Source organism: Xenopus laevis, chromosome 8L, assembly GCF_017654675.1.
Source record: "Xenopus laevis strain J_2021 chromosome 8L, Xenopus_laevis_v10.1, whole genome shotgun sequence".
Taxonomy (NCBI): domain Eukaryota; kingdom Metazoa; phylum Chordata; class Amphibia; order Anura; family Pipidae; genus Xenopus; species Xenopus laevis.
The window spans coordinates 67,548,471-67,663,760 of NC_054385.1; the positions used below are offsets into that span (position 1 = coordinate 67,548,471).

General features: G+C 38.6%; 5 protein-coding genes across 13 annotated transcripts; 2 read left to right on the forward strand and 3 right to left on the reverse strand.

Annotated features, from left to right (window-relative positions):
- The first annotated feature begins 2,682 nt into the window (after positions 1-2,682).
- On the forward strand, positions 2,683-8,972 carry LOC108698586 (loricrin). Its single transcript, XM_018230187.2, has 8 exons — positions 2,683-2,789; positions 4,294-4,350; positions 4,782-4,847; positions 5,143-6,009; positions 6,553-6,606; positions 6,875-7,282; positions 7,987-8,064; positions 8,839-8,972. Exons 1-7 carry the CDS (start codon positions 2,729-2,731, stop codon positions 8,028-8,030), a joined length of 1,557 nt encoding a protein of 518 aa, XP_018085676.2. The 5' UTR covers positions 2,683-2,728; the 3' UTR covers positions 8,031-8,064; positions 8,839-8,972.
- Positions 8,973-9,245: 273 nt separating this feature from the next.
- vars2.L (valyl-tRNA synthetase 2, mitochondrial L homeolog) lies at positions 9,246-33,916 on the reverse strand. The gene is made up of 30 exons (XM_018230185.2): positions 33,760-33,916; positions 31,754-31,904; positions 31,195-31,276; positions 29,862-29,962; positions 29,137-29,258; positions 28,796-28,862; positions 28,624-28,721; positions 27,074-27,155; positions 26,691-26,810; positions 24,235-24,343; positions 24,058-24,146; positions 23,362-23,452; positions 21,753-21,880; positions 21,025-21,128; positions 20,757-20,838; positions 20,592-20,668; positions 19,912-19,996; positions 19,506-19,620; positions 18,792-18,862; positions 18,235-18,360; positions 17,458-17,562; positions 17,168-17,236; positions 16,992-17,070; positions 16,533-16,660; positions 16,020-16,172; positions 14,281-14,481; positions 13,045-13,156; positions 12,263-12,453; positions 11,377-11,481; positions 9,246-10,677 (listed from the first exon to the last, which is right to left on the reverse strand). The coding sequence occupies exons 2-30, from the start codon at positions 31,892-31,894 to the stop codon at positions 10,609-10,611; spliced, it is 3,102 nt and encodes a 1,033-aa protein (XP_018085674.1). The 5' UTR covers positions 31,895-31,904; positions 33,760-33,916; the 3' UTR covers positions 9,246-10,608.
- A 9,340-nt stretch (positions 33,917-43,256) lies between these two features.
- agbl5.L (AGBL carboxypeptidase 5 L homeolog) lies at positions 43,257-72,779 on the reverse strand. 4 transcript variants are annotated; one of them, XM_018228986.2, is made up of 18 exons: positions 72,600-72,779; positions 66,587-66,632; positions 66,026-66,273; positions 65,363-65,534; positions 64,293-64,459; positions 63,100-63,277; positions 62,587-62,765; positions 61,237-61,822; positions 60,508-60,677; positions 59,496-59,631; positions 58,111-58,301; positions 56,727-56,914; positions 49,251-49,427; positions 48,677-48,804; positions 47,719-47,765; positions 45,677-45,816; positions 44,610-44,719; positions 43,257-44,106 (listed from the first exon to the last, which is right to left on the reverse strand). In XM_018228986.2, exons 3-18 carry the CDS (start codon positions 66,223-66,225, stop codon positions 44,029-44,031), a joined length of 2,847 nt encoding a protein of 948 aa, XP_018084475.1. In that variant the 5' UTR covers positions 66,226-66,273; positions 66,587-66,632; positions 72,600-72,779; the 3' UTR covers positions 43,257-44,028. The 4 variants fall into 4 exon arrangements, with proteins under 4 accessions (XP_018084475.1, XP_018084476.1, XP_041428850.1 ...); XM_018228987.2 differs by lacking the exon at positions 72,600-72,779 and adding an exon at positions 72,458-72,593; XM_041572916.1 differs by lacking the exon at positions 66,587-66,632.
- Positions 72,780-74,503: 1,724 nt separating this feature from the next.
- Positions 74,504-86,964, reverse strand: LOC108698587 (zinc finger protein 615). Of its 3 annotated transcripts, XM_018230188.2 has the most exons (7): positions 86,732-86,964; positions 83,925-84,034; positions 81,876-82,020; positions 79,276-79,363; positions 77,514-78,022; positions 76,918-77,005; positions 74,504-76,075 (listed from the first exon to the last, which is right to left on the reverse strand). In XM_018230188.2, exons 4-7 carry the CDS (start codon positions 79,346-79,348, stop codon positions 75,144-75,146), a joined length of 1,602 nt encoding a protein of 533 aa, XP_018085677.1. In that variant the 5' UTR covers positions 79,349-79,363; positions 81,876-82,020; positions 83,925-84,034; positions 86,732-86,964; the 3' UTR covers positions 74,504-75,143. The 3 variants fall into 3 exon arrangements, with proteins under 3 accessions (XP_018085677.1, XP_018085678.1, XP_041428851.1); XM_018230189.2 differs by lacking the exon at positions 83,925-84,034; XM_041572917.1 differs by lacking the exons at positions 81,876-82,020; positions 83,925-84,034; positions 86,732-86,964 and having other exon boundaries at positions 77,514-78,087.
- A 16,339-nt stretch (positions 86,965-103,303) lies between these two features.
- On the forward strand, positions 103,304-111,050 carry LOC108698588 (zinc finger protein 2). Of its 4 annotated transcripts, none has more exons than XM_018230193.2 (7): positions 103,304-103,393; positions 105,429-105,609; positions 106,306-106,479; positions 106,998-107,088; positions 107,291-107,401; positions 108,194-108,301; positions 109,513-111,050. In XM_018230193.2, the coding sequence occupies exons 2-7, from the start codon at positions 105,538-105,540 to the stop codon at positions 110,664-110,666; spliced, it is 1,710 nt and encodes a 569-aa protein (XP_018085682.1). In that variant the 5' UTR covers positions 103,304-103,393; positions 105,429-105,537; the 3' UTR covers positions 110,667-111,050. The 4 variants fall into 4 exon arrangements, with proteins under 4 accessions (XP_018085682.1, XP_018085679.1, XP_018085681.1 ...); XM_018230190.2 differs by lacking the exon at positions 103,304-103,393 and adding an exon at positions 103,400-103,544; XM_018230192.2 differs by lacking the exon at positions 103,304-103,393 and adding an exon at positions 103,400-103,538.
- Positions 111,051-115,290: the final 4,240 nt, after the last annotated feature.

Sequence of the window (115,290 nt, forward strand, 5' to 3'; positions counted from 1 at the left end):
CCTGATTTCATCTATTGCTTCTTTTCTGTTGCAGGTTGAACAAAGGACGGTTTAAGGAGACCACATTATTGTTATTTATATAGCACCGACATATTCTGCAGCTATTTACAGAGATTATACATCATTCACATCAGTCCCTACCCCAGTGAAACTTACAATCAAAGCTATCGCATTCACACTCTATCGGCAGTTGGAAGAGCTTCTTTCCTCATGTGTTTGCTTTCAGAATGTGGGAGGAAAGCCACACAGACACATCACTAAAATTCCTTATAGATAATATGTTTGCTGGGAATGATCCTGGACCCCAGCACTGCAAGGCAGCAATGTTAGCCAGTGTACCTTGAAGATGAATTCAGGATCCATTCACATTTTTTTGCAAGAAATTTAACTTTGAAAATTTTTGTATCCCAATAAAATTATTTATATTCTGCATTTACATGTGTTTTGTAACCACTGCTGTTGTCTGTTAACTGTTTTAACAAATCTGCAAGAGGTCCGGAATTGGTACTGTTTTTAATACAAAATATCCATTTCAAATCCTTAACAAATTGCAGTGAACACTGTACTATTTGCTAGTAATATGCTTCACTGTAAAGGCAGTGATTTTGTGATGGCGGATTGCCTTTTAGAGGGGCTTGGATGATCGCAAGGCTATTATGATAATACAAACTACAATTAGCATAGATATTGCTATATGTAGTTTATATTTGTGTATATATGTGCACTGGGGTTCATTTGGATGGGTTGAACTTGATGGACCTGGACATTATTCAACACATAACATAAAAGGCATTATAATTACAAGTTCAAAAACAGAAATTTAAAAATTCACAAAGGCTTTAAAGATGGATTTAATATGAGACTCCATAACTCCCATTGGCATCTATTTAGTGTGCACCTGAGATGCCAGTATCTGTTCATGTATATGGGCTGCATGACCCCAGTTAGCTTTGTGAGTACTAGTATATAAAGGAAGATGATAAAGTATTCTCTAATTCAGAAGCTCAATTGTTATCTTTACAGAGAAAATGCATGGCTTTATTATTAGTATTTGTAGGGCAAATAACAGTTTTAGACTAATACAAGGCTTTTGGCTCGGCAGCTCTCTTTCACAGGGAGAGTTTAGTGATGCTAGGGTTAACTGACTGTGCAAGTTGTGCATTGTGAGTTAGGGTGACTAATAATCTGACTTCTGAGAAACAATTAACATAAATAACAAAAGTACACAGAGGAGCACTCTAAATAAGTTTACATTAATTTTTTATTTGGGTTTAGATCCAAGGGCGGACAGGGCCAGCAGGACACTGGGTAGAAACCTGGTTGGCCCTGGCTCAGTCCCTCTCCAAACTTGATTGCAGCCACAGGCAAAAGGAATATGATACAATGCGGTTGGTGAGGGGTTTCGGGAAGGGTTAGGTGTAGGCTGGCAGAGCATGATGGAGTTTGTGACTGGAGTAGGGGTCCTGGAGGTGGCAACCCCAGTGGGCCTCAGTTTCCCCAGTCCAATCCTAATCCCTTTATAAAAATTAGTGTTTAGCCCAGTGTTCATGATTCTTGAAATATTCTGGTCTCTCCAAAGCACTGTGGAAGGACAAGTGATCTGTGGTTCTTTGTGCAGAGCAAGCTGTATAAAGCCTGGTTTAAACACCAAAAGCCCCAAGGCAAGCTGTGTAAGCAGAGAAAGAGAAGGTCATCATAAACACTGAGTCTGGTCCAGGGGTCAAGTACTGTATATTGCATGAAAGCACATAAAGTACAAACGCAGTCAGGCCTTTGTGCTGAGGAGTGGGCTTATGAAACAGATTGAGGTGCATTCCTGAGACGAGACATTTAAATAAAAAGCTCCTTTAATGAAGTTTGCTCATAGTTTAGAAGATGACCACTCAAAAGCCACCAAGAGTGAAATTTACAATTAAAAAATCTCCCTGAAATCAGTCTCTTCATAGAATGCATCCCTGCAGAACAAATGAAAATAAATAACTGCCACAAAAGAGTCTATATCCAACAAGGAAATCAGTTTACAAGCATAGAAAAGAGGAGTGTAGAGACATATATTGTGCTTTGTTGCATATGGGGATGTCTTATACCCCCTTTTTGTTCATCAGTACCGCTGTTTTTCACAATGCCCTCACCCACCATTGCCCTGAAAAAACATATATGCTATAATGTGTTCACTCCTCAATTGACTAATTTATTGCCCACATTATTTGTCTACATAGGGATAGGTTTACTAAGGTAAAAACAACAAAAGTTTACAAAAAATAATGCACTATTCTCTTGTCCTGAAATGATAAAGTCAACAGATTAATAATCCGATAAAATAGAGCCCTATTGATATTTACCATATTGTTTTGTCTGGACAAAAAAATAACTATCTTTTTTTTAAAAAAAAACAAAAAAACTGTGTGTTGCTATCTTTAAATAACCTTTCTTCAGGAGTCCCTAATGCTGATTCACGTTTCCCCACCCTAGAAATGCAGGGATAAAAACTTTAGGATCCAAGTAAACCATACCTATAAACAGTCACACCCAAGGGAGTCAGCTGAGAGTGTGCTTCACACCCTAGTGAGACATGCTTTGTCAAGCTTTTTCTGAACGATGAGCCAAAATAGAGAGGCACACCAAGTCTCCTCCCACTAGCCCGTCCTTATATATTTATATATATGTATATATGCTACAGGTTTTTAAGAGGAATACAACACGGTGGAAGTATCTTCTAGACTACAGGATGAGTGGGGTTGGTCCTCCAGGGACCCTCTTGGTCTTGGCCATGAGTCTCAGTTTCTGCAGTAAGTGAAACAGATGTTTTCTGATATGGGGCGGCTTGCGGTTAAATGGTGCCATAATGAACAGGTTGCTTACTTGAACTTGTCTATGTTTGTTTCCAATATTGAACTTGTTTATGTTTAACTGAAGCTTTATTTATGGAAATACAGCAAGGCACATTCACTTATCTTGGCAGCAATCAATCAGAAGTTAGGTTTAATCATTCTTAATCATGTTAGACAGATTGGTTGCAATGAGCCACTTTGCTCCTCACTAGCTAATTAATTGCACATTATTTAACAAATAATGCCTTACATACCAGAGAAATAGGATATAGTACTTACACAAAATGAAATGGCAATTTAAGCCTACACTAGCCTTAAAAGATGAGAACATGGTCATCCTTACTGATGTAAGAAATCCTTCCTCTTGAAGCTTATCGAAGGCAGCATCTTCATAAACATATTCATAATTGATACATGGGGAAACAGTATATAGTTTGCAGCAGTAATTACAGTATTGTTGCGTTCATTTTATTGTGTTTTGGACAAGTATAATATTTTTAGTAATACAAATATGTGTTTTTCAGTATTGTATAGGTACCAAAAAGTCACTAGAATCACTAGAAGTTATTTGAAGATTGAATTACTAGAGAGAATGTAAACAGACAAACTGCTTTTAATAGCAATTACATGTACAAATACTTTAAAGCAACTGAAAATGTATAAAGAATATATATTGGCAAGTTTAAACACTCAAAATTGGGAAAGCAGTATCATTGCTGATATACTGTATGGACTCAGGGGTTTTTTTAACAAAAGCTTGAATTTAAGAGTTTTTTAGAACTCAAATGAATAAAACCTTGAATGGTTTCTAATTTAAGAAAAAACTTGAATGGAAAAACTAGTGAGTTCAGGGTTAACAACCCAACAACTCAAATTGATTAGCTCTAGTTGATCTGAAAAAACGCAAACATCATGAAGGCTATTAAAATCTTCAAATGATTCAAGGGACATCTGCCATTGACTCCTACATGATCTCGACAGGCTATTTTAAGAGTCGGGGTATAATAAGCCTCGAAAAATGTGAATTTTTTAAACCTGAAAAATCTATTTTTTGATTTTAAAATAATCTCAATGGTGGGAGAACTTGGCAAAACGAAGGCAGAAATCCACAAATCAGCTCATCAATTTATTCCAATTTCAATTTATTCTGTGTCATATCACACATTCATATACCTATATCTAGTGCAAAGCTGTTAATCATTATGTTGCTTAAACATGGATAAGTTATTATTCACATATTAGAAAGCAATTTGCTTAAAGATGGATTCATGCACTACAAAGTGTACTTAAGGGTTAATCCTTTCTTTAACAGAATGAACTAAAGACAGCAAGCTCACAGCAGTTCATTTTTGATCTGTCATTGTATTTACTATTTTCTATTAATAGTGCTATTGTAGTTACAATAATGGGCAAGTGCAGTGTGAGTGTCATTATTATAATAATGTATTTTTACCATTTATAGGTTCCGGAATTCTAAAATTTTGCAGAGATCCTAAACAAACGCTGAGTGGTCCATCTGGTATGTAATTTGCAAGCAGTGACTTATTACGTTTTCTCCGTCCCTAGTGGGTAGCATTGCATGGCCCCTTGGCTGACATTCCCCCACCTCTTTGTTCGCTCATTTTTTCTCTTCAATTATTCGCCATGCTCTTTTTAGCAAACTAACTCCAGCACACAGGTAGGATGCTTAACAGGGATTTACCCTGTGTTTAATTGTACCAAGCCAAATAACAACATTTTGGGGGAGGGCCCTTTTGTCCAGTGATGTTATTGTATATTTGCTTCTCGGCAATGCATTCTTCTGCCTTCTTGTATCAAATTATAATATTCACAGATCTGCCCCCTGGCATGTACTAATCTGATGTTACGTTTGTAACAAAATATGCATATGCATTTTTCTTTTCTGTCTCAACATCATATTACATTACTATGTTTTTAACATCCCTACAGATCCCTTAGCAGTAATTCCTGTGTGTGATGGAACCCCGGGATACACCCAGATTACCAGCTACTCCGGTGAGAACCTTTTCAGCCCTACAGAACTTGACAAGCAGAGCAACAGAATAATAATTATTTTTGTTAGCTTTAAATTGGCTGTAACAGAACTCCTCTCTCCTCTGCATCGCTCTGTGGGGCATCATTGAAGTAGGGGCAAATTACCATGTAACTTTTAGTTCTGCACTTCAGTACTGCCTTTCGTTATCACCAATAGGGGGGGGTATTTCTGATTTATTAAGCAAGACTGTACCTACATTATTAATATATTTTTTGCTGTCACTACAGTGAATGTTTTTCTTTCTTGTTACAATAGAATTTTCCTCAAGCCAGAGTGGTGGTTCATCTATGGGATCTAGTAGTGGATCCAGTTATAGTGCCGGTGGGGGAACTGGAGGAAGCTCAGGAGGAGGATCTGTATCTTGGGTTCAAGCTTCTGGTGGAGGAGGCGGTGCTCAGTCCTCTGGCTCCCAATCATCTGGTGGGGGTTCCTACCAATCTGGAAGCTCATCATCGAGTGGAGGAGGAGGAGGCTCCTACCAATCTGGAAGCTTATCATCGGGTGGAGGAGGAGGCTCCTATCAATCTGGAAGCTTATCATCGGGTGGAGGAGGAGGCTCCTTCCAATCTGGAAGTTTATCATCGGGTGGAGTAGGAGGAGGCTCCTACCAATCTGGAAGCTCTGGATCTGCTGGGGGAGGTGGAGGAGGCTCCTACCAATTTGGAAGCTCATCGTCAGGTGGAGGAGGCGCCTACCAATCTGGAAATTCAGGCTTCCAGTCTGGAAGCTCGTCATCGGGTGGAGGTTCCTACCAATCTGGAAGCTCTGGATCTGCTGGGGGAGGAGGCTCCTACCAATTTGGAAGCTCATCATCTGGTGGAGGAGGTCAAGGAGGCCGACCTGGTGGTGCGGCAGGAGGAAGTTCTGTCATACTTGGAGTAATTAATCCAGTTAGAGGTGGTGGACATGGAGGAGGTGCAACAATAGTCAGTGGTGGACATGGAGGGGGAGGAGCAATAGTTGGTGGACACGGAGGAGGTGGAGCAGGAGCTGGTGGAGGATTTGGAGCAGGTGGAGGAGGATCTGCTGGTGGATATGGAGGAGTAAGAGGAGGACAACAAGTAGGACAACAAGTAGGACAGCAAAGCTCTGGTAGCTTGGGGAGTGGCATTATCCTGCCAGGTAAAGTATAAAACATTGTACCTCTTTGTACATTGAATATTCTGGAGCTTAGTGAGGTTCATACAAGTATGACCTGCATAAGTACATTCATTTAGTTATCTTTAAAACAAGGGTTTAAATAATGAAACATGTGTATGCCATAGAATAATTATTTTTATAGTTTGGCCAAGGTGCATGCTCTGACAATAATTTCACTTTACATATTAATGCAAGCGTAAACGGATGTGAGGTGGCATGTTTTCTAGCATCATTGAGGCCATCTGCTTTAGTAAATCATTTGTAAGTTGCAGTTTTTCTTGCAAATAACTTCATTTCTAGTATGCAGCATCAAAAACAGCATTAGTGTGTGATTCACTGGAATCAAGTCATCTGGGTGTGCAAGTAAAATCTTCTTAAAGAAAGTGTTAATTCCAGAACTCCCATGTATCTGTGCCCTATAATAGTTTAATCGTGTCCTATTTTGCACTGTGCACTTTAGTTCATTAATGAGCCATACATTCGCTTATTTAACCTTTATGTGTTTTAACAAATCTCGTATTACAGGAGGAAATAGTCTTGATGACATTCCAGTGTCTCCCGGATGTAAAAACAAACCAGGTGAGAAAGACATTTCCAGTAATAGCTTCCCAAAAACATTCTCTTTCTAGAGAATATATTTTGATTTTGTTTCTGTCACATGCTTGATGACATGTGCCAAAAACCTAAACTTTAGGTAGTAGAATGAAACCTGTTGATTTTAATCATCATGACCCTTTTGTAAGCTGGAAATAATAAATACATGATGAATCTCACTAGATTTGTTTGTGTTTCTTTAAAAAGTGTAAATAATCATTATATCTTTCTTTTATTTTTTTTTACTTCTCAGGTGGGAATATTCATGATCAAGGTAGACCTGGAGGTGGGGGAGGCACCTCACACTTTCAAGGACAAGGATCTCAAGGACAAGATTCAATTTTTGGAGCTATCAACAGTCCACAAGGAGGAGCAGGGAGCAGTGGTGGTGGTGGTAGCTTTTCATCACAGAGTCAAGGACAAGGTTCAATCATTTATGGTTCTATCAACAATCCTGCACCACCAAGAGGTGGAGGTGGGTCAGCAGGAGGCGGAAGCAGTATTAGTGGAAGCTCTTCATCAAGTTATTCGCACAGTCAAGGACAGGGTCAAGGGCAAGGATCAATCATTTATGGAGCTATTAACAATCCACCACCTCCCAGAGGTGGGGGTGGGTCAGCAGGAGGCTATATTTCTAGCGGTGGAACTGGATCATCTTCAGGTAATGATTGTAGGACTCCTGGCTGCATGTTTTTAACATACATCAACTACTATGTATGATAATCACAAACCACTGGTAGTTTTCCATAGTGGCTGGTGCACTCTGTAGAGGGACTTCAATTCCCAGAATCCATCTCTTTAAAATGAAATAAGGTAGTTGGAAAAAAACATCACTGGCGATGTTGCCCATAGAAACCATTTAGCAATTTGAGTTCAACAAGTTATAAAACAAAAGCAAAGAGCTGATTAGTTCCTATGGGCAACACCACAGTGACGTTTGTCTCCAATGTTTATAAATATGCCCCTATGTGTCTAAGGGTTGTTGGTAAGTTTTTTGTACAAGTATCATGGTTTTATTTGAAGCCATAGAATCAGGTATATTTCCGTAGAAAGAATACAATTGTATTGATTCTTACATAAGTTCAGCTGAATGAGCTTATATCAAAAAGGGGGTTATATTTTCCCCTTTAAGGAATCCCAGTGTGTACCTGGTATGGATTAGGAAGGGAACAGAAGACAACATGTACACAACAGTAGCATGTGCAAACTGAGTGATACTGTATAGCCATTTTATTAACACTAGGAACTAGCTAATAGATAGCATGCTACAGGTATACCTACCAAAAGATCCAATTACATTTTAATACATTGATGTAACAAGGTGACTGTGTTTATGTGCCACTAAATTATCCTTTTTATTTGCAGGTTCTTCACATTCAGGAGCGAAATTTCCCCATTCTGGGCGGTAGAAAAATAATAGAAATGAAGACACTAATTGAAAAGGTATTTAAGCCTATGTGCCAGGCACACAAGTGTTGGAGAATCAGTCTAGCCAATAGCATTAAGGGGACATACTGTGTAACGAAAGTGTTTTCTATTCGATTATAATTCTCTAAAAAACATTCTTGAAAGTTGCCTTTGTTCAAAACCCTATAAGCATGGCCTGCCTGTTTCATGCTGCTTTCCCAGGCAGTGCAGAAGAGCACTGTAGAATGGTAGCCCATCTTACAGTACTTCTGGGAACATCTTATTTGGAGCAGACCAGGGAAGATCAATAGGAGCTCCAACAGAGGTGTAATTTATGATCCTGAATCAGCCTGGTTGAAAGCAGGTATATGGAATCCATTATCCAGAATTAGAGAACCTGTGGTTTGTTTTCCAGATAAGGGGTTTCCTACTATTTACATCACTATATACATTTTTTTTTTTTTAAAATGCAAATAATTTGCTTAAATTGACTATGGGAGATGGCCTTCCAGTAATTTGTATATTTCTGGGTATCACAATTCTGGATAATAGATCCCATACCTTTACTGTATTTTATTCACAACTGTTTACATAAGGGTGTTTTTTTAAGGCAATATGCCTCTTTTAAGGGGGTTCTTTGAAACCACACAAGGTTGGCTACAGCTACATTGTGTACACAGAGAATAGTCCTGGGTGATGCTGATGATACAGTCACTGTGGTCTGGACGCTGGCATTGCCGCTTCTGTATGAACAGCAGAATTAGCCAGGTCACACAAACTAATACAATTCACTCTCTCTCTCTCTTACAGGGAAATTTTCTGTTTTATCAACTATTGAAGCAGGTGTCCAAAAGTTTTGAAATTTGCCAAGGACATTATATCTACACTGTTTCTCTGATTTACAAGATGCTGTTTTTCAGTCGTTTTTGGACCACTGATATAATGTGCATAATGACAGCCCCTTAATTAGCTGCTTTGGGTTCACCACTTCACAGCAATTCTATACTTACAGAGTTTCCCAGACATATATAGGTAGAAATTTGGCTTATGCTCGTACATAAGAGAGATGACCAGTCTATACCAGTTGCAGAATAACGACAAACTCCTGCTGCTGGGGGACACTGCAGTTTGCCATTTAGCAGCTGGAGAGCAGCAGACGGGAATCCCTGTACTCAGTATTTGTTATTCTTTATATAGAACACACTGACAGACCAGAATACAAAAAGGTATTTTTATTTGTCTTAGCTTAGCCCAATTTAAATCAACATGAGCACTTGAATGAGCATCTGTATTTCCGATGCTGCTGATTTTAACATCTTAGCTACTATATTATTTGGAAACACATGTGGTCACCATTTAATAAACATTTACATAAAGGACTTTTATTTTTTGGTTTTATATGTAATCTTAAAAATGTACTGTATATATCTGTGAACAAAATGTTCAGATAAAGAATGCTGCTTTTCCCTACCTGGGGCCCTTGTATTAACTTTTATTTATATAGCACCGACTTGTTACAAAGATCATCATTCACACCAGTCCCTGCTCCAGTCCTCCATTATTACAAAGCTAGGCTCTACCTAAATGTGAGGAGGTTAACCCTTGCTCTGTATTCCATTTAGAGATTAGGGTAATTTTATATTTGGGTCAAAATAGTATAACACTTCTGTTGTTGAAGGACTGATGAAATTTGAAAGTGCCGTCTGATTTTGGAGCAATAGTGAATACGATTCTCTATAAGGAGTAATGGAGTCATGTATTGATCCCTTTTTAATTCTTTATTAAGGTTTTTTTTCATAGAAAAAATAGTTATGCAGAACAATAATTCCATGGTGTGGTATTTGTTTGAAATACAAAATAGGCAGTGGTATAACTAGATGATACCAGGCCCCACAGCCAATTCAATTTAGCGCCCCAAAGCATTGGTAAATTGACCTATTATACCAAGATATTTTGAAATTGCTCATTAATTATGGCTCTACTGGGCCCCATACATTCCTGGGCCCCCCTGCAACCACAGGGTCTGCCTCCTCTGTAGATACGCCTCTGAAAATAGGTAACCGTGCAAATAACTGGCATGACCCGGTGGCATTGCAACAGTTATTTCACTCAAATACTGGCTTATATCCAGGTATACTATACAAGTAGAAATATTATTCTCTTAAAGTAGTAAAAGTTGACAGTAACACTATCAGTAATGACACTTAAAGGAGAATTCAACCCCTTCATCGCTAAAATTCCTACCCCCGACCTACCAGCCCCCGGCAAATGCCCCTAACTTGTTACTGACCCCTCCTCTCCTGCTGAGTTCACGGCAGCCATGTTTGCCTGTGCGCTCTTCATCCTGTATTCGCAGGCATTTGCTGGCGCATGCGAAGTAGAGGGATTTACCAGTAAGGATCTACTGCGCATACGCCCAAAAGTCACAAAGTTAACAATTTATTTTTTGGAAACTTCAGGGGGGGAGGAGGGAGCAACACAGGGGAAGGGGGAGGGATTTTATCGCCGAAAGTGTTGAATTCTCCTTTAAAAGGAAAACCACAGCAGAATTTTTATAGCAGTTATTCAGAGTTCCTTTTGTTAAAGCATTCTCTGTAATGTTTCCATTGTATACCGAACTTTGGCGATCTTCTGGTGAAGCGATTTATCCTGCAGAAAAGTGGAATAAAGGAGACAATGTTCAGACACAATCTAGGTGGCATATATCAGCACGGCACATGCATAGCAACTTCTCATAGTATAGATCCAGATTTATAATCCTAATCTGAGTGTTTGCTTCTACTCCCTCTGTATGTCACAATGACATGTAGAAGTATTTGGCACAAATAACTTAAAATAAATGTGTTACAGTAAAACCTCAATTTGAAGTTATCTCTCACTTAAAACTTTTTTTTGTGGTCACACCAAAATATAATACATTTCCCTGATTTTACATTTTCCTGGATTTTACACCATTTTTTCTGGTTCCCTGAAAAACATAAAATGGGGGTCCTACTGTGTATCAGTAATATAAAAGTGAATATTATACCACATTAAAAGTGATTTTTAAGGAAACCAGACACTGCAGTCTATTTTTTTTCCATGGTCCAAACCATTTTTTTCTTTGTTATTTTCTTAATGTGGTTTTAAATGGGGTGTCAACACAAATTTAAAACATTGTATTAAATGATATGTTACACTTGCCTGATTACCTGTTTAGCAACATGTAATAGCATTCCACTGAATACACAAAAGGCAGATGGAGAAGCAGAAAAGGGTAAAGAGGCTCGTCAGCAGAGATGGAGGACAACAGAGATAGATGGAAACAAAGATAAATAGTAACAGGGAACGTGGAGGGAGGGAACCAACCTGTGTATCTCCATCATCACATTTGGACATGCTCATAATCTGATGCTCAAGTTTCTGATACTTTTTCTGCAATTTTGCAAGCTCTGGGTGGGGGTCCACCGAACCCTGGGAGTAAACAAAAGAACTGAAAATGCGTACAATTGAAATATTTTTATCATTAGTTGGATACATCTACACTGCAATAACATATAATACAACTATTTATATCCTCAACCACTGCAATAGTTGGTGTTTTCTCTTTGCAAAGAAAGTAATGTTATTTATTTACATTTCTGCCATATATTAGTGAACTGACGTTTCCTGAAATTGATGTTCAACATTTATATTGCTATAAACCACACATATAATATTACACAATATGAACCAATGTGTTTTCAAAGATGTACAGTTTCCTTATACAACTAAGCATACTTTGTGTGCACCATAGTATTCATATGCAGGTTTTTGAAGATTTTTTTTTCCATGTGTTTTCTGCCTTCACTGATTCCATTATAAGTTAGTTGGTAATTACATAACTGCGCAATATGTTGGTGCTCTAAAAATAAATGTTAATACAGTAGTAGTAATAATAATAATAAATAATATTACTGTATTACTAATAAAATATAGAAAATGAAACTTTTTTCTGCTAATTATTAATAATTTTATAGTATTTACATTTTCTTTAACATGTTTTAACCCAACCTAAAAATAATAAATATTAATATCTAATCTACCTTCTCCACAAAGTGGAGCATGGGAGAAGGGGAGAAGAATATATTCCAGGTAAATATTTCAGATAAAACACAGCACACTTACTCAGCAGCTCTAGCTGGGCATCTCAGAGACTAAAAATGACTTAATCTGCTTTAGTAACAGAGCTACATACACGGTAAATAATTAGTACCTGGAGTTTAACACATAGAAAACAGCCCTCAGACACTTTTTCAGTAGCCCAGCCAACAGGGTCCTCCCTGAGCTGAGAAGCATCTTGCAGCAGATGGACTTGGATGGGTCCAGAGTGAGACAGAGTCTGCAAAGGTGAGTGAAAAGACTGCAGAGCATTCAGATCGGCTTCCGTGGAGCAGAAAATATGGGCTTAGGAGAAAATAGAAAGGCAAATAATGCTTGCTTTCATTAACAAAAGATATATCTGTACTGTCCTGATGTTTCTCTTAGGCTATACTTGCATTGCTTACAGGTATGAGAAGGGTACATCAATACAAGCCACATCACAACAAACCACATCACACAGACAATTAAATTCCTGTAAGGCTACAACAGACCAAGATATAGCATAGCATATGGATGCCAGTTTACAACTTGAATAAAAGAGTAAAGGGGCCCTCTTCCCTTAATATAAGGTACGTATGGGAAGAAGTGTATAGAATATACTTTCCTTTAATATACATGTCAATTCACTCCCATTATTGTATGTCCATGTGTCCTGCCCCTCAACCTGCATCAGTTAAAGGACCAGTAACAAAAAAGTGAATTTTGTTTATTACATTTAACAGAGGACAAAACCTTCACCCCCAACCCCAGGTCCCTTCCATCAAGCTTCTATTACACTTTTTGTTTTGGTGTTACTGGTCAACAGTATTCTAGAAAAGGGAACTGCACACATTGAATACTGTAAAAAAAAAGTATTTATTGCTGACTTGTATACAGTTAAATATCTGTACTCACCCTCTGGTCGTGCCTTAGTCATGTGATAGTCGCTTCGCAGACTGCGCACAGTTCTAATCACTGACTGAACAAAATCAAACTGTTGCACTTCTTCCGGGTACCTCCAATGTGCCTGGAACAGATATGTACAACAGGTCACATTTTTTGTAGATGGGGATTTTGTAGTAAAATGGCAAAAGGTTGGACAAACATAAACCAATGAGATATTTGCCATATTTATGGAAAGTGCAAAGTGTTTTCAATTTAGTACAAGCTAATTTCTAATTGATTTTGACGTTCTCATTTATGGGAATAAGAAACCATTTGACTATGTCACTACATAACTCTAAGCTATCTAACATTACATAATAAAATGTGTGCATAGATGGAACTGCACTATACTTGGGAATTACTAGTTCAGGCCAAAAGCCCATAAAACAGACAAATAACCAGTACCCCTAAGAACAAGAGATAGACCAAAAACAGAATTCTGCTCACTGATGAAAAATTATGATCAAATCTCCATTATCCTAGTTAATGACCCAACCAGTTATGAAAGTACAGCAATGGAGAATGATCCAAAAACAGAAAAACGGGTTGGCGAATACCTAATACACAAACTAAATTGGGTCCAAAGCAACATGGCTCTCTGCTTTGGTTAATCAATTTCAAAACAGAACCAAAACTTATTTTGGAGTCCCACATATGGACACATGGTCATAGAATTTGATGCATGATCAGTTAGATTTGTACATGTTAAAGCACAGGCTGTAGCATTATTATGAGGAGCCTAAAATCACCCACTTGGTTGAACTGCTCTCCTTATCTATTCTCTACTAAATAGATAAGGTCAACAACCCAGCCGCCTATATTTCAATATTTAATACTTGTAACCACACCACCAAAAACGTGTACCGTAGTTTAACCCTCTTTTATTCTTGGCTCTCTTCCTTGTTCCTTGCTCTTTATACATTTTTAATATGCCGACTGTTTCAATTAACAAAGCAATAAGTGTCACACTCATGGTACATTTTTTTTTTTGAATACTCAAAAAAAACATTTCATCTCTTTATATCCTTCAAATAAAAGTGCCATTATAAAACCTTTGTATCAAATAACGTCTTTGTGGGAACAGTAACTAATGCAAATATTAAGGACACAAAGTAGGGGCTCATGCTGGACACACTGGTGTTATAAATTGGGAAGGGTTCACCCCTATTTCTTACACCAGTGTGATGTCACAGAAGAGACACTCACCATCTGGTTGGGCGTGGGATACTGGGCAACACAGATGCTTGGTGCACGATTCACAGAAGCTGAAGGAAGTCGCTGCCACAGCTCTTCACATAAAAAAGGAGTAAAGGGGGCAAGAAGACGAAGGACAATCTCTGCACCCCAGTATAGAGCCTGCTGTGCATCATGGGCATGTGGTCCTTTTAAAACAGGCTTTACTGCTTCCTTAAGAGAAAAAAATATAAATGGAGTCAGTTGTACGGATGGGGCATCATGAAGGATAAGAATATTATTTAGGTTTTCAAATTCAATTCAGCTGTACAAAGCATTTTACAAAAATCAATTGGACTTACACATAAATACATTTCTATACTTGCTGAAAAAAATCATTTAGTAATATAGTAATCCACTAGTGGACACTGAGACCCTAGTGGGTTAACCACTAACCCAACCTTTTGTACTGTAGGGACTTCATGTAGGATACACTAATTTAACCTCAACTTGTTTTAGGACACCTTCAAATTAGCTTTTAAATGAGAAATAAACCCTAAAAATTAATATGCCTAAAAATGCCATGTTTTATAAACTGCACTTCTTGTACCAGCCTAAAGTTTCAGCTTCTCAATGAAGCATCAATGATCCAGGACTTCAGACTTGTCACAGGGGGTCATCAACTTGGAAAGTGTCTGTGACTCTCACATGCTCAGTGGGCTCTGAGCAGCTGTTGAGAAGCTAAGCTTAGCGGTTGTCGCAAATTATCCAGCAGAAAATGAGGTTGGCCTGTAATATAAGCTGATGCTACAGGGCTGATTATTACATTCTTATGCCAATTCTACTGGTTTCTGTGTTGCCATGTAGTAATTATCTGTATTAATTACTAACCATGTTACATTTATAATATATGTGTACTAGTGATGTGCGGGCCAGCCAGATACCCGGGGGTTTGCACCTGCTCACCCGCCCCTTTTGTGACATCGGTAGGGCGGCACGGGTCTATAAAAGGAAAGGAAGGCGATAGGCGGGTGCCGGTGGAAGGAGGGGGGTTTTGGGCGGGTGCGGGTCGGGAAAAACCCGACTTCTCACTTATGTGTACTGTATATTGTCGGTCCCTAAGCTCAGTAAGTGAAAGCAGCACAGAGCATGTGCAGTGAATCAGCAGAAAAGAAGATGGGGAGTTACTGGGGCATCTTTGGAGGCGCAGATCTTTTACTGCTAAAGGGCTGTGGTTGCCTTGGGCTGGTATAGAATCCCAGAATGTAATGTACAACATTTTTATCCTACTTCTTTAGTTAGGCTTTAGAACTCTTTTGAGCTTGTGTTAATGCTGGAAGAAAGAGCAATGATGTTAATTATGTGGAGATGATGCAAACTGAAGAAGCTTTAGATGGGTTTTTGTCTTGCTCTGCATCAACTAGAAGTTAGACAGGCTTTAAGATCAAAAGGCTGATGGACATTTGTCTTTTTCAACCTAAATTACTATTTTAAGAATTGTAATTTAGGTTGCATCTTGCTACCAGATAGAAAGTGGAACACCATGGCTGCTAGGTTTTGTGCCAAACACACCCCAAATGGCATCTTCTAACTAAACGGAGGACATGACCTGTAAGTGGGAGAAGGCACATTTCTATAATAGTGTTTACAATCCATCTAACAGACACAGAAGATGAAGATACAAGTATCCAAATAAAATGAATTGGAGACATAAATGTTGCGGAAACCATTCTACTAACGTTAACAAATTTCCCTTATAGCTTTTAACTCACCACATAGAAATCACAGTAGGTCTGCACCCAAAATGTCTGTATTGCTCCTGTTGCGCCATGGATTTCATAGGCCTGAAACCTATTTTCACATTCTTCTGTCAAAAGACGCAAGCGATCTAGTAGCCAGCGATCCATGGGGCCCTGAGGTTTCAACTACAATAGAAATAGTGATCAAAGTTTTTTGTGCTACAGTGATGGCTTGGCAGGAATGACATATTTTGTGGAAATAAATAGTGAGTAATCATCTTTTCTAAGGCAGACTTAATAGAGCCAGATATGATTTTTACAATTTTTATTTAATATTTAATGTTATTACATTAATAGTCTGTTCATTTAGCTAACAGCTTGACTTTTTATTAATGTATAAGTAATAGCAGAGCCAAGGTGGGTAACAACAATCCAAATGACTTCGCTATACAAATGTCAAAAAATAATAAGCAGCTTCAAGCTACAGGAAAGGTATGACTGAAGAATGGTAAAGGGTCCTTTTATTATTGAGAAATTCTGATTTACCTCTTCCACAGCAATAGGTGAGAAGCTTTCCCCAAGGGCAGAGATGGTGAATTTAATCCCATTCCAGATTTTATTACAAAAATGGCGAACCGCAAGAACAGATGGCACATCTAGATTTATATCATCCCCTGAAATAGAGCACAAGAAAATCAAACTGTACAGTTAGGAAAATAATATTTTATGAAGAGATTACCTTGTCTAAGGGTATGTTACATAATAAGAAGTAAAATAGAGAACATCTTAACTAAGGCTCAAAAGAAACACACACAAACATCCATCAAGTTTATTCATCTCAAATAACTTCCCCATAATTTATAGCTGATCCAAAGAAAGGTGACAGGGTCAATTATACTCATAAAGGGACATAATCTGTAAAACCAGCAGTCAAAACACTCCACGGATCAGCATTATGTCCTAACTAGGTCTTCACAATGTACATCCATACACATAGCAGCTCGCCTTGTATCTTGTAGGAACAGAGAGCAAATCGCAAAGCATCTGTGCCACACTCAGGAATTCCATGAGGAAAGGACTTGAACTGTACCAAAATAAACATATTACAGTATTATGAACATAAGAACTCTTCAGTGTGCATTTATAAAATACAAATATATGGATAGAAAGATTTCTCTCACCAACCCAGCCTCTGCAACTTTAAGCTCTCGAGGGTCTAAATTGCCATCTTGCAACCTCTTCTGCAACTCCTGGGGAAAGATATAGAAAGGCATCTGCTAGAGTATATGTGGCCCATACCTGCTTGTGGTTTTTCAGCTTTATTCATGCGAGTGACTCATGTCACAGATTCCAGTACATGCAACATTGGCTGTTTAGGCGTGTGTCATAGAGGTTTGTCAAATATGCTACAAAGACAGGCACAAAATTGACACCTCTTTTATGCAGGACAGTAATATATAGCAGCCTATACCTCTAGTGATATTCCTGCTATCACATCTAATGGATCGATCACATTTCCTAAAGACTTGCTCATTTTCCTTCCATGCACATCTCGAACCATGGAATGCAGAAATACCTACAAATACAAACATATATATATATTCAAGAGGATGGACTACTAAATGGACTATTTTTTTTAGACATAACTCCTGATTGCATGACATTGTTTTTGTGTGCAATAATTATTCCTATGTGTATATCTGTGACATCCTGCTGAGAAAGGGATAAAGTGATAACTTCTGTAGGTATCACTAAGTTGCCCTGCAGGGAGAGTAAGAGGCAGATCTGTTCCCTTCTCATTTTCAGGGCGATCATTGTTTCTCTGTGTAGCTACAAGCAGGTGGAACTGTGATTGTCAGTACAGCTATAGGGTGATGCAGAAGGGAGCAGATCCTTTTCTCCCCATGCAGGAAAAAACTTAGCCTGAGAGCAGTGAAGCCAATGCTCCATGGGACCAGGGCCTAAGAGCTCCTCTCTGCTTCAGGGGCATCCCCCAGGTGGTATGACAGACTGACAACATCTGCCAACATCACTTTCACATAGTGGGGATGGGGAGACAGACTAATATCTCCTGTCATCATTATAAGACATTTTCAGATCTATTATTTGAATAATATTTGCTTATGAATCTCAGTCGCTTTATGTTACCTGAACTGTAGAAAATCACTCTTATGCTCACTCTGCTTTAACTACCCTGGTTAATAGAAAACACTGATTTATTATGCTTAGAATGCTACATCATAATTACCTCTTTGAATGGTAGCTGCCCAGTCAGATGCTCTCCCAACATCACCATTCGAGCAACCCAGAAGAAAAGTAAATCACTACCAGTCTCCAAGAGGGAGTTTGGGTAAAAATCCTTCAAGTCACTTGTCTATACAATGAAAAAAACTTTCATTGTTACTTAAAAAAAAAAAAAAAGCATCAAAAAGTAATCAGAACCTCGATAGTCCTCTAGTTTTAATGATTACAAAATCAAATACTAAAATGTGGTTCCCTGTAAAATATACACTAATTATAAATGTTATAAAATATGCAGATAATCTCAAAACAACCAATGGCAACCAGATATTTGCTTTCAAAAAGACAACTGCTGTCTGCTAAGTAAAGATGGTGGTGCCATCCCTACATAGGCTGGAGTACTGTGTTCTAGCTTATGGAAATCCTCTGCCCAGTGTAACAAAAAGAAGCAGCCCACATTCCCCAACCTTACTAAAGGAACCAGTTAGTATAGTCAAAACGGCCCAGTATCTGCTGTAAAGAAATACAATTGTGTTGAGAGAATAAAAAACAACCACAACTTACATTTTCTGGCCAGCCCAACATAGCAAATGGGAAAAGGGCAGATGAAAACCACGTATCCAGAACATCATCATCTGATAAATGAAAGATCAATTACCAGTTACTTAGTTACCAGTGCAATGTAAGGGGGTTATTTATCAAAGGTTGAGTTTGTGAGGTTTTTTTCTACTTCGAATAAACTCACAACTCGAATGTTTGCTTATTTATGAAAAAACTTGAATGGAAAATACTCAAATTAATGCAATTTGGGAGGAAACCTCAAATTGATCAAGTTATTGGTATAAAAAACTTGAATAGCTCCAGTTTTCGAGTACAAACCACAGAAAAAAACACGAAAATCATGTCTCTTGAAGTCAAATTCAGGGGACCTCTGCCATTAACTTCTACATGACCTTGACAGGTTTTAAGTGGAGTATTTTCGAATTCAAGTTTTGTGCAGCTTCGGGGCACGATAAATCTTGAACATTTCGAGTTTTTTCCTTTGAAAAATTCAAATTTTTACTGAAATTTGAAAGACTCAAATTTTTAGGGAAAAACACAACTCGAGCTATGATAAATTATCCCCTAATTCAAAGGATAATGGATTAATTCAGTGGCAATTTGAACTATACTTCATCAAAATATTTATGCCAATAAAATTGAGCCACAGTTTGCTTTTCAGACAACATTACATAAAGCAAGCTTTTCTGTGGCATAAATCAGAAACAGTTATCTGACCCCTCTTCAGGATAAGATGCTCCTCTGGCCTTCCCAGTCTTCTGGAAGCTTTCTTTTTGGCTTCAGCTTCATTATGAGCCACTACCCAAATTTCTTCATGCTCATCTAGAATATCCTAGAGATAAAATACACTTGCAAGTTGTAGATAATAATTTTATTAACTGCTCTATAAAGAAAGATTTTAAGTTTTATTCCCCTTGATTCATTTCACCAAGCAAACTAATGGTTAGAATACAACAATGACAAAAAAATATGGGCACAAAGACAAAAGATAATGAAATGCTTAGCCGTTACATCTTACACTCCTTTAAGTAATAAAAAACAAATGGCTTGCCCAGGTGTAGAAGAAGCACACAGCAATAACTAAGATGTTCCCTCTGGTGACTTATACTGAGTGGTTGCTTACCTGGTCTGACTGTGCCTCTGACAATGTCACGTGGTAAGCTGGAATCTGATGTCCCCACCACAGCTGTCGCGATACACACCAATCACTTGAAAGATGAGAAGCAAATTTCAAATACTGTAAGCACGATAAGGGGTTCGCCAAAAGTATGCTGTAAATTTATCTTTCTAAGATTAGATTCTACTAACACATGAGGAAAGCACAAAATTCACAGTATTTAGCATGCACTTAAAATGTCATTCAAAAAGGAACACGCCCCTATACAAACTCCTTACTACCTGCACTGAGCCCCAATGCACTGATTCAGACTGTATGGTTATCTGTATGGCCCCAATTAAAAAATGCAAATTTTAGGCCCACAGACAAGCACCTAGTGAAATGCATACTGGATTTCTTGGAAAAAGTAAGTAAAAACATGGACGTATGGCATTCTAAAACATTGCAATTCAACTTTTGTTTTGACTTTTTACTTTGAAATATATAAAATGTAGGTATAACCAATAAATATAGATTGCTTCCTAAATTCTGTATATCTATTGGCATCTTACAGAAACAACTCTGTAAAATCAGTTTGCCACCTCTCTATTGCCATATGCACAATAATTATGCCATGTAGCAGAGGGAAACCTCATATGATAAAAATACAAACTGTAAACTGTATTAGCCCTTTATTCATCACAAACCTGATGTTTGTAAGCCAATGCTTCCAATTCTTTTGGTGAAAAGAAGGGGTAATATTTAGCCGTCCTAAGTCTGCAGCCTAGTGTAGAAAGAAAGCAAATGTAAACTCATGAACGGTCTGATGAGAAAGACCAGAAAATAAGGGGGAGCCAATAACCACATCTCACCTCTAGAGCCTTTTGTGCCATCTTCTCACAATTCAAAAACCACTGCCTCTTTAGCAGCTGCTCAATTACATCACCAGAGCGGCTGAAAGAGTGAGAGCAATGTCTCATTTGTATCAAACAGTATGCCCAGGAAACTGATTATGTAATATAAAAATGGCCATAGTGTGATACAATCATTACACAGCTTCATGTCATTTTAATACATTATATGGATCCTGCTACATACATAGGGAGTGTAAATGTATGTAGATTGCCTTAATTTGCTCACCTGCATACTGGAAGCACCATGGTATGCTCACAGTCACCTCTGTAAAGAGCCTTATCTTTTAGAGCACTCAGTATCTGCTCCCTGGCATCAAATCTTTTTACACCCTAGTAGGGAATGGAAACATATCAGAACAGCACAGAGAAAATAGAAGATTAGAAGGAAAAGGCATAAAAGAAAAATAAAAATTAAGAAAATGGTGCAGAGTGCCAAAAAATAAATAAGCACTGGCAAAATATATAATAATGTAGTAACAAGGATTACATAAATAAAGAAAAGAACTCACAGTTCACCCCAGTCCAGGTGCACATGAATATACAGCAAAGCTCAGATGGGAGAATACTGAATTAGTAAAAATAAGAAAACATTTATTAAAATAATTTATTAATAAGCATTTTCTTATTTTTACTAATTCAGTATATATAATTATATAAGAAGAATCTCACATCTGAGCTGTATAAAAAAAGATACAGAATAAAGAAGGCAGTAGGGTACAATGAGAAAAGGCCATGGAACAGGGTTATAAAAGTTGAAGATGATAAGAACAAAGAATCTGAGAATGACAGAGAAACCCCGAACAGGGTGACAAGTGAAGGTAAATACTGTAGAAATAAAAAAGAAAAAAATTAGAACAAATAAGAGAGTTTACAATGCAGAGGGGAATTGCAGGATACTAGAAAGAAATCCATATAGACAGAGAAAACAAGGAACAAGAATTTGTTGTGGCAAACCTGAATCCATTCTCCACTGTTCTCTGTCATTAAGCCATCCTCTCCAATCACTGATACCATTGGCAAATCCAGGCTTTGTGCCATCTCAAAATCTGCCAAGCTGTGGGCAGGAGTAACCTTTACTGCTCCTATTGTTCAAGAGAATGATGAATTAGCATGTCATGTTTAATGCTCCTAGTAAAAGCACTTGCAGACATGAGAAAATTAGAGACATTTTGAATGGGCAAGCACAAAGCTGGGAAATCCAACCTCTACAAATCCCCCATTAGTGATGAGTGAAATTTTTAACCGTGTATGGGTTTGTGGCAAAATTCCATGTTTTTCTTCTTGAATTTTGCCACATGAAAACAAACACGGTGATAACATGCCAATTGACTTGAGAAGCCGCAGAAAAAGCCCACTGAATTCAAAGTATATTACACAAAGAAGCCACAAGAAAACTCCCTTTGACTTCGATGCATTTTGCATTAAAAACAATGCTAATTGACTTAAATGTGTCAATTTCGCTGTTCTGTGTTTTATTTGCCGAAACAGGACAGATTCACTCATCACTAGATTCCACATCTATGCCAAGCTAATAGTTAATCAAAATACTTTGTTAACAAAACAATATCTCCCTAGTAAGTCTACAATGGTGATGAAATTGAAGAGAACTGCAACATAAGACAACATATAGACAACTGGTCCATTATGGCGCAAAGCACATGACTGAGAGTCTGCAACTTTCAAATAACTCTCTTTGCTATAGAAATTACAACATGATTGATCAGATTTATTAGGAGGGTTGTATATTTGACTGTGTAGGTGTTCATAAAACATCTATTTATTCAGTCTTAATATTATGCCATAGTATATAACTTTTTGTATTTTACAGTAAGTCCCTGCTGAAACAAAGCTTGAGGATTTTTGGGAAGTTATATTTCGAGCTATGCTGCAGAAAACACAGTTGCAACAAAAGTAGTAAAAAGTGTTATTTATATATATTAAATATTTCTGATAGTGAAGGTAAGAACATATACAGCCAAGCATTTGCAAAACACTCATAATGGGTTTTGTAAGCAAGAATTTAATTCAACAATAATTGTTCTCGAAAAATTTTGAGCGTAAAAAATCGAGTGTCAATTCATATAGCAGTATTGAACCTCTGAAAACCCGATTTTATTGAATTGTCGCTGCGAAAAATCAACTTTATCGGAATTACCCGGAAGAAAACCCCAACTTTATTGCATTATCCAGCGCAGATCACAGTGTCAAGAAACAACTTCAGGCAAATCTGCCATTGATTTCTACATGACCTCGACAGGTTTGAGATGGCATATGTTCGGATTAGGAATTTTTAGCAGCTTTGGTGTATAATGAATCTCAAAAAATTTCCCCCCCTAAAAAACTCAACCTCAAAAAATCGAGATTTAATAAATGAGCACCATAAAAATCCTAATATGCATTTTAAGGCTGTCCATTTGTTTTACTGATCAAGGTATGCCAATAGTTCCCTTACTACACTTGACTATCGAGCAAATATACTGAACTGTTTGTTTTGTTACAATTTGTGCATCTGCAGATTTTTTCTCAACATAAACTAACACTATTTTTGATGTTTTACACGGACCTGTTCCGAAGTCTGGGTTCACGAGATTATGAGTAACAACAGGGATCAACTGCCCAGTGAAAGGATGTTGAAGCTTTGTTCCATGGAATCTCTAGGATTGGAGAGAAAAGTTGTTTGTTCAAAAATGTAACATTGACCAATAACATTATAGTTCAAGTCACCAAACTGCTAAGACAATACAACCATACTGGCTCTAAAGACAGCTGTAACTGCCCTATAACAATCTAATTTATTAAGCAACATTTTTTGCTGTAATTATTGTTATAAGACTGCCAAATTTATCAGTATAACACTTGTCTGGGTAAGCTTCTCACAAGCTCTCAATGCCTCTCTAGGCATATGCTGCCATCAACAACAGATCCTCAAAAAAAGCTAATTTGTTTGTGAAGGATCAGTTATTTAATCATTGCATTCTAAGTTTAGTCAACATGACCAAGCAAAACCTTAAATCCAATAATGTTCTCATACTAATACAGTATCACAGATCATTTCACAAATCACTTATGTATGTAATGCCATCTATCCTATATAATAAAGTTGAAGTGTCTCTGCGTCCAGTCCCTGTGTCCGTGGGATTGCGTTACTGCGCATGTGCCCCACGGACCGTCTAGCGCCCGTTAATTTAACGGGCTTAATGTCTAGTTTATACATAAATAGCCTAAGTCTGTTGAAGAACTCTAATTTCATGAGACTAACCAAGTATCTGGGGTCACTTGGATGGACAGCCACTGCAGTATCCCCCAACATTGTCTCTGGCCGTGTTGTGGATACAATGATCTCATCATCTGTTGGACAGAGACAGCAACAGAAGGAAGAAAGGATATATTAATAAGTTATGAGACAGAGACAAAAGATGAAATAATATAATTTTACCTCCTCCTTCAGTGAGATAGGCAAAGCTAAATAAAAGCCCAAAGGGGATTTTCCTTTCATAATTTGGGACAGAAATATACGTCTTTCCAGTCAACTGCCGACTGTCTACCTGCATTGTAAAATGGCACATTTTACCAAAAAATACCAGTGACAGGTCAGACAGGTAACCATAAATAAAAAAGTTGTAAATAAGGCAGCAATATAGGCAGAACAGGGAAAAGAAAAGAATATTTTAAAAAATGAAAATACAGTTATACATTGACAGGCTGAGACACAAATACAAGATGCAAATATCCAAAAAGCTCCATATTACCTGAAGGCCACTTCCCACAGTCGATTTTAAGCAAATATTTCTAAAAATGATTAAACATTAAATTAAAGGGTATCTGTCATCTTGAGAAATAATTCTAAATCCTATTTTATGCAAAATAAATTTCACTATAAAAATAATTTAAATCTTTTTTTTTTTAGTCTTGGAATTCACAAGCACAGCAAGTAGGCAGGTGCCCTTTTGTGGACAATGTTATTAAGGTAAGCTTTGCATCATGACAAAATCTTGTTTATGTCCCAGAATGGGGCATCTGATGCATGATATATTGAAAACCGCACCTCCCTCGCCTTTCCTATGGCAAATCCTGCTAGATGGTGCAAAAACTCTCTAGACGGTCGGCACACGTCAATCATAGTAGTCACAGTTGAGTAGAAGAGAGCAGCACAACACCAATATAATGCAGGTGGGGAGCATCCCCATTTATTTTCACCACCAAAAAATCAACGTTTCGGGGGGGTTTTCACCCACCCTTCATCAGGATCCTGATGAAGGGTGGGTGAAAACCCCCCCGAAACGTTGATTTTTTGGTGGTGAAAATAAATGGGGATGCTCCCCACCTGCATTATATTGGTGTTGTGCTGCTCTCTTCTACTCAACTGTGACTGCATCTGATGCATGTTCATACACTGGCTACACAAATTAGATGGTGAGGTAGGAGGGGGTGTGGGGAGAGCAGTGATATCTAGGAAGTGCAGAAAGGAAAGTGAATGTAATTGCCTGCTCCGCCTCTAAGTCATAGAGGAGGGGAAGGCAATACATGATTGGCATGTGAGACTTTTAAATAAGTTTATAACAGGTATGGATGCTTTAATAAAATGTCCCCTTTAACCAAGTGGCATTGATTTGCCACAAATATGGATGGATGCAGTTTTATTACTGCAGAAAGGAATGATCACAAAAATGGAAATTTAATACAAGCCTCTCAAGGAAATAAATACCTTACTAAATATTATCAGTTAAACATTTTGTACAGTTTCTGAAATAATCAGAATAATTTAAGAGGCCAAGTCAAATTTTGATCAGCAGCTAACTGAGAGAGCACACCAATGATATATTAGAGCTGTCAATCAAACTCTGACTCTACATTGCTGAGAGAAGCATAGTAAAGAATAACTTTCAGAAATGGTGCAGAATTGAATTTTGATATTTAGAAACTTTTTTTGTTTTTTATGACATGACGCTTCTAATAAATATTTTTTTGCAAAAGTTCCCCTTAGTTCTTTCTTTTTTCTCTGCAATAATAATACAGAAAAAAAACCTTACTCGGAACACCCCAGGTCAAAGCATTCGAGATAATATATCCTGTAAATGTATTATGAAGAAAATGCATGGGATATTCTAATTTGAGTTCTTTTTAGTACAGGTTATCCCGCATGCTTGGGACCTGGGGTTCTCTGGATAAGGTGTCTTCCTGTAATTTCCTCTTCATACCTTAAGTCTACTAAAAAATCATTTAAACGTTAATTAGTTAATTCATTTATTTTATTAGTTTGAATCAAGTACAAGCTACTGTTTTATTACTACTAAAAATATTGAATTAGTCCATGGGAGATGGCCTTCCCGTAATTCAGAGCTTTCTGGATAATGGGTTTTCGGGTAACTGATCCCATACCTGTATCGTGTTGAACTGATACATAACTTGTTATATTAAATAAAATAGTAACATTAGTGGGGCCAGTCCAGTTTGATGACAGTTTCATCACGGTCACTTACAGTCTATATATATGAAGAGTCACAACCCCATGCTGCCTGAGGTGACCGAATCTATGCTGCACCCCATGCACCTCTACAGTGGCAAGGGTGGACCATATCACAATAAGAATTTTGTTGCACAAATGTATCAAGGGCGGATTTTTAATGCTACTGGTAAAGTACTAAACTGCCACTTAAGACATCGTTATAACATTGACTCATGCCAGAAGTAGCACTCGTAGTAATGTGGTTGGGGCAAGATTGACAACCCTCAACCAGTAAGCTTACATGTTTCTGCAGCCAGTACAATCATTAGAGAACTTTTACATTTTCTACATGAACGTACTTAAGCAATGACAGCACAAAAAATTAGTTTAAAAGGTCAACAAAGCCATCAAATAACAATTAGTGAGTTTACTGACAAATATTTCACCTCTATGTCAGATATAGCTGAACGGAGAGCACAGGACCAATTCACCAGACGTTGGTGCCGATACACTAAACCGTCATCATGTAGACGGACAAATGCTTCAGATACTGCACGAGAGAACATCTAGAAAACAGGACAATGATAAAATGGTGTTAATAAGCTGCAATTTCCCTGTAGGATAATAAAAATGACATGGATGGTACCTTATTAAAACATATACAACAGTTATAATTCTGTCTGTTTCCTGCAGCATAGTACAGGGCAAATGATATTGAGCACATGTTTGCTAGCAATCCTATAGTTCACATGAGGTTAGACTGTAGACTAGAGAAGGCAGGATGACAGAATTTACATAATAATCTTTTTAAAACAGATGAGGAACATACCTTGTCCATTGTAAAGCAGCATCTATCCCAGTCTAGAGAGGCTCCAAGGGATCTGAGCTGATGGTATATTGTGTTACCTTTCCTAAGATATAAAAGGGGCATTATAATCAACATAAAAAGTTTGTTTTTCTGCTTGAAACAATGAAAAAATATAGGAAAGGGCACCTATACCACCTTGAACCTCACCACCAAATGCTTCCTCCCAAATCTCTTCAAGAAGAATAAGCATCTAACCTAAATCATGTGTAATAAATATAATTACATTCATATTGAATTATTATTAGTTATAATATATTATTCCATACAGCTAAGGGCAGCTAAGTGGCAAATGAGATTCAATGTTGATAAATGTAAAGTCATGCACCTGGGATGTAAAAATATCCAAGCCACTTATACCCTTAATGGGACTGCACTAGGCAAATCCATTATGGAAAAGGACCTTGGAGTCCTTGTAGATGATAAACTTGGCTGTAGAAAGCAATGCCAGTCAGCAGCATCAAGGGCAAATAAGGTCTTGAGTTGTATTAAAAGGTGCATAGAGTCACGAGAGGAGGGGGTCATTCTTCCACTGTATAGAGCATTTGTAAGGCCCCATCTAGAATATGCCGTACAGTTTTGGTCTCCATCACTCAAACAGGACATTATTGTATTAGAGAGGGTACAGAGAAGCGGAACTAAGATGGTAAAAGGTATTGAAAATCTTAGCTATGAGGAAAGACTGGCCAAATTGGGGATGTTCATGCTGGAGGAGAGGCGCTTAAGGGGAGATATGATAACTATGTATAAATATATTAGGGGATCGTATAATAATCTCTCTAATGTTTTATTTACCAGTAGGTCTTTCCAGCTGACACAAGGTCACCCATTCCGATTAGAAGAAAAGAGGTTCCGCCTAAATATTCAAATGGGGTTTTTTACAGTGAGAGCTGTGAAGATGTGGAATTCTCTCCCTGAATCAGTTGTACAGGCTGATACATTAGATAGCTTTAAGAAGGGGTTGGATGGCTTTTTAGCAAGTGAGGGAATACAGGGTTATGGATTATAGCTCATAGTACAAGTTGATCCAGGGACTGGTCGATTGCCATTTTGGAGTCAGGAAGGAATTTTTTCCCCCTCTGAGGCAAATTGGTGAGGCTTCAGATGGGTTTTTTTTTTGCCTTCCTCTGGATCAACTAGCAGTTAGGCAGATTAAAAAACTAAAAGGTTGAACTTGATGGACGTGTGTCTTTTTTTCAACCTTACTTACTATGTTTCACTGTAACAATGGGATCTCCTTACTGCTAAATGCTCCACATTGAACAACAGCCTAACATTTTGTCTGGCTTTTGGAAAAATCCATTTACAGATCCCTAGATACACAAAATAAACCCTAAACCTTATGCTGAATCCATGGTGATAGTTAAAATTCAACCAAGAAAATATAACAAAACAATGACTGGCTCTTTTATTTTATTTATATCTTGTTAGTTATTTCATAAATGGTATGTATTAACTTAGGTAAAGAGTCTTTCATGTTTAGCAAGTTAGTATAAAGTAATGCAGTTACTTACTCCTCTTTCCACTTCCAGATTTCCTTTAAAAACTCCTCCCGACTAAAATCATGGCGTAGAAGACCCTTTTCCTTCAACAGATTTTTTTCCACCACAGCCTGCAAAGAAAGTGACCAGTGATGCACAAGCCAGTGAGTGAGAGACAAGAAGCATAAGGGAAATAAAACTATACCTGGGTGGCAATTCCAGCATGATCTGAACCAGGGACCCAAAGCACCTTGTGGCCCAGCATTCTTTTCCTAACAAAAGTATAGCAAGATAGCAAAGATAAGATTGGCAGAGCAGAACTCTATCTATCTATCTATCTATCTATCGTTTTATAGTTGTTTAGTTATGTCAGACATACCCTTAGATAAAACCTGTTTTATAACATTTATTTTTTTAATTGGTGGCACACTGTGGATTACAGAAGCTACTGCAGCCAGTGAATACATGCGTTCCATCTACTTAGAAACTCTTCTTACATATTAGATTAATAGGCACATCCAACACACAACTAGAAGATACAATTACCAGCGAACAAGTGAATCCTCAATGGCCACTGTAAGTGCATGTCCAATGTGAAGGGAGCCTGTGACATTTGGAGGAGGTATGCAGAGTGAGAAGGTTTCAGAAGCACTGTGAGGCTGCTCACTCTAAAACCAAAGAAACAAACATTTAATTTTGGAAAATCTAGTATTCTGTTTAGTCTACATAGCATCATGGTACAGATTTACCAAATGCAAACCAACCAGGAAATCAGCAGTTCATTAAATATTCCACATGCATGTCTGATAGGCTACTATGGGCTGCTGTACATATGAACTATATAACCTCAACGGTGTCATACCCTTATACAGAAAGCACAATATACTTTAATACATCTCTACAGGTACTCTTGTAAAATACAATACCAAGAAACATAACACAAACTTTACTACATGCATACAATGTGCTTCACTTTTAACATTGTGTGCACATTTTCAAAAACAGGGGATTTAGTGACAAGGTGACAATGATACAATTGTCAACAGCGGCATTTTCATGGCCATAGCCTTGTAACTAAAATACATTTATAATATGTATGCACTAGCACAGAGTATATTATTAATAAAACAGGGGGCCAGGGATCAATCTCCTCTCTTTTGTATGTTTGTAATAAATGTGGCCAGATCAGTCACACTTCTATTGCAAATTACTTATATTTTACTTGGAATGCTCAGACAACCATCTTTATGTATTCATGCTTCACAATTTACCTGGTATTCTGGCTTGAAAAAACCCTGTGTTACCCACCACGGATACCAAGCAGCTTCAACATAGCGAGGACTGTAGGATTGTGGTAAAGGAATGGAGATATCTGGAAAAACAATGTATATAAAGAAATTAATGTTTAGTACAAGCTACAAAAGTACTGTATGGGTCTAGGGCAAATACAAAGTCAGTATGGAATGCTCAATTCATGCACATCCAGTGTTTATACTAGGAAACTGAGCTGTTGAAGTGATTATTACAGGATTCCAGTGGCTTAAGTCTTGAGTAAGGAGACCCTGGTTGCAGGGGGGCCCAGGGACCGGGGGGGGGGGGGCTCTATAGCATTAAAATCCACTTCCTCACCAATCTTTTTTTTAAATTGTTGCACACTCACCTAGGGTGAGCATGTAGTGTGGGTGGTTGAGGGAGGGAGGCTGCAGGTGGGAGCAGCTATGCACAGAAGGCATGTTGTGTCATGCTCTTTTAACGCCACTGTAGGATGCTGCAAAAATCTATGCATATAATCCAGTATATCCAAATGACACTTACACAATTTAGCAATGTGCAATCATAGTGAGGCTATCTCAAATATATATGCATACAAGTAGCAGAAGTAAAAAATAGAGCAACACACACATACGGATTCAATATTGGCTCTGCTCATGGATTGATGTTTTGTTCTAATAAAATCTAATAATTAATACAGGATGTGTACTTGCAAAGATTTTTCTTCTTTTGTGTGTATAATAAGAGCTTTGTATTATGATATTGAATGCATTATTTCAGAAAAGTTCAGTCTGTAAAAGCAGTTCAGTGATACATGATGAATCCAGTATGCAGACTAGCCCAGTAGTTTGTCTAAAACTGATTAGTGAAGTGTGCTGTATATGCTAAGGCTAAGGACACACAGGCTGTTTTCAGCTTTTGTTTTCAGCCTTCGTATTTGGACTTATCTCAGCCTATGTGTGATTCAAATCAATGGAGAAGGGGCACTGAGCAGATCTGCTTCTCTCAGCCTGCAAAATTACTCAGGCTGAAAACAGCCGCTGATCAGACGATGAAAACAGCATGTGTGTCCATAGCCTAAGACTAAGTACCTTGACTGTATGCAATCAGTGCTTGGTCCAAAGTGTTCAATAAATTGCGGGTGCTGTCGATATTTTGTGTATAATACAAGATGTTGTGCACATATTAAATAATAATCAATATTATTATGAATTTACTGATAAACATAGATCAATGTTGAGTGCTTAATGAAAAGGATATTATTTGAATATAAATCAGGGCAGGTACTGCATACATAAAATAATTGGTACAATAAACTCTGCTCTCTCCCACCTTTCTTTTTTCCTGGCTCCGTCACTGCATCATATTCTATCACAATCTTCTCTTTCCAGTTTTGGCCTTTGACATGGGAAACCTGTTGTGGGATGGGACAGTTTCAAGTAATGCATGTAGAATATGTGCAGTTTTAAATTTAACTTTTTGTTTTTCTGCTAACCTTAAGTCTCATCTCACTACACATGATGTAAATGAACATTTAGCAAAACTGACCTACTCTGGTTTACAAAACTAATGATCTCTTAAATGGCAGCCTTGCAAAAGTACCTCAGCAGGCCCGGACTGGCAACCTGCAGATTCTGGCAAATGCCAGAAGGGTCAGCATTTAATGGGCTGGTGGGGAGCTGTTTGGGCCTCTGTGTACATGACATGCCAGGACATATTTAATATCTCAGTCCAGATCACTACATCAGTAGACAAAGGAATAGCTACTTTAAAAAGCTTTAAAAATCTGTGAACTCAAATGTAAAGTTCTATATTAGAAATGTATATTTTATAGACATACTCATCTCTTATTGAAAGCACAGAAACTACAAACAGTGATACGTTTTTTCACCTGTTCAGCAACCTCATCCAATAAATTCTGCTTTCGTTGTTGACGCTCGGCACGTCTGGCTCTTTCCCTACTGCCAGCAACTCCTCTGCGGGACAGTGTGACCACCACATTCTGGCTGGGGTTTGAAAAGAGGCGTTGCATATGTAACAACCTGGATAGCAAATAAAGAAAATGTTTATTTAAAAGTTATCCTGAGCACCATACTGGAATATTTGTACATAAACCAGACCACTGCACACATTAAAATACAGGGTTGTTCATCTAGATACCTATGGGTCAGGTATTGCATTCCCAAGGAATTCACAGACTCCTTTGTGACAGCATAATTTTAATATAATTTGGCCCTTAGATGTGGTATATCAAATAATCTGCCCTCCCAATGCAAAATGTTGGACACTGACCCTCTCGTAACAGTACTTTGTTAAGGGGATAGTTCACAGTAAAGATAAAGTGGAACTCCGGCTTCCGAACCAAAATTTGATAAACATAACACAGAAACTCCTAATATACCCATCTCAGTTACCGGTTTCTTCAAAAAGTATGAATAAATGCCATTTTCTATGATGAAATCCAGCTGGTTAGCAGTTCTTCTCTTTCTACATCATTTGAAATCCTGGCAGGAAAGCAGGGACTAAACACTGATGTTACAAATTGTAACAACTTCTCCACAGCTTACAGACAGCATGCAGGAACTACATAACCCACAATGCATTGCACTATGATATTCTTTCATTATTGAAATCATGTGTGCAGGGAATTGTGGGGTTTGGAGGATGCAGGCTGAGGACAGCTGGCTGTTGATACAAAGTAACAGTAGTCAGCCAGCTCAGCAAAGTAGTCAGACAGATCAGCAGAAGAGGAGGGGGCTAGACTTTAGGAACTGTCAAAAACCATTAAACATCTTGAAAAGTCTGCATGTCTTTTATTTAAAAATTGCTTGAAATTATATATATAAAAAGCTCAAGTTATGTTTTTGTGGAATTCCCCTTTTTTATAATTTATTGCTATTCTTAGCAACTTCAGTTGATCTTAATTTTTACAGTTTTTGAACTGTTTCTTTTCTTTTTTTGCCTTTAAATTGTGGTCACTGTCCATAGCAGCCAGAAAAATGATTGCTCTGCGAGGTTACAAATTGAATGTAATGATTACTTTTTATTACTTATCTTACTATTTAGGCCTTTCCTATTCATCTTCTAGTCTCACAATCAAAGGACTTCCTGGTTGCTAGGAAAATTGAACCCTAGCAACCAGGTAGCTGCTGAAATTTCAAAATTGAGAGCTGCTGATCAAAAAGCTAAACAATCACAATCTGCAAAAAAAAAAAAAAAATTAAGAGCAACTGCAGAATTTCTCAGAATATCCCTGTCTACAACATACTAAAAGTTGACGTATTAAATTTACTTTTAATCATTGCATTGAAAAATCATGACAATATATCACAACCAATCGTGCCCTGACTTAACTTGCTGGACAGAGACCTCTGGGCGCCCACTATCAAAGCCACCATCAGAGGAGGGATAATTGACCCGGGCCCCATGTGTTTGGGGTGTAAAGGGGGACCTGCTCTGCTGCATTTACTTAGATTACCGTCCCTCTGCTGTCAGTGAGCTGCAGGCTTCAGAAGGGAAGATGATTGCTATGATGCCAGTATGTTCTTTCTGTACAGCTAGTTTTAGCACAGTGTTGGCATATGGTGATCAGATTAGGGGGTGAAATTCACACTTCACCCCTTAATCCACATGATGTAAATGCACAGTGACATGAGTCCTAAGAAAACATGTAGCTCTCCTCTCATATCATTGATAGATGTTTATAATTCTCAAAAGTATTGTGCCATTGATATGATAATGACAGGCTGGATTTCACTTGCAGACAGCCCAAGTCTATGTGCAGTGATGTGCAATAAGTACTGTTCCTCTGCTTGTTCTCTGTCCAGTACAAAATCACACAGAGATCATAGAGTAGCAGACTTCTCAAACCCACCCGCATTCTTTTAAGCAACTTACTTGAGGTGCTTTCAGTGTCCCACGTTGAGTAAGTCTCCTTCAGTCTCTCTCGTTCATCCATGCACAGATCTGTACTGCTTCTCTTCCGCCCACGTGACTTTCCTCCCAGTGCCTACTGGGTCCTAGTGCTTTCACCCACAGCTCTGCTGAACAAGCACTGCAAGTAGCACAAAATACCACAATGTGTACAGCTGAGAAATTTGTCAAAGTGAGCATAGACAAAGAGAAATAAATGCAGGCCCCAGAACATTTTTCTTCTTCCAATGTGGCCAAGGGAAGCCAAATGTTTGGGCACCCCTGATGTAGAGAGTGATATTCTACAATTTGCAATTGGTCTTAATTTTTTATTTGTGTTTTTTGACAGATTTAGCTTTTTATTCAGCATTTCTCCACTTTGCAGTTTCAGCAGTCTGGTTGCTAGCGTCCAAATTACCCTAGCAACCATGCACTGATTTGAATAAGAGACTGGAATATGAATAGGACAGGGCCTGGATAGAAAGATGAGTAATAAAAAGTAGCAATAACAATACATTGGTAGCCTTACCAGTTTTTTAGATGGGGTCAGAGACCCCCATTTGAAAGAAAAAGTCAAATAACGCAAAAGTTATAAAATATAAATAATGAAGACCAATTGCAAAGTTGCTAGGAATTGGACATTCTGTAACATACTAAAAATTACCTCAAAGGTGAACCACCTCTTTAGCCGACGGGGGTCCGGTGGGGGGGCGCATCGGTAGCACAGAGAGCAAAATTGCGCTCACTGCGTTAGAAAAGCCGAATTTCCAGTTTAATAAATTTGTCGTAAATTTGGCTCTTAAAGTTACCCGGAGCTGCTTTTTGCCTCCCCTGGTAACTTCTGGGGAGCTGCCGTCTGAGGCAAGGTGCTTGCTCACCTTGCCTCATGGCAGAAATGCCCCTGGTTATAGGTACATTACTGTATTTACATATTGTTTTAAAGAAAAAAAAAAAAAAGTTCAGTGCAATTTAAAAGGAACAAGATAACAAATATTCTCAGGATTCTCCCATAGTAAGTAAGGGGTCTGGTGGGGTTGTGTATGGGGAGGTCAGTTCAGGGGGGTGAGGAATAGCCTTGTAGCTCCCATATTTACCAGATGTTGAGGTTGCATTATTTTATTTTGTAAATAGGATAATGTAAATTTAAAAAGTCTGTTGTCATTGACCCTTTTTAAGATTTCAGGAAACAGCTAAAAATTGTAATCAACTTAACATGAACTTATATATCCAAGCTTACATGTAACATTCTGAACACCAGCCTAACGTGGTTTCATGATATGATACACTTCCTCAGAGGCTTTCTTTGTACCACTACTGGTATTTATAATTATTATACTGTATTTATGTGTACCTCTACTGGTATTTATAATTATTATACTGTATTTATGTGTGCCTATACTGGTTTTTATAATTATTATACTGTATTTATGTGTGCCTATACTGGTTTTTATAATTATTATACTGTATTTATGTGTGCCTATACTGGTTTTTATAATTATTATACTGTATTTATGTGTGCCTATACTGGTTTTATAATTATTATACTGTATTTATGTGTGCCTATACTGGTTTTTATAATTATTATACTGTATTTATGTGTGCCTATACTGGTTTTTATAATTATTATACTGTATTTATGTGTGCCTATACTGGTTTTTATAATTATTATACTATATTTGTGTACCTCTACTGGTATTTATAAGTGCAGGGTCCTAAAATTAATTTGTTTTGCATGAATAAATACATAAATAGATGACCCAGGGCAAAAGACACTTGAGAGGTAAGCAATTTCAGCATTTGCTTGAGGGTTGAGGGGTATGGGATCTATAAATGTGTTGGTGTTAAGTCCATGTTTAACATTTTCACTAATCAAGAAATCTTGTTCCCATCACTCTTCTGATGTTGATGTGTTACCCTTGTCAGAAAATAAGGATCTGTATCATATTAATGCACAGCAACTGGCAGCTAAACCCAGGGCCAAATAAATATAATAATTGGCCCTGGGTTTAGCTGCCAGTCGGGGATTAGGCCACAACTCACTTAAGGTGCCTCTGAGAGGACAAAGTGGTAGTCACACAATTCCTTTGGCACATCGGTCAGATTTGTTTGATTTAACTGCTAAGGGTGGTGTGATATACTTATATTAATTGGCTCCAGTGTTTATTGATCAAACTGAGACTTCCCCTTCACCGCCACATATACCCTGGGTACAAATGTTTGTGTTCAAGAGGGTTATTTGTTCGGATGTTAGGATCTGGGTGGGATTAAATTATTTAATTATTGCTACAAAGCAAGATCCCTTAATACTAAAACCAGATCAGTACATCATTCATTTTTTTTTTTTTTTAAGTTTTTATTTTTCAAAAAAAAAATTTTAACAGAGGAAAGAAGAAAAGAAAGAAGAAGAGAGAAAAAATCATACAAGACAGTAGTTTATGCCAGTGGAGCCAAATAAAGTACATATTATGACCTGTAACTCAGAACCATGTCTTTATCTATTCATCAGAAAGACTGTGCCTTACATTCGCAAACATTAGTCAGTTACAATGTCATTATACAATGGGGCCTGGCCTAGTGTCCTCCATTTCCAGCCACAGTGCCCAGACTTTCTCAAATTATATCGGGCATCCCCGAGCAATGTAAGTCATTTTCTGATTAGGAAGGGTGTCGTTAACTAAAGTTCGCCAAAAGCCTAATGATGGTGGGGCGGTGGATTTCCACTGTAGTAGTATGGCCTTCTTCGCATAGTATAACAGTTGGAGATAGCACAACTTGATCCCAGCTTGCAGCCCTAGATCATCCACCACTCCCAAAAGGCATACTAACGGGTTTCTAATGCATGGGACATTTAAGGTGATAGAGATATGTTGTAGAACTTCCCCCCAGTACACCTGAATAAGTGGGCAGGACCAAAACACATGCAAATATGTGCCAACTTCCAGATTACATTTACCACAGTGGTCTGAGGTAGTTGGGTATATCTTCGCAAGCCTATGTGGGGTGAGATATACTCTATTAAAGAACTTCGCTTGAATGTATCTGTCCCTGATTGACATTGTGATGTCCGGGATTTGTTTAAGTGCATCCTCCCACATGTCATCGTCCAGTTCTGGAATGTCACTAACCCATTTTGCTTTTACCTTGGCTAGGGGGTCTGGGGAGGCTTGGCATAGTATGGTATAAAACCATGATGTTGGTTTCACAAGGGCTTCCCTGCGCATATATTTCTCCAGAGTGGAGTCCACCATATCAATGGGCCGAATGGGGAATTGCGTTCTAAATGCATGCCTTAATTGAAGGTATCTAAAGAACATAGAATTAGGCAAATTATAACTCTCTTTTAGGGTTTGAAACCCTTTGATGTCCCCATTCTCCACAATATCCCCTAGAAGTTTCACACCTCTAGTGGCCCAAGTGTTTATGTCAGGGAGCGCACCCAGGTGCGGAAAGGAGTCATTACCCCACAAAGGTGTCCAGCGGGACCACACCGACCTTGCCCTGTGGACATGTTTAAGTCCTTTTTTAAATGCCTCCGCCACCGTGGCCATAGGGGTGGTGATGTTGTAGTGTTCAGTGGAACCTCGATACGGCAATTTGGCCAAGGCCTCAAAAGACCCCATGGACGACGCTTCCAAGGTAGTGGAAGGATTGTCAGCCTGGGGCACCAACCACAAGTGCGCATAGGTTAATTGGCTGGCTAGGAAATAGAGCTTCAGGTTAGGGAGTGCTAGCCCTCCACTCGTCACCGGGGCTTGTAGCGTATTGAAACTCATGCGCGGGTGCTCTCCCGCCCAAATGAATCTGCGCAATATGGACTCTATTTGCTTAAACAATTGATTCCTTGGTGATATAGGTGAATTATGAAACACATACAAGAATTTGGGTAAAAACACCATTTTGAACAAGTTTATTCTACCCGGGGGAGAAAGTGGCAGTTGTTGCCAGAAATCTGTCTTAGCCTTTAAAGCTTCCACTATTGGGGACAGGTTAAGCTCCTCAAACTTTTTGCAATCTATGTGGACATTGATCCCTAAATATTTAAAGGACTGTGTTACTTGTAGGTGGCAAATCTGTGCTGGAGAACCCACAGGTAACGGATCAATCGGGAATATAACCGATTTAGACCAGTTAATGCGGAGTCCAGAAAATTCCCCAAATTCTTCTATGACATGCAGGGCTGTCTCGAGCGCCCTATGTGGATTAGCAAGATAAAGGAGCATGTCATCCGCATACAAAGATAATTTCTCCATAATTCTTCCAATTACTAGCCCTTCGATCCCCTGATCTTCTCTGATTCTTACCGCCAAAGGTTCTATTGCAAGGGCAAACAGCAATGGGGAAAGGGGACAACCCTGTCTCGTCCCCCTCTCAAGTCGTATTGCCTCCGTGAGTACACCATTAACAAGGACTCTAGCTTCCGGTTTATGGGACAGTGCCTTCACCCAACCTATAAACCGCTGCCCAAACCGAACCAAGATTTCCCATAGGTACGCCCACGAGACCGTATCGAATGCCTTAGCTGTGTCCAGCGACACAACTATCCTACTACCACTATTAACATGTTCTAGGGCCAGGTTATTAAATAATCTCCGGACATTGATGTCAGTAGCCTTAGAAGGCATAAATCCAGTCTGGTCTGGATGCACCAGATCAGTGACGACCCGTTTGACTCTGTTTGCCAGAACTTTTGCAAAGATTTTAGTGTCACAATTTAACAAGGCGATAGGGCGGTATGAGTCACATCTGTCAGGTGGTTTGCCTGTCTTGGGTATCAGTACTATATGGGCCATGTAACAGGACGCTGGGAGTGGGGCATCTTGCGACGTTCTGTTAAATAATGTACAGAGTTTAGGGGTCAGAGTCTGTGCGTGGTTTTTATACCATTCCGTTGGAATGCCATTCGGGCCAGGAGACCGCCCTATTGGCATGTCGGCTATAGCTTTATCTATCTCCTCCACCGACATATCTAATTCTAACTCATCCTTTTGTTGTTGGCTAAGGTGTGGGAGCGGTATCTTGTCTACATATGAAACAAGGTTCCGAGTTGAGGTCGGTGGAGGAGCTACATAACTTTTTTGATAGTACTGCTGAAATCTATGTACCAAGGGTGACCTGTCAGTGATCATTACACCATCTTCCCCCTGAACCCCCTGTATAACAGTGTGTGGGACATCTCCCTTAGCTAGTAGGGCGAGTAACTTTCCATTCTTATCCCCCCTGTCAAACCATTCTGCTTTCCGGTACACCTCTTTCTGAGAAGCTTTATCCGTAAGCAGCAGGTTTATACGTCTCTGCGCTGCTGCGAGTTCCTGTTTGGTAACGTCAGAGGGGCTAGATATTAGGCTGCTCTCAAGATTGGCTAAATCAATCCTAGCCGAGTCCAGGCTAACTTCATTATCCCTCCTGGAAGCTGAAATTAAAGAAATATAGGCGCCTCTCGTGTGGGCTTTACATGCGTCCCAGACTATGTCTTCAGGGACACTCCCTTGGTTATCCTGCCAGTAGGCCTCAAGCAATGGAGCATAGTTCTCAGCGACTTTAACATTAGAGATCCACTTAGGGGGGAGTCTCCAATGCTGTGGGGCCGCAGTGTCCCTACCCGCTATTTTTATTATAACTGGGGAGTGATCCGAACATACCCGAGTGGAGAAATGGACGCTCTCCAAGGCCTGCAACACTTCAGCACTGGCCAGGATGAGGTCGATCCTGGACATTGCCGAAGAGGACACAGTATAACAAGAGAATTGCTGGAGATGGGGGTTACTCCATCTCCAGGTGTCAATGAGGCCAGCTGACTCAATCCATTGCGCAAAGATTTTATTATCACTTGCTATGGGCCTCAGTCCATCCACAGCAGGGTCCAGGACCATGTTGAAATCCCCAGCCCATATTATGGGGAAGCTACCCATCGTGGACACCTTCTGTTATACCTCGTTGAGGATTTGTAAATCTGCGGGCGGCGGGAGATACACATTAACAAGTATAAAAGTAGTGCCATCTATTTGCCCCTTGAGAATTATGAATCTCCCTACTCTGTCAGTTATCTTCTCAAATGTAAAATTAAGGGGTTTCCTAATCAATATGGCCACTCCCCTGGAGTAAGTGGAGTATTCTGAATGGTAGACAGATGTAATCCATAACCTTTTTAGGGCCCTGACTCTCTGACCTACAAGGTGAGTTTCTTGTAACATAATAATGTCAGCCCTTGACTTCCTTAATTGTTCCAACACCACCGACCTTTTGATCTTGTCATTTAAACCCCTGACATTCCATGACAGCAAACTAAACTGTTGTTGTACCGACATTGTGCCTAGTAAGGTTGTAGATGGGGGGGGGCGGCCGAGGGCCACCTTCCTAGTATGGGAAACCACAGGTGAACTACATCACAACATTTTCGGAAATAACACACATAATCAAAGTATACCTGGCTCCATCTTGGCATAGAGAGAAAAGTTAGAAAAAGACATTCAATTAAACATCCCCATAGTATACACCCCCCTCCCGGTATCCTCCCCCCAACTTGGAGATACATCATTCCCAAACTAACTCTTATTCCAGGGACGTGTGGAACGTTATTTAACTTGTGAGATAAAGAAAAACAGACGGCAGTCCGAGCTCGCTCTGTGTGTCTTAAGGAGTTGATCTCAGTGTCCAGGTGCTCCGCGAACAGGAGCATTCATCCTTGTAAACAGTTATGTCTTAGTGGTATAACATTATGGCTCAGTTCTGTTGCCTAGTTATGAGCCTCAGTGCGAACTGCCACCATGGTACCCTTCCCCCCGAGTTAGGGACCCAGGCTCACCAGTACACAGTAGATTGCGGCAGTGGGAAGCAAAGCAACCACCCGTCATCATGCCTGAGGGCAGGCCATAGCGCCAGCCTGGGGGCCCCCCAAGGTAACAGTGCTCCTGAACTGAGACGGCCCAGGAATTGATGTTTCACAGGTCTCATGGGACTGTCTCAGCAGTGGGGTTGAAGGCACAGTACTTGGACCAGTCATGTCATAATAGTACTGCTTTGTAACTCAAGGCTGATGCATAACTATGAGCCTCTGTGAGACCTGCCAACATGACACCGCCCACCCCGGTGTGGGAACTCAGACTCCCCCAAACATCATTCATTTTTAATTGTTTTTAACCCATGAACTACGTGCTCTATCCTTTTTTAATTGATGAATTAAATGTTATGTTTTAGTCGCATTTCAGTATATGACAGCTGCTGAACAAGAATAGGGAGCTATTGAGATGAGTCATACAAGACACTTTATATTTAACTAACCAATGAATTTATAAGTATTTAGAACTACAATAATGAGACACACACATGATGAATTGAAATGAATTTTTATTGACATACAATGAATTTTTGATGACCACAAATTGATTTTGTACGTATATAACACATCAAATTAACTTTCTCTATTTCAAATTATTATCACGATATATGGATGGTGTGACGCATTACGACTCTTCTGTTAGTTCTCTCTCTGGTTACATGCTTTTCTGGAATATCACCAACTCCACAAGCTAGTGAGTCCTTGTATGAAATGGTGAAAAATCTGGATTGTGACTTTTAACTTTCCATTCAAGGGGAGTGTGGCCTTTGTTGAACATGGGCCAATAGATATTTCCATATATGGCAAAAGAACAACTAAGTAGACTGAATATTGTGCAGAAACCAGCATCATGGGGCAGTCTTTCAAAACTACCCACATGAAGCAATGCCTTGGCAGCCAAAACCTTTTATCAATTTGTGGTTATATCAGAGCTCAGTACAGATTTTACATGGGTGCTGGGAAGTTAGTTTTAAAGTCATAGTGCTCCGGGCCCCTTAGCTGCCCTGAGGAGGCTCCTGTGATGCTGCCCCCTCTCCCCACTACTGTTACCTCTCATGCCGGGCCTCATCACTAGTGTAGAGAGCGCAATTTGTCTCTTGTACTAGAAGAGATGAATTTCTGTTTTTGTCACCCCTGGAATCTTGCGGGGCAATACCTTCTGAAGCAAGGTTCTCACACCAGCTGTCCTTTGCAAGGGGCAGGGCAGGTGCCTGAAATGTTGCGGACCAGGTTTTTTTTGCCATGTAGTTCTTAATAAAGGCATTTTTAAGCTATATTTAGTGCTGTACAATAAATTTTTCTAGATCATGTTCTACCCCATACCAGATCCAAGGGCAAAGTGTAGGTGACTGGTAGGGCTACCAAGATGGCAATGCCACAGCTCAGTGCTGAGCAGGAGAGCAGGCACTGGCTCACCTTCTAGGGGGAATAACTTAGTAAAAATCATCATGCCTAAAGTTTCAGACTTTTTCATTAATTTTGACTTTTTCAGGATCTGGTGATAAAATGTACTACATACTGACAAAATAAGTTGTTGACAGTTATTTCATTCAGAACGTGTATGACCGTTAACAAAAGCACAAGACAACAGATGAAAAGTTTTTAAATTTATTTTCACTTCAAAGGTACAGAAAAATACAGAAAACACAAGGGCGGAATAAAATTTGTAGGAACAATTGCAGAAAACGGCCACAAGGTAATCATGAAACCTCTATATACAGAATACTGTGTCTAAAATAATGCAAAAAGGAGTGTTTTTCCTTATCAAAGTCGGTCTTAGTTATAAAAACACAACAGCACTAATGAATTTTGGAAACTCCAGTTAAAATGACAAATAAATTACCTAAATAAAAAAAATTAGCTGATGAAAGTAAAAGTATTATTGAAATAGACATTAAATAAAGAAGCAATTCAATTTCACAAAACACACTAAGGTTTAATTTCTATTTTTTTTTCAGTACAGGTTTACTAAACAAATCAATTTTCTTTCTCATATAACCCTGCATGCTAGGTTGGTAACCATCAAACTCTTAAGATTTGATACATTCGTTTATACGTTTCTCAAAAGCATAAGATAAATGCCAACAAATACACTTACCGTATTGATACTGAAAACTATCATATTAGAAGAAGAAAAAATGAATAATTTTGTGAAGGTGAAAGGCTTCTTTAAAAATGTTTAAAGATTTTTAGTTATGTGTAAATATAATTACTAAAGAAAGCAGCATCTTTGTGTTCCTTTCTATTCTCTTCACTGCCTTTCCAAACTATATGTACTATCAAAACAATTTGGCTTTAGTCATCTGTCCTCCAGCCAACACCCAGTTCCCACAAATATCCGAAATGTTTCTGTAATTTTCCTTCTCAGGTCTGTCAGTCACAGAATATGAAGGGCATTTGGGAAACTAGAGTCTTGGATAGAGGATATCAAATTACTGCTAGTTTGTTCCTAAGGTACAAATAGGGGTATATTTATCAGAGTGAAGTTTGAGATCACCACAGTCTGCTAGAGTGAAATTCCGCCACTCTCCATTCACTTCTATAGGATTTTGAAAGGCATATTTATCAAAGGATGAACTTTCCCTTTCACCCATTGATAAATACTCTTTTTAAAATCCCATTGAAATGAATGGAGAGTGGTGGAATTTCACTCTAGAGGACTGTGGTGATCTCTAACTTCACTCTTGATAAATATACCCCATAGTCTTGACCAGCAGTGCATGTAATGGAAAGTAAATGACCTGCTTTCAGTAGCAACCACTTCTGCAAGTCATTGAAATTAAACTAATGAATAATGATTTGCTAAGAGTTATATTTTCTTTCACTATGCATTTTTATTTTTATTTTAGTGGAGTTACCCATTATAATTGGCTATTGATGAAATGATTTTGATTTTTATAAATACTGACTTAACCTTCCAGAAAGACTGGAAGGTCTACAAATGTGCAACACACAGTGTCTTGTTTACAAACATTAAAAATTTGCAACAGTGTAGCAACGTGACCAATCAGCACATTTGATTTGAACAATCTACTGCAAGTTAGAGACTGAAATTAAATGTGATTAGTTATTATGGGTTACCGCACAGGCGCAACCCTAGTGTTTGTAAATCAGGCCCATAGCTTTTTGTGAATAATGAGCAAAATAAACTCAGTAGTGGGTATTCCCTACAAGATATATATATTGCAAGATCATTGAAAGAATGAATGTGTTTGTACTCACAACAAAACTTCACACAATACAAACTGGAGGTAGGGACCATGGCGGAAAGTAGTTTAAAAGAGAGAAATATTTACAAAATTAAGGAAATTTTAATAGGGTTTTTGGACCTTTTTTCATTCACAGGGTTAGACCAGATTTCATGTAAATAGCACCAGATATAGGTATTTAGAGTTAATGGAGCTGTCATCTAGCAACCTTCAGGCCTCTGCACAGAAGGACAGAACACTCTGGTACGAAGAGATGTGTGAAGCATCCTGAGAGACTGCTGGAAAATGCTGAAAAAAATTATATATAAGAATTAAGTTTAACTAGCTCCATTCACTAAAGGCATATTACTAGATTACTGCTCAGCTTCTTTCTTTCCCACCCACAAACAACATGCTCCAAATGTATGATGCTGACAAATAATTATATATGCAAAAGCAGATCTTATTTTAAACAAAATCTCGTTAGAGGGCAACTATAAACCTTTCTTCAGATGCGCTTATTATAGGTTATTATAACAGTTATAATGGAATTTTATGTTACCTCTTTGTACAAACGACTTGTTTTTTACAGGGCTGCCTTTATAAACACGTTTACATTACTACTGGCTGGCTTCACCTCAAATTAAATCTAAATGTACATCCCTGATTTGCAAGGCTATGCTATGCTAGTAAATGCAACATTTTAATACCCTAATTGTTACTTCAGTGTCCAAGTACGGCAAGTATCACCACTTATTCACTGCCAATTTGTAACCATAAATAACTGCAACAGTCACTCCCATTCAGTTTACCTGATCAGCAGTCTCTTTGGTTGTCTCACAGAGGAAGACAGGTTCCTCTGCTTTGGATCTTAGAAGTGGGACTGAGCACACAGTCAGGCTGGAAGTGACTGCAGCCAAGTCTGTAAAAGATACAAACACCATAGAGCACAGTGAAAAAAGATGAATGGATGACCACCAGAAAAAAAGTAAGATAGTAACATTTTGTCAATTTCCCAGCTGCCCCTGGTCATGTGACTTGTGCCTGCACTTTAGGAGAGAAATGCTTTCTGGCAGGCTGCTGTTTTTCCTTCTCAATGTAACTGAATGTGTCTCAGTGGGACATGGGTTTTTACTATTATTGAGTGTTGTTCTTAGATCTACCAGGCAGCTGCTTTCTTGTGTTAGGGAGCTGTTATCTGGTTACCTTCCCATTGTTCTTTTGTTTGGCTGCTGGGGGGGGGGGGAAAGGGAGGGGGTGATATCACTCCAAATTGCAGTACAGCAGTAGAGAGTGGTTGAAGTTTATCAGAGCACAAGTCACATGACTTGGGGCAGCTGGGAAATTGACAATATGTCTAGCCCCATGTCAGATTTCAAAACTGAATATAAAAAAATCTGTTTGTTCTTTTGAGAAATGGATTTCAGTGCAGAATTCTGCTGGAGCAGCACTATTAACTGATTCATTTTGATTTTTTTTCCCCCATGACAGTATCCCTTTAAGTAACATTAGTTGTTGCAAGGGATGTCCTTTGCATTGCACTCATCAGGGCTAAGGATCAAAAAGGTGTATGGCGCAATCATGAGCATTCACGTGATAAAAAGTAGTAGGCATGTTCCCAGGACTGAGCATTATTAGTCACACTTATTAAAACAGTAACAAGTGGAAGAAGCATAAAGCTGCTCTATAACAGTGGGTTAAAACAGCTCAAAACTAGAATCTCTGACTTCATGGTATCCGATCCAAATGAGTGCACAGAAAAATATGTCAGTGATAACATTACAAATTTAGAACATTAATACACATTTAAAGAACTGGTCAGGATCATTAGTTATAGCTACACATCCTCCCAATAGCTACTCATAATGTCAAAATGTACCTGCAAGACTGCAGTGCTTGAGTGATGTATCTGTGGTATATTTCCAAACGCGAAGGATAGGCGACTCTCTCTCACTTGTGAGCAGACCATTTCTTCTTACAGGAATCCTACTGGGACGCACACCCAAACTTTCCAAAGATCTAGAGAAAATTTAATATGAGATCTGTGACATTAATGAATTGCCCTCTCACATAAAAAACATTTGCAGATGGGAATTTCATGGACTTCTGAATCTGGTTGGTCTGTACAGACAGGACTGGTTTGGGCTGAGTATATGGAAGGAGAAGTTTCATGATTTCAGTTGCTTGTACAGAGACAGTTGTCAGGTACACAGACATTTATCCTGCTTTGGTAGGTATGATGAAAATGTCTGCTAGAGTACATATGTTGGTCCATATGGGGTTAGCATGGTTAGACACAGTGTGGAGCACATAAATGCATTAGTTCTGATAGGTAAAAGAAACACATACTCAAGGAAATTTTGGAGTGAACTTGGACAGGAACTTAAAAGTGGGAAACGTTTAAGTTGGTCTTGCTAAAAAGTGAGCACACACACACAAAAGACACAGCGAGAGAGCAAGAGCGAGACAGAGAGAGAGAGAGAAAAGATAGAGGAAAGAAAACTAACTAGAATACATACATAAACATACATCTGGGTTGGCAAAAGGAGGTAAGTGTAACATCCAAAAAAAACACATTGGTAGGGTCATTGAGGCTGGAGTAGTTAGAAAAATGCCAAAAGTATATATAAAAACTAAGGATGAACTTTCTGCATGATTGTTATTGTTAACATATATTTTTAGAGCACCAACATAAAGAACACATATTATGCAGCGCTGATTCAAATTAGGTCCAGTAGAACCCATAAAATAACAAGAGTTTAAAGCTCTAGACAACTGAATGCGACACGATTTTTCACAGATGATGCATTATCGCATTTCAGGACATACAAATTTGGGTTCAGATTTAGTTGCACTCCTAATACAAACTTCTGGGGTTCTATTGGTTAAATATGGGCATATGCATGTGAATAATAACCGTAAAATGATTAGACAGTCAGCAGGACTTAAATGGTGCCTATTTGGTTTAGCATGTTTAGACAACTAGCAGAAGCAAATACAACCCATTAAAGGAGAACTAACCCTTAAACATGACCATGGCTAGAAATTACTGAATTACTGAACTTATTGCAATTGGTTTTACTTTTTTATTATTTGTGATTCTTAAGTTATTTAGCTTTTTATTCAGCAGCTCTCCAGTTTGCAATTTCAGCAATCTGGTTGCTGGGGTCCACATTACAGTAACAACCAAGCATTGATAGAATAAGAGCCTGGAATATAATTAACGGAGGGTCTGAATAGAAAGATGAATAATAAAAGGTTTTAATAACAATAACTTTATAGCCTTAAAGAGCATTTGTTTTAGATGGTGTCAGTGACCCCCATGTGGAAGCTGGAAAAAGTAAAAAGAAGGCAAATAATTCAAAAACGATGATAAAGTGAAGACCAATTGAAAAGTTACTTAGAATTAGCCATTATAACATACTAAAAGTGTACTTAAAGGTGAACCACCCCTTTAAAGTGTTAAGGACACTTTTTTTCTTTTCAAAATATTAATCTACATTAAAAGATAACTATAGGTCATGTTAATCGTTTTTCACTGATAGTTCTGCTTGATTGTTACTTGAAGTTCCTAAACCTGACTGTTTTGCTAACCTGACTGTCCCTTCTCAACCCATCAGTTAGAGTTTCTAATGCTAATGGACTCCTGCTCCACAAATATGGCAGCCCCCTCATAGAGGTACTGGGTAGTAAGAAGGGTAATGTAAAAGCATCAGGCAAATACTTTTATGGCAAAATTATAAATAGTATGCAAAGAAAATATTATGATAAGATATAAAAAAAAGGTTATTTTCAGGTGTCAGTATCTCTTTAATCTTTAGTTCTCTTTAGGGAATGACATGGTTCAGAATTAGACCTGTGCCAATTTTGGGCAAGTTTTGGGTAAGTAATCATTTGAGCTAGGGCTTAGGAATCACTTACTTGGAGTACTCTGCATTATTATGGCTACTACCTCTTTTCTGCATGTTCTAGAAACAAGAAATAAAAACAGAATTATTCCCATGACCTGTACACCATTCGCAAGCTGAAACAATTGAGTATAGCAACTATATGAGTTACAAAGTCAGTCTAATCGTATTGCTTGGACACTATGCGCATTGACTGCCATGACTAAAATTTAGCAGAGTGTCCCCTTTTAAATATAAAATCCTGGGATATAACAAATGCCAGGGCATCAAAAACTGTAAAAGCAACCTGCTACACATGGATCATGTGGTGTGCTGATTAAGAATTCAGAATATGCAACCGTTAACGCAGCTTTCATGTGAATCAAAGTGTATGTAATGTGCTACTAATAAACTTCAAAATCTATTGGAAGAGAGAGAGAGAGAACATCAATTGAATAATTAACCAACAAACAATTTATATTATATTAAGCAGCCTATTAAATAATTTTACCAACCTGGTACCAACTAAATGTTCTGAAAGTACCCGCACTCTTTCTCCAACAATCAATAGTGGGTGCTATGGTCAAATATAGTGTACAGCTTTTAAAATGGACCAGCACTCCGGATATTAGTGATGTGATGTTTCAATAAAATTGTTTCATTCACTAATATTCGGAGTGCTGGTCCACTTTGAAAGATATATATAGTTATACAGGAGCAGTGACCAGCTCCATGTTGTAGCTCCCACCCTTCCCAGCTATAGTCAGGTATATTTGTATAGAGACCTACATTGTTTCGGGACTATAGTGTGCCAGCTATGACACATATATTTTGTTGCAAGTGTGGCACAAATAAAATGCTGTAGTAAGCCAATTGCATATAAACATGCTTTTATTGAGCTGATTAGGGAGTAACCGGGTGTCAGTTGCTATATCTAAGGGAAGAACAACTTCAGTCTAGTGTGATCTGTACTCAACAGGGTGAGCAATTACCTGCAGTAAAGCAAAGCCATGACTTTGATGGACATGTTGCCTGGGGGATTCTCCTTCCCGGTCATTTTTCTTGGCTTGAGTTCCATTCTTCACCTTAGCAGCTGGGGAAAGGCCACTGAAGCCACTACCTGCAGAAATTTGACATTGAACACATTATTCCTGCTAGATGGTAGCAGATGTACAAACGAGACATACCCTGGACATATGGCTTCATCATTGTTTTTCAAAGTACAGTGAAAAAACAACTCTGCTCTACCATAAGCTCTTTTGGGTAGGGCCCACATTACCTCTTGTACATTATATGTTATTGGTTGTATTTTTGCATGAAATTTATATTTATACAATTAGTCAAATAAGTAAACCAATTGATGTGGTAATTATGTTTGATGCCTATATACACCCACCTTTCCGACATCATAATTAAGTGGCAGATAGGGGCATATCCTGGTCAACAAAGCCAGTGTGTGTAGCCAAATTAGCAAGTGAAATTACCCTTTGGCTATCTGTTTGACAGGGCAAAAGGTTAATAGGGAAGGGATTTAGAGAAACTGGAAAATTGGATGGTGATACAAACCTGACATGCTGAGGGACAATGATAAAGGGCAAGATGTCTTTGCATGTGATGATGTTTTAGGATATCCAGACCTCAGGGAAGGCACTTGTGTGCTCAGGTGCTGCGGACATCCAGTAGGACTATGCACTGCAGAACGTAGCAATGATTGCTGGCGTCTTTTATCTTGAGTTCTTGTTTCTACCAAAAATAATGTGAACATTTTATTTGAAAAAAATTTGAGATATACAGTGAATATGGGAATATGACATTTATCTACCATAATTAAGCAATTAGCTTATATTCTTCTGTGCAGAACATACTGGTAACACCAACAAATGAAAGGGTTTTATATGTTTTTAAATATGATTTGTTTGCTTCAGAAATACTGCTATGGATTACATAGTTAAGCTGCTGGTTAAATATAGAACAGGGATCAAGTTTTCAAGAAAGGGTTGAGGAGTGCAGGCTGAGGTCCGATGCCTAGGGCAGCCCTGAGTTTTAGCCATTTGGGCTCTATGCAGTTTAGCTTTGTACAGACAAGGTATATGTTGTGAGTATGAAAAGCTCTCGTGTGGCGAGGTCAATCTCAGTGGTGAATGGCATTATATTTCAAGAGAATTTAAAGGAAAAGGAACCTTCCCCCCAAATCCCAGGCCCCTTCCTTTAGCCCCCCCCCCCACTTTCTTGTCCCCACAGCAGCTGTTACTATGAATAGTGTCCAAATATGCAGAGTTTTGCAGCAGGGTTGACAGGCTCCATCTTGTGTCTCTTCTGTAGAAGCAGGCAGCAGGAGTATATTCAGTTAAAGCTAAATCCACTATTGGCTTCAATTGTGCATGCTCCTGCAGGCTCCATGTCAGCAATCTGACAGAAAATATCCATAATGGCCCGAGATGGTGCATGTCAATGCTGCTGTGCAAGAGAAACTCTTGACAGTTGGGGGGAAAGATTTGCTCTCCTTTAAGAAGCAATATTTTCTGCACAAGTAAGAGGCAATGCCAAACTATATTTGAATACTTTCCTAAATCCATAATGAACCTAAATAAATGTAAATTTTGTGGTTTCATGTTCATCTATTTTTGTTTTATGCTTGCATGACATTTAATGTTCTCTTGCATCCACTTACTCATTTCTCCCTTTTTCTGCAGGTTTGAGCTCATTCAGGCCAGTTCAGCTGCAGACTTGCATTAGACGCATGTCAGTTTTTATGTGTGCCATACATAGGGTGCCCAGTAAATAACACTTCCTTTAGGGCTCACTTGTGGTTATATCTCTGCTCTTTGCACCTTATTCAGAAAAGCAGAAGCAACTGGCATTTTTGGTGCGAGACACAAGATTCGCAAGTGCTTTTGTAAAAGGCCTTTAAATGTGTGCAATTATGCTCTTTAAAGAATTATGTTCTTTAATTAGCCCTAAAGGCATTTCTAGGTGCAGTCAGGCTATTCCCATATTGAAAATACCTTACAACTTCATTAAATAGTAGTTCTAAATGGTATAGAATGCTTGAGCTAGTTGTGCTTACTTGCCAAATCACGTATTTCATACTGTACGGGCCTGTCTTTAAACAGTGAACCTTTTTCTTTACTTTAATTGCTCTGGCACAACCAAAACCTCTGGATCCCATATCTGTTCTCCTGGAATTCCCTCTTATTCGACATGCTCAACTTTAACTGTACACTGAAATGTGGAGTCAACATTATGCTTGTATTGTGGAAGTAACAGAACAGTATTTAGCTGCAAGACGTCATATTTTAGAAATGAGCCATTCTTTGATCCATCTATTCTCATAATATGGTCAAATTGTGTGATAGTTAGTTTTTTTTCATAATTAGGGTTTACTGGTATGAGGTGTTTCAACACCCCCACTTTTGTGACTTTTCTCTTCATTTCCTCCTCCCAATTGGACACTGCACTGTTGTCTCTAATTCCTAAAATAATATGGTAACCCAGCTGATCTTCCAACAGACCTAGAGGAGAAATTCCAATTTTGCTTTTAATTGACTTACATTTCCAATTAAAGACCACTGCAAATTTGCAATTTATTTGTAAACTGCTAATAATCACATTCTCTTCCACTATACAAAAAACTGTTTTTGGGTGTGGACTCTTAATAGTTCTGCATTTTCAGATTTCCTCATTTGATACTCTTATCTCTGTTTCTGTCAATAATAAATGAGACGCAGGTCTATGCAGCAGTGCAGTAAATGGTAAATATTTGGCCCCAAAGTGACTACCTTATAGGGATGGTCCAGATGCTGCAGATCTTGGCCTGTGGAGAAACGTAGGGCTAGAATCCACTCTTCCACTCTGCTGCCACTTAAATTCATTGGGGTATATTTATCAAAGAGTGAAGTTAGAGATCACCACAGCCTGCTTGAGTGAAATACCGCCTCTCTCCATTTATTTCTATTATATTTTTAAAGGTGTATTTACCAGAGGGTGAAAGTTCACGCTTTGATATATCCGCCTTTAAAAATCCCCAAAAAAATAATGAAAAGAAGTGGTATTTCACTCTAGCGGACTGTGGTGATCTCCATCTTCACTCTTTGATAATTATACTCCCTTTGCCTCAAGTGCATGCAGACGCAGCGGATTTCATCAAAGTTCAAAATCGGCCAGAGAGTTATTGTTACGTTATTGGAATTTGTATGCAGATCAGTGTTAGGGCCAGATTAAGACCATAGAAACACTGGACGGATTTCTGTTGTCAGTAAATGCCACATTGCTAAAACTAGGCAAGGAGTTTATGTTATGTAACAATGTCAGATGCATTTTATATGTTTATTACAAATGTCTGAATTTAAATAATGCCATGGGTGATTATGTCAGGGAGAACTAGCCGCCATCAAAATAGCTTTGTTTGCCAGGAGATACTTCCCTTTCACTTAAAGAAACAGTAACCACCAAAAAACCAAAGTGCCTTAAACTAGTCAAAATATAACATACTGTTGTGCCGCACAAGTAAAACTGGTATGTTTGCTTCATAATAACAAGCTGCTTCATATAAATAAGCTGCGGTGTACAGGCACATGTCAGGGGCTGCTTCCACCTCAGGCAGCAGCCCTGATGAAGCCCCCCCTCCCGCTCCGCGCTTCTAACTTGTAGCGTTGGAGCGGGTCAAGGAGGGGCCACATCACTAGTGCAGTGAGCGGTATAGCACTCGCTGCACTAGAAGAAACGAATTTCTGTTTTAAAAAGTGTAAATTCGGCTCTTAAAGTTACCAGAGGCGTCTTTTTGCTGCCCCTGGTAACTGACCACTCCGTGCCGCTTGAGGCAAGATTCTCACCTTGCCTCATGGCCGGAGCGGCCCTGGCTGTATAGCTATGGGGCAGCCATTCAAAGCTGAAAAAAGGAGAAAAGGCAAAGGTTACACAGCATATAATAGATACATTTCTGTAGTATACAATGGAATTCTTCAGTACTTATCTGTATCTACTATGTATCATGTCCTTGAATTGCTGCCAAATGGTTACACAGCAGCTTGTTTATATAAACTATAGTAATCTTTCTAAAGCAAACACACCAGTTTTACCAGTGTAGGGCAACAGTACATTATAGTGTCAATCTTTACTGGTGTTACTGTTCCTTTAAATAGGAAATGTTCTGTCTATGACAGTTATGGTCATATGTTCCCAATTCAAAAATATTCTTATTTCTTATCTTATTATTACAATGCTTTATTTGTATATAGCATCAATATGTTATGCAGAGATTATGAGAAGTGACTGTTAGAGAAAGATGAAAACCATGGTGAGCCATGGCTCTTTTTTCCACAACAGTGCCTTGTTTTCATGCCCCTGAAATGAATGAACAGCAGAAAGACAAGTGGTATCTAAATGTATGCAAACAGAATTTTATTAATGTTTCAGTTTTACACAAAGTAGCAAGAGATGGAACAAAGTGAATGCTAATGGAAAACATGACAAGAAAAGACTGACGTTGAGCAAGGAAACAATTTCACTGTAAGACATAAACACTCATGACAAGAGGCACTTGGTCGTATTCCCATCTCACTGAGATAAAACAGGGGAAATACGGCCTTACATTGGTGAGTCCTGTTACAGTGCTAGAAAAGACCCTGATCAGAATAAGTGCAAAAATCAAAGGTGTCGTTTATGCTCTTGCCCCCTTTTAGCTAGAGCTTAAATTCTAAAATAAGCAGCTGATATTTAAAAGGCCTTGCACATGGAGAATGCAAGGCAAAGCAATAATTAGCTTGAGTAATTTCCTCACTCGGCTCTTATGATTTGTTTTATTCAGCAGCGCTTCCACACAGCACACATAGAGCTACAGTCAATATAAGCAAACAGGGGCAAGTGGGACATACCAATAGATCTCTAGCTGGTGATCAGTATACCTTGAGCAGAGAAATGTCTATAAGCAGCTTTATTAGACTGCAATCCTGTTTGCTTTTTTTTTTTACGCAAAACAGGATATAAGAAATAGTGATTGCTTGTTTAAATACAGCAATATGTATTTCCTTATCAATGTAGCAAAGTTTTGTGGTGGTAGATGCTGTTGGAATAACATCACTAAAAGTAGATTCCTCGTCAGTTATCTGGGACCCCTATACTAAAATGCTCATACAACATACATAGACTGCTAATATGCATCACTAATAATACAAGCAGGTTCATATGTACAGGATCTAACAAAGAATACAGTATCATGATGGTTACACAAGTGCCACCCACACACACACACACACACACACACACACACACACGAGATACAAAACCACAATGTACTCAATATGAAGAAAACACACACACACACAAAGCAACACTGAATATAAACTGAAAAAAGCTCTCACGTATACAAAAACAAAAAAAACAGTATATGTATAGCAATATATTATAAGGCTCAAAGTGCCATAGGAAGTCCACACACAATACAAGATCACAAACAGCGTAAACACCACCACGCTGAACATGAAATAACCAAGAATTTTATACAGCCTACACATAGGATAAATATATAGAGCATGGGTATGAAGGCAAATCCCAGTTTACGTTGCAACATTCGGATTTAACATTAAAAAAAAAACTTGACAAAGATATAGAACAACCGAAAAAAACACACTAAAGGAAACACACATATGGGAGGAAATACTACAAGTAATCAGGAGTGATCACATGCACAAAACAAAATATACACAAGCAGCCAAAAGAAACTCAAATGACTAGGAATAGATCTTGGATACAGAATGGTCAGTATACATAATCATGACTATAATGTATCGCCATGAATATTCCTTACACAAATGTGACACAAAATACAGAACACAAAGTCACAATGTGTGCAAAATAAGGGTGAAACACACAGGATCCTTGTTTATATAAACACAGGAGAAAGCAACAAACACTTAGGGGCAGATTCACTAAGGGTCGAATTTCGAAGTTAAAAATACTTCGAAATTCGACCCTCGAATTGAAATCCTTCGACTTCGAATATCGAAGTCGAAGGATTTAGCGCTAAACGTTCGTTCGATCGAACGATTTTTCGTTCGATCGAACGATTAAATCCTTCGAATCGAACGATTCGAAGGATTTTAATCCAACGATCGAAGGAAAATCCTTCGATCAAAAAAAGTTTAGCAAGCCTATGGGGACCTTCCCCATAGGCTAACATTGACTTCGGTAGGTTTTATCTGCCGAAGTAGGGGGTCGAAGTTTTTTTTAAAGGGAAAGTACTTCGACTATCGAATGGTCGAATAGTCGAACGATTTTTCGTTCGATTCGTTCGATTTCGTTCGAATTCGAACGAATTTAACCAATTCGATGGTCGAAGTACCCAAAAAATACTTCGAAATTCGAATTTTTTTCATTCGAATCCTTCACTCGAGCTTAGTGAATCGGCCCCTTAAAGTACAGAATTACAATTACAGATACAAAATAAAAACACACAAACACACACGCACATTTGTTGCAGAATTGATACTGGCTCAAAATAAAGTGCAAAAAGGATTTTTCTCCACAAGGCACCTTACAATTTTCAATTAAGGAAAACAAATGAATTTATAGAATGCAAATTCAAGTTTCCCAGGAAACAACTATAAATAACACAACACGGGCAAAAAATAAGGAGACAACTAAAAACTCTTCACTACTTGGGTAGTATTAAGAAACTTCATGCTACAAAATATTCCCAAAATAGTCCAAGAATAATAATATCACAAGGTAGAAGAAGTCTCAGCATTTCGAAAACTGAAAGGCATGTAGAGGTATGTATGTATATTTTCCCCTATAAATGCACTGGCAGCTATTCAGTGCAGTCTTTCTGTTCATATTGAATTAGTGGGCATTAATAGAACTTGCTGATTTAACTCTCACAGAGCACATTTCTCATTAAACCAAGGCTTTGTAACACATATAGCAATTACTAAAACCGTCCATCAACAAGAAAAGATAGAACCTAATATCAAATACATACTCCATAACTCGAATCACCTAAACCATAACTTTTAGATGTCACTTTTGGTAGGTGTCTGGAACAATAAACTACATGAATGTCTACATATCAAGCAGGAGATGGATATGTAGAGGGAGTAGTAGTAGAGGTCTGTAGAGGAAGTAAAAGATGCAGAAAAATCAGGAGGGTTTGAAAGTCCCCATTAATCTGGGGGAAAAGGCTGGATATACTGTATCTTCATTGCAGAGAGGAGAAATGGGTATTCTGATGAGTCCAGTGAAAGGGTGTCTTTTTGATTTAGTTCTAGAGTTATATTTCCATCAGTCTGTGAGTGTATGGCAGTGTAGTCAATAGCAGCAATTCCCATTTTAATGACCTTGAAGACAGGAATTGAAAGAGCCTTTGGGGGATGGAGAAAAGGTTATTTACATAAATAAATGTCCAGACTGCATCTCCATGCAATCACAGTGGCCACACAGATAGATGCATAAAAAAAGGCAGACCTATTCCCTTCTAAGGCCTGTCGCACAAAGGGTATTATGGCTGTTTCTATAATCAGACTAAAATCAGCAGTGATGAAAATGTCCTAAGTCGCCTACCACCAGGCTCTTCTGAAAGCAAATTTGGTGGAGATGGGAAGATCTAGGGTCAAAAAAGCTCAAGCAATCAAGATTCTCTACCTGTCGAGACAATAGAGGCATTTTAACCGCTGGTGTTTTCTTTCTGATTATAGTAGTAGTAGTCAAATGATTCCATTAGGTTTATAACAATTATTTTATCCAAGCATGTTTACGTTTAAATAAGGTTGTAAGACCTTTTTATCCTATCCTATATAGACAGCAAACAGTATAAGCATCAGTATAATCTGCAGTATATCACATGTAAATCAAATGTCAGTTTTATTGTAGATTTCCTTCATTGCTTAAGTATTACTAGTGCCTTTTAAATTACTTCAAGGCAATATACAAGATGTAGACTGGCAAACAAAATCAACACATTTCAGCTCAGTTTGGGCCAGAAACAGAGCCACATATTTTCCACACCTCCTAAGATGGGCTTCCAGCACTCCAGAAAGCTCCCCTTACCTCTTACGGGGCCCAGAACCCTCTGGCTGACTTTGGGAGGACTATGACTGGAACTGCTGCAGAGGAATGTGAAGTTGATGGAGGATTTGATCTGTGGAGAGCTCTGCTGGCTGTTGGTACTGGCTGTGCTGTTACTGTAACTCCTGGTTCTGGTTAGACTGTTCTCTGATATAGACCCCGATGCCAGACTGAAACATTAAGTTAAGAAGACATGAAACATTGTTATGATAAGTTGGAAAGCAGAAATACACAGAACATACAGTACAGCATGCAATCCATCAGCACTGAAAAGTATGAATTTTTAGGGATATATGTACTAAGCAGTCCTGTTTATTTATAGAGACTGCAAACCTTTATTTAAGAAAAATTTGAATCTTTGGTTTGTCTTTTTCTCCCTACAGTGAGAAAGTGTGCTGTATAATGTATTCTAGCCAACACAGAAATGTATAGTAGCAGTGTTCTCCCCAGGCTGTTTTGGCCCAGCGCAATGCTGATTTCCCCCACTACTGATGGGTACTATAGCCCATCGACTTTTCCGACATTTTATTTATCTTAAATACAATATGTTCCAAAAAGCTCAGAATTACTTTTGGTTTGTATTTGTTGAATTGCAATATCAAGATATGAATATGATTTGCCACTTCTAGCCAAGCCAACGGCTTACAGCAATGTACAAGCCAATATAATGCCTACCAACAAAAAATACAAATATATAGAGCCTGGCCAACACACCAGGGAGGGTGCCAAAGGCAAGCTGCCAGACTCACTCCACACAAATTTCAATCCCCTACCCCTGGAACAACATTCGTTGCTGATCTGATGCAAGCAGGGCCTGAGTTAGAGGAGACGAGTTAAGTGCCTAGGGTCCTAATCCTTGCACCCTAGGCACCTGCCTCTTCTGCATACCCCTAGTGCCGGACCTTTTAATAATAATAGTCATCATCATAGTAGGCAATTATGTTTATCACTCATCAAACCTGTCAGGAGGACTACTGACATTAGTATGGAAAGTTAAAGGGGCATTATATTACCTTGTTCAAAATGAGTTCAATGAATAGGGCTTATGCCAAACATACTTTTTACCTATTGTTTTAATCATAAAAAAATCTATGTTTTTTTGCTTTTTTTTTTTTATTAGCTAAACAGGGCAACAGGGAAATGGAAATTTGTGGACCGTGTTTGGGAGGTATATAATTAGATTACCAGAGCCGATATAATACCCCGCTAATACTAAATACAGACTAACTTCAGTTTTCTTATGTAGATTCGATATTTTGTGATTAAAGGGGACCTTTTATCCAGACATTAAACGCTGTGTAATAAAAGTTCTTTGCTAAATTATCTAATTTTCCAAGATGACAGCAGAATAAAAGTGGGATCATACTTGGAAGCCTTGACTGGTGACTTTGTGCTCTTTTTTTTCAATGTCCCAGGGAGGAACCCTTTGGTGTTACGCAGGTGTTTCAGCATCCAAGCTCGAAGGTTTGTTAGGTTGTTGTACTCGGACATTATAAGTCTGGGCCAAGGGTTGCTTTCTGACATATCAAGGGCTGCAATGGCCACAGCTCTTCCAATCTAATACAGACAGGAACACAAAAGTAAACATTCAGATGATGTCTCTCTGGATTTCAGTCCCTTACTGCAAGCAGTATCCTCTTCTTCTTTCCGGAACCATTGTGTCAGCTCAGGCACAAACATTCTGGTATAATACAAAGTATTATGTTTCTTCGCTGAAAACCGCTTAGTGTGTTCGCACCGGAGCAGACAAAAGGATTTCAGATGTGAAAGAAGAGCATACTGCAAAAGTTGAGAGGCTGAAATCGGCCTGTGGTTTTCAGCAGACTGATTTCGGTCCCGTGTGGCCCAAGCCTAGCATAAGGCATAGACTTGGCACACATCAGAACTGAAAAACCTATAAAAATCAGTACATGTATGAGATCTCTTATGCAGAAAGTCTATATCAGAATTACGGGAAGCGCATAATTAAGGGAAGGCCCATTTTAACAGAAAATTATCAGTTTTACACTCATATTGATGGCAAAGCAATCCAATTGGTTTTATTTAATGGCTGCATTTATTTAGTAGACTTACAGTATATAAATCAAAATGATATTGTGAGAACTGACAATATAACATAAAGTTATGACAGTCCAATGACATGCGGTTAAGACAGTTCAAACAGAAGGATGCAAAGATTCCTTGGTTATTGCTGCAGCAAAATCAGAGAAGAGGCCGACTTTTGTGGCCCATCTCATCTGCCCAGTGATTAATCTTAGGAGCTCACAGCTCAATTATTTTCCAATGACTGCCCCCCATTGATACAATAGAGCTTAGAAGGTGGAAGGGAGTCTATGTCCTGTGTGCCTGATGCTGACAGGCACTGGGACTCCCTCTTATAGATGGAATTGCTGGAAACAGCCATATCATTCTGTTTTTAAAGATGATAGGTTCAATAAGTAAATAAACAAAAAAAATGCCCTTCTTTTGTCCACAAGATCCTTCTGGAGGGGCACTGTAAAACTGAGCATGGTTGGTATGAGGACAGAAATAAATCTCTATTAGTTCAATTAGTTCAGTGACATTTATGTACAGTGGCTGAAGAAGGGACAGGAAAGCTTATTTAAAAGCTTACTGTAATGATCATCTTAGTATGCAATTAAAAATGTAATTTTTATACCACTTTTGTTTCATATGAAATGCTTTACCCTGTATTTTTTGACACAGTACAGTACAGTAATTTCAAATTGCTAAAGCTTCAATTTGTCTTACCTGTTCAAATACCTGTGTGGTGTACTTTGGGGGGAAGGCAGGGGGTGGAGGGGGGCTTGCCCGGCCATAGTCATGGCACGCTGCAGGGATAGTGTTGACACACCGGCCTGTGTTATAGTTGCACTCCAATGTGTAACTAAGAGAGATAGATAAATAAAGTTAAAATACTCCATACCTAAAAGAAACCCCACTTGTGTGAATATGGCTGTTTTCTGGTAAACATCAGTCATGTTCTTTAGAGAACCAGCCCCAGAGATTGATTTATTAATATTTATTTATATATTAATAAATTATTAATGTAGTTTATTCTGGACCAACACATGGTATCAAAGAAATCAAAATCGAACAGGAGCAAATGATTAATCTTTGTTGATTGGCTGGAACACAGCAATGTTTTTAATGGAAAATGCCTCTATAAACCTTGTTCTGCTTTATAATTAAACTGAAAAGCATAATCATGGGTCACCACATAGTTTCAAATGCACCCCGAAGTTATCAGCTTTATCTTCTTTTCTTGAAACATTAACCCATTTTATTCTTGGAAGGCACTGGTTTACATCACTGAAAACCTAGTGTTGTGTTAAAAAATAAGTAAATCGTACTTATTAAACACCCAGTAACATTACAATGCAGCTCTTATCTAAAGTGAGCCCATATAACCACAGTACTTCAACCTGGTAAATTCATGCAAACATACACAAAGCCTCTGGTTATAGCTATATAAAATTTAAACTACACACATATAGAAAATTATATAATAGCAGTGCTCTTTAACGGTTAAGGCACACAAACAGTTTTAACTACCATGGTGTTCTTGTGGTAGACAGCAGTGGCCAAAATGCAGTGGTCAATCTCCTGATACCATTCACAAGACACATACAGAAAAGCTACCACTCAAAAACTGAAGCAAATGTTTCTAAGCAGCGGTTGTCTGCATCTTTAATGGGAACAGCATTTAAAGCATCACCAATAATATATGGCCAGAAATGTGCAGAGTAATTTATGCTTTTACCTGTGAATTATCCCAGTTGCCTTATGAATGGCCACCCGACCACTGCCCTCCTTGGACTGCCCGTCTCTTTTGTCCTTGGCATACATATTTCTCTCAGAAAAATTGCATGCCATAAAATCGAAGTTTGCAGAGTTGAGAGAGATCAACTTGGGGTAGAGCATGTTTTCCACCTAGTGATGGTACATTAATAAAACCATTAAGAATAATATCTTAACTTTCTAATTAAAAGCCAAAGTTACCAGAAAAAATTTGTCAGTCTAAATAAAAAAGCCCCATCACAATGAACTCACTGTAAATACTAATTCTTTGCCACTAGGCTGAACCAAAGCATGGCTGTTCCAATGGAAGCTTATTATATTTAGTGCAGGTTAGTACTCCACTGTTATGCAGCGAGCCACATAACATAAAGTGCATATATGAAAACTAAAAAAAAACCTGGCTACACAGGAGAGAAAAAAGTAATTTTTGTCAACGGCCATAACATAAAAGATATGAAAGAACAAAACTGTGTACTTAAAAACAAAACTGTGTACTTAAAATTAATAGATTCACTTGCAGTCTGCTAAATATGAGCCTGTATACAAAGCAGACAACTGCTTTTAGGCGGACGATATCTCATAAAACATTACCTATAGGTAGTTGTGCACCCCCTACCTGTTGACCTGTAGAATCATAGGTACAGGTATGAGGATAACTTAATAACCTATAAATTTGAACATTTGTGCTCACCTGGTCATTCTCCTCTGTAAAAAAATTCCCATACATAAAGCAGCCTCTCTTGGAAGCATGGCCATGCAAATCTACATAGAAAGCAATGCCACTCTCATGAGGTGGGATGGACTTTGTGAAAACTGTAAGTTGAGAACTGCCACATGGATTGTGAGAGTGTATATCTTTGGGCTCTGTGTCTGACTCCAAGATAAACATTTCTTTTTGCCTCATAAAATCTCTTGAGTCTGAAAGAAAGTTTGGGTCACTTTCAACAGGTGTCCCTTGTGCCTGTGTCACAGTCTGCGGACAAGTGATGTAACTTTCCTCCCTCTCCATACTATTCAGCAGATTGTTTGTGTTCTCTAGGTCTGACAAAGAGTCATCCAAGGGCAAATCTTTTAGGGAATGATTAGAAGTCTTTGGGCAAAGAGAGATGTTAGATGACTGTAGAGTCACTGAAGTCCTCCAATCAGGGTCATTTGGACCAACACTGTTATATACATGATGATAGAGAAGTACTGATTTGGCGGCATAAACTGATGGATGGAGCTCAAAATCTGGATTAAGGTACTGACGGTTGAGGTTGACCCCTCTGGAATCTGTTCTGTAAAAGGAAGAAAAGTACTTGTTATAAAATCTATTGCTGAAATAATAAAAGTACATTTACAACTGTATATTTAGTACAATTACAAATCACATAACAGTTATGTAGCACTTTTATTAGAATAAAATATAGCATTCGGACAAATTCAGTGCCTTTTAAATATTCCTTACAGTGAATTAGCGCACTAATTCCTGCTATAGTGCTGGTCCAATGTGCAACCCACTATCTTACTCAAGTATATAATTCTCTTCCAGCTACAGGATCAGGGTACTTACACCCAGACAACTCAGCCTCATCGGTTAGTAATCTGCATCACTCTTTTGCACTTGCACTTATTTGATAGTAAGGTGATCCTTAGTCTCAGGGAGCAATAGGTGATTGGCTTTTCATTTGTATTTGTTTAAGTAAATTGATTGTAGAATAAAGTCTGAGCTGATTGTGGCAGACTCTAGGCTGTTGAAACCTGGGCCACTTCAAAAATGAAGTGAGGGCATGTGTCTTTGGATGAGTCATTTGATATTGTATTGACAATTACAGTACTGCCTTTCTCAAGCTAAGTCGCTCTTTCTTGAATTACAGCTTGAAAGTACAGCCCAAACTGAGCACTGAAAGTAGTAGTATTTATTCTATATGGTGGGACCAACATCACTGTTGATCAGTGCACAGTTGGGAATGTATGTGTTTTCTCAGCTTTTGCAATTATATTACACACATATTACATAACACTGGAGTGAACTTCAGTTCTTTAAACTTGAAGCACTTGCCTGTAATGACCCTTAACCACACCATCAGGGTTAAGCATGGGGATGAGCTTGAAAACAAACATACGCCTTAGCATTTGGGCTCTTGGATCATCTTGTCGCAAGATAAAATCCAGGAAACCATTAAATACAAAACTGGATGGTGTTTCTCCCGGATGAACACGGCTGCTGAGGAAATAGACCTGCCAAGGTAATTATGCATGTTAGAGTTATGAACGTTTAATCCAGATAAAAAGCTCATATTTGTAATTGCTACATATGGCTATTTTTAAAGTAATGTTTGATTACCCATATAGATAACAATGAAACCTAGCTACAAGTAGTGCCAATTAGCGGGATTTGGGAATCAAAAAAAGAACAAATAACTAAATTGTTATAATAACTGGATTAAAAATGTAAAAGAATATAACATTACAATTAAAACTAGAAGAAATAAAAAAAAAAAAAAAGACCTGCTCTTAAAAGTATTGTTGTACAGAAGTTATTTCTATAACGAAAACTCAAACACAGACTCACCCTTTTTCCCGTGAAGCGGTATGGGCGAGGGGTGGATCGATCTGGGAAAAGTTTATCCAGCCTTGGCTCGCGTTCCTCAATCATCCCATGGCATGAACTTATGGTGAGGAGATCAACACGAAGACCATCCATAGAGTGGCACAGCAGTTCCCGGTGGTAGTATATAGAGTCAGGGAAGCTACAAACAATAAAACAAGAATAACACAGTAAAAGGCCTCTTAAGATACCCTATGACTTGCACTGCTACATTTAACTGTAAGTGAAGCAATGCCATCTTGGGCAATGAGAGTTGCAGAATGTGTGTTTGATACATACTGTATGTCCTCATATCTTACTATTTCATAGAAACTGTGTGGGTAACTATAAGGAAATATGCTGAATCGCACATAAAACATAGAAATTTGTCTGTCTCTCTACCAATTAAGAACAAGGGGAGGGTGGCAGTCATTCATTACTACTGGCCAGTTCTATAGCTATCTAAGACCAGAGCTTCTGGTCTGCAAGGCAGCATATTTTAGCCAGCCAGTGTGAAAACATAGGGGCAGATTTATAAAAAAAATTTAGATTAGAGCTCACCACAGAAAATGCACTCACTTTCTATTAATTTCTAAGGGTTTTTAAGAATTGTATTTGTCATTTGGTGAAAGTTAGAGTTCAATATTTCATAGATACAATTAATAAAAAATATTTTAGAAATTAATAGAAAGTCAGTGTTTTTTTCTGTGGCGAGCTCTAATCTAAAATTTTGATAAATCTGCCCCTTTTTCTCATGCTAGGCTAGGGAAGCTGACACCTTCATACAAGCTAGCAGAATCAAAAAGAAAAATGGACTAAAAAGACACAATTATAACAAATGAGCAAATTTGCACCTGGGCAGTAATCCATGGCAAACAATTAAATTCTTGCTTTCTTTTAACCTGGATCTAGATAAAAAGTTCAGTCTCTGATTGGTTGCCATGGGTTCATGCAAATTTACCCCACTGGCGAAAGTATTACCATGAAGTGAGAGTTTTGTTTTTTTTGTTTAACTTTTAAAGTTGGAATCTCTTCAGCACCTACAAATAAGCTATTTTTTATTCTGTAGTCCTGTTGAAAGCTTGGAACGACATTTGAACCGTTCATCTTTCTTTATGGTCCACACATCTTATCTGTTAAATAAGCATAGATAAAAATAAGTTAAATATTACTTTTACCTGCCCGGAGCAATATGTTTGCAATCACTGAATCGGTCATCCAGCCCTGTCATCAGCTCCTGACTCTCTTCGTATGAAAATGGAAAGCAGAATGCAAAATACGTTGTGGATCCTCGACAGTCCAGGAACCGATGAACGAAAGACAAAATAAACTGGTTTTCCACCATCTGGCAGAGAAGCATAAACAAAAACACAAAAGTTTTATATAGCCCTCACTTCACAATAAACAGATTGTAAGCAGTAAGGTTTCCAATGTGGGTGAGGATCTTATACATTCAAAATGCTTAAAACAGGAATATCAAAGTCAACAATCAGCCCCAATGAAGTAAAACTGATAGAATGGACAACCAGGTTTGTCAATGTCTTACATGCAACCAAACAACCAAAATATTGCAGGCTCAAAAGAGCAGTATACCCCCTTGTACAACTTGAGTTTAATGAACAAGGCTTGAACAGAACATAATTTTTGCCATTTGTTTTAATCATGAAAAATCTAGTAGCTTCACTTTTCCTGTTTGTCCTGTTTAATGCAAGACATAACAAAAACTATAGATTTTTCGTGATAAAAACAATAGGCAAAAATATGTTCAGCACAAGCCTTATTTATTTATTTATCTCATGTTGGACAACAGGGTATATTCCAACTTTAAACACACGCTAGTGTTAAGGGAGAAAAGGAATCTGCAGTTTATTTGATGCATTTATTTGTATGCCTAGTTTCTGATACAAGGCTCAATATGTAGTACTTTGATATACAGTTAAGTATATTATTATATATAATTATTATTAGTACAGTATGTTCAGATTTAACACTGGAACAAGTTTGCAGGCCTAATGGAGATGCTTATTTTATTAGCTGTTAACTTCACACATTTTCTAGATCTAATCACAGCCAATTAACATATCATTAAACACTTTGATAAAATACAAGATAATCATAAAAAATATATGCAGATCTGTAATGAATTGTAGGCAACGTGACATTTTTTGCACTGGAGTTAAAGTGGTTGTTGAATGTCCTATTCAAATATAATAGTTATTAAATTACACCTAGAGAAGTCACACTATACCTCAAATGTGGGCCTGTCTCGGATACGCTCCCAACGGGACCGGATAGGCACTGTGCGCACAAATGGAGCCATGCCCTGAGAGTAGAGCTTGCTCTGCTTGTTCATATTCATGATATTGATTTTGATCTGTTTTCCTGGGGCCCCAAATCGTACACTGAAATAGAACCAGGATCTGCAACACAGAAATGATTAATAAGCATAATGAATAGTAAGGTAGGAAACACTACCCCATGCATAGGTCTCCAAAAGTCTGGAGAAAGGCTTCCTGTCTTCAACAATTAACTGCTTGTAAGTAGTCAAATTGATTTCACATTCAAGATCTCACAGAAAGTCAATGAAATTCCTCAGATGTCTATTTGTATCGCTACCGGTTTGTTATGTACTGATGCAAGTTTAATTTCCTTTTGAGCTAGTTTGCCCAAAAAATTGCCATTTCTCTCAAGCTCAACTGTTCATCATTCATCAATAAAAGCGAGGTATAATCTCATTTAATGCTGTGTTTTGTAATAGTTTTGTACATATGATGGGAAAACAAAATAAACAAAGATTTAGCTTGCATCAAAAAGCAAGAAGCCCATTTGTAACACACACTTCTGTCTGTATTAATCTTAGTATTAATCCATTAAAAGTATATAGTGTTTTGTAAAAGATTTATTTCTATACCTGTTCCCATTTTCATATTCCGTCTCTGCGCAATCAGGTTTGGTCCATATGTTGAACTCATAGTCTGGGATGGGCACACTGCCTCCACTGCTGCTGAATGCATCCCCTTCTGCCACTGGTCTCTCGACCTTTTCTACCCTAGCTAAATTCCCAGAGTCAAACTTGGAGCTGAAGAGTAATCCCCCGCAGCGAACCTCCATCACTATCTGTTCACACTTAGTACTCTCATTCTTGGAGAGAAAATAAACCTGAAAAAAAAAAGGAGTGTGAGTTAAGGACTATACTGGTAAAGTGAAAGAAAAGATGAAATAATACATAGTTGGATCCTAGGAAAGGAAAATTTCCGACTGGAGAAACACAGAACATGATGTTAGATAATTATAAATATAACACAATATATAAACTGCAGTCCATCACAAACTGTCTCAACCAACCACTTTATCATAAAAAAATTAAAGAGGTAAGACAATCTGGGTAACACCTACTTCTATAACAAACTAAATGAAACACAACCCACTTTACAAATTAAGTAGACTTTTTGATCAGCCAGTGTATAGCTACCTGAAGTCTTCTTTACTCCTCTCTCAAGGACCTGCTGGATGGAGTCCTAGATAGAAGATACGTATGTTACAATTTTGTAGATGTGCACATGCAGACCCCATATGTTTGTTACAATAAAATTGTTAAGATGTATCTTTTTCCCTTCTTAAATGGATCTATTTTGTGATACACTAGATTCACCATAAGTGGAAAAATAGGCCGCACAACCACAGTATAGGCAGTGGCGTAACTACCGGGGGAGCAGGGGGTGCAATTGGGCCAGGGCCCCCCGGTAGCTCGGGCGCCATTGAGTTCTTAGGTAAATGCAGCCGTTTCCGGGCGTACGGAGGGGGGCGGGGCCCGGCTGCATGTCCGCCCCCCTCTAGTTACGTTACGGAGTATAGCAGAAGTACAGCGAAAAGTACATTTGAAAATGGCGTTGATGATAAATCTTAAAGAAACAGTAACATCAAAAAGTGAATGTTTTAAAGTAATGAAAATATCATGTTGTGTTGCCCTGCACTGGTAAAACTGATGTGTTTGCTCCAGAAACACTACTATAGTTCATATAAACAAGCTGCTGTGTAGCAATGGCGGAAATTGAAAAAAAGGCTATTTGGCACAGGTTAAATAGTGGATAACAGATAACATTATGTTCTACAGAGTTTATCTGCTATCTGCTGTGTAACTTGAGCCTTTTCTCCTTTGAATAGCTGCCCCCATGGCCAGGGGCGATCCTGTCCCCTTCGCCGCCTGAGGCAGCTTACAGTTGCTGCCGCCCCTCGAGGGAGGCAGAGAGGGCCAGGATGCTAGAGCAAAGAGCATAATTGCGTTTGAAAACCGGAAATTCGGCTCTTAAAAATACCAGTAGCCGCCCCTGGTACGTAGTGGGGCACTGCCGTCTGAGGTGAGATTCTCAGCTCGTCTCATTGCCGCAGCGCCCCTGCCCATGGCTGCACAGCAGCTTATCTATAGAAATAGTAGTGTTTCTAAAGCAAACACAGCAGTTTTACTAGTGCAGGGCAACACTACATTATATTCTTATTACTTAATAAAAACCTAATTAAAAACAGTTTCCTTTTTTGATGTTACTGGTCCTTTAAGGACAATATATGTTATGCTCCCACTAATAAATTCAGTTGCAGACTTGAAACATGTGCCTGCACATTATAGGAAAACCCAAACATTTCAGACACAAGTGTAAGTCTACTTAGCGATTCCTGAAAGTTGCAGGTAAGATAGCCACACAGGGCTGCACTACAAAGTTCCCTGGGCTGTGATTTCATTCACTGGGGAGCTGTGGGGTTGCCAAACTGCCCCCTAGTAAATTCTCCCTTCCTTATCCTTTAGGGGTTATTCACCTTCCAAACACTTTTTCAGTTGAGTTGTTTCAGAGTGTTCTCCAGAAATTGCTTTCAATTTTATTCTGTTTTTTCAAAATCTAAGTTTAAAGTTGAATGTCTCTGTCTCTGGTGTTTGAGTCTGGCAGCTCAGTAATTCAGGGGCAGATTCTGAAGTGTTACAATTTTGCAACATTTAGTCGATACATTTCTCAGCAGCATCTCTGGAGTATTAGCAACTATTGTATCAATTCTAATAGCTGCCTGTAATGAAACCCAGAGATTCTGCTCAGCAGAGACAAAGCTAAGACATGTATTAACTAAATGTATCAATTTAGAACAGTTTACAGGGTCGGCGACCTCCCTCCCAGAGCTGCTTTAGAAGGTGAAAGATAGCACTTTACACTTCAATATTAGAAAAACTGTGACACATAGAAAATAGAACGTAATTAAAAAAAAGTCGTTATTTCTCGTGATCTTTCTGAAAACAACTAGATGTTTGAAGGTGAACAACCCCTTTAAGAGAAAAAAAGTAAAAGGATTAATAGGGTGAAAAGAACATTTCAGAATAAATTCTCCATTCTAGGCTCTATGCACAGCTGTGCATTGCACTGCTTAAATTCAGTTATTGAATACTAGAATGGTGTAGTACTATGTCCAAGAACACATGATAAGAGACAGAGGCAAGTGAAAGAGGGAGCTGCAACTCTCACACAAGGTAGAAATGCTTGGGACATGGGGTTTCCCGATAAGGGATCTTTCTGTAATTTGGATCAATGTACCTTAAGTCTGCTGAAAATCATTTGAACGTTAAAAAAACATATACAAAAATATGGATTTATGCAATTTAGTTAGGATCGAGTACAAGGTAATATTTTATTATTACAGACAAAAAAAAAGGATATTATTTTCAGAAATTTTAATTATTTGCTTACAGTGGATAATTCATAGATTTCTGAAAAACTAATTTGCAGGAACCTCACACCTGTACAAGGATTTTTTTTTTATTGTTGCTCAGAAATGCTGATTGAAGTGACCTGCATTCAAATCAGTGGAATTAGTGGCAACTCACTAGCACAGCATTGCACTCTTTAGCCTTTGTTAATAGGCTTTGCTGGTCACATATACAGTTATCATTACTAATGGCTCTGCCACAGCTTATGTCACGTACAACACCTGCTATTCAATAACAGCAGATTAGGATAATATAAGCAACTAGAATACACATCAGATACTCTGGCCTCCATTTTGCACTTTACACATTTAGATGATAGGCACCACCTATTTGACTTTTAGTGGGACCAAGTGCACTGCCCCTCCGTGCAGACATACAATAAGCAGAATGTCATGGTTGGAAGAGGTCCAGACTAGCTGACAGAATCAGTATGTGATGGGTGAAATCCACATCTTAGTAAGGTTTTAACTGCCTTTTACAGTTTAGAACTTGCATTTGACTAGACCAGTTGTAATATGGTTGGCAGGGTACATATATATATATATATATATATATATATATATATATATATATATATATATATATATATGCAGAAAGAAGCGACACTCACAGGTTGTGTCGCTTCTTTCTGCAAATACTTACCCACTTTGGCTGGCACCCAGGAATCGACTGAGTTAACGGAGTGCACCTTTGGATCTCGTATATATATATATATATATATATATATATATATATATATATATATATATATATATATATATATATATATATATATATATATATATATATATATATATATATATATATATATATGAACATGGGAATTTCTAGAATATTCATCACTATCATACCTTATTATTACATTTATAAAGTACAGGTATGGGCTCTATTATCCAGAATGCTTGGGAGGTGGGGTTTTCTGGATAACAAATCTTCATACCTTAAGTCTACTAGAAAAGCATGTAAATATTAAATAAACCCAATAAACCCTGGTTCTGCTTCCAACAAGGATTATATCTTAGTTTGGATCAAGTAGATGGTACTGTTTCATTGTTACAGAGAAAAATGAAATGTGGATTATTTCATTATAATGAAGTCTATGGGATACCGCCTTTCTGTAATTCGGAGCTTTCTGGATAACAGGTTTTAAGATAACAGATCCCATACCTGTATCAACATAAGGGTGCATAATAACATATACTGTATACAAACTGTAGGTAATATGAGCCCTGCCCTCAAAGGCCTACAATCTATATTCATTCTTCAAATAAATGAAAGGTTTTTTTTGAGTCTGCTGCTTGCAGTTGGCAGACAACCCCCCCCCCATTTACTATGTGTTACATGTGAGCACCAATAGAAAATCCTACATGTTCACAACTACTATACAGTAACTACAACGAATTGTATCATTAGAACAGTGGTTCCAAAATTGTTGAGCAGGCCCCACTATAGGGCACTTATCAGTGGCTGTGGGAAGCCCAGATAGATCTAGATACTCCTAAAAGTCATTCTGCCCTTGATTAATGACACTGAGGCTGAATGGCTGAAACAGCAATAGAACCTTGTTATAAGCCACAAAGTCTCAGACCCAATATTGGGCCTCACAGGGGAACGTTAACGAAAAAGTTTAAAATCCCTGAATTTGAGTTACCTCATGGGGGCCCCACAAAAGCTGTTTGAACAGCAAATCTATTATAATCACCTATTTATTATCATTAGTATCAATTATTTATGAACTCTAACATATTCCACAGTGCTGCATGATAGAAGGGTGTATACATGGGCCATACACATTACATAGGAATACTAACTGATAAAGTAGGTGAAGAGGGGGAGAGCCTTCAGAACACTACAAGACAGCTCAAAATTCACTGAGGGTGGCAAGCTCACAGATGCATAGGAGAGGCCCAGCACAAGAATGGGCACCCTAAAGAAGATAACAGAGCTGCTTAAGTAGGAAGAATGGACATTCATAGCTTAGGCTAGTAGTACATGCTGGACTTTTTGAGTTCAAGGCCCTGTTGGAGGTTGAACCTTTGACCACATGATCGAAAATTAAATCAGATATTAACAGCCACAACCATTTTATATTTTTGCAGCAGACATAACTACCTTTCACTATCTGGACTTCTAATAGAGCACTTGTAAGGCCCCATCTCGAATATGCCGCACAGTTTTGGTCTCTATCACTCAAACAGGACATTATTGTATTAGAGAGGGTACAGAGAAGGGCAACTAAGCTGGTAAAAGGTAGGGAAAATCTTAGCTATGAGGCCAAATTGGGGATGTTCACGCTGGAGAAGAGGCGCTTAAGGGGAGATATGATAACTACTGTATGTATAAATATATAAGGAGATCATATAATAATCTCTCTAATGCTTTATTTACCAGTAGGTCTTTCCAGCTGACACGAGGTCACCCATTCCGATTAGAAGAAAAGAGGTTCCGCCTAAATATTCGGAAGGGTTTTTTTACAAGGAGAGCTGTGAAGATATGGAATTCTCTCCCTGAATCAGTTGTACAGCTGGTAAATTAGATAGCTTTAAGAAGGGGTTGGATGGTGTTTAGCAAGTGAGGGAATACAGGGTTATGGGAGATAGCTCAAAGTACAAGTTGATCCAGGGACTAGTCTGATTGCCATTTTGGAGTCAGGCTTCAGATGGGTTTTTTTTTTTTTTTGCCTTCCTCTGGATCAGTTAGGCAGATTTAAAAAAGAAAAAAAAAATAACTAAAAGGTTGTACTTGATGGACGTGTGTCTTTTTTCGACCTTAATTACTATGTTACTATGTAATACTTTGCAATTTCACACTGGGCCTGGCACATCATTTTGAATGAGTAAATTAAGGCAGGTGTATAACAGTGCAATCTGATCAGTTTCTATCTTGTAAAATAAATGCTGCAGTATAGTGATCTCAAAGGGAACAATAAAAGAACAGCATGTGGTATTTACCCTGGCCTAGGCACATCCATCATCTCTGAATCACTCTAGTGAGATCAATGCAAGGGACGTCACCCTATCACTGCTATCACTGCAAAGTCTTTATCATGAGATCACCATTACAGGAGGATCTTGGACTCACAGCTTTGCATAAAACATGATGGAAGGGTCATGGTGTTAGAGCTTATTTTCACAAGCAGGGAGTCGAAATGAATATTAAATTACAGCTTCTAGATGATCTTACATTAGGCTGTTATACTGGCACATTATCAGACTCTCACATTAATCATGCAAAATATCCCTAGTGTTTTAATATATCTCAAACTATCTGGATTTAATGAATGTACTGAATAAGTCTTCCAGTAAGTTCAATCACATTGTACCATACAAAAAAAAAGTGTCATGTAAACAACACAAGTGTAATGTCACCAGTTTCTATATCTACCTGACAGTTCAGTTACAAATGTCCCAGACAGTGGGCCAGAGAAAGAGACAATACACCATAAGCCTGTCACTAAAGGAGGCAGTAGTGCTCACTGGATCATAGGTCCTCGCAATGTTATTAACTGGCATTTATAAAGCCGCTATCATATTTCCCAGTAATGTGTATTAAAATGGCGTATACGCTAAACATGCAGATCTACGTTCAAATAAATACCAGATACAAGAGGTAAAGAGGGCCCAGTCCAAAAGAGCAACGTGCAGATTAGATATTTCCCAACACTCATGAATGCCTTCTTCTACACGTTCTTTCTCCCGTTCTCTCACTTGCTTTGCGTTTGGTTCCGCATCCTACTCACCGTCTCGTAAGATCTCTATAACACTCTCCAACAGCTGTGCGCAGAAACCCAAACAAACCTTCCCAAGCCTCAGCTCTGTGCCAGACAACAACATTCAGCACCACCATTGGCTTCTTTCTGAAGTGTCTTGCATCCTCGCCTGGCATTGGTCCTTCTGCAGCCCTGGAACTTTTCTTTTGCGTTCCAAGCCTCGCTGTAAGGGACTACAGGACAGGTTGCTATGGGAACTGAGTAGGCGAACCAGAGCCAGTCAAACTAGACAGAGAGGGTGGGTGGTGGTGGAGGCGTGTTTCTAGTGAGCTCAATGGAAGATAAATTCCTCTCCTCTGCATGTATTAAACGCTGCAGCCAGTACGAAGAATCAGCTTCAGGGGCCCGGCTCTGAATAATGATATGCAGCAGTTTGTTTTTTTACGTAGCTGAGACACCGCTCCTCTTACCCCCTGTCTGTCACTTCCCCTAATATTTCAGGGGATTTTGCCTATTCCTGTACAGTTAGGGGCACTTTTACTTAGCTCGAGTGAAGGAATAGAGGAAAAAACGTCTAATTTCGAATGTTTTTTTTGGCTACTTCGACCATCGAATCGAACTAAAAATCGTTCGACTATTCGATAGTCGAAGTACTGTCTCTTTAAGAAAAAACTTCGACCCCCTAGTTCGCCACCTAAAAGCTACCGAAGTCAATGTTAGCCTATGGGGAAGGTCCCCATAGGCTTTCCAAGTTTTTTTTGGTCAAACAAAAATCGTTTGATCGATGGATTAAAATCTATCGAACGAATAGCGCTAAATACTTCGATATTGGAAGTCGAAGGATTTAACTTCGACAGTTGAATATCGAGGGTTAATTAACCCTCGATATTCGACCTTAAGTAAATTTGCCCCTAAGTGTCTGGGATCCCCATTATGGGCACCTAAAAAATCGATGCTACTGTGGTTAGGGTCATTAGCCAGGCAAATTCTCTTGGAATTGTAAGCATAGGAAAGATGACTAGATATAGTCTATGTCTTAACCGCTTTGTGGTTTTGCCTACATAGACAGGTGGACAAGGACACATAATTACAGATATGCAGTTGATACGCTTCTAGTTTATATAACTCTGAATATTGTATATTAGTATCATTAATACTAAAGTAGCTAAAGAAAGAACAGCCACCACAGGGGTGGGATCCTCTTCATGTCTTACCTGCCCTGTGGTTATTTTACTACTCTCAAAATGGCTTTTGGTCAATAATTTTAGTAAATATAAAAAGTATCCAAAATTAATTTTTCAAGTTGTTCTGTTGGTTGTTTAGGTAACAAGTCCCGTTGTGTGACAGCCTTGGCACACTGAAACCCCTTCTTAATGCTAGATTTACTGTAACCTTGGTAACTCACAATTGCAAGCCTCTGTGCTTGGTTAAAACTTGATGCTCCACCTGAACCGTGGATATAAATGCAGGTAACTGCTGGGAAAACTAAGTGGGTTGACCGATCTGTGATGGAAAACTTCTGGGGCAGGGTCTGATATTAACTTATTTTAAAATGACTGAACACATGCTGGGATGGGAACTGGTGGAGCAGGCAGTTATGTAGGGGCACGCGTTTGATCATAATGAGAGGATAGCCCAGCTGGCTTATTACACACATGCGTGTGGTGGGTGGAAAATTCATATTATAGGTGCTGTTAAAGTATTAATAAAACACCACATCTCCCAAAAGCCTATGACTATTACTATATGTTAATGTAAATATTACTGAGATGTAACAGTTTTCTTTCTTTTTTTTTTTTTTTAATACAAAAAGGAAGCAAGAGGAGAAGAAAGGCTTGAATGGAGATGAGGAACGAATGCATGGAATGAAAGCGATCAAAGGAAAAGGATAAAACAGATGAGCATAGCATAATAGACGTAAGATATATGCAATGTACTTTAAAAGATTTTTATTAATACGCTGCCTTAATCTAGAGAAAAGACATTTGAAATAAATCATATTGATTGCAATTGTAAAGCAATATCGAAACTGTCTTAATATACAAAGTGCAATTGGTAGATATAAACATATGAAGAAACAAAACAAGCTACTTCATAAAACCTAAGTGCATGGTGTGCATGGCATAGGTAATTCGCTTCAGTGCAGCAATTACTACCAACCAATCATCAACAATGTACTGGGACAAACCAAAGCAACCTTAGACATGGTGTAGGTGTAGGTGATGTGGGGGATATCTGTTTTTTCTGTACATCCTTTGGGTTATTCTAGTTCTATTTCTGGGTCCAAAGAGACAAAATATGAAGCAATTGTGGATAATTGGTCTCTGTACCCAAATGGAGGATAGTTCTGGAGATGAAAAAAAAACTCTTGCATTTTATGCATTTAAAAAACATACAGATCTGTGATTTGGCCTCCAAGGTGCATCTGTTTTTATCTTTACTGGCCTGGTCTGGGCATGTTGTGCAATTGGAGAGGTAAATGGAGCACATGTTAAGACTTTTTCTGGGCAAAATATCATTGCTCTGATTTCTGATTATGAATATAAATATATAATTGGCAATAAATATCTTAATTTAACTTGTAGAATTTGTGCTCTCTATGTGAGAGTCAGGTTCAATTTTGACAAAGGACCTCTCTTCCATATGAATTCTCTCATGTCTGCTGAGCAGGGAACCACGTGTATAACTCTTTCCGCATGTTTTGCAAATGTATGGCCTCTCTCCTGTGTGGATAACCTCATGACGACCTAGCGCTCCACGGGAAGAAAATCGTTTCCCACACTGGCTACATGAAAATGGCCTTTCTCCAGTATGGGTTCTCTGGTGCAAAGCAAAATGAAATTTGGTAAGAAAACCTTTTCCGCAAACATTGCATAGGAGAGTCATTTCTCCAGTATGTCGTTTGTAGTGAGTAACTAGACTTGATCTGCTTGTAAAACTCTTGTCACACTGATTGCAGGAAAATGGTCTTTCTCCAGTGTGTACTCTCTGATGAATAACTAGGCTAGAAGCATGAGTATATCTCTTCCCACACTGGCTACATACATATGGTCTCTCTCCAGTATGTGTTGTCTGGTGCCGTGAAAGATCAGAGGTGGAAGGAAAGTTCTTTTTGCATATACTACACTCATAAGGTTTCTCCCCTGTATGGGTCCTCTTGTGTATTACCAGAGAGGAACTCCTAGTAAACCGTTTCCCACAATCATCACAGACATGGACCTTACGTACAAACTCCTTCTTCTGGTGCCTGCGGAAATATATTCTTCTTGGAGGTTCAGTGTTTTTCGGTATTTCTGTGTGCTGTTTAGCAGGATGTCCCTGATTGCAGTTTTCAGAATGGCTTATTTTAAGAATGCCACACGAAGATTTTTCTAAAGAATTTCCTTGCTTGATAAAGTTATCATCTTCTAAGCATGGAGTGGTAGAATCTAATGATGAATTATGCTTTAAGATACCAAATGATCTATGGATCTTTTTCCTCTCTTCAGGATTTGCCACCGTGTCTCCTAAAACAGACATTAGAGAATTAATGATAATCCTTAACTTAACTAGAGCTGACCCCAAAACTAGCCGAGAGTGGGCTCTGTCCATTGATTTGTATTGCCCTGATAACTGGCCTCAGAAGCAATTGCCAGGTAAATGTTTAGCTAAACAAATAGTTTTTGTACACTTTTAAATGATGAATATTTATATCTGGCATCAGGCACTACAATCACTAAACTGCAGAAATGCAATAGCAATCAATTGACAATAAGCTTTTTAGCTTTGCACAGTCTACTACAAGCAATTTACTACTTGTCATATATAACTGCACTGGTGCAAATCAACATATATGTACATAAATCACTTCAATAATTATCATTAGCTGGTCCCATCAGCGTATTCAGAGAAGTGGTGTCAACATAAGTAAATCATTTTCTTGATCTGTAATCTCGAAATTGGTATCTTGGCTGGAGGAAAGCTAATGTCTGATTCTGTAGTCAGGTGAATTTAGAAGGGCATGGCAATGGGCCGACAGAAACTTTTAATTTCAAATGTATAAATAATAATGTAAACCTCTTCTGCATTTATTGTTATTCTCTGCACTGCTGAAAATAACATAATACACCATCATTTTTAAAAAATAGATTACCCGGTAGTAATTTGTTATTAATATTATCAATACTAATAGCAACTAAATATAGCTAAGAAATTTCTTCCTATGGCTTCTGTAATAGAGTATACAAGCAAAAGTATTCTGCTAAAACACTACTTTATCTTAATGTTCCCTGGGGCACATTTTTGCATATTGTAAAAATTACAGTCATAAGATTGTTAATCATAAATCTAAAATTATTATTTGAATTACCTGGTGCATCACAACTTTCATGGTTCTTTGTAAATACATTCTTAGATCGAAACTTTCTGCCCTTTAAATTGATTAGCCTATCTGTCACCTAGGCAAACAAAAAGAGAAATTCAATAGTATCTAATTATTATTGTATTCTTATATTAATTATACATAGACAGAAAACATATTACAGTAAGAAACTCTCCCTGTGGATATTGTCTGTGTTATAGTGGAGTGGAGTGTCTGTGTTACAGTGACCAAAGCCAGTTAATTAACCACTAAGGCACTCCCATCATTTGCAGAATCACGTTCCATTATGATCTTTTTTTCCATAAGTGAATCATTTTAAGTGGTACACTGCAGAAAACAAGCCCTCTGTTGTGAAAAGCTGGGATAAGAATAAGAGACTTAAATAGACATACATTATTGAACATTTGTATGTGAGGAGTTAGCTGGATGTAAGCAAAGGTAAGAAAAAAGGTAAAGTAAAAGAGAGAGCACCGCAGACTGAACTGTTTTTAGATTAGTGTTGAATCATGATAAATACACTGCATTCATTGAAATGAAAACCTAGTGGAGCAGGGTCTCCTACAGCATATACACATAAATATTACCTCGTCTATGTGTCTTCTCTGATGAGCATTTAGAGTTGATCTGCAGGCAAAACGCTTTCCACACTCATCACAAGCAAATGGCCTTTCTCCAGTATGTATTCTGTAGTGAATAACAAGACTGGATGAGTGACTATAACTTTTCCCACATTCACCACACACATAAGGTCTTTCTCCTGTGTGTGTTATCTGATGTCTCGTAAGATCAGAGGTTGAAGTAAAGTTCCTCCCACATGTGCTACATTCATATGGTTTCTCCCCTGTGTGGGTCCTCTTGTGTACCACCAGAGATGAACTTCGAGTAAAAGCTTTGCCACAATCGTAGCATACATGGACCCTGTTGTTATAAGTTTTTTTAGGGTTGTCGATATTACTACTGATTTTATCTTGTGAATTCTTCGCTTCATCCCAAATATCTTTACAATGATCGTCTTTGTTTTTCTGTGTTGATTGATCAACCAGACCAATTTTACAAGGTGTTTCCTCTTGTTTAAAGACATTTGAGTTGTCCCCTGTGATAGGATCAACAGACATTGCATTACATTCTTTTAAAAGTAAATGTCTGTTTCATTGCCTCCTGAAAAAACATGGTAAATGTTTATATATAATCTCTTAAAACAGGCATCTACTAGTTAAAATACAAAGAGATAATGTAAGCATTCGGTCTAAAGTTGGCCATAGACATGTAGATTTTATCCTTCTGTTCGACCTACAACTAACCATTCCGGTTAAATAAAGAAGTAAAAAGATCAAATCAGATAATGTCCTGGCCATCAACTGACAGACAGCAATCGTACGAAAGTTATGTCCGACAAATTGTAGTGACAGTATCACATTGATATTGTCAGGCAATACATGCAGAGATATTATTGTTAGCTGACAAAAATCTTCTAACCTGTCAGATCAACCGATCGCCATGGCACCAAAAATGTCGGAATGATCCACACGGTCCGAAAATTGTACAAACGTTTTTTTCTATCTTTGCGTCTATGGCCATCTTAACCCAAGCTGTAGTATTGCTATTTTTTACAGCTTAAACTAACCTAAACGCTGGAGTTGTCCAGCTGCTACAAAAAATATACAGCCATTATTTGCACATACAAAAGAAAGGGAAAAAAAACTACTACTCTACTAATTAGTATTGTTTAATTTTCTGAATACAGGCTTTCATTTTTTTTTCTAATAACCCCTCATGTTTCCTAGCAGCAGCTCAGTAGGTAGATTCTCAGCTTTTACTATTATAATTTGATTCAATAGTTGCTGGCATTTCTCTGTAGAAACTTCAGCCCCTAGAATGTATGCTACTGATTTGTTCTGAACATTCTCAGCCAAAGTTTAAAAGATATTATTCTATTATTACAGAGAAAAAGGAAATCATTTCTAAAAAATTGTATTATTTGGATACGGAGTCTATGGGACATGGTCATGTAAGTTGGAGCTTTCTGGATAACAGGTTTCCTGATAATGGATCCCATACCTCTAATACCAATGAATCAAAAGCACGCTGTGTGGAAACATGTGGACTAACTGGTGGCCATATCCCAATGTGGCCGGTTCAAGGTATTATGGCCCTTAGTATGTTCAAAGGAAATATATATGACTTTGTATGATATAATTTTAATTTGATCTGGCCCTTAAACATGTAGTGTGGAAAATAACCAAGCCACTGCCTGTCAAAACAAGTTAGAGAACATTGCATTGTACCATCTCTATGTCTATCTCTATGATTTGGGACCATATAATCCAGAAAGTTTTCTCTTCTTACCCAATGAATTGTGTTGGTTGTCTACCATACTCTCATTCGCTGGTAACTTCTTGCGTCCATCTAAAGTGTCCATGTTTATATTTAAGCCCTAGACAAATATAATATGACATGCAGTAAACAACTGACGCTTAAGCTTATTCTTGTTTTTTTTAATCAAAGTTACAAAGGCCATAGTTCTGGAAAATTTATAAAATTGAATTATTATTGTATACCCTTAAAACAGTTAAACAGGTAGTTTGCCTTTAAAATTAACTTTTATGATGATATAGACAGTGATATTCTGAAAAATTTGCAATTGCAATTTTTAATTTTTTGTGGCTTTAAATTATTTCTTCATTCATTCAGAAGCTTTTTGTTCAGCAGTTTTAGTTGGTAGAGTACAGTGTACCCTAGCAACTGGGCAGTGGTAAATGACAGACTGGAAGATGGAGAGGCCTAACTAGAAAGATAAGTAATACAAATAAACAACAATTAAATTGTAACCTCACAAATCAATATTTTTTTGGCTTCCAGGGTCACTAACCAGCCATTTGAAATACTTCAAAAACTATTTAAAAAAAATAAGGATCAATTCAAAAGTTGCTAAAAGTATAAAAATTCATATTAACACACTAATATCTAACTTTAAATGTGAACTACAATATATATATATATATATATATATAGAAATGCAAATTAGAGACGGTGCACACGGTCAAACAAACTCCAATGCCTGTGTGCTGGTAAAAACTAACAATAAGTATAAGTAGAAAAATAAACCGCACCAACAGGACTTAGTACAAAATAAAAAAGGATTTTATTCTTCAACGTTTCAGCTCTACTACTTGAGCCGTCTTCAGGAACTAAAAAATATATATTATATATATTTATACAAATTTTCACTCTTTCTGTCTTCATCCACTATCTATAAGATGAAAGGTCATGATGGTGATTTTTTCCCCCCAAAGAAGCTTGAGCTATCAGAGGTTGAAAAAAATATTTAAAGTCTATTTACCATTTTGGCTGTTTAGGCCCACCATGTTGGAAAAGATTCTTTTTAAAATATACGTTTTAATAAAGCCACAAATTAAGAGGACTTGAACTAAAGCTTGGCTTCAGGAAATATAAAACTGATTAGTTTTAGCAAAAATATAAAATCCCATTTTTACTTTCTTTAAGGAAAAAGAAACCTATCTCCAATAAACTTTATTTAAAAATGTGTACCATTTTTAGAAGAAACCTGACTGCATGTAGTGAAATTCCCCCTTCGTTTTACTTGCTCTGACTGCTGTGGATAGGAAACTTCAGAAGGTCCCTAGCTGCTCTGCAGGGAAACAATCATACTTACTTCACCTTACTTCCCAGAACTCAAGCAGCTTTGTTTGTTTTCCTGTAAAGCAGTCGGCGACTGTGAAGTGATTCTATTGGATTTTATTTTTGCCTTTACATACCCTTTAATGTTTCCAACTCCAGTGGCAGGGAAAAAGATCATGGAGCCAGATTTAAACAGATAAACTGAGATTCTCATTGAAGGATTATTTTGCTGCACCCACTAGTTCTGCAGAGTTTGAGAAATTATGTATTAAACAATACAAAACTATAAAATCCACATTAGATTACATAAAAACACAGGACCCAGTGCAGTCTGCATATTTTGATTATTAATCAGTCTTGCTGTATTGGCTTCTGGCAGATATTATTTGACTTGTGCTGTTTTGATAATTTATGACAATCCCTCCCAACAGCAGCCCAGGCCACACGGAGCATGTGCATGGTCTTGGTCTTGCAAAGCTGTTTAACAAAGTTAATAGTTTATAAAGATGGTGACCCCCTGTGGCCAAAGGAAATCAATAAGAAATGAGCCGTAGACACCTCATTGACCATCTTCACAGTAAAAGAGAGAAGGTGAGCTCATGAAAGAAAAGGGGGCAAATCTTCTTACTAGACCAGCATACCTCTCAACATCTCAAAAACGAGGGACAAAAACTTGTGGCTCGTGCAGCACTGAAGAAATCTTTTGACCACATTCCCTAATTACCATGTCCATTTTACAAAATTTGGCAGGTTATGAAAGTTTTAAACACATTTCTGTGAGTTTTAGAGCAATGATTTATGTTTTATGTGCTATAACAGTTTTGCTAATGAAAGTGAATTGCCCTTTAAAGGAGAACTAAACCCTAGCTAAAGTAGCAGGTAGAAATGTTGTACACGATATTCTGTGTTTCTGTACAAGCCCAAGGCAACCACAGCCCTTTAGCAGAAAAGATCTGTGTTTCCAAAGATGCCCCAGTGGCTTACTGAGCTTAGGGACCCATTCACAATATACAGTACACGTAGAATAGAAATATCACAATATAAGGCTGATTAGTAATTAATACAGATAATTACTACATGGCAGCACAGAAACCAGTGCAATTAGCACCAGAATTTAATAATCAGCCCTGTAGCATCAGCTTATAGTACAGACCAACCTCATTTTCTGCTGTATAATTAGTGACGACCCCTAAGCTTAGCTTCTCAACAGCTGCTCAGAGCCCACTGAACATGTGAAAAAAAATGAACATAAGTAATTAATGTATATTGGAATGATGGATAGAGTTACGATTTATTAAATAAAATACCTTTCTAGTAAGATAAATGATCTTGTCGGCTTGATCCACAATCTTTTCAGGTACCGGTTTCTTGATACATGTGTTCTCAGACACCTTTATTTAAAGGCCCATCAATACGATTCAGTTGCCTTGTTCTTGAGAGAGAGATTCTCTCCTAATGAGGAGAAAACGGTACAGAAAAATTATTCAGCTCATTAATCCATTTAGTCTTATAGTGCATATTACAGTTTGTAAATATTTAAATGGCAGGAACTGTCACAGATCACTTTCCATTGTATTTAGTGGAAAACTAAAGTATAGGATATAGTTTCCTTGTTGAATCCCAGCAGCATTTCCAATTCAAATGATTGGGAGTTTGACTGATGTTTCTGGCACTTCTCTACTCACTGAAATATGACGATGGAGATTATTTGCAGTGTGTATAGCAATAAGCCAATGTCTTACTGCAATATATATCACCACTTGAACTGCTATACCATTACACCTTGAGGAAACAATGACATTGAATTCAAACCAGTCACAAGAAGACTCAATTAATGCACAATTGGAACATATACTTTAAAGGGGTTGTTCACCTTCCAAACACTTTTTCCAGTTCAAGTGTTTTCAAATTGTTCCCCAGAAATAATTTTTCAAATATTTTTCAAATACTTTCCATTATTTATTTTTTACCGTTTTTTTTTTTTTAAATCTAAGTTTAAAGTTGAATGTCCCTGTCTCTGGTGTTTGAGTCTGGAAGCTCAGTAATTCAGGTGCAGATTCTGAACTGTTACAACATTTAGTTGGTACATTTCTCAGCAGCATCTCTGGAGTATTACCAACTATTGTATAAATTCTAACAGCTGCCTGTAATGAAACCCAGAGATTCTGCTCAGCAGGGACAAATATAAGAAATGTATCAACTAAATGTATCAATTTAGAACAGTTTCCCCCCCCCAGACCGGCTTTAGGTGAAACATGACACTTTACACTTGAATATTAGAAAAACAGTCACACATAGAAAATAGAAAGTAACTGGAAAAAGTTATTTCTGATGAACTATCTGAAAACAACTAGGTGTTTGAAGGTGAACAAACCAACTTGATCATCAAAGAATCATTACAAAAACAACAACATGCATGCTAATCCCAGTGTCAAACTGGCCCACCAGGATACCAGGAAAACTCCCGGTGGGCCCAGGTGTCAGTGGGCCCTTTTGCTTCTAACCATTTGGCCAATTTAATGGTTATTCCCTATGTCTTAATGGTGAAAAAAAAACTTAATAATGGAAGAAAATAGTAAGTAGATATAAAAGACTAGGAGAATAAAGAGGTTGAGTGAGGAGGAATAATAGTTTGGAAAGTGGGCCCACAGTCCAAGGTTTTCTGGTGGGCCCCTGGCATCCCAGTTCGACACTGGCTAATCCTATAACGAGGGTAACATTAAGGGGATTGTTTATTAAACCTCGAATTTACTTGGTTGCGCTTTTTTGAGGAAAAAATGTTTTCAAGATTTATTATACCCGATGCTGCAAAAAGCCAGAATCTGAAAATCCACCATCTCAGACCTGTTGAGGTCCTGTACAAGTCAATGGGAGAGGCACCAATCTCAATTTGAAATTATCATGGTTTGTGCTGGGTTTAGCCCAAAAATTGTGGGCAACCCTCACAAATCTTATTAATTTGTTTTTTAATGTTTTTAATTAGTTTTTTAATTAATAAATAAGGTCAAATCGGGCATGGGAGTTTGGTTGTGTGTTTTTTTTAATAAAATAATGAGATAAATTATTAGTTCAGTAAATAACCCCCTGAATATGCCTTAAGTGGGCATATTACATTAAACAAATAAACGTTACTGAGCTTACCTGATACCTTTTAAAACTGACCAGAATGTTCCTCTAAATAAGTATGTATTTAAAGGTGTTGCAGACATGTATATAAATTGTAATACCATAGAATAGTACTGTGCAACTGTTTAAATTTAGTTGACTGATTATCCATTTGATTATTCATTACATCATTTTAAATTGATATCACCCAAATAGGTCCGTGGAGCAGTCTGTGCTCCAAGTTTACTTACTATTCATAAGTTGCTGAATCACTGCCCCTGCTTTCCACAGTAAAAGAGCACCCCCAACCTGTAGTGGTCTTATCTGGCAAAGTAAAATAGGTGAACAGTCTGCTGATTTCCTAAAAACAGAAAGGCATTTAGGAAATAATACTTAGGTAACACAAGGATCTTTGGATCTTGGATCCACACGTGGATCTTTAAGGTAACTTTTGCCAAGCAAGGTACTTCTGCTTCATAAACTCTTTTAGTGTAGCAAGATTCGTGTATATAAATATCTCTTAGGTTTAGCCCCAAACCGTTAAGCTTGGCAGGTATCTTTATCTTAGCTACAAACTCAGCATTCAAAATCCCAATGACCCACATTGCATCACAAACAGTAACGAAAAAAGTGAAGACTTCACTAAAACACTCATTGCAGAGTTCCAAACTATCTCCAGAAGTAATGTTAGCATACAAAATGTGTTAAGCGGGTGTATTTTCGGGCAATCAGAGGCAAACAAAGATTGTTCAATGTTAAACATCTTCTGAAGTGGTGTAAAGGTTACTACTATTGGACTTGAGTAGTTCAAATGCTCCCCTGGGGTGATGCATAGTATTTCACCATCTGCAAACCTAATGCTGGATTTGGCACATGCTAGAACACTACCTGACTGAATGCCAAATGAAAACAATAAAGTTGGAGGAGGAATAATGGCCTGGGCTGGTTTAAATGGTTTAAACTAGGGCACCTGGTTCCAATGAAAGCAAATATTAAGGCCACAGGGTAGAATGACATTCTTGGCAATTTTATACTTTGTGGCAAGTGTCTGAGAAAGGCTCAGGCTCAAGGCACACGGCTAGGTTCATACAGCATAGCTTTGCAGAGATACAAGTGGGAAAACTTGACAGGCCTGCACAGACACCTAGAGGGTTATTTATCAAAGGTTGAATGTTAAAAGTTAATACCTCGAATGAACTCACAACTCGAATGGTTTCTTACTTAAGAAAAAACTCAAGCCAGCGATTTCCAGTTGTGAAACCCGAAAACTCGAATTGATCGAGTTTTCGGGCAAAACCCTCTGAAAAAAACTTGAACATCATGAAGGCTATTAACATCTTCAAATGGTTCAAGGGGCCTCCACCATTGACTCATACATGACCTCTTTTAGATGGTGTATTTTGGGATTCTAACTATTTCCAGGGTTGAGGTATAATAAATGTGGAAAAATCTGAGTTGTAAAAAAAACTCCAAGAATTTGTTTTTTTTTAACCCAGAAATTGGATTTTTCAACAAAAAAATAACCCTGAAAACTTGATCCTTTATAAATAACCCCCCTAATCTTAACGTCATTAATCCTCCTTTGGCTTAATGGAACAAAATTCCATCAACAAAATCTAGTGGAAAGTCCCAGGAGAGTAAAGGCTGTTAGGCATCTTCAGATGGTATTCAGTCATTTGCCTTTAATGCTAATTATATTCACATATATTAACAGGGATGGGCACATTTTTTCGCTTTGTTTCGCCACAGAAATGATGCCCATAGACTTGTATGGCGTTGTGTGTCAAATAAAAAAAGACGCACATCAAAATTTTTTTGACGCCCATTGACTTGAAACGAAACGGGTCAAATTCGCCCATCCCCACTTTTTAATTAATGCCTGCTTGTATCCTCTGTTACTCTTGGGGAGACTGAAATATCATTCTGCTATGCCAAAATACTTATTAAAATATTATCAAGTATGCTGGGAGCTGTAGATTATGAACATTGGGGTTGTCATCTTAAAGCAACATAGCACAATAAAAGTTTTCATAACCTCACCAGGGTCAATGATTCATTACATGCAAGCTAATCAACCGGTAAAAACTAGACCTGATCTGTGTAAAAGCTAGCTAGCTCTTTGTTTGTTGCTCCTGCAATTTGATCTGGAATCATTAAAGGGGTTATTGCTAATCTATTTCTAAGCAACTTCTCAATTGGCCTTCATTATTTCCTTTTTTTAGGTTTCTGAATTATTTAACTTCTATTAAAATTTAAGTCACCTACTATGTGGCAACAGTTTGGGGAGGTCTCCAAAATGCAAAAATCTGAGAAAAGCAAGTGTGACATTGCCACAAGGATTGTGTTCATGCACCATGAAATAACTGGAATGGCAATGATATGCTCAACAACATAACAGAATGGAACACCCTCACTGGCACCCTGCATCATTTGTGTAAATATCTGCCATTTTACCAATAAGCAAGCATAATATAAAATAAATTCCAAACCGAACAGCCACTGAAGGGACCAGGATTGTAAAGTGTCCTGGGTGAAAAATAGATCCTGGCTGTATAATTTCAACACATGTATACAACATATGCATACCTGCAAAAACATATGATCTTACCATCAATTGGGGGGGCAGGGTAGCAAAACTCAATATTTGGGTAGCTTAAACCCACTAAGTAATAAAGTGGGTAAATGTGAGACAGAGGAATTCCTGTAGCAAGATGACTTTCTAGGAGAATTGCTTCATCATGGACAGCTCCACTGTCAGTTTAGATATATGATTTGCATTGTGTAACAGGGCTGTAAAATCCCAGCATTTTGCTGTAAGTAAAACCCATTACTAAATGACCAGTATTGAGAGAGAGAGAGTGTGTGTGTTTTATCCATAATAGATGCAAAACACCCTCTGTGCCATTTTCCTATGCTGCTTGCCCTTGAATTATACATCTGACCTACATATCAACTCTGTACAATATACAGTTTAATAATAAAGTAAGCGCTGGTATTGCGCGACTGGTACCCTACGGGCGGCCTTTAGTAAAAACCCAGCAACCCTTCACATTCCTACCTGAAACATTCAGCCCATCCTTAAGCACAGATTGGCCCTCTGTATGTCACATGATACCGCTATGGCACTCTTCCCTCTCAGTCGCAAGCAGCTTTTGGGATATGTAGTCTTCTAGATAGTTTTATTCGAGTCTCTTGCTTCAAATTTACTACATATCCCAGAATTCCTTTGTGACATTTGTAGCTAACAGCCAATAAGCAATAAAACTGGCAAAACAACTCGTTGGTCAAGTAGCTCGTAGGGAGTTGTAGTCCTATTCCACGGATAAGTAAGGACACATTAGTAGGCATTCACCACATGTACCACAATGCTTTTCGCTAGCCGGGAAAGTCCCTCCCAGCCTAATAATATACAGTAGTGCGAACAGCAACGCCCCGCCCACCTCTTCACATGGCTGGAGCAGGTAGGAGTTACATTGGTTTGTCTGCCTCTGTTATACATATTTTGTCCATCCCTATTTCTTAACACAAGATGGTCTCCTGTGTACAGTCAAGTGGAATTACACAAACACATTACAAAGTATAAATATATACTTCATACATGATTTGCAGCTTGCCAATATAGAAGTCTTCATTTGTGAAAAGTGGACCTTTGCCAGATAGAGTTTATAGCTCCTCTTTAAAACAATACACTACCTGCTGAATGCCCACTAGTATTTTTGAATATATATATATATATATATATATATATATATATATATATATATATATATTTGCGATGGAGATGTTATCCTAAGTGAAAATGTGGGACAAATAGTGCCAATAAGTATTTGCCATTATTATGGCCCTAAAAAAATGTAAGGAATGTATTTTTATTGCATATCAAGTGCTACTTTAAGGGCTGACACACACGCTCAGATTCGGGGAGATTTAGTCGCCCTGCAATAAATCGCCTCTTCTTCGGGACGACTAATCTCCCCGAACTGCCTCCCGCTGGCGATTTACAATCTAGCACTTGATATGCAGTAAAAGTGCATTCCTTACATGGCACTCGGAGCGCTTCGTTTTCCTAACTCGCCCGAAGTAGAGAACGATACTCTGAGACAATTTGCAATAGGTTTTCATTATTCATTATTGAAGGTTTTTGAGTTATTTAGCTTTTTATTCAGCAGCTCTTCAGTTTGCATCTTGAGCAATCTGGTAACTAGGGTACAAATTACCCTAGCAACCAGTTGAAAAGTTGATTAGAATTGGGCGTTCTATAACATACTAAAAGTTACCTTAAAGGTGAACCACACCTTTAATGAAATTCCCAAAAATCTTACTACCTGTAGTTCAGCCACCCTCCAGACTGGCTTTTTTCCCAGATTACTTGGGAGAGCTGGCAGCACTTGGCCTTGTAAGATGCTAGGCAATCCTACGTGACTGTTCTTTTGTATATCACTACCATAATAAACCTTCAGATAGCTGTTGCCGAACCCCACCGTCAATTTGTTCCAGTTTGTACTCCATCACATTCTTTGTTGTTAGGTTAGCCTCCTGGCCAGTAAAACTGTACATGATGCCAGTGTTATTAATGAACGAGAAAAAAATATAGGAATGGATGGATATGTTTCAGGAAAAGCTGTTCTAAAACATTACTTCAGATTTCATTGACTTCAGCACATATTAGCCGAGTGATTTTATAAACTGTAAAATTCACCTCGCAGCAGAATGACCCTCCTCCTGACCAGACAATGGCCAAATCCAGTAATTCCAAACTACTGGCTGCCGTTACATAGTAGCAGAAAGAAAATGCAAGTTTGTCCCAGTTGTTGCTTTTTTTTCTCCTTGTCAATACAAACAATTGCTAGTTAAATTTCCTTTTATTGTCTGTCTCTAGACTTTGATAGGTGCAATATGTATATACTCTTGTAGCATTATATTATAATATTATATAACAGTGTAACCAACTGTAACCTGCAGCACCTTAATACCCCTCTGAATTGTGTCTGTATGTTACCCTCCCATTTAGACTGTAAGCCTTACGGGGTAGGGTCCTCTAGCCTTTTGTTTCCTTGACACTGAGCACTTAATCTGTATTGTAATTATATTTTATATTTATGTGAATTGTATTTCTAATAATGCACTTATTGTTACTTTTTATTTCAATGACCCGTTGTTTGTTACTACTAATTTATTGTTTTGCTGTACAGTGCTTTGCCCTCAAGGAGCGCTATACAATTAAAAATATACATACATACATACATTATTACACATCGTTACAACTATTGTATCATTATCATTTGTACCAAAGTCTATTATATTTGTTTGTGTAGTCCTTAAGTAAAAGTATGTGTTATTGCAGCTTCCTTAACCCTCCCCTCTGTGCAGGTTTCCAAAACCAGTCAAAAATGTAGATGAAGGAAGTGAAGGAAATATAAAATATGGTGTAGTTTTGTTTAAAAATAAATAAAATACATTACACCTCATGCACATATTTAAACATTTCACACTATTCCCCATATGTAATATAAGGCACTAAGTTTGCCTAGGAGCAGTAACCAATGACAACCAATAAGATTCTTGCATTTTGAACAGGTGACTAGTAAATACTACAAAACACTACAAACTTAGTGCCTTTCATTACATAACCCCATATGTTTTATATTTTTGTGCGCTTTCTTGTTGTTCATCTGCATTTTTTTAATAATGCATCATTTGTAACTGTTAGCTTTATAACAGCTCAGGGAATATGCTCAGTAGGGCCAACATTAAGAAATGTAAACTATTGTATGAAACTTAAACAGTTAAGCATGCCATCGCCACCCCCCCCCCTTCCTTCCCAATAAGCTTCTTTTGTGAAAACTGAAAAGGTGAAAATTGAAACATTAAAATTAAATCTGTGAAAGTTAAAAATGTCAAAGTCAAAACTGTGAAAAAAGTTACTGAAAATAATTATTATTAGACATTAGGTATTATCTTGCCTTGCCATATTTTATTCTGATTTTTTTGCTGGTCAATCTACAATAACAGATGTCTTGATTTTAATTCCTTTATAGGATGTTTGTTCTGAAGGAGTTCAGATTTTTTTCTGGAGTTAAACACTTTTGCTGCGTATGAAGTATTTGATTAACCTTTCTAGTATGGAAAGGGAACTGGTGACAAATGCAGTTTTAAAATATGCCTTAGAAATCATCCATCTGCTGACTGCAGAGGTGAGATAATATTAACAATATCATAATGATTCTTCTACTTACTCTAATCCAAGGCTGGTGGTGGCTTATTTTTTTGTAGTGCTAATAGAAGTGACCAGTCATAGTAGCATTGGAAGTATTTCATTATAGTCAAACTAGACTAGTTTAGGCCAATTTGCATTTTGTTTTTCTAGTAGGATTAGGGTAAGTCAATCGACAAGTTGGTGCACAGTCCTTTGGTTTATTTGAATGGTATTCGGGGTTGTGCATTTCTTGCCATCTGATTTTCTTTTAATAGCAAGCGAGTTGCACCCTCATTCACCTTTATGAACTAGCATGCATCTGAGTATCTGGATCTAATCTGAATACCTTCAGACTGTTAACCAGCAAATTCTAGAAATGTAACTTTAGTCCATCAATATTTAGCCTTTTCGTGAGGATACTAAAGTCTGATTGCCGCAACCATTGTCATTTCTATCATAAAATGTTTTTTTCCAAAGGGGACTCCATTCCAGCTCACATTCTTGAGCAGTATTCCATTACAGTGTGTCAAATTAAAGATGAGCAATTTGACAATGTTTGTACAGAGGAGCCAATGGTTACTGAAAATATCCACAAAGGTTCATGAAAAAGTATCAGGAATGTGTAGAAAATAATGTATAATTATAAACATGTATAAATGTATATACAAAACTGATTCACTGACCACATTAAGGTTAAAATAGTGTTAGTGAGAGCCTTCCCATGGCACTCAAATATGTATATGTTTTAGCACCTTCTTCTGCCTATAATAGCTGTTCAACATTGTTCTGGGTGATCATCAAACCAGGAATTACTAGTACTGGTATGTGTCCTGTTATCCAGAATGCTCGATACCTCTGGTTTTCCAGATAAGGGGTCTTTCTGTAATTTGTATCTCTATACATTAAGGGGCACACTTACTAAGCTTGAGTGAAGGATTAGAATGAAAAAACTTTGAATTTCGAAGTTTTTTTTTGTGTACTTCGACCATCGAATAGGCTACTTCGACTTCGAATTGCAAAATTCAAACTAAAAATCGACTATTGGACCTTTCGATAGTCGAAGTACTGTCTCTTTAAAAAAAACTTTGACTACCTACTTCGCCACTTTAAACGTACCGAGCATCAATGTTAGCCTATGGGAACCTTCCCCATAAGCTTTTTTTGATCGAAGGAAAATCCTTCGATCGATGAATTAAAATCCTTCCTTGTAACAGAGACAGACACAGCTTAGGCCTGTTGACATAAATTATTTTAATGCTGCCATCTTGGGTTTTCATTTGGAGGGGATGAACTTGATGGACTTTGTCTTTTTTCAGCCCAATTTAACTATGTAACTATCTGGTTGTGGGGTGTGAAAAATACAAAGCACACTTTAAAATGTACTAAAAAATATTAAAAGACAAAATGCTTGAATATTCTGAAGTGGGTCTAGATCTAAACTCACTGAACACACATGGGAGGTCTTAAAAGTGCAGTTAAAAGAAGGCATCATAAAATGAAAACTAGAACTATTTGCAAACTGCCAGTAGAGAAATCTTTCCTAGATATACAAGTACAGGTATGGGATCAGTTATCCAGAAACCCAGTATTCAGAAAGTTGTCTCCCATAGACTCCATTAAAATCTAATAATCCAAATTTTTAAAAACTACTTTTCTCTGTAATAATAAAACAGTACCTTGTACTTGATCCAAACTAAGATATAATGAATCCTTATTGGAGGCAGAACAATCCTATTGGGTTTATTTAATGAAGGCATGGCTTTGTGTTTTAGGACTTCTGGGCATTAAATTTAGTATACAAAATATAGCGTTACCAGCCATATTTAATCTTTAGTTCCCCTTTAACTTAAACCGAAGATGTAGTCTGGTTTTTGATCAAGGGCTTGATAATAAGGTCTATCTGTTCTAGGAGACTTTCTACTTATGAATGGGGACAGAGACATGGAAGAAAGAAAGGTTCCTTAAGAGATCTGCAGCACCAAAAAACACAAGAAATATAAAGTTAGTTTAAAGTGTGCAGAAAATAGTTCTGCGACAAATCACGACTTACAAGACACCAGAAAACTCACACAAGCGAGAGACCTTTTTTGTAATGTATGTGGCAAAACATTTGCTCGAAAGTCACATGTCTCAGTCCATCAAGGGATTCATACAGAAGAAAAGCCTTATACTTGTATGGAGTGTGTAAGGAAGTTCACCAACAACTCTCATCTGGTTTTAAACAAAGTGGTTCACACAAGAGAGAAACCATTCACATGCCCAAAGTGTGGGATAGACTTTACCCAGAACTCAAGTCTTGTCAAACACTCGGAAATTCATGCAGATCAAAAGCCACATGTATGTAATGAGTGTGGGAAAAGCTATTGTCATAATGCAAACTTGGATGTAAACTTGAGGTTACATGCAGGGGAGAAGCCTTACGTGTGCAGGCACTGTGAGAGAGGATTTGCAAAGCTAGTATGCTGAGACACCAAAGGACACACACTGAAGGAAAACCGTATCATTGTGTCCAGTGTGCCAAGGCTTTCACAGATAATTCTTCTCTTAATAGACAAAAAGATACACACAAAGAAACTAATATATCTATATTCAGAATCATTGACTATTCAGGGGTTTACCTTAGTCCTGGGGACATGGTTCTGTCGGCCTACTATCAGAGAAGGCCTTCAGGAAAAGGATTTTTGGGGAATGTAATTTGTCCTCCAGCTTTTTGCACCTTTTTCGGGGTGGGCGGGGCTGCAAGAAAAATACGAGTTCAATGTGTTTTGATTTGTCTACAGCTTGGGAGAAGCATAAACCGTGAACCTTTCACCAACTATTATTGCTCTCACAGCCCAGTCCCCAGCCAAAATGCATCTAGATGGAGGACAGACTAAATCTCCAAGAATACAGTTTCCTGAAGCTTTTATATTAGGTACAACATATATAGAGCAACATATAAGCTATTTGAAAAATCTATATAAAATTTTCAACTTTTTTTTTGGATTGGCAGTAGAAGACATACTAGTCAAATACTGTCTTGCATTATTTGTTGTTTTGGCTGAAAGGGTGAACTGTTGATGATTAGTAAAGAGATACTGACACCAGAAATTCAACGCTTTTCTATGTATGCTATTTATAATTTTGCCATAGAAGTATTTGGCCATTGCTATTACATTACTTATTTGGTCGCCATGTTCCTCTATGAGGGGCCAACTATATTTGTAATATTTGTGCACCAGTAGGTCGTTAGCATTATAAACTCTTGACAGATTGAGAAGGGACAGTCAGGGTGGCAAAACCATCTGGTTTAGGAACTTTAAGAAACAATTTCTTACAAAAGCAACCCTATCAGCAATCAACATGACCTATAGGTAACTTTTAGGGGCTGATTCACTAAGCTCGAGTGAAGGATTCGAATGAAAAATACTTCGAATTTCGAAGTATTTTTTGGGTACTTCGACCATCGAATTGGTTAAATTCGTTCGAATTCGAACGAAATCGAACGAAAAATCGTTCGACTATTCGACCATTCGATAGTCGAAGTACTTCCCCTTTAAAAAAAACTTCGACCCCCTACTTCGGCAGCTAAAAGCTACCGAAGTCAATGTTAGCCTATGGGGAAGGTCCCCATAGGCTTGCCTGTGATTTTTTGATCGAAGGATTTTCCTTCGATCGTTGGATTAAAATCCTTCGAATCGTTCGATTCGAAGGATTTAATCGTTCGATCGAACGGAAAATCCTTCGATCGATCGATCGCAGGATTAGCGCTAAATCCTTCGACTTCGATATTCGAAGTCGAAGGATTTCAATCCGAGGGTCGAATTTCGAAGTATTTTTAACTTCGAAATTCGACCCTTAGTGAATCGGCCCCTAAATGTACATTAATATATTGAAGTGTCGTTTTTTTAGTGTCAGTATAACTTTTAAGTGTTGCACAGAATTCTGTGAAACTAGGTGGCTTATTTACAGGAGCAAGTGCAAAGTGCTCGAATGGACACATAATGCATCCATTCATACTATTGAGCACCAATGGAACCATTCAAGCTGCTTTGATGAATTGATTGCCTGTAAAATAATAAAATCTGGAATTGCCAACCACCTGGACCTGGCAGTATTTCTTTGCAACCCCTAAATGGTTATGTCCATGGATCCTAACAAATGCCAAGCAAGTTGCCCCAGTGAATGTTATTAACGACATGTCCGGGAGTGCATCATAGCTAAAAACATGGTGATTGCTACCAAATTTTCACACTGCATTGCATTCGGAAATTAGCCCTTGGGTCTTTAATAAAAATTTATCCTGTAATTGAGAGATTGGGGGTCACAATTATGCTACTTTACTTGATTTGATTGCAGGTGTATTTCCATATGGTGTGGTACTGCCTAACCTATTCTACCAAAGTTGCAGCAGGTCCCAGCTCTTGGGAAAAAAATTACACTGTTTCTGAATATTGATAATATACCCAGTAATTAGCATTAAGCAATTAAAGGTAAAAGAACATAACATTTACCTTTTCCTGTGTGTTTTAACAGACGTGTGAGCATTAATATTCACATAAATATTAACTCCCTTTGCACCAGGGACAAAATATAGCTATAGGTATATCCGATCCCGATGCCCAGTTAGTGCTACCTCACTCTTCAGAACAAATAAGGTGAGATTTAGGAGAGTAGGAGATTGTTCATCTACATCTGTGCTTGGAACCACAGTTGTAGTATGATTATTTATTACGTATTTTGTTATAAGGAGTGCAGACAAATGTTTGACCACAAAAAGGGAAATTAAAGGTCTGAAAGTCAGTTTCTCTTCTAAACTGCACATTTGAACAGAATAAAATTATTATTTCTGAAGCATATAGTAGCCATACCCAGATGTGGCCAGTTTGTCCAGTTATAATTAAAGCATCTGAACACGTATAACATCTTGAGGCATTATTTTCAATGGCCAAATCACACAGTATTGGTCATTAAGCTTGCGGGCTGACCTTTAACCTTAATGAGGTGCTCCAAAATAAGTGAATACATTTTGGAAGGAAGCATTTACATTATTATTATATAATGCTACAGTCCACAGAAATTATATTATTCACATCAGTTTTTGCCCCAGTGGAGCTTCCAATCTAAGATCCCTATCACATTAGCACTCCATTGCAGATCCCTGTCTAGAATCTAGACTGAAAACCCCCATGCTGCATGGCAACAATGCTAACCTTTGCACCACTCTTCAGCCTATAGTTAATTAATATTAACTTCTGAGTAGTGATGGGCGAATTTATTCGCCAGGCGCAAATTCACGTCAAATTCCCGTGATTCTCCGCCAGCCGCGAAAATTCGCCGGCGTCAAAAAAATGGACCCCAAAAATCACCCATCACTACTTCTGAGTGCAATTCTGTAATAATTCTTGGTTAAAAGAACAATTTATAGGTGTGCAATTTTGACCTGTAAACTGCCATATCAACCACGCAAATCCACATTCAACTGGACAATCAAAAATTCATTTAGATGTGTATTACATGGCTTTGCATGGATTCGGTGCTGTCTGCATTCTAGATTACTGATGGCTAGTGATCAGTCCCACAGCTGTAGCTTTTTAGCTGTAGCATTTTTTTGTTTGAAGGTAAGGTAAAAACACAAAGCTTGGGCTGATTATTGCCGCTTTAACCAAGAACACTTAAAAAATGTATGTATGTGGTGGTAATATCTATCACTTCTGCCAGTGAGGGTTACACTTGTTTATGCATTTAAGACATTGGCTTTGTAGTTGAGGGCTATATTGGGCTGTTTTTTCATTGTCAGCTAAGGACTCTAGCTACAACATTTAATGCCTGATTCTGTGTATACTTTAAACCTTGGATAGAAGCAAATATGCTCTCTCCTTCAGTCATTCACCCAGACTGCAATGTCATTCCAACAGAAACATGATATGCCACACAATTTTTTCGATATTTGGAAATTAGACTCTATGTAGAATCAGATTAAAACTCAAACAAACCAATCTCAGTTATTTTGAAACCATCTGCTCCTACCAGACATACTTTGGGGGTTATTTGTCAAAGGTTACGTTTGTTTTTTTCTGCCTCGAAGAAACTCACAACTCGAATGTTTGCTTATTTATTTTAATATTTTGATCCCTCTTCCTATTTTCCAAATGCTGGGAGGTATGGACAAACTGTGTACTAGAACTCCACACAGAATGAAAAAGATGGGTGAACTACTTTCAAAGAATAAGGCAAAGAGTTTCTTGACAATTCCATGTATTTATAAAACAACTCTTCCAGATTAATTACCAATCAAGGCTCTACAAATGTTAACCTTTTTACTCTCACACCACACTAAAGGCAAACCAGGAGCTACTTCCTAGCCTTTTATACTCAAACACAACTTTATTCCTCCCAACAGGTCAGTCTTATTATCCGTTAGATCTAACCTTGCATACCCAAAAATGAACACGATGGGTACAGGTGGTACAACTGTAGGGGGGACCACCACTGTAAGGGCCCTTAAAAAACAATATTTTCTACCATTCACAATTTTAAAGAGGCCCCACATATTCAACTTGTACAGAACAGCAGATGAATGTGACTTTCAGATAATGATTAATAAAGGGGCATATTTATTAACACTGCAGACAAAATATGGCAGGTTATTAAAGTTTGAAAATAAATCTTTCTTTTTCTGGCTGTTCACTGCAGAGAAAATAGGGACTTTCCAGTACAAATGAGGGACTGCTGGTTGAGCTGTCAAAAGATGGACTGTCCCTCCGAAAAAGGGACAGTTGGGAGGTATGAAAATCTTAAAAGAGACATATAGGGGGGGCGTGGCCTAACTGCCGATGTGAGAGCACGCATCTAGGAGAGCTCCGCCATAGACCCTGCTACAAACCTTGATTAAGCAGCACTAACTCGCTCAAAACGGAGCCACACGAGCACCTGTGGCACCCTTTACCCCAGAGGCAAATTATGGGGTACACCAAAGCGCAGAAAAGAGCGTCGGAGGCAGCATCTCGCCTGGAAAAGTTTGCCCGCGAAGAGTCACAAAATGGCGGTGAGGATGAGCAGGCCGCAGATCAGCCTGGAACCACTGCCGAGAGCCAGCGAGCAGAACAAGAGGGCAACCCGCCAACCGACACCTGCGACCCGCCGGTAACACCAGAACCTACGCTAGGCGACATTATGGCTGAAATCAAATCTGCAAACACCTCCTGCACCGCACTAATACAGACCAAGACGGAGGAAATACGGATCGACCTGTCGATCATCAAAGGCGACTTGCAGCGGCTGAGGGAGCGCACAACCGAAGTGGAAGCCCGAGTGAGTACGCTGGAAGATAACTGCCGTGACCTCCCAGAACAATATCGTGAGGTCAGAAAACTACTGTCTGACGGTCAGCGCAAGGCGGACGACCTAGAAAACCGCTTGAGGCGCAACAACCTCAGATTTGTGGGGTTCCCCGAACAGGCAGAAGGCAATGCACCAGAGGCCTTTATCGAAGGATGGCTAAAGGAGACCTTCGGAGCAACACACCTGTCAGCCACCTTTGCCATAGAGAGAGCCCACAGAATCCCCACACGGAGGTCCCCCCCAGGGGCCCCCCCCAGACCCCTGATAGCCCGTCTCCTGAACGCGAGAGACAGGGACAAAATTCTATCACTGGCAAGAACCCGGGGCCCTCTCCGCTACGAAGCGGCCACCGTTTCTATATTTGCAGACTACTCAATGGAGGTACAGCGCCAGCGAGCAGTCTTTCAGAGCGGGAAAAACAGGTTACGGGCGGCTGGAATCAACTACGCCATGCTGTATCCGGCGCGTCTCCGTGTCCTCGCAGGCGGTAATACGCACTTCTTCACCTCGCCCCAGGAGCTCAACGCCTGGATGGATGCGAGAGGAATCCCTGCTTGAGACTCAGAGACCCATAGTCCCGCTTAACTGTGAGTATGAGCGCAAGCTCACAACCAGCCCAGCAGTTACAACCCAGGCAACAGGGTAATACCCGGGCCGCTGGGGCCCCTGTTCTCCCCTGCTGGAGTCGCGGCACCAGCGCCCCTGAAATATAATGGCTACTATTTTTTTTTTTTTTCTTCAGCTGTCTGCCTGGCCGAGGGGGGGGAGGGGGGCTTGGTGACAACATACAGCAGAACAATCAGTGGCTGAGGCCACCCACCCCTGAAAGCCTACTCCTACCACAAGGCTAAATCACCACAATTTACTGCTAAAACAACTCAAGGGACGTCATACAGTCACCGCAAGCTGCAACCCAGTTGAGGCATAGGGGTAAAAGGCGGTCCCTTTGCTCTCCAGAAGATATCCCCAACAGACGTTGTTTAACACAGCTCACTACGGTGGTATGCTCTACCCCACATGAGATGTCTTTTCACCACTTTTTGGTTTGGGTACAAATTCTGCCCTCAGTTGGGGATTGGGCGGAAGGGGAGGGGGGTTTTAAGGGGGTAACAGGTTTATACAAGTTTACGCAGTTAGCTCAAAATGTTTGTTTGATATGTGCAAAAATGTATTGATATTTGTATGGTATGCCCACAACTCTACAGGAAAATGGCAGTGGCCTTAACAAGCTGGAATGTAAGGGGCCTAAATGACCCAATTAAAAGAAGGCTAGTCCATGACTTCTTAAAATCCCATTCCACAACAATTGCCTTCTTGCAGGAGACCCACTTGGTGGGGTCTAAGACCCTGTCCCTCAAAAGGCCTTGGATTGGATGGGCCTTCCATGCCACCTTTTCCACGCACTCCTCAGGGGTTTCGATTTTGATAGGCAAAACAGTCCCCTTCAGGTTCATCAACCTTAAATCTGATCCAAAAGGGAGATATATATTTCTCCATTGCTATATCTATACAAGCGAGGTATTGCTGGTGAATGTATACATTCCTCCCCCGTTCGAACCAACAGTGCTGCGGACCATAGCCGGCTTACTAGTGCAACATCCGCATGCACTCACTATAATAGCTGGTGACTTTAATGAGGTTTTGTCCCCTAATATAGATAGGATGCACAGAAACCAGGCTATCCCCTCGCCTTCCACTACAGTTCTGAACAGGTTCATGTCATCCATGGCGTTGTTCGACCCATGGAGACAAGCCAACCCAGACTCTCGGCAATACTCTTGCTTCACTACGTCACATTATGCTCTCTCCAGAATCGACATGGTGTTTGTCAATGCCCTAGCGATCCCAATGGTGAGGCAAACCTGTTATTTGCCCAGAGGCATTTCCGACCATGCCCCCCTACAAATACGTCTGCAATTCCCCTATAGAATTGAACGACCTAGACCTACGATTAACCCAGTCTGGTTAAATATTTTAGATAACGTGGAAACAGTAGAGGGATACTTACAGGATTATCTGGAGCTAAACCAAAGTGTAGACCTGATTCTCCCATTTTGGGATTCCCTAAAATCCTATCTTAGAAACTCTATATCAGCTGAAATTTCAGCATACAAAGCCCAATCCCGACAAGCAGAAAGGGCCCTAGAAAAACAAGTCTCCCAACTAGATACCAAGGCCGCTGAAAACCCATCCCCTGAGGCCCTTAAGCGGCTAAGAGAAGCCCAAGAGCAATACTCGCAGTACCTAGCCCAAAAAGCCCAGCGTAAACACTTCTTCTCAAAGATCAATGTTTACGAACATGGGGAAAAACCGGGCAGGCTACTTGCCCACCTAGCAAAAGCACACACATCCCCCCCACCCATACCAGCTCTGAGGGATCACGAAGGTACCCTTCAGTCAGACCCAGACAAAATAAAAGAAATATTGGTATGCTATAAAGACCTATATGCCTCCAAACTGCAAGCCTCAGACGATGAGATAAAAACATTCCTAACCCCCTTGGGGCTCCCTAAATTGCCACGGGAGCTCAGTGACTTCCTAGAGGAAGAAATCTCCAGCAGTGAAATACAAGAGGCAATTGACTCCTTTCCCCTGGGCAAGGCCGCTGGCTCAGATGGTATACCAATCGAGCTATATAAGAGGCATGGCAGAACCCTAACCCCCCTACTTCTGCAACTTTATCGTGAAGCACTCCAACAGGGGCATTTCCCCGAATCCCTGTACGAGGCAGCTATAATTCTCTTACCCAAGCCGGGCAAAGACCCGCAAAAATGCGAATCATTCAGGCCCATATCACTGCTAACAGCCGACGTAAAAATATACGCTAAAGTCCTGGCTAAGAGATTAGGCAAAGTGATCACCGAAATAATCCACCCGGACCAAATAGGATTCATCCCAGGAAAAACCCCGGCCCTAAACACCAGAAGACTATATCTCACTCTCGAGGAGGCACTCAACAGCACAGGCCACAGAGCTATAGCTGCGTTAGATATCGCCAAGGCATTTGACACAGTCGAATGGCCATACCTGTGGCGTGTGCTGGAGAGCTTCGGTCTGGGCCCTAAATTTATTGCAAGAGTTAAACTCCTATATAAGTCCCCTCAAGCCACGCTCCGTATTAACTCTATTTCAACCCCCAGTTTCTCCCTGACCAGGGGCACGCGGCAGGGTTGTCCCTTGTCCCCCCTGCTGTTTGCCATAGCCATCGAACCTTTTGCCCAGGCAGTCAGGCTCCACCCTCGAATCAGGGGCTTAGGTGGCAGTGGGCCAGACAACAAAATCCAGCTATACGCTGACGACACCCTGGTATACCTGGGGGACACGGGCCCCTCTGTCGAGGCCCTGATGACACTTACGCACGACTTTGGGGAAATATCGGGGTTAATTACCAGCAGCACCAAGTCAACGCTTTTCCTGGTAGACAAGCAAGGCAGAGCAGGGCCTCCAACCACCTGCCCCCTCCATATTGCCTCTGAGTTCACGTACCTAGGAGTTAAAATTGCACTCCCCCTCGATCAGTTCAAGGCACTCAACGTGAACCCATTGATAGGATGGGTGCAAGACAAATGTAAATCTTGGAGCTCGCTTCCACTGGGCCCTGCAGGTAAAATCCACCTGACAAAAATGTTCATACTACCTAAGCTCCTGTACACCCTATGGCACTCCCCAGTATACATCCCTAAGGCAACTTTTTTGAAAATCAATACGTTGTTGAACAAATTCATATGGGGCAAGTCGAGAGCTAGGCTTCGCCTCACAAACCTGATGAGAGCGAGAGACCAGGGAGGTATGGCTTTTCCCGACCTCCACCTATACTATCTAGCCGCTCAACTTACCCATATCTCACCCATGTTGCATCAGAAAATCTCTCCACCTCTCTACAACATGTGGACACAGGCCACAAAATGTCTAGAACACCCCTGGCGAGCCCTCCTGGTGAAAAAACCCAGAGGCCCAGTCTCCTCATTATCTAAACTGCAGGGGAAAATCCTGCATCTAGCCCATGCAACAATCCGATATACGAACCTCTTGCCACAGACTCCCATATGGGGCAACGGGGTATTTCCAGGCTTAGTCCCCTTTAACCCACCCCAGGTATGGTTAGATCTAGGCCTCACCACTCTTGAAGATGTGTGGTCCGAAGGTAACGTCAGGACCTTCCATGAACTCCAGAGCGAGAGAAACCTCCCCCAAGCACAATGGCTAATGCACCACAGACTGAGCTCTATCTTAAAATCCCAATCCTCCAAGCAACATATTCAGTTAGCAAACTCACCAATAATGGACATACTAGCAGATCACAACCAAAGGGGTAAGGTTTCTAAAATTTATAAAAGGATGCAGGAAAAAACACACAATGATAGGACCTTCCCAACTAGAGAGACTTGGGAAACAGACCTAGGGGTCATCACTGATGAACAATGGAAATGGCTTTTGACCACGCCACTTCTGGTCTCCATGTCTCCTCGCCACCACCTACAACAGCTCTACCTAATACACAGGTCATACTTTACTGTACAGAGACTATACAGAATGAAGGTACTTACATCCCCAATATGTCCAAGGTGCGGGACAGAAATAGCCACCCTGTTGCATACACTATGGGAATGTGCGAGCATTAGACAGTATTGGGGAGATGTATGTGACTGGCTAACGAGGGCTGCCCCCGGGTGGAGTGATTGTTTGGCCAGGTCATGCCTACTGACTCTGGACCTAAACACTAACCTGGAATTCCCCAAGAAAGTTTTCATAACCAAAGCCCTATTCCAAGCTAGGAGAATCCTCAACCTACACTGGAAAGACATTTCCCCCCCTACTATACAGGAGTGGCACAGAGCAATGTCAGACCTTGCCACAGTGGAGTATGCAATAGGGTCCAAGCAAGGTCACCTCGGCAAGTTCATTAATATCTGGCAATGGTGGACTGAAAATCCAAACTAAATGGAGAATGCTCTTCTTGGTGTTAGTAAGGTCTAGGCCACAGATAGGGTTGGGTGGGGCAACATAGAGCCCTCTGGAACTACAGGTCCCTTGTTGTCAACCAAACACTATTAGTCCCCAGAACTGTTGTTTATGCACCTACCTATAAATCTGTACTGTATTATGGTACCCTCCATGCATGTGAACCTGATCCTGTATTGCTAAGCATTACTCTATATACATATGACTTTGAATTGTAAAATCCTATCAACCATGCATATATCTGTTGTACACCTGGTAAACAAAATAAAACAAATTTTTTTTGAGCAAAAAAAAAGAGACATATAGGATAAATGAAAAAAAAGTAATTTTGTAGGCAGTTATGAGTAATATATGGTGTTGCTTTTACATGGTGCTAAAAATTCATATTATCTTTTAAAATAGCGCCTTTATTGGAGCTCCCTATTCTCTCTGTTCTCTAGTCCCCGTCTGTGTTTCAAATGAGGGTTGGGTGTGTACTAATGGTCCCTGCCAGAAGCACAATAGGAGGAGGACAGACAATTACAGCCCTCACAAGTACATACAGGCTTCTGTTCCTTATCAGGTCCTGCTAGCTGCTGATTGGTTCCTGTCCTACAGTGCAGTGAACTGAGAGCAGCCAGCTCCCCTGCACAGCCTGGGAATTCAGGGAGCAGGAAGGGAGGGGTTATTAGGTTTTTTGCAGAAATAATCAATAAATCGGCCTGAAATATTACTTTTTTAAGCACAATTCTTCTATATCCAAATGATTATGATGCACTGGTAAGTTCTTATTTTTTAGGCAAAATGTCCAGCACAGGGATGGAAATATGTTTATAAACAACTGCTAACTACTAATTATCACTAACAGACCCAACAATAATTCCAGGAGTGTAAAGAATGTAATGAACAGCCTTAGGTTTTGGCTTCAGGCTTTGCCCTCGGGCACATCTCCATAGTTGGTGTACACTGACCCGAACATGAATAATAGAATGGTTCACGAATGCAGCTGCTGTATGATGATCTTAGCTGTATCCAATCATATTTGGTAAAGTGTCTCGGTCAGTTCGGGCACACTCTGATAAATACACGTCTTGACCACTGCCTTTAGCTGAGGATCGAGTGTTTCCTTTTAATTGCCTTTTGTATTTTGGCCACTAGGTGTCACTAACGCTCAATAGGAACTTCCCAACGCTGTCGCTTGTGTTTACCGGGACTCGATTTTTATTGCAATCCCCTAATTTCCTGTTTCCGGTTATAATGGTGGGTATATTAGGTCTTTGCACTCTGAACTGTTTTGCTCGGCTGTGTGTATGTTGAAAGGTGGTGTCGTGGGACTGAAGCACAAGCGGCTCCGGCATGTGGTTATCATGAGCTGGCCAGACCTTGGCGCTACTTTATATCAAGGGTGGGGGTGAGCTTGTGCCCCTCTTCTTACCCTGTGTGTGAATTTAAGGGATTAACCGGGGTTTAAACGTCCTTTTAAATATGCGTCATTGTGGGGCCAGAAGTCATTTTTCTAAGAGCTTAGTGGGGTCTCTATTGGAGACAGGGCCACTCATTGCTCTTCTCAAAGTGCAGCTTTCACGCGTTTCCTCTCTAGCTGATCAGTGGTACAACATAACTAGTGAATCTTGTCATAATAGCTGCCTTTTCACACTGCCTTCTCCTCTATTTGTCAACCCAACATACTCAGACTGTGTGAGACAAATAACTAAACAAGGTTACACATTCCTCTCACTCTTTATTTGTAGGGCTGTCATGCCAACACACTCAGACTGTGTGAGACAAATCCCTAAGCAAGGTTACACACTCTCTTCTTGGGGCATATTATTTGGTGGCAGAGAAGCACCTATGCTGCCTGCCATTAAAAGGGTAACGATCGCAAAAACAAAACTTACAATGAGACTCTCCTCATGGAAATTGGAAGCTGTCAAAACCATTTCTGTAATAATCCAGATACTCTAGTATACTCCGAGTCTCAGCAATCTGTTTCTCTTCATCCTCTCTCTTCTCTCAGAGTCTTAAGTCAGATTTTGACTGACCTCTAAAAGTCCATTAACCCTAATGCATTTATTCTTTAATTTCATGAAAAGAGCATCAATATTAATTATTGTAATTGTTCCCCTTGAAACGAAATGTGCCTGTGACAGGCAGATTCCATTTAACTAGACAGGCTGGACAGTCAGATTATGGCATTTATGCTATATAAATACAGGTGTGTGATCCTTTATCCAGAAACCTGTTATCCAGCTCTGAATAATTCAAATTTAAAACATTATTTACTTTTTCTCTTTAATAATAAAACAGTACCTTTTACTTGATCCCAACTAAGATATAATTATTCCTTATTGGAATCAAAACCAGCCTATCGGGTAGACTTAAAGTATGAAGATCCAAACTATCTGTTATCCGGAATGCCCCAGGTCCCAAGGATTCTGGATAACAAGTCCCATACTTTTATATACATACATGTGATATTTGCACTTTTCTGCATGAGACTTAGTAAATAAATTGCATGGATATAGTTACCCATAGCAACCAATCAGAGCTTAGCTTTGATTTTCTTGTTTTTTTTTTTGCTGCACGTTGATCACAACTGATTGGTTGGCAGCGTGTGCTGCGGAAAATAAATGCTTCTAAGTCAGTTAGCCCCATTCATTCTTCACAATAAGTCTTGGTGTTTAACATATAATTAATTTATATAAATAACATTTAATATCATATCACACTGCTATGTAGTTTTACTTTATGATACAAACAGAAGACATTCAGTGCAGTTGATAGGGCTATCAAACAACAAGCAACATTTTTAAGGAGCATTTGTGGAATTTTTGACAATTGCAGCAAATGCTATTAAAAGGGAAATATGCTGGTCAGTAGTTTTTGATCGTTAAGATAAAAAAAAATCTGTGTATTTTTATGCCAAGTAAACCATGTATTCTGCCATGTCTTGAGATGCTTCAATAAAACCTTATTGCTTGGTAAAGCCATTCAAGCATGTTTTTGACAATATTTGGAAGCTGTGGACTGTGTTTCATTGGTCCCTAAGTATTATGTGTTTTTACCTTGGCAGAGCAAGCAGTATTCATAAATAATTAAATTAATAAATATAGTCAATATCTTGTGCTGCTCTTTCAGAAAACTTGCATTGCTAGTGAGGGTAGGTTTGAGGATGTATGGCCAATAAGGACAAGGTTGAGAGAAGATAGGCTAATTTTAGTACATATAATGTCCTCATTCCAATATTCCTCTGCAGATGGTGGAGAGAAATGTAAATGTTTACTGTACCTTCTAGGGTGAAACAGGTCTGCGCCTAACTATACTTGTAGAAGATTAGTAAGGTTTCATCAAAATCAAGAAAGGTCTAGAGGACACTATTGGAACATTCGGTTGATTCTCTAAAGATGAACAAGAAGCAGATAACTGAGAAGATCTTGAATCATGCTCTGGAAATTATCTACCTACTGACTGGCGAGGTGAGGTTTGGTAGCGTCTTGTTAATAATTCTTTTTTTTATTAAACTTTGACGGCTTAGTACAGTCAAGATATAGAGCTAAATATTTAAAACCATAAGCTCTCAGCTGAACATGTCATTTGCTTAGTCACAGCTGTGCATTTGGTTATTAATAGGTCATCACAATAACTAATTGGTAGTGGAATATTTGTAGCTTGAAATCCAAGCATTTTTTTAAAAAAAATCACAAGCCTGGAGGCTTCCAGAATGACCTAGAGATAGCATTTAGTATGACCTGCAGGATTCCAGAATGAATTGGAGACAGTAATCAATATGAGCCTGGAGGATTCCAGAATGAATGGGGGGAGCAATCAGAATACAGTTTAGTATATATGAATCATATAATCACATGCAGATTTCTGTGGTGCTGTAAAGTTAATTGTCCTGTGCTTACATATTGGTTGCACACTACCCTCTGAAAATCAGAAATCTTGCAAGTTTTGTGCTAAAGCATTGTGTGTACCCTTTATGGCTGTGATGTGTGGCTGTAAACTGGTGGTAATGGCAGAGTTTCTGAGGACAAGTAAATAATGCACTGGAAGGCAGATAATGGTATTGGAATGTTGAAAATGATTGTATATAATTAGACAAAATATTTATAATTAATCTCTTTGTAGAATGCCAATGAATTTCAGAAATTATCTTACATACATTTTAGGAGTGTACAGTGGTGAAGAGCAATAATAAGGAAGTCCATGGTATGTTCAACAATGCCTCAAACCCTATTGTGAACCAAAGTATTCATTCACATGATCGAAATAATAACCCGCTGTTAGTAAGAGAGAAAATCTTAGAGCTTGGTGCCAAAATGATCCAGCTTCTAACTGGAGAGGTAAGTGCTATTAGGCTTGCTTGTTGTATCATTTTATTCTCAAGACATATTCAACAGTATGGGACATAGATCACACATCAAGCTGTAAACTGAGAAATAAAGGCCAACTTATTTTGTGATATTTAGGAAAGAAAATCTTGAACCCAGTACTGCAGAGTGTGAATGAAGAGCTCAGCCTTTATCTTAAATGGGGTATCACCCTACATATATAAGGAGAGGGGCAGATTCAAAACAATCCAGCTTCTGACATGTATTTGTGCCATGATTTGTGCAGTGATAGATAATCTATCTCAGACTTCAATTTTGACATGCACCCTTTAATATTAGTACTATACTTTAAACACCGCAAAGTTCACTAATATGTAGGACCAAATCCCTTCTTGAAAATGTGGAAACCGATTATCGAGTCATAAAACAAAATTACTATTGGTTTAATTAAGTGTGCTTGAACCCTTGTAGCAAATGTTTAGGTCCGTACATCTGCATAGTGTCATTTAGTTCCTTGTGTTTTTCTTTAGTTATTTCTGAAAGAGTGGAAATATTTTGAAGAACACCAAAATTATTACACAGATGTCTTAAGAGAGAACCACCAGCCCTTAAGCTCCATGGGTAAGAGATTCCCCTTTATTTTATTTGTGGAAACTATGAAAAGAACTTTAATTGTTTAACTGCAAGGTGTGAATGCGTGAACCCCATAGAATAACTTGTACTTCAGAAACAAAGACTCTGCGATCCCTGTGATTGAGTGTCATCAATATAGATTCTAGGCTTAAAGACTGCTAATTCTCTTTCTTCATCTCTCAAATACCAGGTTACAGTAACGTGACACCAGAGAATGTTTTACATATTAAGCGAGAAGAGAGATCTTTATTGAAAGAGTTTAAAGAGAGTCAGAATGAAATTCATGAAGTAACTGCTCAAGGTAAACAATTAAACATTTTCACTGAAAAAGACTTTTCCAAGCAAAAAGATAGTTTTATGCTTCAGTTAATACAGAAAATTTTTGGTTCTCTACTCCTTATTGAGGATAAATTAGAGGATTTGCTTTTAACACTGAAGTATTTATTTGTGTATACTACATGAAAAAATGTATCCAATGGATTTTCTGTTTAGAAATAACAAGAACCAGTGCTAACACCAAATCTCTCAAACTAAAATGCTCCCCATGTATTATCAATGTAAACAAAGCCCAGCGTGTAATAAACAACTTTGTGGATATAAATAATCTGGACAAAAAAAATAATTTACAATAATTGAAAAAGTAGATAATACAGTCCAGGCTGCCAGTGTGCACACTTATCTGTTCAGATTTCCATTTGCTGCTGGCCACAACCTTTGCTCTCCTGCTTGCAAGTAAATGGACATTACATAGCAATTAATGACCTCAGACCCCTAAGACTGGGACACTTGCTTTATATCAGCACTAAAAAATATGTTGGCGCTCTAAAAAATACATGTTAATAATAATATGCATATACCACAGCAACTACTTTGCATATTAGAAGAGCTGGTGGCAGGCAGCAGCTGGAAGTAGCTCTTGATGTGGGTCATGTCCAAAGTTTCCACTGTGCTCCACATTCTCACATATCCCACAGCAGTAATGCAGGCACCACTTTGGGCAGTCTGGTAATAGCTGTTCTTTAACTGTTAGATAAAAATATTTAAAATGATATGGTGTGAGTTGTTAGATATTAATAGGTTTTCTTCTATCCAGCATACGTAAATGTGAATCCAGCAGATGAATTAGATATTAAGCAAGAAAGTGAAAATTTGATGGGGGAATCGACAGACTGTGTGGTGATTCCAGATGATACTGATCAAGGTATGTTTTAACAGTTTTCTGCACTTCTGATGTAACAGATATTTTAGAGTATTTTTTCAGGCTAAGTTGTCTTTTTTTTTTATTTTTTACTGAATAACAAATCTGAAATTTGTTCTCGTGATGTTTTTGTCTTAACACACAAAGTCAAAAGCACCTCCCAACTATGGTTGGTGGGGTAAGTCAGTGAGCAGCACCTAGGGTTACCGGAGGGGTGTGGATCTAGGTGGCAGGTCACCAGAAAAAAAACCTGGTGGGCTCCACCGACCCAGATCCGCACCCTTCTGGTAATCCTAGGTGCTGCTCATTGACTTACCCTACCAGCCATAATAAGAAAAAAAAATCAGGTACATGTGTGTGTGTGTGGGGGGGGGGTTTGACTAGGCCATTGCAAAATATAAACCTTTTTGTTCTTCAGTCACCTAGTGACTAGTGTGTTTGGTATCATTTTCCTGCTCAAAGATGAAATTTCACCAAAGCTTCAGTTTTTATAGCTGATTAAAACAGTTTCTCTTGCAGGATTTCCTCGTATTTCGTATTATCCATTCCTCTTTTCTCAGTCCCTGCTCATGTAAAAGAATTTTTTTTCATAGCAAAATTGTCTTACCAACACCATAAGACAACACCAGATAGCTGTAAAAATACCATGCATTATCTACAAGGTTCTGTGTAAGAAGTAGTTGTGTGCTTCATTGTGCATATTCCATTGTCTCACTTTAAGGAAATTCTAGAGTTAATACTTGAAACACATGATATGTGAAATGTAGCTTCTTTTAACAATAACATGTCCTTGTGATAAATGTAGCTTCTTTTACAAGAACAAGTCCTTGTGACAATTTGAAACAGTTGCATATGTACGCAGCTAGCTGTCCCCTGAATAAATGACGTGAACGTGGGGCCAGATCAGCTGCAGAAAGATTACAACATTTTACAGCATCTATAAAATGTCCGATACTTCCGGTATAAGGCAGACAACCTGCAGCTTGCTTCTGTATTGCTTGTCTCCTCGCAGCGAGAATAAAACTTATCGCATTCCTCTGAACTCTGAATGGCCTTGGCAGATTTTTCTAACAGTCACCTAAATTTTCAGAAAAACAATTTATATCAAACGTTGGTAAGATACAGTTGTGAACATGCTCTAAATGATTTACACATGTTTATTCATATTATCTTCTCTGAAATTTGTTTTTTAAGTTGATTCTTCCTTTTTATAGATTCTGATGTTAAAGAGATAGATCGGCAAGATATGCCTCCTGTACAAGGCGTTTGGATGGAAGATGACTTTCGCCAGTGTTTATATAAGGAAAATAGTTTGCCGATAAGAAGTTCCCATAGACAGTGTGATATTACACAAGAGATTTTTGCAAAAAGTATTAAAAATATTATTAAAGAACAGCGTTTAACAAATCATGATACGTTTCTTGCTGAAAGAGACATACAAATTGTGCAACTAAACCATGGTGAAACAGAAGATTCTGTTAGCAATAGTGAACACAAAGACAGTCTTCTAAACAAACATGTCAACATAAATATTCATGAAGCAGGTCAAAAAAATGATTACTTTAACAACGACATGGGGAAAAGAACACTCCCCTGCAGCTTAATTACAAGTAAAATTGCACAGAGCGAGAAACCATTTATTTGTTTAGACTGTGGCAAACACTTTGCATGCAATTCGCACCTTACTAACCACATGACAATCCACTCTGGAGAAAGGCCATATTCATGTAATGATTGTGGCAAGTGTTTCACTCGAAATGCCCACCTTGTACGACATCAGGCATCCCACACAGGAGAGAGGCCCTTCTCTTGCTCAGACTGTGACAAAAGCTTCACTCGCAGTTCATATCTTGTGTTACATCAGAGATCTCACAAAGTGGAGAAATGTGGAAAGAACTTTACTGCCAACGATGATCTTCTAAAAAATCAGATCATCCACAAAGGGGACAGGCCATATGTATGCGGCGAATGTGGAAAAAGTTACACTCACGGTTATAAGTTTGTTATCCATCAGAGGACCCACACTGGTGAAAGGCCATTCTCTTGCAATGAATGTGGAAAAAGCTTTATAAGCAGATCAAACTTTGCTGCTCACCAGAAAATCCACACAGGACAGGGGACCTATATTTGTAATGACTGTGGAAAAAGTTACCTCAGTAGATTCCATCTTGTCATTCACCAGAGAACACACACAGGGGAGAGACCGTACGCCTGCAGCCACTGTGGGAAAGGTTTTATTTCTCGTGCAGATCTTGTTCGCCATGAAGTCATTCACAGACCCCAGCGGCCACATGTATGCAACCAGTGTGGGAAAAGGTTCACACAAAACACTCATCTTGTTAGACATCAAAAAATTCACAGGTCATAGATTCGTTAGAAAAAATGTTTTTCTTCATCAAAGACACTTTTTTTTGTTTCAAATGTTAAACACTATCTTGTTGATGTTTTTTTTTTTTTTTTTTCAAATAAATCTATTCATCCAGAAATAGAAAAAGAGCAACTTAACCCATAGTAACCAAAAACATTTTTTGTACTTTTTGGCCCTGGTAAACTGTCATTCTTTTGCCTCTGATAATGAATGCAGGGTATCTAAAGAAGGAATATCCTGTACACCCTCTAAACTATGAGAATAAATGGAAGACAATGTAACATATACTGTAAATATGGTATATTTTCCTTTAATTCTTCTGAACATGAATTTGGTGCTCAACGTGTGCAAGCCAGTATGAGAATAAATAATGTGCTTAAAAGAGCTGGATTACATATTCTTTTTACTTGTAACAAGTATATTTATAGAATACAGAGCAGCATTATTAATGCCTTTAGGGAAGTTAAGTGGTGTAGCCTGAATATTCAAAATTAACCCTTTTATGTTTCATACACTTGAGGTTTATTTAGCAAAACAGAGTTTGATTGAATTTGAATGTTAGCAACAAGGACAAAAATGTACTTTCAGTTTCGGTTCCCCTGTGTATTGCCCATTTTCAAGACTATTCCGCCATCATAGAATTTTATAAAAATGCATTACCTAATCCAGGTTATCATTTGTGTCTATTGTGTATAGTTGGAAAAGGAAACAGGAACGGTAAGATTTTGGTCATTCACCTCCTACCTTTCTTTTCTTCTTTAAAAAATACACCAGCATGCAAAGCGTCTGCCTGGCATGGTTTTGAGATACCTGGGAAATTGGACAAACGTGGCAGCATGGCTGAACATTTTTTGAAGACGGTAGGATGTCAGAGACTAGAATCACTGGAGGGTGCCTAACATCTTGTCACCAACCAGTAATTTTAGGTTTCCTTTTCGAGCTGCAGTCATTTTATTGTACCTTTTTAAATCGATCAACTGCATTTGGAGCAAATTGCAGAATTTTGGCCAATGGCATACAGTCATGAAAAAGTTTGGGAACCCCTCTTAATTCTTTGGAGTTTTGTTTATCATTGGCTGAGCTTTCAAAGTAGCAATATCCTTTTTATATATAACATGCCTTATGGAAACCGTAGTATTTCAGCATTGACAGCCTCCTTTTGCAAATGTAACAGCCCCAAATGCCTCCTATAGCCTTTGATGAGTGTCTGGATTCTGGATGGATTTTTGACCATTTGTCCATACAAAATCTCTCCAGTTCAGTTACATTTGATGGCTGCCGAGCATGGACAGCCTTCTTTAAATCATCCCATAGATTTTTGATGATATTCAAGTCGGGACTGTGACGGCCATTCCAGAATATTGTATTTCTCCCTCTGCATGAATGCCTTTGTAGATTTCCAAGGGGCACATTTACTAAGCTCGAGTGAAGGATTCGAATGAAAAAAACTTTGAATTTCTAAGTATTTTTCTGGGTACTTTGACCATCGAATAGGCTACTATGACCTTCAACTCGAACGATTCGAACTTAAAATCGTTCAACCATTCGATAGTCGAAGTACTGTCTATATACTTCCGCAGTTTTAACCTACCGAGGTTCAATGTTAGCCTATGGGGACCATCCCCAGCACTTTTCTAAGGTTTTTATGATCGAATAAAAATCCTTTGATCGATCGATTAAAATCCTTTGAATCGTTCGATTCGAAGGATTTTATCTTTCGATCGGACGATTTTTATTCGATCGAAGTATTTGCGCTAAAATTCTTTGAATTCAAAGGATTTTACTTCGAGGGTCGAATTCGAGGGTTTATTAAAGGGATACTGTCATGGGAATTTTTTTTTCCCCAAAATGAATCAGTTAATAGTGCTGCTCCAGCAGAATTTTGCACTGAAATCTATTTCTCAAAAGAGCAAACAGATTTTTTTATATTCAATTGTGAAATCTGACATGGGGCTAGACATATTGTCAATTTCCCAGCTGCTCGTTTATTGCGGATGCAACGTTTCGGGTCGTGACCCCTTTCTCAAGCATGTCTCAAGCATTACCTGCTGGAATTACCCATGTTGTGCCGGTGTGTCCTATTTCTACGTTGTTTTTTGAGGTTGCCCATTCCCTCTGGCATCGAGCACCTGGGAGTCGCTGAAGTCTGGACGGCCAGGGTGTGCGAGTGTAAGTCTTTCTTTTTGCAATTTCCCAGCTGCCCCAAGTCTTGTGACTTGTGCTCTGATAAACTGCAATCACTCTTTACTGCTGTTGGAGTGATATCACCCCCCCACCCAGCAGCCAAACAAAAGAACAATGGGAAGGTAACCAGATAGCAGCTCCCTAACACAAGATAACAGCTGCCTGGTAGATCTAAGAACAATACTCAATAGTAAAACCCCATGTCCCACTGAGACTCCAGTTACATTGAGAAGGAAAAACAGCAGCCTGCCAGAAAGCATTTCTCTCCTAAAGTGCAGGCACAAGTCACATGGCCAGAGGCAGCTGGGAAATTGACAAAATGTCTAGCCCCATGTCAGATTTCAAAATTGAATATAAAAAAATCTGTTTACTCTTTTGAGAAATGGATTTCAATGCAGAATTCTGCTGGAGCAGCACTATTAACTGATGCGTTTTGAAAAAAACATGTTTTCCATGACAGTATCCCTTTAACAAGGCTATAGGGAGGATTTAGCTCACATGTTGAAACCAAGGCACAGGAGATATTTACTCCAAGTAATGCTATTAAGCAGAGAGGTAAAAGACCTTTTATATTATGAACAACGGTAAACAAGTTAGGGACCAGCGTGTGGGGTTTACTTTGACGTGGTATGGTAGCTTATCAATTTTATTATCATAAAATGCACATTTATTGAATTACTTAGACAGGGCATCAGGGAATGTGCATTGATTGACTGGCCTGATCAGTAGCACTTCCATTGTACCTAAATATATTAAAATTTTGCCTTAGGTGTGCACCCACAACCCCCCTTTTTTGTATTAGAAACACTAACATGGAAATAAAGCATTATGTACAGAACAAAACTAAGCATCCACTAGGTATGGTCTTTCCCTCAATTCATTCAATTAATACATAAGCATAGCTGAAGCCAAATAAGTACATTTATCAATAACTACATGGACTTGCATAAATAGACCAATTAATTCATATGTATAAATTAGATAAAACATTTCATTTAGTTACTAATCCATAGTTCATAATTAGCTCGTAATTAATAAAAGTACAAAAATTCATAAAAGAGTTATAATTGATTAAATTCCCATGTAGGAAATGTACAAAGCCGGAAACACATTAATTGCAATAGCACAAAATCTCTCACTCTCTCTTTAAACCCCCATAATTCTCAGTAGTTTTCAGTTGGTAGATCCAGAAAGCCTCTAGCCTACAAAGTTTTTTTCGAGGTCTCCCCCTCTGGTATCTCTATATGGTTTATCAATAATCTGGAATGTTAAATGGACATTTCCTTGTTGTTTTTCAACAGTATGTTTTGCTACCGCGGACTTAAAGTCCTTTCTGTCCACCGCGGTCATATGTTCCAGAAACCTCGTACTGGCCATATGTAAAGTCTTACCAAGATATTGGGCATTACAATCACATGTGATCAAATAAATAATCCCTTTAGAGGTGCAATTAAAATATTGATTAATGTTATATGACATGCCCGTGACAGAGCTTTGGAACATTTTTGATGGTTTAATGCTGAGATGTTTTACACCTCCTTCTTCCACATTTATACATGGAGTTTCATTCTCCTTATTTTTGGAGGTAAATAGGTTCTTCGAAACATGGACTGCTATGTTTTTTCCCCTCCTAAACACAAACGAGGGTGTTTTATCTAGTATTTTACCTAGAACTGGATGTTGAAGGAGTACCCCCAAGTGCTTACGTATACTCTTTTGAATGGAGTGGGCATCCTGACTATAAGTTGTACAGAACCGCACTGTTGGTTGGATATTGTTATTTTTATTTTCATGCTTGCTTGTCTGCACAATCTGGGGTTCTGGCTTGGATTTATATTGTAATAATTTCTCACGATCTAAGCTTACCGCTTTTTTATATGCTGATTTTACATCCTCAAGCCTATACCCCCTTTCTATGAAACGGTCCCACAAGGCCATAGCCTGTTCTTGAAAAGCATCCCAAGAGGAGCGCACATGCCTGAGGCTCATGAATTGTGCAATTGGGATGACTGGGCCGGATGACCACTTTTAGCATGTAACAGTGTGTTGCAAGTTATAGGCTTGCTAAATAGATCAGTGGCAATATTACCTGCTTGTACTCTAAAGATCACATCTAGAAAGGGTAATTCAGTCAAATTAGTTTCATGGGTAAATTGAATACCCTTCACTGTGTGATTACAGTAATCTACAAAAGATGTCAAAGATAATTCGTCCCCATCCCATACTCCTATACAATCATCGATGTATCTATAAATGTGTATAATTTTGTGTCTAAAGGGATCATGTTCCCCCAAAATATAGATCCTCTCCCACCAACCAATCACCAAATTGGCGTAGGTTGATGCGAAGGAGGTGCCCACGGCTCCCCGTTGCTGTAAATAAAAATTCCCTTTAAACAAAAAATTCTTTGATTGTAACAAAAAATTGATGGCCTGTAAAA

Excerpts from the sequence above, each read along its gene's own strand:
- agbl5.L (XM_041572916.1), bottom strand. The coding sequence starts at position 66,225 with ATGGAGGTTCGCTGCGGGGGATTACTCTTCAGCTCCAAGTTTGACTCT. Across the intron at positions 59,632-60,507 it reads GCAACTGGGATAATTCACAG|TTACACATTGGAGTGCAACT; the intron begins GTAAAAGCATAA and ends TATCTCTCTTAG. Across the intron at positions 56,915-58,110 it reads TCACCAGTCAAGGCTTCCAA|TCTGGCATCGGGGTCTATAT; the intron begins GTATGATCCCAC and ends TTAATGTTTCAG.
- LOC108698588 (XM_018230193.2), top strand. The coding sequence starts at position 105,538 with ATGAACAAGAAGCAGATAACTGAGAAGATCTTGAATCATGCTCTGGAA. Across the intron at positions 105,610-106,305 it reads TCTACCTACTGACTGGCGAG|GAGTGTACAGTGGTGAAGAG; the intron begins GTGAGGTTTGGT and ends CATACATTTTAG. Across the intron at positions 107,089-107,290 it reads CCAGCCCTTAAGCTCCATGG|GTTACAGTAACGTGACACCA; the intron begins GTAAGAGATTCC and ends CTCAAATACCAG.
- LOC108698586 (XM_018230187.2), top strand. The coding sequence starts at position 2,729 with ATGAGTGGGGTTGGTCCTCCAGGGACCCTCTTGGTCTTGGCCATGAGT. Across the intron at positions 4,351-4,781 it reads AACGCTGAGTGGTCCATCTG|ATCCCTTAGCAGTAATTCCT; the intron begins GTATGTAATTTG and ends ACATCCCTACAG. Across the intron at positions 4,848-5,142 it reads CCAGATTACCAGCTACTCCG|AATTTTCCTCAAGCCAGAGT; the intron begins GTGAGAACCTTT and ends TTGTTACAATAG.
- vars2.L (XM_018230185.2), bottom strand. The coding sequence starts at position 31,894 with ATGCAACGCCTCTTTTCAAACCCCAGCCAGAATGTGGTGGTCACACTG. Across the intron at positions 24,344-26,690 it reads CAGCTATATCTGACATAGAG|GTAGACAGTCGGCAGTTGAC; the intron begins GTGAAATATTTG and ends TTTACAATGCAG. Across the intron at positions 20,669-20,756 it reads TGGCACAAAAGGCTCTAGAG|GCTGCAGACTTAGGACGGCT; the intron begins GTGAGATGTGGT and ends TTTCTACACTAG.
- LOC108698587 (XM_018230189.2), bottom strand. The coding sequence starts at position 79,348 with ATGGACACTTTAGATGGACGCAAGAAGTTACCAGCGAATGAGAGTATG. Across the intron at positions 78,023-79,275 it reads CAACCAACACAATTCATTGG|GGGACAACTCAAATGTCTTT; the intron begins GTAAGAAGAGAA and ends ATCCTATCACAG. Across the intron at positions 77,006-77,513 it reads AGAGAAGACACATAGACGAG|GTGACAGATAGGCTAATCAA; the intron begins GTAATATTTATG and ends TTGTTTGCCTAG.